This window comes from Hemiscyllium ocellatum, chromosome 27 (assembly GCF_020745735.1).
Source record: "Hemiscyllium ocellatum isolate sHemOce1 chromosome 27, sHemOce1.pat.X.cur, whole genome shotgun sequence".
Lineage (NCBI taxonomy): Eukaryota > Metazoa > Chordata > Chondrichthyes > Orectolobiformes > Hemiscylliidae > Hemiscyllium > Hemiscyllium ocellatum.
This window is the reverse complement of record NC_083427.1, coordinates 1,823,271-1,944,984: the sequence shown is the minus strand read 5'-3', so window position 1 is coordinate 1,944,984 and position 121,714 is coordinate 1,823,271. Positions and strand designations below refer to the sequence as shown.

The window sequence follows — 121,714 nt, the reverse complement described above, 5'->3', positions numbered from 1 at the left end:
GCCCATACACTGCACGTTCCTTCCCCATCCTATGCCTCCTAAATCTTGCCTAATTGCATCGTATTTGCTTTTCCCCCAGCTGAAACTCTTGCCAAGTGGTATGCACCTTCCCCTTTCTATCACTAAAATAAACATAATAGAATTGTGATCGCTATCACCAAAGTGCTCAGCTACGTCCAAGTCTAACACTTGGCCGGGCTCATTACCCATTATCAAATCTAATGCGGCATCGCCCCATGTTGGCCTGTCTACATACTGTGTCAGGAAACCCTGCTGCACACACTGGACAAAAACTGACCCATCTATAGTACTCGTATTGGGTGCTCCAGTCCAGGATGTTACCGATTACTGCAGAGCATTCTGAAAAGGAAGAGTGAACGGACATGGCCTCAGTAATATTGAGGTGCATATAGGCAACAATGATATAAGCTTTTTTTAAAAAAAAAGAGATAAGGTCCTGAAAGCAGAATTCACGCAGCTAGGAGGCAAAATAAAGAGGAGGACCTCAAAGATACTGATCTCAAGATTGCTACCAGTGCCACGTGATAACCAGGGTAGAAATGGTAAAAAAAACAGGCAGGCTGAACCTGTCGACTGTTGAATGGTACAGGAGGAGTTGGTTCAAATTTGTGGGACATTAGGACCGGTTCAGAGGAAGGTGCAAGTATTAAAAATTGGATGGTCTACCACCTGAACGATACTGGAATTAAATTTCTTGGGAGAGTTCTTGCTACTGCCGTTCGGAGGGGTTAAAATACTTGGTTTGGGGCCTAGAACCAGAGGAGAAGGTTAGTGGACAACGACGCTGAAACTAGACACCGTAAAGTTCATGAAGTTGGCATTACCAAGGGGAAGAGTAGGCAGAGCGCATATGAAATCAAAGGAAGTGGTAGTTGAAGTGCATATGCTTTAATGCATGGAATATAGTTGGTATGACAGACGAAATTCGGGCTTGGATTGGTGCCTGGGAGTGTGACGTTATTGTGATCACAGAGACTTGGTTGAATGATTGACAACTAAATGATCCAGGATGTAGATGTTTCAGACAGACAGGGAGTGAAGTAAAAGAGTTGGGAAGAGAAGTTGCATTGCAGGTGAGGGATGCTGGGCTAAAGAGGGAACTATGGAGAGGTGGAGAAGTGAAGCATTATGGCTCGTGCTAAGAAATAAGCAGCGTGCAATTACATTGTTGTTCTGTAATGCAGGCCTGCCCACTCCGAGCATGAGGTAGAAGAACAAATAGGTAAACAGATTATAGAACGGTACAGAGGTAGCAGAGTGGTGGTGATGGAATATTTAAATATTCACAACAATGACTGTGATGCACTTAGTGTCAGAGGCCTGAATGGGGCAGAATTTCTAAGAATCATCCAAGAAAGATTTCGAGAGCACTATGTCAATAGGCCAAATAAGGAAGGGGCCTTTTTGGACTGGGCGCTGGGGAATGCGCCAGGCCCGGTGGTAGAATTTGCAGTCATGGATTTCCTTGGGAATGCTGACTACACTTCTGTAAGTTTTGAATACTCGTAAACAAAAATGAGAGTGGTCCTAAGGGAAGAGTACTAAACTGGGTCAAGGCGAAATATGTCAAAATTCGGCAGGAGCTGGGAAATGTGGATTTGGGACAGCTATTTGAAGAGATGTCCACATCTGATTTGCGGGAGGCTTGCAAAGAGAGGCTTAATATAGTGCAGGATTGCCATGTCCCTTTGAAAACAAGGGATAGGAAAGGCAAGATTCGTTAACCGTGGATGAGAGGAGAAATTGTGCGACTGGCCAAGCGGAAAAGGAAAGAGTTAATAAGGTCCAGGCAATTAAGAACAGAACGGGCCTTGGAGGAATATCGGGAGTGGAGGCCCAATCTTACACAAGGATTCAAGCGGGCTATAAGCGGTCATGAAATACGTTTGCCTGGCAGACTTAAGGAGAATAACAAGGCCTTTCATTCATACATAAGAAGTAAGAGAGTAACTAGAGAAAGCGTTGGTCCACTAAAGGGTAAGGAAGGAAGGGTTCCGTTTCGAAGCTAAGAGAATGGGTGAGATTCCCAATGATTACTTTGCAAAATTGTGAACTAAGGAGAGGGACATGATGAATGTTGAGATTAGACAAAGACGTTTGTTTTTCTCCGGATCACGTTGACATAAGCAGAAAGATTTTATTGAGTCGGCTAAAGGATATTAAGCTGGACAAATCCCCAGGACCGGATGAGATCTATCCCATGTTGCTGAGAAAAGCTGCAGGTAAAGTAACAGGAGCCCTAACAGATATCTTTGTAGGATCCTTAAACACAAGTGAAGTGCGGGAGGACTGGAGAGTTGCTTAATTTGTCTGCCGGTACAAAAAGAGTAATAGGGATATTCCGGGTAACTGCAGACAGTGACCTTTACGTCACTGGTGGAAAAGTCGCTGGAGAAGGTACTGAGGGACATGATCTATTTATATTTGGAAGAGAATAGGCTTATCAGTGATAGGTAACATGATATTTTGCGGAGGCGATCGTGATTCACCAACTCAATCATGTTCTTTGAAGACGTGACCAAGTTGATAGATGGAAGGAAGGTTTGTAGATGTCATAAACATGGACTTTAATAAGGCGTTTGATAAGGTTCCCCATGGTAAACTAATAGAGAAAGTGAAGTCACATGCTGTGCAGGGCGTTCGAGCTAGATGGACAAAGAAGTGGTTGAGCAACTGGAAGCAGAGGGTGTTTCACGAAATTGAGACAGGTGACCAGTTGTGTTCCACAGTTATCTGTGCAGGAGCCACTATTGTTTGTGATATAAGTAAATGGTCTTGAAGAGAGCATTGTTGGTTTCATCGCTAAGTTTGCAAATGGCACAAGAATTGATGGACAACAGAACGCATAGGAGCTGTTAAGGAATACAGAAGAATATAAATAAACTGATGAGTTGGGCGCAGAAATGGCAGATGGAGTTCAAAACCGGGCAAATGCGAGGTAATGCATTTTGGCAGGTTTAATTCTAGAGCGAACTAAACCGTAAATGGAAGAGTCTTGGGAAAAGTTGATGAGCAGAGAGATCTGAGATTTAAGGTCCATTGTACCTGAAGGTGGATGCGCATGTGGATCGAGTAGTCAAGAACGCATAAGCTATGCTTGACTTCAACGGACGTGGTATTGAGTATAAGAGATGGGAGGTCATTGTAATGTTGTACATGAATTTGGCACGGCCGCAGTTGTGTACAGTTCTGGCCATCACATTACGAAAATGATGTCATCGCTTTGGAGAGGGTGCAGAGAAGGTTTCCAAGGATTTGCCTGGTATGGAATGTGCTAGCTACAAAGAGAGGTTGAGTAGGTCAGGGTTGTTTTCATTCAAGAAACGCACATCGAGGGCGGACCTAATTGAGTTCTACAAAATCATAAAGGTATAGACAGGGTGACTACCGATAAAATTTTTGCAGGGTGAGGGATTCAATAAAGAGATGTCAGGTGTTCAAGGTGAGAGGCGTATACACGCAGCAAGAACTTTACGCAGAGGGTGGTAGAAGTCTGGAACGCGGTACCAGCAAAGGTGGTAGAGGCAGGCAAGATAGATTCATTTAAAGTGTGTCGGTAGGAACATAGGGATACAGATCCTTAGGAATTGAGCAATAGGTTTAAATGATGCATTTGGATTGTTCCAGGCTTGCAGAGGCGAAAGGCATTATCCTAGGCTGTAAATCTTCTTTGTTCTTTGGTCTTTGATCTTTGTTCTTTGTTCTCTGCTGAGTCTAATTGTGATGCCACTTTCAGAAAGCCGTGCACATGAACTCCAAGATCCCTTTGTTCGTCTACTCTGTTTCTGTCCCTAAAATTCACTATGAAACTCCTGCATTCATTTGCCTTTTAAAAATGCAAGACCTCAAACTTATCTGCATTCAACTCCATATGCCATTCCACAGAATATTTCCCCAGCTGATGAAAGTCTTAGTGCAATTTCCGATAACCTTTCTCACTGTTCACAATATCTCCTATTTATGTTTGTCTGAAATCTTACTAATCATGCCTTGTACATTCTCATCCATAGCATTAACATAAAGAATCAACAGCAATTGACAAAGCACGAACCCCTGAGACATTCTCCTAATCACAGGCCATGACAATAAAAACACCGAATTAGAATTGGAGCGGGAAAGGAATCCATGGATATCCAGCAGTATTTTGGTCAATGATAATGCAGATCATAAATGTCGAGTTAAGAAATTAGCGATGAAACTTCAGAGAGTCAAGCATTAAACAGCGGTTCCACATCTCCCATTGTGTGCTAAATCAAATGAAGTACTGTCTAGAATCCTGAATACCCAAAACGTTAGCGATGCTTAAAACAAGAAGGGGGCAGCAATTCAAGGCGGTTCTTTCGTCATTTTTTTACATGCCACAGTAAAATGAGTTCATAGCCATACCCAGACGATCCACAACAATCAGGAAAGAAGGAAGAAAGATGCTTTGAGTTCTGTCGAAGATTTCAAAGCTTCTGTCGATAGAATTGTCAAATGCTTCATTTCCATAAGACCAAAAGACCATAAGACATAGGAGTGGAAGTAAAGCCATTCGGCCCATAGAGTCCACTCCACCATTCAATCATGGCTGGTGGGCATTTCAACTCCACTACCCGCATTCTCTCCGTAGCCCGTAGGTTTGAAGGTCGGGGTGTGTCATTCTTGTTGAGGTTGGGGGGAGACGATTGGAAAGTCGTGTGTCATGGATATGACTGCTTTCTTTCAATCGTGTTATATGGGGAAGATACTTTAATGTGTTCATTTTTTTCTTAACGATGTATTTTTTTCTAAATTCCTATCCTTACTTTTAACTCCTGATTTGTAAGTCTTATACTTTCATTCATACTTTGCCCGCCCTCCCTCATTATTCTCTGCTACCAAGAGATTGATAAATTCTTAATCTCGTAATGAATTAAGGGATATGGGGAGCGTGCAGGTAATTGGCGTTGAAATGCACATCAGCCATAATTGAATGACGGAGTGTACTCGATGAGCCGAATGGCCTTACTTCAACCCCTGTTTCTTTTGGTCTTATGGTCTTATCCTCTCCCTTATGATTGATGCTATTTCATCATTCAGTTTCTCTGTCGTCGACATAAGCGTCCAAACATTGCCTGAAATATTTTACTGCATCCAGCATTGAATATTCGATTCAATTTTTGAAATTGTCATTCACTTTTAAAACCCTGAAAATTTATGTATGTTGTTGCATAGTCAAATATACTTCAGTCTTCAGTATATTTGAAACAGTAAATCAGGGTTAGAGAAGTGCTGGAAAAGCACAACAGTTCAGGCAGCATTCGAGGAGCAGGAAAATCGACGTTATGGGCAAAGGCCCTTCATCAGGAAGGAACGTCGGTTTACCTGCTTCTCGGATGCTGTCTGACCCGCTGTGCTTTTCACGCACAACTCTAATCTTTACTCTAATTTCCAGCATCTGCAGTAGCCACTTCTGCCTCGTTCAAATAAAAGGTGTCCATTTGAACTCATTAAATAACCTATGACACTTCTGCACAGTCTTCTGGAGAAAGCACCAAAATTTGAGGTAATCTTGCAGCTGTGCAGGGCATTGCTTCGGCCACGTTTTGAACGGTGCGTGCAGTTCTGGTCTCCTTCCAATCGGAAGAATGTTTTTGAAACTTGAAAGGGTGCTGAAAAGATTTATAAAGAAGTTTTCATGCTTGGAGGGCATGACCTGTAGGACGAGACTGAATAGGCTGGGGTTGTTTTCTCTGGAGATTCGGAAGAGGGTTCAAATTGTTGAGGTTTGTAAAATCGCAAAAAGCGTGGTTATTATAAATGTACAATGTCTTTTCCTTGAGGCGGGTCAAAGCTAAGAACTGGAGGGCATAGTTTTAGTGTTAAACGCGAAAGATTTAAAAGGGACCGAAAGGGCAACGTTTAACACAGAGGGTAAGGCATGTATGGAATCAGCTGCCGCAGAAAGTTATGGAGGCTGGTACATTTACAGCACCTAAAAGGCATCTGGATATATATATATATATACACACACACACACACATATATATATATATATATATATATATAGAGAGAGAGAGAGAGAGAGAGAGAGATTATAATATGATATTCATATATATATGAATAGAGAGTGTTTAGAGGGACATGCGCCAAGCGCTGTCATACGGGACTAGATTAGGTTAAGATAGCTGGTAGGAATGGACCAGAGGACAAAAGGTCTGTTTCCGTGCAGTACGCCTCAATGACCCGATGACTCGATAACAGCACAAAGTCTGAATATTCAGGTATACCTTCATGCAATGTTCAACGCTGACAGGCAACTATTGGGAGTCACAACCATGTTCAGTTCCTGGACTGTAGATGTTGCATAAACTCAGAACATGCAACCACCTATAATCCCAGCTCCTGCCCAAAAGAGAATTGGAATTGCCTCTACGATCCGTAAAATGAGTTGCGTAATCATCTCATCCTTGAAATCATATTTCAATTGTATTGTCATACAGAGGTAATGGATTTCTCTTCTCACACCGAGAAAAATATTTAAGAAGTGAAGGAGAAAGTAAACCTTTCTTTTTTGGGGGGATACAATCCATTTTTGTCCCATTAATGCAGTATGCCATATATTTTATTTATGCTTTTGGACTCTGGATCATTAACACTTCAGTCATGCGGACAAGTTCTGCTCTTTATTATTGATTAATATCTCATTACGGCTTTGGAACGTCTTGAGGCATTTATATGCACCAGCTATCAATGGAATTTGAGAGGTCAATTTTGAGTTACTAAGCCATAACGATATATTAATTGATTCTGATTCCCACTGTAAGCTTTTAATTAGCTGTAGGTAGATGCATGACAGTTGTTGTTCCCAATTACAAGACTCTCCTTCCACATCAACTTCCTCTGCATTCCCTACCTCCATAACACTCTTTAGCACTCCAATCTCTGTTCACATATGTATCTACACACGTATCTATCTACCAAGCTATGCATCTATCTAGCCATCTACCTAAGCCATCCACCGATCCATCTCCGGATTCATCGACCGATCTATGTACTGCATGATCGCCTGTCTGTCTGTCTATCTATCTATCTATCTATCTATCACCGATCGATCTATCTATTATCCATCGACTCATCCCATCGTACAAAAATCAACTATGAATAACAATATCTCTGTAAACTGATTTCTGACTTCTCCGTCGATCTCTGTACACTTACTTTCGTTCAAACGTATCAATGTGCAAATCAGTAAGTTAATATTTCCATAACCCGGCCATCGCTGACTATTTTCCACACTTCTGCATGAACTGCAAAGAAGATGCTTTCAAAGCACTTATTTATTTTGTCCATCAGCATGCTATTTTTCAATCATTTGTTCATCATTTTCTATGTGTTTTGAGCGACAATTCTAACATCCAAAATATCGACACCATCCAGCACTCGAAACTCTTCAAGAGGATGAATGTCCTGTCAGTGAGGCTTTTCAATCCATTTTGTTTTCTGCACTTTGGAATGTTTCCAGCTCAGGTTCCAATGTTTTCGACTAGTCAGTAGTACAAACCAAATAGCTGTTGAACCTTTAGTTTATAACCTGTCACAGGAAAAAAAGGTCACGTCCTCTGTCTGCCTGTCTACCTGCCTGCATGTCTGTCTATCCATTTCGACTTGAACAATTCATCCATGCTTTGTCATGTCAAACAAACACACGTGGTAATTACGATATCCCTGCATGTGAAAACAGAACTCTGATAACAAACATAGAGATTTAGAGCCCATTTATCAACCGCTCGGAAGTCGAACCGAACATGATGCCACCCACCACAACAAACCAAGACACTTCAGAAGCAAGCGACACAGAATAGCAATACTTCACTGGAGCCTCACTGATGATTCTCCCCAGCATGGCACTGAAACGTTTGAAAGCAAAACCATTAGCACAATAAGCAAACCGACAACCTGCTCCATAAGCGGAGCTGCAAATTCTGTCAAAAAATCTCAACGTGTCCGTGTCTTCAGCAAGTTTTGCTCAGGAATGTTGAGCTCAATATCCCCACAAGTATTTGCGCAATCACAGAATATTGGCAGCTATATTTATACAGGCAATCACACCCAGACTTTCATAGTCTGCTGGGGATTTGAATCATTCTCCATGCCCACAAATTAATCTGCAAACTGATGCCAATTTGCACACAATGTTGGTTTTGTTTTTGTCGCTTCCCGGTATTATGTTATTTTAGGCATTTGATTGAATATAATCGAAATAAATGTTTATCATTCGTCATATTTCGAAAAACAAACTGAAATAAAAGAGGGCCTTTTGTTCAACTGACTGTCGTTGAGCATTTGAATTCACTTTGTGCAAAATGATTCAATACTGCAATACCTCAATGTGCACTGGGATGCTTCCTGATACTGTCAATGTGTGTCGCTACAATGGCATGGCAGAGAAGATTCACCATTTCCCATCAACCATGTGAATCCTTGCATCGATTGATCCAGGCTGGTACAATGCGTGGTGCGTGCGTTTGTCACTGGGACTTCAGAATATCAGATGAGGAAATTTCCCCACACTTACCATCGGTTGTGCAGTGTATTGGAAAGATGAGTAGACCGACAAAGAAGCGTTATGAAATCACTGCAGCAGTTTTTGGATTAAACTCAGCATATCTGGCAGTACCTGTGGAGAAAGAAATAAAGTTAATGTTTCAAGTCGAGTGTGACTGTTCTTCACAACTCACCGGTATAGAAAGGTGCTTTTATTTAATGTTTCTGAAAGACGTAGAGAAGGTGTGAAGAGAACAGGTAATGACGAGGCGTGGTAAAAAAAAAACATTTGTTACTGATGTTGAAAGAGAAATAGGGATGTATAATGGGCGTTCATTGAGGTGTGAAGGGACAAAAACGAGTCATGTCTACTGAGAGAAAAGTAAACAAAAGACAGATAAGCCAAATTCTGAGTGGGAGGGCATGGGAAGAATATGAGGAAAATGAATAACACAAATAATAGGGTAGGCTCTGAGGCTATGGAATCCAGTATTGAGTCTTGGAGTCTGCAAAGTGCCAAACAATGAAAACGACATAAACAAAACGGAAGCTCGAGGAAAGGTTTCGAGACTAGGGTGACAGAAGATCATATCGCACAATGAGACAAAAATAGACTTGTTGGAGTTATTGCACAAATGAGACATAATATTGATCCACAGTGAATGAAAATGGGAAATAAAACATTCACATGACGTCAATCACTCTGAAAGAATTAAGAACATCCTGAGGAAAAATAAGCTTCGAAATTAATGACAATGTTCATCGTCTGAAGTTGTGAATCTGAATGTTGAGCAAAGAAGGCTGTAAAAGTAGATGGAATCAAAATACCAATAATATTAAATGTTTGTTTCCAATGTTCAAAAACCCAATTTTCAGGTATTGAGTGTCTTGTTCAAATTCTGTTTGGCATATTACAGGGTATGGTGAAATTCCGATTCATCAGACTGTGGCACGTCTTTACAGTTGAATCTGTGATGCTCACAACTTACATAACGTGATTTTGTATTCCAATGTATATACACCTTGAAGAGGTGACATACTGGAACGCTGCAAATGTCACACCTAAACGTTTATAGGATATTTCAAACGTTCTTTGCTTTTAATAAGTAAACATAAGTGTATCTTGAAAGCTAGCAAAGTGAGCAATTAAATCAGTAAATATATTGTGCTCAAAGGATGTTATCCTTTTCGAATTGTCTCTCCGCTCACCGCTGCTGATAGCAGATGGAGACTTCAAGACAAATTGTGTCGATTTGAGTGATATCAAGTCAAAGCGTATTCAGATCAGTCGATTACATAGGATAACGTGTAGAAAGACCAGTATCAATTTCAATTGCAGTTTCGGCTTCAGATGTAAATCGAACTGCTCTTCAAATGTTTTGTTCCGTGCCACGTCATGTTAAACTGAATCCTTCCACGTGGTCTTGTGCAATGATCAAATTGATTTGAAACTGAGTTTGGAAACGATTAATATATATTTAAACACTGAATGATCTTCCTCTGGGATGTCGGACAGTCGATGAAAGAGAGACAGATGATGAGAAATGATATATCTCCTTGGAGATCTCACTCCAGGCAAGTGTTTCCATGTGTTCAGGTGTGTTCCGTTTTCTCTGATCATAGAAGCATAAACATATTCTCAGCATTAATAGTGTTACGTTCATTTGAAGATTCGAAATTAAATGAACACATGTTAATGTGAAACAACCATTGTTATTTATAAGATAGAAAATAATAAGTCATTTCAATGCACTGACTGGAAACTGATTCGAATTATTTGAGAAGACTCCAATGACACAACGCTCAGTGAATGATTCGTGGCTGTAATATTGTCTGAGGCATGGTACTGACGTTGTAGGATCAGATCTCAAATGCCCTAAAGACGGGTCCAAATATGTCGAGCGGTTTAGTTGATATATTCCGTTCTTTATAAATAATAGTCTACGTGATAATGAGTAGCATATTGTGAAGCAGACATATCAAGGGGCACACGTGGTTTCTGATGCAGCTAACATACATCAATTCTCCCCAGTTTTGACCTCGAACAAGGCTAAGTAAACATGACAGAATCAATTCCTAAAGGAAAAGACAAAATGTAGGACACCACATTTAAACATATCGCAGATGGTCGACTTGATAGGAATGAATATTCCACACGAACGTTGCAACAATCTGTTGTTAAGCTTAGATCGACCCAAATGTGCAGCATTGGTTTTCTCCGTTAAATGTCAAGAATTGAAGACAATGATGAATGACTTCCTTTTTGACACTGGCAGTTTTCAGCAAGCCAGCGAGCCTGTGTGGGAACGCTGTCTGCCACTGATGACTGTGGTGAACCACTTCCATGGTTACGCATGACTAAAAGAAAAATATGGAAGTGACTGAAACAAGATGCATTACGGTCACCATGTACCAAACAAAAGCGTACCAAACTTATCAATAATATGATAGTTTGCTATCAAAATAACCTCTATACATTTTATTTGGACTCTGTCCACCCATTAAACCTCTTACTGTTTGCAACTAATCACTCTTCATTGCTCTCTCTGCGCAGACTTGTATTAACAGAAATCAAATTAACTGTCATTCTCCTTCATCAGATTATAATTCACATTATTTCCAGAATCTCAGTCTTTAACAATGCACCACTTTCTTTTGCAAAAGAAATTCTGCGCATCTGTTCGCCTTGTATTAATCTAAAAATGATGGAAAGCTTCCCTTTTCCTCCAATACTCCTGCATAAATCTCTCATCATTTCACTTTGTAATCATCATCGGACGGGGTATCGCTGACCAGGACATTATATATTGAAGTATTACCATTCCTAACTTACCATGTGGGGGTGGCGGGTGGGTACTTTGTTAACTTTCATCGTTCCCTGTGAAGGTACCAACAGGCATTGTTGGAAGTGATACCAGGATTTGCAAATATCAACTACGAAAAGAATGTTGGTCGAGTTCGGTGTCAGTATTATGTATGGATTAGAAGAGAATTTGCCATTGGCGAAGTGAACATGCATTGGCGTCCCTTGCGATTGTTGCTGTTTCAGTATCGCAGTTCGGAAATTAAAGTCATCAACAATCTTTGGAGATGAATGTTGTTCATATTACACACTTTTGGAATTGTGTGCGACTGTCGTGCTCGTTGAAGGTGGTTGATGAGGTGTCAATCAAATGGACATGCTTTGTTTGGCTGGTGTCAGCTTCTGTCATGCTGATGAAGCTGCACTCATCTGAGCCACTGGAAAAGCTTTCATCACATATGGGAATACTGATGTGTCGTTATAGCGAAAACATTGTGGAGTCAGGAGTTCAATTATGTGATGCTAAATGGAAACTTTTGGGTGTGTTCTGGCAGCAGTGATATTTAAAGATTGATGCAGTCAGTTTTGGCTAAATACGAAACACTAAGATATGGATAGCACAGACGTGAGCACTGTTAATACCATTGAGGAGGCAATGGTGAGCTTTTTTCCTGATGATCATGAGTCAGTGCTGATTTCCTGTGCTGCTTGGCACTTCAATACAAAGCCCCAATGCTGTCAAGGACTTTCTCTGTTTTTCTATGGACTTTTCAGGATCTGATCAGTGCCAGATAGGGCTTAACTTTGTAGAATAATAAGCAAACATTGCTCGTTCTCAACTTGTGATGCAAGGTTGGTGTAAATGAACCAGATGATGATAATTAAGCCAATGGCATTTCTCTGCTCTTCTTCAGTCCTGAACAATAACACCAGAGCTCAACTACCTCTACTTTAGCCTTAATGCCTCTGCAAATAACTGTACTGCCTAATCACCCGTCATATATTGCAACAATCCCGAAGTAGTTTTACAATTCCCTTACTCTCCATAGGCTGTAAAAATGACTGCGAACTACATTGCTCATTCGTCAGTACTTGGTCCAGTATCTTGGTTAAATTAACTCAAATGGTCTGCCTTCTCGAACAACCCTGTTTCAAAACTAATTTAAACTCAATGCCGACCTTCCTTTTTAATGCGCTGTGACAGCTCAATGACGCTGCTTTCTCAGTCAACATTGCACAATGAAAATCTGTTTCTCCGCTCTCATCGTTGCCACATATTTATACAAGAGAAGCCGACATATTAACGCAACCTTGAGAAGCACCGAAGTTCATGGCCCAACCTGTATCTCATTTTTTATGCACAATTCTGCATCGAATGGATGGAAGATTGCCCCTCGTTCAGTTGTAGTCTTATCGTGGTTGACCACTGATTCCAATTTCAAACGTTTGGCTAATTGAGGCATAATTTCATGCATTAATGAACAGATAAATTTCATGCAGCATCTTCATACACTTTGAGCTGACGTTTTTTCACGACTATGATGAAAATCTCCGAGAAATTGTTGGTTCGAATTCTCTACCTATGGAATAGAAGAAAATTATTTCAGGGGAGAATACCTCACGGTGCGATTTGACAGAATCAAAGTCAGCCCATTTACGGTTTCATCATTTAACTGTCCCTTAAATTCAATGGAAATGATAAGGGATGTTTCATTGAGTCCCATTAAGTTAAGTGATTAAACCTATTTTCCTGGTAAATATGGTGGGCTTTCAATGTCATTCGTTTGTGAACCTGGTGCTGACATTGTTTCCAACATGTAAGTGCTCATTTCCTTTGATGAGCGAATAATTATTTTGGTAGAAACGCTTCGCACATTAGAGCAAAAGATGAGGCTTAGGCGTTTGCAACATCTTTAGCTAGGAGTACTGTGTGGATGATCCATCTTTGCCTATTCCAATGTTCCCCAGCATTGCAGATACAATTTTCAGAATATTCGATTCACTCCACGTGATACCAAGAAGCGATTGGTGACACTAGATACTGCAAATGCTACGGGCCCTGACAACATTCAGGAAATCGTAGTGAAGACTAGTGCTCTACAACTTGCTCCATCCGTAGCATAGCTGTTCCAGCACATGTCCAACACTAGTGTCTACTCAATAATAGTCGCACATTGCTCAGGTATGTCCTGTACACACTGAGCTGGACAAATCAGTTCCATCAGTCTCCTCTCGATCATCAGTGTAGCAATTGAAGGTGCCAACACAATGCTAAAGTACCACATGCTCAGCAAGCACCTGTTCAGTTATGCTCAGTTTGGCACCTGTCAGGGCCACCTAGCTCCAGATCTCATTCCAGCTTTGATTGAAACATGGACAAAATATCTGAATTACAGAGGTGAGCAGAAGGTAACAGCCCTTGACTTCGAGGCTGCATGCCACTAAGTTTGTCATCAATAAGTACGAGCAACAATTGAATCAATTGCTATCGGGGAAATCCCAATTGGTTTCAGGCATTCCTGGAATATCAGGGAATGCTCGTGGCTGTGGAAGTTCAGTAATCTCAGGTCGAAGGCATTTCTGCAGGATTTCATTAGGCTACTGTCCTTAGCCCAACCATCTTCAGCTTCTTCATCAATGACCTTCATTCCATCATAAGGTCTGAAGTGGGATTATTCGGGATGGTTGCTAAATGGTTTGCTCCATCCGTGACTCCTCACGTACTGAAGCATTCCACCTTGAAATGCAACAAGATCTGAAAAAATACTGGGCTAACAAGTGGGAAATAACATTCGTGGAATGGTGGTGCTGGAAAAGTACAGCATTTCAGGCAGCATCCGGGAAGCAGGAAAATCGACGATTTGGGCAAAAGCCCTAAACAGGAATACAGGCAGAGTGTGTGAAGGGTGGAGAGATAAATGAGAGGAGGGTGACCTTCAGGCACTCTGCCTGCATTCCTGATGAAGGACCTTTGCCTGAAACGTCGATTTTCCTGCTCCTCGAATACTGCCTGAAGTGCTATACTTTTCCTGCACCACTAACCCAGAATCTCGTTTCCAGCATCTGCAGTCATTGTTTTTATCGAGGAAATAGAACTCGTGTCAAATAAATGCCACGCTATGAGCAGCACCAATAAGAGGCAATCTAATCACCACCCATTGACATTCAATAGTGTTGCTGTCAATGTGTCTGCCATCATCAACATCGTGGGGGTGATCATTGACTAAAAACTCAACTTGATTCAGCAGAGGAACATAAATGCTACAAGGACAGGTCAAAGGCTAAAAATACTGCGGCAAGTAGCTCACTTTCTGACTCCTCAAAGTCTACCCAGAATCTACAAGCTGCAGGTCATAAGTATCTTGGAATACCCTCCAATGCCTTGATGAGTGCAGCCCCCAAAACACTCAAAAAACATTACACCAACGGAAACAAAGCAGCCCAATTGATTTGCACCGCATCTGGAAGCATCCACTCACTTTACTGCCGATAAAGCATGAGCAGGAGTGTATACTATTTTCAGGATGCACTGTGGGAATTCGCCACACACCTTCCAACATCACACTCCATTGCCAAGAAAAATTCGATCTGTAAATTTAAGGATATCGGAACACCACTACATTCAAATTTCCTTCCCAGCCATTCATTGTCCAGACTTGGAAATATATATCAGTTCCTTCACTCTCGTTTGTTCAAAGTGCTGGAATTCCCTCCTTAATGTATTGTGTGTGAACTTCGTACAAACGAACTGCAGTGGTTCAGGACGAGAGCTCATCAACGACATCTGAAGGGCAATAGGGATGTGAAAAATAATAATTAGCCAGCGACTTCTATATTCAATGAATAGATAAAAATAGAAAATATGAGCAAAATGGTTGGTTATTGGGTCTTCCTAATCTTATCCACTATTTAATATCACCTTTGGTCGTCATCCATCTCCTGCCTCACAAACCCAGGGACCTGGTTTCAATTCTGCATTCGGGTTCTGTCGGTGTTGAGATTACACCTTCTCCTCATGTCTGTGTGGATTTCCACCGCGTGCTCCAATTTTCTCCCACAGTAGAAAGAGGTACAGTTTAACTGGATTGCTCTGGCTAAATTGCTCATAAAGTTCAAAGGTGCGTAGGTGATGTGCATTAATCCTGGGACATGGAGTCTCACAAGGAAAGGTATGGGTGGAGTTCTGGTCGGAAAGTCGATATCGATTTGCTGAACTGAATGGCCTGATTCCACACTGTCACAATTTTAAAAGCAATCTGCCTGTTCCAGTTTTTGTCCATATCCTCTTCCCTCTTTGTCCGTCAGAATAATATTGAACTCGTACCTTGAAATATTCAATGATTGGCTTCATTTTTCTAAACCGTGGATATAAACCGAATCATTCCCATCTTCCTTCATACATTAGCCCTGTCTTCCCAGTAATCAAAGTGTTGCACAGATAGTTTATAGAAAGGAAAATAAATGCAAAGTCTTTCAGTGATTCTTCTTTGTAGACCATCTTGGAGGCAGGGATTTTGAATAATTAATTTCAAATGCCAACATGCAACTATTCCAAAGGAAGATCGAATTGAATGTCAGATATTTCTTTTGCCAGATCTTGCATTTTCTGTCTTCAATTTGCTCCCGGATGTCCTTATTGTCTCAGTTTATTTCTGTATTAGTTAATATATCGCACCGTTATGTAAAATGCGCACATGTTCAAAACAGCATCCAGAATTACATGCATTTGTGGAGTATTTCGATTTTTTAATCACATTCTATCTGTAGCGCACAATTTCTGATTAGGGCCAGCACTTACAGACAAAAATCAACCTTCTTATTTCATTTGAGACGTAGAAATTGTTCCTCAACGTCAGAGAGCGAAAAAATCTAATGTATTCAAAAGGAGCTGGGCTGGCTGCCTTGAGGCATGATCTGTTGGTTTTTATACAAAGTTACAGAAACAATGAAGGCAAGCGCACTTTCTGCATATGCATCTCACTCGTTACTTGGCTGTTTAACAAAGAGAACTGGTCAGGAAACGGATGGAAGTACAAAAAAATTCGCTTGCAGTCATTAGTTATTTGACGATTTTGTACTGGCTGGGGGTAGCTTACACGGCGGAGATGTGAGAAATATTTCTATGTTCGAGAAAAAAAAAATCAGATTGCTAAATCCTTTAACGTTTTCTACATGTTTCATCACTGAAAAATTTTTACACTTGTCTGAGGTTATGTGAGCAAGGCAGTACCATGGAATGTCAACTGTTTTGTGCACGTATATATGTAAATTGTGCTCTGTCAGCGAGTCGGAAGGAATTGCATAATCGTCATGTTGAGCTGAATTCACTTGTCTCGAGCCTTTTGATCAAACGTTTTCTGTGGTTATGAATCTGAAGCATGATGAAGAAGACGAATTGCAAAGAAAGGTAGAACTGAGTAGATTGTTGGAGAGCGATCGGGTCACAATTTGGTGAGTTGACCTTAACCTACGAAATGAGGAATAATTCGGACTTACTGACTGAGGCAGATACTTTTGATGACTTTGTGATTGGAAATAGTGAGATTTGCAAGCAGAATGGGTCATTTTCTCTGAAAAGACTGTGATTATCTCACCTGTCTGGTCCTGAGATAATGAACATTGTCCTGACCTATTGTTGCTGTAATTAAGAAACGTGTGAACCAGTTCCGAGGCACAACGTGTTGTGCAGCATTCAGCGAGATAAAGAAAGAGAGACAGATTGAGATCATAGATTTAAAAAAAAACACAGATTTAGTCGAGGTGCAAAGGTACAAAGGCCATTTTGTTTCTCGGTTATAAAGTGTCACTTCAATGGCAGCTCAAAGGATGGCACTCCTGCTGAAGAGCACTGAAGACAAGCATTTGATTTAAACCTTGGGGGATTGTCTGTGTGGAGTTTGTGCATTCTCCCGTCTTCACTTTTAATCTTTGGTAACTCGCATAGTCAAATAAATTACATATGGATTAGCCATGAGAAATGCAGGCTTGCGTGGATATCAGGGTGTGGGTCGGCCGGGTTACTTTCAGACAGTCGGTTGTGGGCTCCATTGGCCGAATGCTCAGCTTCCACACGGTCGGGACTGTATGATGAATGGCAGGAAAGAAGAACAATGAGTAAAATGGACTGAGATGCAGAGCAAGTGATATTTTGCTGTGGAGAATTTCGCCAACGTTGCATTATTTCTGGTCACTGCCCTTCCATTGTCATTGGAAGTGCAATCCAAAAATTTAAAGAAAATAATTCTTGTAATTAGACTTAAATTTTGACAGTCAGCTTCCTGAGACAACGCATGTCTTCTGTAAATTATAGAATGGGGAAGAGCTATTTCACCCAACGTATCCCAATGTCAACAACTTGAGAATAGATTTTTGTGTAACCATGCCATCTTGATGTCATGATTTTGAATTATGCCTCGGGCATTCTCGAGTCGAGGTTTTTTCGCAATGAACACTATTCAAAATCTGGCGATATCTCTCTCAAAATTGAATAGATTACTGAAATGATAACAACTAAGTTGGCGAGATATTTGCAAGGTAGCATTATACCATATCCTGCCAAATTGGCTGATTTATGCAAGATTCAACTTAAACATGATCTGAATTCATGAAGGAACGGATCATAGAATTTGACCAGCTATTGTAATTTCCTTGGCTTCCATATTGCTTGACATACGCTCATTAATCACTAGGTGGCACAAGATGCTGTACCTCAGATCAAATATGAACGCATAAATTAACCACAGAATACGAACTGCACTCTGATGGCGCCTCAACATATCAGACGTGCTGCTACATTACGAGTTATTTTGCTTTAACGAATCCTGACAGAAATATTTTGAACATTCTGAGCTAAAGACTTAAAGCAGAACACCTGATTTATTTTTAATCGAAACCATGCATTAAGCCCTCGAAACTAGAAAAAGTATTATACTTCGGAGGATTTCTTGGTCGTTTTCCAAGTTCATCTGAATAGTAGAAAGCACGTCATTGAAACAATCTGCTTCTCACATCCATAATATGATCATTGCATTTAACCTCTTGTTTATTGGTTTCTTTGAATTAATTTCAGAATACTTTATTGTAACTTTGCATTATTGTTTATTCAAATTAACTCGATTGATTTTGAGCTAGACAAACTGCTCAGTGTTCTTATGATTCCCTTTTTAGGTCACGTGAGCACATGTTAATTTTTAACAGCAATGTGCTTACATACCTATACTACTTAATGACGTTTTCTCTGAAACGGTTCCAGATTTTGGAAGAAGTAAATTTCGTTTTCTATTAGAGGAGCTAACGAAGTAACTGCTGTCACATAGGACTAGTTTCAATCAGATTCCTGTTCTGTAGATTTCAAAAATAAACAGCACTGAAATTAGCGGACATAACACACTGATGTTTCATTTTGTTTGCTGATGTCAGTTCTTACATTAAAAATAACGCTGCATTAACAATACTTCTTGATGAGTAACAAAAAAGTAAAAGTATTATTTATCAAATGACACTATGCTCAAAATTGACATTAGGTTCAAGCATCGAGGAAAAATGTGAAGTAAATAATGCCAAGTAATATTTGCATACGTAATTCTTCTGATCATTTCAAGAACGTACCTCTCAAAGATTTCACATGACATTATTGCACGAGCGTTTTCAATTTTTTTGAGACTTATTTCAAAAGCAATTTTCTTAATTTCATATTGGGACAATAGCAAAACCTGTAGAACCATCACTGTATCGCATTCGTTGACCTTTGGGCAGGAAGGGGAATCAATTACCCATCACAGAAGTTTTCTTCTCTGAGCTCTTTTCTTTAAACTAAAGCTGATTACTGAATATGAACCTCTGTCTTCTCAACAACAAGTTAACTTTTTCTACACAGCGACTCTTCTGAGATTCTCCGACTTCCAGATTTGCAGAATCCGTAGTTTTTGGCTTTCGGTTAAAATGACAACGCCAGATAAATCTGTGGAAAATGATAATCCCAAGTTGTTGATAGAATGATTCATACACTCAAGTGTTCCTTTCGAACCCTTGCAATTCTTTTGCAGAATTCACTCAAATGTTAGATATTCAGTTTGCAATGCATTACTTGGAACTAAAGATTAGATTTTACTGTGCATGAAATTTTGCGACACTCACTCAGTGCTTTTCTGTGGCGTCCCATTTTAAGATGATTTAAATCATTAAGCCCCTTCATTCCAAACCAATGAACTGTGTAGTCTGGAACTAAAAGGAAATAATACGCAAGGGAACACGAACAAAGGGGAGATCGCATACAAGTCACTGTCATGGGGTACTATCCACCAGACCTCAATTGTCAGTGAATAAATAAATTGAAAATTCCTTCCAGAAACAGTTGCATGTGCAGCAACAAGACATACATTTCAAAAGTTCAAATAATGAATTCATTTTCAGATTCTCAAAGGCAACTAACTCTGCTTACTTTTTGACCATAACAATGTCTCATACACACCCCAAGAGCGAAGTCAAATATAAAATCAATTGACAGCTCTTCAAACTTCCCTAGATGACGGGATTCCATTTCATTGATTGCATTTAACACCTATATGTATTTATTTGTGTGTGGCGTCATGGGTATGATAATTCAGTTCGAATTTTACATGATTAATCGTTGACAGAAATACAAAGCTATACAAATGTTCTAAATGTATTCGTTGGATTAGTAAACAACACTTCAGTGATAAAAGAAATAAAACTTCCATCATATTTGGTTTCATAGAGTTAAAATAACATACAGCATCGAAACAGACCTTTCATTTCAACTCGTCCATGCCAACCAGATACTGAACCTAATCTAGTCCTATTTGCCAGCACTTGGCACATGCCCCTCTAAGCATGTTATGTTCATGTATCCACCCAGATACCTTTTAATAGTGTAATTTCTTCAGCCTCCCCCACTTCCACGGGCAGTTACTTCCATACAGGAATTACAAACTGAGTTAAAATGTTACCCATTATGTCCCATTTTAATATTTGCCCCCCACACGCGCTGATTCTCTGTCCTTGCTCTGGATGCACCACAATCGGGAAAAGCCCTTGTGTATTTTGCTGACGGTGTCAAACGTGATTTTATAAACCTCTTTAATGATCTTATACACCTCAGCCTCCAACCCTCCAGGGAAAAACACCCCAGCCTATGCAACATCGCCCTATAGCTCAAAGTCTCCAAATCGGGTAGCATACTTTCTATACCCTTATCCATTATAATCCAGCGTATTATGTTGACGAAATTTAACAATGCGTTGATAGACAAAGAATTTTGCTTTTAAGATACAAGATGAGAAACGTTCTAAGTGAAGAGTAATAAAAACCTAGCATGAGATGCAAATGAATTGCATCGACTTAGCAAGACGACAGACATTTTAATTGTTTGCGACTGTTCATTTAAATAAATCACTCCAAATAGAGCCTTATCTGCAAGCCTCATGAAACTATATTGTAAGGAAGATCGAGAAAAACTTAAACGTACAAAGCAAAACATGCATTTCATTAATGGCTAAGGTGGCACAGGAACTTTTTGTCTGTCCTGGAAGCTGCCCAATTTAAAACAATGTCACTTCTGACTCTCTGGTATAAATCAATTCACGTTGTTACTTTGGTGGATATCAGTTTTCAAAGATTACATTGTATTGACATAAAGGATACAATTCATATTTTAACTATAATACAAGATATTTTGCAAGTGGCAATGTAAGTTGTCTGTTCCCTAGTGTTTCTCGGAAAGTCAATAGCTCATCTAAAAATATTCTTCCAAGGGCCTTAGAATTATTTTTTCAATTATGTTCAAGCTACCGATACCTACCAGGAAAAGAAATACCCCAAATAATGCTTATCCAAGCTTTGAAACATTAATCCAGGTTTGACAGTTTCACTCCCGGGTAGCCATGATAATCTTGAGACCATTTCTAGGTTTAGGAATTCGAAACGCTCTTGCGACTGACAGAATCAAAGTGCATGTTATGTCCATTATAATGTAAAGGGGAAATGCACAAAGTTAGCTTTTTTGTCACTGTATATCTTTTAGAGCAAAGGCTAAATTGAAGATTTCCTGATTTGAATCACTAATGAATTTGGCAGCAACCATTTGCATCGATCATTTCTTCCGTCCACACAATACTATGAAGTGGAAATCTATAGTGATGCGAACTAAAGAGCAAATGAATGTGTATTTCCGGCTTTAATGTTTGTTTTGGACTGTTCTGCGATGTACTTTGTAGCTTACTTCTATATTGTTTTTTGTTCCATAGGGACGCCTGAACACTGTGTCGCAAAGAAATTCAAGATTTCTGGCAAGACTGACGTTCTGAGATTCGGATTGATGAGTTCAAGGATGTGGTAGGAACGTTTTTCGTGTTTCATTTCGTGCAAATGTTGATAACTAATAATGGCCGGGACAAGAAACCATAGCGCCCATGTAGTGTCCAACCTAATCATAAGAGCAGTTAGTCATTTATTCTCAATTTATTTCGATTTATGTTTTGCAATTTCGCCAGTTCATTGGTTTGTTGCATTTATGTGGAATTCTGCTTAACAGTGCAGTGAAAGATGGAGAATTGAACATGCAAGTTAAGAGAAGCAGTTAAGCAAGCAGTTTAAATCGCTTTTTTGATACTGTACCTTGATACAGGTTGTAGTTGCTGTATCAAGTGGTGTCACTGGACGATGGGTGTCACTGCCACACGTTCCTACACTCGTATTGAACACAAATCGGAAGTAAACGTTTCATGATTTTGCAAAACGATATGTCGTTCACCTACAGTAACAAACTCAGAATGAGAGGCCAATGGAAGTAGGAAACGACTGTCTGTGATCACATTTAATAACCAAAGAATAAATCAATATTATTAAACCTCGTCACGAAATGTGAAATGATTTCAGTTTACCTGTTCTTGACTAACGTAAATCTATCATGGCGCAATATTCATTGTCTTCCATGGAATTTTATAGCAGCGTTTTATCACGAAGAACAACATCCTATTTCAATGGTATGCATCAGTCCTGAACATTTATGGAAAGCTTGAATAGTCTGGATCTTTGTGAAACATTGTGTAACAGCATTGAACAAAATAATTTGAATCCAGGTGTCATTTACATTTGTGTTGAGTGGATCCTCCATTTCGGTGAAAAGAAAACGCTTTTTTCCAGCACAAATTGTTTGACTTTAAGAAAACTTTGTTATTTAAATGAATTTCTTTCTGGCCTTTTGACTAATTTAAATAAAAATATCGATAATCTTTGGAATATTTTGCTTTGGAATAATACCAAACTTTAATTATTGTAAGCTGTCTTTCTCTCCCACTTACTTTGGCGATCTGTAAATTTGAAGCAGAAATAAGGAACATTAGGAGGGAAGACAATATTTTTTCCATTATTACACCAAAGAATGTGCTCGCAAAGTCTCAGGACAATCAAATAGGGAACACAAATACTATATTTTAGTATTATAGCGTATATATTGGAAAATACAGCGTTTATGTTCCTCTCTGATTGCCCTGAGAAATGTGATCGACATTTAACTGCATTTTGAAATGGCCGCACAAAATGTTCAGTTGCACCAAATCCTCGAAAGTTCTCAGCTGAAACCAGACAGGCAAGTGTCACCAAATAAGACAGAGGAAACGGCAACAGCAAACCCATCTCCGTCGAACATGCATGGCCGAGTATCTGACGATTAGAGCTAGATTGAAGAAACTTTAACACAGATGAGTGAGAAATGAGCCTAACGTTGACATATGCACAGAACCAATTCCCCAAACACCACAATCACAGCATCGAAGCTATTTATGTCCCGTTTATATGGCATAGACAGCAGAGTGGGTGACGCAGTGGAAAAGTAGTCAGGAGCGACATTGACCCTGCAGTTCATGAATTCTCATGACATCAGGCCAACAATATGTAGGGTAATCCCGTCAGTCCAAACAAACAGTACTCTACCATGTTCAGCACGAATTGAAAGAAAAACTGGAGTGTAGTACCATATAGAACAGGTGGTGAGGTGACCGATAAGTGGAAAAAGATACTTAACCTCATCTTCATTAATATGTCTGCTGCTATTGCACCTTGCGATGACAGTGTTGATAAGAGTGACCATGCGCAGGCATGTTGTTATAGCACAAATCTTTGCCATAGTGATCATAGCTGCATTTGTGTTGTGTACAATTGTCCTCTTGCTAAGTGTGATCGACATAGAATAGGTCTAGCAAATGAAAACGGACCACCAAAGTGCCGAACAATGAAAACGACATTAACAGAGAGGAAGCTCGAGGAAAGGTTTAGAGAATAGGGTGACAGAAGATCATATATCACAATGAGACAAAAAATAGACTTGTTGGAGTTATTGCACAAACGAGACATAACATGGTTCCACAGTGAATTAAAATGGGCAATAAAAGGTTCACATAACGTCAATCAATCTGAAAGAATTAAGAACACTCAGAGGAACAATAAACTTCGAAATTAATGACAATGTTCATCGTCTGAAGTTGTGAATCTGAATGTTGAGCAAAGAAGGCTGTAAAGGTAGATGGAAATGGAATCAAAATACTAATAATGTCAAATGAATGTTTGGAATTTTCAGACAACCAATTTCAGGTACTGGGTGTTTTGTCCAAATCTTGTTTGACGTACTACAGACGGATTCATCAGACTGTGGCACGTCTTCACAGTTGAATCTGTGATGCTCACAACTTGCATAACTTGATTTTGTATTCCAATGTATATACACCCTGAAGAAGTGACATGGGGGAACGCTGAAAATGTCACAAGTAAACGTTTATATGATATTTCATATGTTCTTTTCCTTTCACAAGCAAACATAAGTGTAAATTGAAAGTTAACAAAGTGAGCAATTGAATCAGTAAGCATATTGTGGTCAAAGGATGTTATCCATTTCCAATTGCCTCTCCGCTCAACACTGCTAATAGTAAATGGTGACTTCAAGACAAATTGTGTCGATTTGAGTGATATCAAGTCAAAGCGTATTCAGATCAGTCGATTACATCGGATAACGTGTTGAAAGACCAGTATCAATTTCAATTGCAGTATAGGCTTCAGATGGAAATCGACTTGCTCTTCAAATATTTTGTTCTGTCATGTTAAACTGAATCCTTCTACGTGGTCTTGTGCAATGATCAAATTCATTTGAAACTGAGTTTGGAAACGATCAAAATATATTTAAACACTGAATGATCTTCCTCTGGGATGTTGGACAGTCAATGAAAGAGAGACAGATGATGGGAAATGATATATCTGTTTGGAGTTCTCGCTCCAGGCAGGTGTCTCCATGTGTTCAAGTGTGTTCTGTTTTCGCTAATCATAGAAGCATAAAAGTATTCTAGGCATTACTAATGTTATGCTCATTTGAAGATTCGAAATTAAATAATCGCATGTTAATGAGAACCAGCCATTGTTATTTATAAGAAAGAAAAGATCAAGTCATTTCGATGCACTGGCTGGAAACTGATTCGAATTATTTGAGAAGACTCCAATGACACACCGCTCAGTAAATGCTTCGTCACTGTAATATTGTCTGAGACATGGTACTGACATTGTAGGGTCACGTCTCTTCCCTAATGACGTGTCCAAACATGTCGAGCAGTTTAGTTGATATATTCCATTCTTTATAAATAAAAGTTTAGGTGATAATGAATAACATATTGCAAAGCAGGGATATCAAGGTGCCAAAAGTGGTTTCTGACGCAGCAATGTAACTCAAATTCCCCCAGTTTAGACCTCGAACAAGGCTAAGTAAAGAAGACAGAATGAATTACTGAAGGAAAAGTCAAACTTTAAGACACCACATTTAAACATATCGCAGATGGTCGACTTGATAGGAATGAATATTCCACACAAACGTTACAACAATCTGTTGTTAAGCTTAGATCGACCCAAATGTGTGGCGTTCATTTTCTCCGTTAAATGTCAAGAATTGAAGACAATGATGAATGACTTCCCTTTTAACACTGACAGTTTCCAGCAAGCCAGCGAGCCTGTGTAGGAACGCTGCCTGCCACTGATGATTGTGGTGAACAGAGTCCATGGTTACACATGACTCCTAGAAAAATATGAAAGTGACTGAGACATGATGCATTATGGTCGCCATGTACCAAAAAAAGAGGACCAAACTTATCAATAATGTGATAGTTTGCTATAGAAATAATCTCTATACATTTTATTTGGACTCTGTCCCCCCATTAACAGCTTGCAACTAATCACTCTTCATTGCTCTCTCTGCGCAGATGTATTTAAACATAAATCAAATGAACTGTCATTCTCCTTCATCAGATTATAATTCACATTATTTCCAGAATCTCAGTTTTTAGCCATGCACCATTTTATTTTCAAAAATAAATTCTGCACATTTGTTGGCCTTGTATTAATCTGAAAATGATGGAAAGCTTCCCCTTTCCTCCATAACCCTGCATAAATCTTTCATCATCACACTTTCTAATCATCATCAGACGGGGGTATCGCTGACCAGGACATCATAAATTGAAGTATTATCATTCCTAACTTAACATTTGGGGGTGGCGGGTAGGTACTTTGTTAACTTTCATCGTTACCTGTGAAGATACCAACAGGCATTTGGAAGCGAGAGCAGGATTTGCAAATATCAACTATGAAAGGAATGTTGGTCGAGTTCTGTGTCAGTCTTGTGTATGGCTTAGAAGAGAATTTGCCGTTGGCAAAGTGAATATGCATCGGCGTCCCTTGCGATTGTCGCTGCTTCAGTATCGCAGTTCGGAAATTAATGTCATCAAAGATCTTTGGAGGTGAAAGTTGTGCATATTACACACTTTTGGAATTTTGTGTGACTGTCGTGCTCGTTGAAGGTGGTTAATGAGGTGTCAATCAAATGGGCATGCTTTGTTTGGCTGCTGTCAGCTTCTGTTATGTTGATGAAGCTGCACTCATCTGAGCCAATGGAAAAGCTTTCATCACATATGGGAATACTGGTGTGTCGTTATAGTGAAAACATTGTGGAGTCAGGAGTTCAATTATGCAATGCTAAATTGAAAATTTCGGGTGTGTTCGGGCAGTAATGGTATTAATATGATTGATGCAGTCAGTTTTGGCTAAATACTGAACACTAAGGTATGGATACCACGGATGTGAGAACTGTTAATAACATTGAAGAGGCAATGGTGAGCTTTTTTTCCTGATGATGACGAGTCAGTGCTTATTTCCTGTTCTGTTTGGCACTTCCGTTCCAAGCCCCAATGCTGTCAAGGGCTTTCTCTGTTTGTCTATGGACTTTTCATTATGTGAGCAGTCCCAGGTAGGGCGTAACTTTGTAGAATTACAAGCAAACATTGCTCGTTCTCACCTTCTGGTGCAAGGTTGGTGAAAATGAACGATATGATGATAATTAAGCCTGTGGCATTTCCCTGCTCTTCTTCCGTCCTGAACAATAACACCAGAGCTCAACTTCCTCTACTTTAGCCGTAAAGCCTCTGCAAATAACTGTACTGCCTAATCACACGTCATACATTGCAACAATCCCGAAGTAGTTTTACAATTCCCTCACTCTCCATTGGCTGTAAAAATGACTGTGAACTACATTGCTCATTCGTCAGTACTTGGTCCAGTATCTTGGTTAAATTAACTCAAACGGTCTGCCGTCACAATCCTGTTTCAAAACTAAATTAAACTCAATGCCGACCTTCGTTTTTATGCGCGGTAACAGCACAATGACGCTGCTTTCTCAGTCAACATTGCACAATGATAATCGGATTCCCCGCTCTCATCGTTGCCACATATAAATACAGGAGACCGCCACATATTCACGCAACCTTGAGAAGCACCTAAGGTCATAACCCATGCTGTATCTCATTCTTTATGCACAATTCTGCATCGAGTGGATGGAAGATTGCCCCTCGTTCAGTTGTAGTCTTATCGTGGTTGAACACTGATTCCAATTTCAAACTTTTGGCTAATTGAGGCAGAATTTCATGCATTAATGAACAGATAAATTTCATGCAGCATCTTCATACACGTTGAGCTGACGTTTTTTCACGACTATGATAAAAAATCTCCGAGAAATTGTTGGTTAGAATTCTCTGCCTATGGAATAGAGGAAAATTATTTCAGAGCAGAATACCTCTCGGTGCAATTTGACAAAATCAATGCCAGCCCACGTCACGGTTTCATCATTTAACTGTCCTTTAAGTTCAATGGAAATGATAAGGGATGTTTCATTGAGTCCCATTAAGTTAAGTGATTAAACCTATTTTCCTGTTAAATATGGTGGGCATTCAATGTCATTCATTTGTGAATCTGGTGTTGACATTGTTTACAACATGTAAGTGCTCATTTCCTTTGATGAGCGAATAATTATTTTGGTAGAAACGCTTTGCACATTAGAGCAAAAGATGAGGCTTAGGCGTTTGCAACATCTTTAGCTAGGAGTACTGTGTGGACGATCCATATTTGCCTATTCCAATGTTCCCCAGCATTGCAGATACCATTTTCAGACAATTCGATTCACTCCACGTGATATCAAGAAGCGATTGGTGACACTAGATACTGCAAATGCTACGGGCCCTGACAACATTCAGGAAATCGTAGTGAAGACTAGTGCTCCACAACTTGCTCCATCCGTAGCATAGCTGTTCCAGCACATGTCCAACACTAGTGTCGACCCAACAATAATCGCACATTGCCCAGGTATGTCCTGTACACATTAAGCTGGACAAATCAGTCCCATCAGTCTCCTCTCAATCATTAGTGTAGCAATGGAAGGTGCCAACACAATGCTACAATGGCACATGCTCAGCAAACACCTGTTCAGTTATGCTCAGTTTGTTACCCGCTGGGACCACCCAACTCCGGATCTCATTCATGCTTTGATTGAAACATGGACAAAAGATCTGAATTACAGAGGTGAGGACAAGGTAACATCCATTGACATCGATGCAACACCCCACTAAGTTTGTCATCAATAAGTCCGAGCAAAAATTGAATCAACTGCTATCGGGGAAATTCCGACTGGTTGAAGGCATTCCTGGAATATCAGGGAATGCTCGTGGCTGTGGAAGTTCACTAATCTCAGGTCGAAGGCATTTCTGCAGGATTTAATCAGGCTACTGTCCTTAGCCCAACCATCTTCAGCTACTTCATCAATGACCTTCATTCCATCATAAGGTCTGAAGTGTGAATATTCGGAATGGTTGCAAAATGATTTGCTCCATCCGTGACTCCTCACGTACTTAAGCATTTCACCTTGAAATGCAACAAGACCTGAAAAAAATACTGGGCTAACAATTGGGAAATAACATTCGTGTATTAGTGGCACTGGAAAAGTACAGCATTTCAGGCAGCATCCGGGAAGCAGGAAAATCGACGATTTGGTCAAAAGCCCTTACCAGGAATACAGGCAGAGTGCGTGAAGGGTGGAGAGATAAATGAGAGGAGGGTGGCCTTCAGGCACTCTGCCTGCATTCCTGATGAAGGACCTTTGCCTGAAGCGTTGATTTTCCTGCTCCTCGAATACTGCCTGAAGTACTGTGCTTTTCCAGCACCACTAATCCAGAATCTGGTTTCCAGCTCCTGCAGTCATTGTTTTTACCTAGGAAATAAAACTCTTATCAAATAAATGCCACGCTATGAACAGCACCAATAAGAGGCAATCTAATCACCATCCATTGACATTCAACGCTTTTGCTGCCAATGTTTTTGCCATCATCAACATCGTAGGGGTTATCATTGACTAAAAACTCAACTGGAGTCAGCACAGGAACATAGATGCTACAAGAACAGGTCAAAGGCTAAAAATACTGCGGCAAGTAGCTCACTTCCTGACTCCTCAAAGTCCACCCAGAATCTACAAACTGCAGGTCATAAGTATCTTGAAATACCCTCCACTTGCCTTGATGAGTGCAGCCCCCAAAACACTCAAAAAACATGAAACCAACGGAAACAAAGCAGCCCGATTGATTTGCACTGCATCTGGAAGCATCCACTCACTTTACTGCCGATAAAGCAGGAGCACGAGTGTATACTATTTAGAAGATGCACTGTGGGAATTCGCCACACACCTTCAGACATCACTCTCCATACGCAAAAAAAAAATCAATCTGTAAATTTCAGGATATCGGAACGCCACTACGTTCAAATTTCCTTCCCAGCCATTCATTGTCCAGACTTGGAAATATATATCCGTTCCTTCACTCTCGTTTGTTCAAAGTGCTGGAATTCCCTCCCTAATGTATTGTGTGTGAACTTCGTGCAAACGAACTGCAGTGGTTCAAGACGACAGCTCATCAACGACTTCTGAAGGACAATAGGGATGGGAAAATACTGATTATCCAGGGACACCTATATTCAACAAATGAATTGACAAAAATAGAAAATAGGAGCAAAATGGTTGGTTATTGGGCCTTTCCAATCTTGTCCACTATTTAATATCACCATTGGTCGTCATCCATCTCCTGCCTCACAAAACCAGGGACCTGGCTTCAATTCTGCATTCGGGTTCTGTCGGTGTTGAGATTATACCTTCTCCTCATGTCTGTGTGAATTTCCACCACGTGCTACAATTTCCTCCCACAGTTGAAAGAGGTACAATTTAGCTGGATTATTCTGGCTAAATTGCTCATAAAGTTCAAAGGTACGTAGGTGATGTGCATTAATCCTGGGACATGGAGTCTCACAAGGAAAGGGTTGAGTGCGGGTGTGGGTGGGGTTCTGGTCGGGAAGTCGATCTAGACTTGCTGAGCTGAATGGCCGAATTCCACACTGTCACAATTTTAAAAACAATCTGCCTGTTCCAGTTTTTGTCCATACCCTCTTACCCCTTTCTCCATCAGAATAATATTGAACTCGATCCTTAAAATATTCAATGCTTGGCTTCATTCATTCTTCATTTTTTTCTCAGCCGTGGATATAAACCGAATCCTTCTAATCTTCCGTCACACATTAGCTCTGCCTTCCCAGTAGTCAGAGTGTTGTACAGATATTTTTGAGAAAGGAAAATATATGCAACGTTTTTCAGTAATTCTTCTTTATAGACCGACTTGGAGGCAGGGATTTTGAATAATTAATTTCAAATGCCAACATGCAACTATTCCAAAGGAAGATAGATCTGAATGTCAGATATTTCTTTTGCATTTTCTGTCTTCAATTTGCTCCCGGGTGTCCTTATGAATTAGTTAATATATCGCACCGTTATGTAAAATGTGCACATGTTCAAAACCAACGTCCAGAATTACATGCGGAGTATTTCGATTTTTGTTCATCACATTCTATCTGTAGCGCACACGTTCTGACTCGGGTCAGCACTTACAGACAAAAATCGACCTTCTTATTTCATTTGAGACGTAGAAATTGTTCCTCAACGTCAGAGAGCGAAAAAATCTAATGTATTCAAAAGAAACTGGACTGGTTGCCTTGAGGCATGGTCTATAGCTTTTTATATAAAGTTACAGAAACAATGAAGGCAAGTGCAGTTTCTGCATATGTATCTCCCTCGTTACTTGGCTGTTTAACAAAGGGAACTGGTCAGGAAACGGATACAAGTACAAAAAAATTTGCAATCAAGAGTTATTTGACGATTGTGTACTGGCTGGGGGTAGCTTACACGGCAGAGTTGTGAGAAATATTTCTATGTTCGAGTAAAAAAAAACAGATTGCTAAATCCTTTAACGTTTTCTATATGGTTCATCACTGAAAAAATCATTGACACTTGTCTGAGCTTATGTGAGCAAGGCAGTACCATGGTATGTCAACTGTTTTGTGCACGTATATACGTCAATTCTGCTCTGTCAGCGAGCCAGAAGAAATTGCACAATCGTCATGTTGAGCTGAATTCACTTGTCTCGAGCCTTTTGTTCGAACATTCTCTAGGGTTATGAATCTGAAGAATGACGAAGAAGACGAATTGCAAAGAAAGATAGAAATGAGTAGATTGTTGGAGAGCGATCGGGTCACAGTTTGTGAGTGGGCCTGAAGCTACGAAATGAGGAATAATTCGGACTTACTGACTGAGGCAGATACTTTTGATGACTTTGTGATTGGAAATAGTGAGATTTGCAAGCAGAATGGGTCATTTTTTTCTGTAAAGATCTGTGATGATCTCACCTACCCGGCCCTGAGATAATGCATATTGTCCTATACTAATGTCCTGTAATTAATTAATGTGTGAACTAGTACCGAGGCACAACGTGTTGTGCAGCATTCAGCGAGATAAAGAAAGAGAGACAGATTGAGATCATTGATAAAAAAAACGAACACAGATTTAGTAGAGCTAAAAAGTACAAAGACCATTTTGTTTCTCGGTTATTAAGTGTCACTTCAATGGCGGCTCAGAGAATGGCACTCCTGCCGAAGAGCACTGAAGACAAGCATTCGATTTCAAACTTGGGTGATTGTCTGTGTGGAGTTTTCGCTCTTCACTTTGGTACCTCTCACAGTCAAATAAAGTATATATGGATTAACCATGAGAAATGCAGGCTTGCAGGGATATCAGAGTGTGGGTCGGCGGGGTTACTTTCAGACAGTCGGTTGTGGGCTCCATTGGTCGAATGCTCAGCTTCCACATGGTCGGGACTGTATGATGAATGGCAGGCGAGAAGAACAATGAGTAAAATGGACTGATTTTCAGAGCAAGTAATATTTTGCTGTGGAGAATTTCGCCAATGTTGCATTATTTCTGGTCACTGCCCTTCCAGGGAGAGCTATTTAACCTAACCTGCCCAAATGGCAACAACTTGAGAATAGATTTTTGCATAACCATGTCATCTTGATATCATGATTTTGAATCATGCCTCGGGCAATCTCGAGTCGAGGTGTTTTTTCGCAATGAACACTATTCAAAATCTGGAGATATCGCTCTCAAAATTGAATAGATTACTCGAATGATGACAAACATAGTTGGTGAGATATTTGCAAGATAGCGTTATACTATATCCTGCCAAATTGGCTGAATTTATGCAAGATTCAACTTAAACATGTTCTGAATTCATGGAGGAACGGACCAAAGAATTCGACCAGCTATGACATGTTCCTTGGCTCCCATATTGCTTGACATACGATCATTAATCACTAGGTGTCACAAGATGCTGTACCTCAGATCAAATCTGAATGCATCAATTAACCACAGGATACTAACTGCACTCTGCTGGCGCCACAACATATCAGATTTTCTGCGAGATTCCGAGTTATTTTGCTTTAATGAATCCCGACAGAAATATTCTGAACATTCTGAGCTAAAGACTGAAAGCAAAACACCTGATTTTTTTAAAATCGAAACTATGTATTAAGCCTTCGAAACTAGAAAATGTATTATACTTTGGGAATTTCTTGGTCGTTTTCCAAGTTCATCTGAATGGTAAAAAGCACGTCATTGAAACAATCTGATGCTCACATCCACAATATGATCATTGCATTTAACCTAGTGTTTATTGGCTTCTTTGAATTAATTTCGGAATACTTTATCGTAACTTTGCATTATTGTTCGTTCAAACTAACTCGATTGAATTTGAGCTAGACAAACTGCTCAGCGTTTTTATGATTTCCTTTTTAGGTAACGTGAGCACAAAATAAATTTTAACAGGAAAGTGCTTACATAACTATAGCATTGAATGACGTTTTCTCTGAAAAGGTTCCAGATTTTGGAAGAAGTAAATTTAGCTTTCTATTAGAGGAGCTAACGAAGTAACTGCTGTCACGTAGGACTATTTTCAATCAGTTTCCTGTTCTGTAGATTTTAAAAATAAACTGCACTGAAATTAGTGGGCATAACACACTGATGTTTCATTTTGTTTGCTAATGTCAGTTTTTACATTAAAAATGACGCTGCATTAGCAATACTACTGGAGGATTAATAAAAAAGTAAAAGTATTATTTTTCAAATGACACCATGCTGAAAATTGACATAATGTGAAAGCATCCAGGAAAAATGTGAAGTAAATAACGCCAACTAACATTTGAATACGTAATTCTTCTGATCATTTCAAGAATGTACCTCTCAAAGATTTGAAATGACATTATTGCACGAACGTTATCAATTTTTTGAGACTTGTCTCAAAAGCAATTTTCTTAATTTCATATTGGGACTATAACAAAACCTGTAGAACCATGACTGTGTCGCAATCTTTGACCTTTGGGCAGTAAGGGGAATCACTTACCCATCACATAAGTTTTCTTCTCTGAGCTCTGCTTTGTAGCCTAAAGCTGATTACTGAACTTGAATCTCTGTACTCTCCACAACAAGTAGACTTTTTATACACAGCGACTGTTCTGAGGTTCTCCGACTTCCAGATTTGCAGAATCCGCAGTTTTTGGCTTTCTGTTAAAATGACAAAGCCAGATAAATCTGTGGAAAATGATAATCCCAAATTGTTGATAGAATGATTCATACACTCAAGTGTTCCTTTTGCAGAATTCACTCAAGTGTTAGATATTCAGTTTGTAATGCATTACTTGAAACTATAGATTGGATTTTGCTGTGCAAGACATTCTGTTACACTCACTCAATGCTTTTCTGTGGCTCTCCATTTTAAGATGATTTAACTCATTAAGCGCTTTCATTCCAAACCAATGAACTGTATAGTCTGGAGCTACAAGGAAATAATACGCAAGGGAACATGAACAGAGGGAAGATCGCATACAAGTCACTATTACGGAGTATTATTCAACAGACCCCAATTGTCAGTGAATCAATAACTTGAAAATTCCGTCCTGAAACAATTGCATGTGCAGCAGAACACAAACATTTCAAAAGTTCAAATAATGAATTCATTTTCAGCTTTTCAAAGGCAATTAATTCGGCATACTTTTTGACCATAACAATGTTTCATACACACCCCGAGAGCGAAGTCAAATATAAAATCAATTGACAGCTCTTCAAACTTCCCTAGATGAAGGGATTCCATTTTTTTGATTGCATTTAATACCTATATGTATTTATTTGTGTGTGGCGTCATGGATATGACAATTCAGTTCGAATTTTACCAGATTAATCGTTGACAGAAATACAAAGCTGTAAAAATGTTCTAAATGTATTTGTTGAATTAGGCAACAACCCTTCAATGATAAAAGAAGTAAAACTTCCATCATATTTGGAGTCATAGCGTTAAAATAACATACAGCATGGAAACAGACCTTTCATTTCAATCGTCCATGTCAACCAGATATCCGAACCAAATCTAGTCCTATTTGCCAGCACATGGCACATGTCCCTCTAATCATTTTATATTCATGTATCCATCCAGATACCTTTTAATGCTGTAATTTCTTCAGCCTCTTCCACTTCCACGGGCAGTTAACACAATACAGGCATTACCAACTGAGTGAAAAAGTTACCCATTAGGTCCCATTTTAATATTTGCCTCCAGACGTGCTAATTCTATGCCCTTGTTCTGTACTCACCACAAGAGGGAAAAGCCCTTGTGTATTTTGCTGACGCGAATCAAACATGATTTTATAAACCTCTTTTATGATCTTATACACCTCAGCCTCCAACCACCCAGGGAAAAATACCCCAGCCTATGCAACCTCTCCCTATACCTCAAATTCTCCAAACCTGTCAGCATATTTGTAAAACTTTTTGATACCCTTAGCTATTAGAATCCAATGTATTATGTTGACGAAATTTAACATTGCGTTGATAGACAAAGAATTTTGCTTTTAAGATAAAACATGAGAAACGTTCTAAGAGAAGATAAATAAAAACGTAGCATGAGATTCAAATGAATTGCACAGAATTAGCAAGACGACAGACATTTTAATTGTTTACGACTGTTCGCTTCAATGAATCACTCCAAATAGAGCCTTACCTGCGAATCTCATGAAACTATATTGTAAGGAAGATAGAGAACAAATTTTAAGGTCCAAAGAAAAACATGTATTTCATTAATGGCTAAGATGGCACAAGAACGTTTTTTCTGCCCTGAAAGCTGCCCATTTTAAACCAATGTCACTTCTGACACTCTGGTATGAATCAATTCACGTTGTAACTTTGGTGGATATCAGTTTTCAAAGATTATATTGTATTGGCATAAAGGATACAATTCATATTTTAACTACAACTAAAGATATTTTGCAAGTGACAATGTAAGTTGTTTGTTGCCTGTTGTTTCTCGGAAAATCAATAGCTCATCTAAAAATATTTTTCCAAGGGCCTTAGATTTTTTTTTCAATTATGTTCAAGTTAGCGATACCTACCAGGAAAAGAAACACCCCAAATAAAGCTTGTCCAAGCTTTGAAACATTAATCCAGTTTTGGCAGTTTCACTCCCGGGTAGCCATGATAATCTTGAGACCAGTTCTCTGTTTTGGAATTTGAAACGCTCTTGCGACTGACAGAATCAAAGTGCATGTTCTGTCCATTACATTGTAAAGGGGAAATACACAAAGTTAGCTTTCTTGCCACTGTTAATCTGTCGATGCAAAGGCTTTATTGAAGATTTCCTGATTTTAATCACTAATGTATTTGGTAGCAACCATTAGCATCGATTATTTCTTCCATGCACAGAATACTATGAAGAGGGAATCTATAGCGATGCGAACTAAAGAGCAACTGAATGTTTATTTCCGGCTTTAATGTTTGTTTTGGATTGTTTTGCTATCTATTTTGTAGCTTACTTCTATGTTGTTTTTTTTTGTTCCATAGGGACGCCTGAACGCTGTGTAGCAAAGAAATTCAATATTTCTGGGAAGACTGACATTCTGAAATTCGTATTGATGAGTTCAAGAATGTGGTAGGAACGCTTTTCGTGTTTCATTTCGTGGAAATGTTGATAATTAATAATGGCCAGAATGAGAAACCATATCGCTCTTGTAATATCCAGCCTAAACATAAGAGCTGTCAGTCAATTTTTCTCAATTTATTTCGATTTATGTTTTGCAATTTCGACAGTTCATTGGTTTGTTGCATTTATGTGGAATTCTGCTGAACAGTGCAGTGAAAGATGGAGAATTGAATATGCAAGTTAAGAGAAGCAGTTAAGCAAGCAGTTTAAATCGCTTTTTTGAGATTGTACCTTGATACAGATTGTACTTGCTGATAGTGTCACTGGTCGATGGTCATCACTGCCATATGATCTTACACTCGTATTGAAAGCAAAACGAAAGCAAACATTTCATGATTTTGCAAAACAGTGTGTCGTTCAGCTATAGTAACAAACTTAGAATTAGAGGCCAATTGGAAGTAGGAAACGACTGTCTGTGATCACATTTAATAACCAAAGAATAAATCAATATTATTAAACCTCATCACGAAATGTGAAATGATTTCAGGTTAACTGTTCTTGACTATCATGGTGAATATTCATTGCCTTCCATGGAATTTTATAGGAGCGTTTTATCAAGAAGAATAACATCCTATTTCAATGATATGCATCAGTCCTTAACATTTATGGAAAGCTTGAATTGACTGGATCTTTGTGAAACAGTGTGTAACAGCATTGAACAAAATAATTTGAATCCAGGTGTCATTTACATTTACGTTGAGTGGATCCTACATTTAGGTGAAAAGAAAACGCTTCTTTCCAGCACAAATAGTTTGACTTTAAGAGAACTTTAAGTTATTCAAATGAATTTCTTTCTGCCCTTTTGACTAATTTACATGAATTGTTATCGATAATCTTTGGAATATTTTGCTTTGGAATATTACCAAACTTTAATTATTTTAAGCTGTCTTTCTCTCCCACTTTCTTTGGCGATCTGTAAATTTGAAGCAGAAATAAGGAACATTTGGAGGGAAGACAATATCTTTTCCATTATTACACCAAAGAATGTGAGCGCAAATGTCAAAGGACAATCAAAGAGGAAAAACAAATACTATATTTTAGTATTATAGCATATGTATTGGAAAAAATGGCGTTTACTTTCCACTCTTGTTGCCCTGAGAAATGTGATCGACTTTTAACTACATTTTGAAATGGCCGCACAAAATGTTCAGTTGCACCAAATCCTCGAAAGTACTCAGCTGAAACCAGACAGGCAAGTGTCACCAAATAAGACAGAGGAAACGGCAACAGCAAACCCATCTCCGTCGAACATGCATGGCCGAGTATCTGACGATTAGAGTTAGATTGAAGAAACTGACACACAGATGAGTGAGAAATGAGCCTGACTTTGTCATATGCACAGAACCAATTCCCCAAACACCCCCACCACTACATCAAAGCTACTTATGTCCCGTTTATATGGCATAGACAGCAGAGTGGGTGACGCAGTAGAAAAGCAGTCAGGAGCGATATGGACCCTGCAGTTCATGAATTCTCATGACGTCAGGCCAACAATATGCAGAGGAGTCCCGTCAGTCCAAACAAGCAGTACTCTACCATGTTGAGCACGAATTGAAAGAAAAACTGGAGTGTAGTAACATATAGAACAAGTGGTGGGGTGACCGATAAGAGGAAAAAGATACTTGACCTCATCTTCATTAATATGTCTGCTGCTATTGCACCTTGCTATGACAGTGTTCGTAAGAGTAACGAGTGCACAGGTATGTCGTCATAGCACAAAGCATTTCCATAGTGATCAAAGCAGCGGCATGTAGAATCATCAGCAGAAAATTGTCCTCCAACGAACTTGCATCTTCATAATTTGGCATAGCCAGTCTACAAGAAGCATCATCAAATGGGTTCGTCACTTGTTCAATTACACATGCATAAAGGAATATTCGGAGCAGTGCAGGGTCATTTTATGTTTCCTATTTATTCTTTGTTACCAAACGTTTTAAAAAATTTCTATGACAAATATTTAAGTATCTGGAAATTGATGTTTTGTACCTTAGATGCTGACAGAATATGGCGACTTGTAATATTGTAATTGTACACATACACGCACATGAGAAACTAAAGCTATTTAAGTTCAATTAAATGCACTTCGTTTGAAGGATTACTAACTGGGTCAGATTTTAGCCCTTGGTGATTGTCTGTGGAGAGTTTGCAAATTATCCTTGTGTTACTGTAGATTTCCCAACAGTCCATAGATGTGAAGATTCGTTGATTTGCCATGGCGAAATGTACCACTTAGTGCCTACAGATGTGTATGCTGTGGGATTGGCTGTTGCAAAACCCCACAGCAGGATTACAAGGATGTGGAAAACAGTGGACTGGCCTCTGACTGATTGGTCAGGATTGTGTCATTGTGTGAAGTGCCTCGTGCATGACCAAAGTTGGCCTCCTACAGATTATTCTTGATTTCCCTAGATCAGTCAACTCTGACAGTACTCAAGGAGATTGACACCATCCAAGATAATACAGGTCACTTTATCGGCAACAAATTTGCAACCATTCATGCTTTCTTTCATGATACTCAGTAAGAACAATGTACAACCCGCATGAAAGAAATTCATCAAGGGTCTTTAAACAGTAACCTCCTTTCGATGTCGACCTCAATGGAGGATGCCAATGGCATTAGCTGCACATGCACGTCACGAACTGCAAGTCCCCTTCGCTGGCACTCATCATCGACAACTATAAATAAATCACCATTGCTCTGATGCAGCAGAGGAAAAATCCTGCAGCATGCTCCTTCAAAAAATTGTGGTGTATTTTCACCAAATGGAATGCAACAATTGAAGAAAGCTGACCACCATCACTTTCTTAACCGCAACGAGAGATGAGAAATAAATGCGAGCTCAGCCAGTGACCACCACATCCGATGATTGAAAAAAAGCGACAGGAGACACAGAATATTGAAAAGGGTAGGACCTCTGATAATGTCACGACACTTAGAGAGAAGAATGGAGGTCGATAATTGCTAAGCTCCAAGTCAAAGTGTTCCAGTACAACTGAAATATCGGTATCTACTCGAAAATGCAAACACTTGCTGGGTCATGTCACGTACAGTAAAGGCAGACCACATTCAATCCTCGACTTACTGTTTGATCATTCTACTCCAGATCATCTGAAGTGAAAGAAAATACATCAGCAGTGTTGTCAAATAAGATTTCCCTCGGAATAAGTTGCTCATTGGCAGTCAGTTTCGGTTTAGCGAGACGGAGTCAGCTCTAGCCCTTATCACAACGTTATCCCAGATTTGGGAGTAAAATCTGAGTACCAGAGATGAGGTGGAATTGACTGCCCGGCATGTCAAGGAAGTATTTGAAGGAAGGAGAGTGGCGTCGAGTAGCCCTCGCAAAATGTAACCCAGTGGGCGTCATGCTGACAGTGAACAGGGTAACGAAAATGATGCTGATTCATGCAGTGGCTATATCATCATGCATAAAAGTTAAAAGGGCAAACTCAAAAATTAAAACAGGAAACTGGAAAACATGTCCTCAAACTAGACTCATCCCAAGAGGTAAATAGTCATGCAAAACAGAAAATACACTTTACCCAATTGCGTTGGCATTTAGCTATCTCCAGTAATCCCACTTCCTAGTACTTGGCCCTTTCTTTTCAGATGTCAATTGTTCACAAGTGGAGTCCTGGAGGTATCAGTACTTAGGTGACAACGATTCATTTTTTATCTTAAAGAAACGAACGAATGAATTGATGCCAATTTTGTTGAGTTTGCATGCGACACGAAGATTGCTGGAGGGAGATGTAGAATTGAGAAACTGGGGAGGCTTCAGAACAACTTGAACAGGCTAGGAGAGTGCACAAACAAGCAGGAGATGGAGTAGAATGTGGAAAAATGAATTTAAGCATTTTGGTATTTTGAATAGTGTAGTCGTCCATTTTCCAAATGGGGAACGTTTTCCGAAATTCAAAGTACAAGAAATCGTAGCTATCGATTGTTTAATGGTTTGATTCAGGTCTGGTTGGCAGTTAGGAAGTCAAACTTAATGTTATCATTCATTTTTGTTGGTTTGAAATACAGGAGTGCTGATGTACTTCTGAACATGTATGAGACTGTGATCGGGCATGCATTCGAATGTTTTCAGCTCTGCTACCGTTCCAGTTTCACAAGTGTCTGTTTGGCACACACTGCTGCCCAGAAAGGTCCATTGCAAGGATAAAATGATTAATGCAATGTTATGCTTTGTTAGCTGCGTGAGAATCAGGCAATGAAGGAATGGCAGAGACTGTACAAAAGGTCATCAGCAGCAAATGATTAGGAAATTGACTTCGACTGGGGAGATTGCATTCTGCAGTATATCTAAGGAACTGGATTGCGGATTACTTAGCTGAAGAAATACTGCCATGCTGATTTCCATGTGCAACAGTTTATTGAACCAGAATATTACGAGGCTGAGTGGAGACAGCAATGTAAAATAAACGAACTGTAGATTAAGAATTATTAATCCAAGATAACAGATATTCACAGAAGTTAGCGAATGAAATAAAAGGGGAAGTATTAATTTATAAAGCAAATAAAGTGTTCGTGAATTGGAACGAAAACTTACTTCAGGATTCAGAAGCAGATTCTACATTGTTAAAATGAAGGAATGTTCGTGGAGACACGACGTTGTTCCCTGTGTCCAAAATCCAAGACATTACAATTACATTTTAAAGCACACTGTCTCTTTTGCACGATAGCGCTGGTTTCCCTTTCAGCCTCCATGATATGTTTTCCCTGTTTCCCTCTGCCTCTCTCCACCTCTTTGTCATTGCTTAGCTTTCTCTAACCCAGCTCTCTCGTTTCCATCTGATTTTCAGACCTCCGCTTACTCATCATACCTTTGTCTTCCTCTCTCCTTCTCTCTCTCTCTCGCTCTCCCTCTCTTACCCTCTCTATCTCATTCTGTCGCTTTCTCTATCATAGCCTTTCTGTATTTAACAAGCTTTCTTAGACCAGACAGTACATGCCGCCCAAATGTCCACGTGTGGGAATATTGCAATGTGGCAGCCAGAAGTATTCGAGAATAGAATGATTTTTTTCAGCTGGAATAGGGTTTGACCACAAGCACCAGCGAACCGTTTCTTTTAAAATGGAACAACCAAGTTCGAGGCAACTGAACTCACTGGGTCTTACATATTAACTGGGTCTTCAGGACCCTTCCATGCACTGCCAAATGAAATGTGAAGAGTGAGGACTCTTGGGATGAAATGCCAGGTAACGAACGTTCGAATCAGGAAGCTTTGATATCAAGTCCAATTTTTTCAAGGGTGTGCCATAATATCACTGAACGGTTCAATGAGAAAATTTCTTTCACAATGTAAAGAGGCATTTCTAAACCAGCAGGTCGTACTTGAAGTCCCATCAGCTCCAGCGGTGTATAATAGCATCCGTGAATAGGTTGATTGAAAAATTAAGATGAAAATGTAAAATGCTCCGCACTGGTGGTACAAAAGGTGCGTGTTCAAATCGATTCAAATCCTCTGTTCCCACATCCCACCTGCTGGGTGTGTAATGACGTCTCTATAAATTTTAATTCATAAATTTGAACAGGTATCTCTGAACGAGCAGGCTCGAGTGTAACACACACCTGCTCGTGGTGTGTGCAATGGCATAACGAAATAGGCTGTTGAGAAAACATAGAAAAAAGATGTAGAAAAGTACAGTGACAGTGTGCCTTCATCTGGGCTGTCGAGGCCTGCATTCACACCCATCTGCTCCACTGGTTTGTACTGTCACCTCTGAAATTAATTTGACAAAACAATGCAAAGCGAGATTTGCTTGTGGGAAAAGATAACCTTTCACTTTTCTCTAAAAGCAATTTCGGGTGGGAATGGTGCTATTTCGGATTACTCTGCAGCTGCCGATGGCCTTTTTTGATGTTCAATAATCTGTATGAGGATTCTGGATCAAAACCGGGACCTTTGCAGTTTGATATGTACATTAACGACTTGAACATGAATGCAGAAGCACTCCTGAGCATGTTTTTGGATGACTCGACAATTGGTGATATTGTTGGTAGTGAGCAGTTCTTTCTCTGAACAGAGTGTGATATTGATCATCTGGTCAATTGGGCAGATAGAATGTCGTTCTATATAATATGAAGTGATGCACCTAGGGAGATTCAGTAATGGAAAGACCCATATAACGAATCCTTCAACCTTAGATAAAACTGATGAACAACATGAACTTGTTATGTACGCCTACAGAAACTTGAAGTTGCCTGCCGAGGTGGAGTGGTAAACGAGGCATATGGGATATTCGTCTTCAAAAACCAAGGCGTAGAATGTGGAAAAAATTAAGTCTTGTTGCTACTTTAGAAACCAAGCAGATTAGATCACAGAGAGAATATTGTGTACAGCGCTGGTTGCCACACCACATGGATGATGTGACGAGAGTTGAGAGGAGGTCGACGAGATTCGCCAGCATGTTAACTAATATGAAAAGTAATAAGGAAAGACTGGACAGCTAGGTTAATTTTCACTGCAGCAGAGGAGGAAGGTGGGATGGGAGTAAATGGCATTGAGGTGCACAAAATTATAAGATGCAGAAGAAGAGAAGATTGAGAGATTTTATTGCCCCCCCTACGGTTCACGTCCATAGCAGCATATGGCATAAGTGCACAGTATGGAGTAAGTGGCTTAAAGTTGATCTGAGGAAAATTACTTTGATACAGGTGGTGTGCAAATATCGAAAATGCTGCCTGAGAAATTCGTGGGGCGATCTCATAACATTTAAGATGCATCTGGTTTAATAATTAACGTGCCAGGGCACAGGAGGCTATGCAACAAGTGCAGTTCAAAAGGATAAGTAAAGTTTAAAGTTTGGCTAGTTTATTTCGTTCTTTTTATTTTCAAGATAAATGTAGCCTGCTGCATTCCAGAGAAAATTTGACTGGTAGAACTACCCAAATTAAAATCCAACATACACTTTATTCATCCACTGTCGTTAAATTACAGCAAAAAATAACGGTGGAATTGCAATATAATTGCTCCATAAAAAAATATAACAGTATGATAGATACAGTAAATATTACTGATTGACTTTTCCATTAACACACTCCAGGCAAAATATAAATTCTGAACACAAATTGTCTCACATGCAACTTCAGTAGCCCAAGAGGAAAGTGTCATAAACAAAAAATTCTCAACCTCTCCAGCGACTGGGAGAGATTTGCTGCAGCTTCCAATCCTGCTGAGACACCAGCAGCAGCTGTTGAAACTCAAAACTGGAAGTTAAAAATCCTGGTCTGCTCGAGCTTGACCAAGCCATTCTCGTTTGTTTCTATTGTGCCAACGTCAATAAAAAAACCTCAAAGCTTCACAAGTTGTTTATCTCGCATAGACTGCTCGTCACGTGTCCGGAGATCAGTATCTAAAAGAAAGCACGACCAAGCACACTTCTTAACATCGTGGTACCATCGTACCTACCTTCATTACAAAATGAAATATGAATGCAAAATGATGCTTCATTTTCTGAAACACTTAAGTCTTACATTATTAGGTCACACATTTCACATACATTGCATTCAATCTCAGCCAATAATCATTAAACATTCAGTGCTAATGTTTATTTAAGTAGTTTTTATTCTTGTATACACCCGTAGTCATCAAAGTCGCAACAATATGTCAGCAATTATGTTCTCTCGTCCTGCCACGTGTGTAGTTTTCGAACTGCAAGGCTGCAATAATAAGTTCTTCCGAAACAGTCTGTAATTTTTGTGCTTAAGTGTCTCCATAAACTTTAAGCGGTTACATTCAGCACCATACATTTGTCTCAGAAATATCATTGCCAATATATATTTCGAAAAAATTACAAAGCTGAAGTTCTCCCTTCTCAGTCCTGGCATATTTCTGTTCATGACTTTTCAATTCTCTGGAAAAATTCTCAATGATTTTTTTTTTCTGCACTGTGGCCTTGCAAGGATACAGCACCGACGGCCACATCATTTGTATTGATACCAAATTTTAATTGCCTCACTTATACTGGAGCGGACTTTAACAAAGCTTTCAAGCTGTCAATGTCTTTGAAAGTCCTCCGTCCATTCACATTTTCTGCACTTACTCAATGAGTAAGTCAGTGAATCAACCACACTCATAAAATGTGGTACGAACATCCGATAAAATACGCACTCCAACCCAGAAACCTTAGTACGCCTACTTCAACGAGGGCAGAGAAAACTCCCAACAACCTTGACTTCATTGGTTTTCCTATACTTCTCTACGTTCGCCATTTTAAGTCATTTTGAGATTAGACTTAGGAAAACAGAATGTAAAAATATTCTTTCTCTCTTTCTGCTCTTTTACTCTTCATTCCCCCTCTCTCTCTGTTTCTGCCTCTGCCTCTGTCTCTGTCTGTCTGTCTCTATCTCTCTCTCTCTCTCTGTCTCTCTCTCTCTGTCTGTCTGTCTCTCTCTCTTTCTTTCTACCTTTCTTGTGTTAGGGCCTCCATTTCGCATTAATTTTCATTTGCTTTAAATTGCAATTGAAATGATTCATTTCATTTCCTTTTTTTTTCTTTTGCCAGAGTTATTCGTTCATTTTCTTTTATTCCTGCTTCAGGTTGCGACAGTTACAATTGAATAGTAGCCATTTCTTATCTCCCCTTTCCCCACAGATTCTGCCAAACCAAATTCCAAGTCGTTTGCCAATTGTGAAAGCTTTGCCTCGCTCATTTTATGTAAAACATCGTAAGTGAACCTACTCGACCCTGGGAAACACTTATCGACTGAAAGAGCAAGAATTACACAAGGCCTATTTATATCAACCGAAAGCAGGGCCTCAAATGAAAGATACCAACACGCAAAACTCATTATCTTTCAGTAATCCTAAACGGAATCTGGCATTTGAGATTTTAGTCCTGACAGAAGCCCCGAATTTGTTATGGACCAGAACAAACCCTTTCAAATATATATGGAGTAGACAGTCAAGACGTGGTTTTTTTTCTCATTTTAAACGGATGTTTCAAACGTTGCATTCTAGTAATATTTAATTGTTCCAGCTATAAGATGTTGAGTTTCACAGTCCCGTTAAATTGCAAACAAAATAAATATAAAATAAATAATTGGCTTAACTGTGACCCTATTGAAGGCTTTAACACAACAACAAATATATTAGCTAATACTAGTTTACTGGACCAATATCTTAGCATCCAAAAACCAAAACCATGGCGCTGCCGAGTACACAGCAATCGAATTTCTCGCAGGCAATTCTCCACTTCAGGAAGGTAAACATCAAGAAAAGGTCTGAAAGAAAGAGTAGCAGGGTGAGATGTACTGAAGGTTCCAAACCCAGATTCAAGACCCCCGCAAGAATTTCTCCTGAAAATCTCAAACAAGAAAATCCTATTTCTGTGGAAGCTTGTCGAAAAATATTCAGGCTGTTTTTATTGTTCAAAGCTTTATAAAATATAACCTTAAGGTCTCACAAGCTGATAACCTTATAGACTTTGAAGCAGAGAGATGGCAACTCTGATCTCAACCTTGCTTCACAAAAAAAGGGTAAAAATGCACCTGTTAAATCTGTAGTATTGTTGCACTTAGGAGGAAAAGAAGATGGGATTTTATACTGCATCTCAAGTGACCTATTTCAAGATGACCTTGTTGCATCAAAACAAATCTGTAAGGACAGTAGGTCAACATGAATGATTTTTTTTAAAGGCAATCATCCAAAATGACAGTCAGCTCCTAATGGTATAAGACCATTTATTAAATGATGTAAGATCTGATATGTAGATGACATATGTTTTCAGATGCACTGTCATGTCTTTAATCCTTATATTGTTAGATATCTGCAAAGGAAATGGATGCTCTGAGAACGCAACTGTAGAAATGTAAGTAGTAGCGAAAATGTGTTGGTGTAAAATTGAAATAACTGTGGAACGGAGAATTACAGAATTAGTTAGAAGACAAGAAACTGGCAGGTTGACAATTGAAAGGGAAACACGTCGTTCGTCACAACTTCAGGCTCATTGTTGAATATCAGTGGTGCAAAGATACTTAAAACCAATAATTGGAGTAAATAAAACAAACATATCGTAGATTAGCTTTAAGTGCAAAATGCAATTCAGGTTTGCAAAAGACAGACAATGCTTGAGACACTATTCTTGATTTCATTTTGATGAAGTAATACATGAAGTTCCTGATGGGAACGGAGAGTGGCGTTCTCTGAATTGGTTTTACGAAATGGCTTTCTTATAGAAAGGTGGGTTTTTCATGGAAAAAAGTCAATACAAATAACCATTCCTAGTGGGAAAATAATACATTGATCATAAAAAAGGAGGACATGCTAATTTTTCAGATTGGTCGAAGTGTTGCGTTTTTAGATGAACACAAAAGTTAGATTAGCAAATTTTAAGCCAAAGTTTGAGTCTTGCTGAAAAGAAAAAAATAAATCAATTGTCCTGCCGCATTTTATTACGCACTGGACATGTCAGATACAGAAATATGATATTTCACGCGATTGCATAAAAGTGGAACAGTGAGAAATGATTTTGACCTTTCATGTTTTTTAAGTTGATTGAGATACAGTCCAAGCTCAGCAACTCGTGTTTGCAAATTTTGAGAACTTCCTGAAGTATCATGATTTCGCTCACTTTTCTTCACAATCGATTGAGCTATGAACGTAAACCATTTTTGACTTGCATGAGATATGATGTATTAATGTACAAGGATAGATTTCCTGCAAAGAAGGGAGGATATCATACCCCCATGTCTTTGGTGATTACTCAGGAATATGACAAGAGTGTAGCTACCCGTTATTTTTGAATGACAATGCATCGGTGGATGAAGTTGAATTTTCGAGAAAGCAGCACATTTTTCACACTCGTAAGTAGGCTGTGTTTAGTTGATGGGTTCAGGTTCTATATACAGGATATTTTTTGTGTAGGCGTAATTATCTAACTTATGGTCTTCTTGGCTGTTACAACAAGTTTACAAAAGGAAACGAGTGCTTTCAAACAACGTGCAGAGAAAGAAAGCTGCAGTTTTTAAAACTTGGCAGATGTAGTTCCAAACCAGAATGCATGAAAGAACGCCCTGCAAATCAGAAAAAGTACTTTCAGAACTTGTTTGTTCAAACAAAGGACGAGAAAATATGAAGGAGAAAACGAGACAAAAGATGAACTTGGATACAAGACAAAAACAACTAGTCGGCAAACCTACCAAATAATCAATAAGCTGTTTTCGGGTCAGTTCGGCTGACATACAAAGAATAGAATGAGAAGTCTAAGTTTAGAAAATTTTGCTCAGATTGTAATATTGCGTTTGTAGCTTCCCGGTACATTTGTATTAGTAGAGTCAGACTCGTAGAGTCAGAGAGTCAGACAGCATGGAAACAGACCCTTCATTCCAATCAGTCCACAAAAACATGATCCCAGTCTGAACGAGCCGACTTACCAGTGCGTGACCCATATCCCTCCAAACATTTCTTGTTCATACACGTATCTGAAGCCTCAGAAACATCATTCATCACTTCCTCTTGATTTTTATCACACGTAAACAAGTCTTCGTGTCAATGATTTTTTTTTCATATCTTTTTAGGACCTTTAACTTCTCAACTTAAAAATATGCCCTCTAGTCTGGAAATCCACCACACAAGAGAAAATACATCCGCTGTTAACCTTATCCATATCCCTCATGTTTTATACACCTCTTTAATTGAACCTTTCAAGCTTTTGGGGTAGAAAAAGGCTCCAGCCTATCCTGTCTCTTCTTCCAACGCAAACATTGAATTCCAGGCAACGTCTGGTTAATCTCTTTTGAATCATCTCCAGCATAATTATATCATTTCTTCTGTAGGGAGATCAGAACTGTACACATTTATCCAGGTGAAACCTCACCAACGTCCTAGTATTCTTAACGAAATGACCCAACTCATGTACACAGAGATCTGAGCGATGAAGACAAACATGACAAACGGCTTCTTGGCAACCCTATCTATATGTAATGCAAACTTAAAGAATTATGCACCTGAAACCTAACTGTCAGACCTGGATGTGTATGGTTCACAGGTTTCGCCTGAAACCCCTTATTTTAAAAAGGCAAGACATTATTTACTCTACAGTCATTCGGTAACTGAACTGTATTTATAGCTAAAACAAATATTTCTGCAAGGTTCCCTGCCGTTTCCTGTCTAACTTCCCGCAAAGTCCATGGATACAATAGATTAAGTCCTGGAGATTTATCCAATTTGAAATTATCGAAGACGTTCAAGATTTTCTCTTCTGTTTTGTTAAATAATTTAAAAACATCATTAATTATTTTGTTGTGTTTTCGAGGCTCCGTTGTTTACGTCCACGGGAAAAACTGATGAATAACACTCATTTCATATCTGTCCCATCTCCTGAGGTTCCACACAAGGAAGACATCGTCAATGTTTAATGACCTTTACTTTCAATCGAGCTGTTCTTTTCTTCGTTATGTACTTGCGGAATACCTTTGGATTACCCTTAATCTTACTATCTCAGGATATCTCATATCTTCTATTTGCCTTCCTGATCTCCCACCTGAGAATGTCCCGTCACTCTTTACACTGTTCAAAATGTTCATTTGAACACGGTTGTTTGTATTAGATAAGTGGTTTTGTTATCATTGACTCAGGATGTTTTACATCCATTGTGTTCTCACCCTACGATGTTATATTTCACTCTAATTGGAGCATAATGACTCTGGACTCGCGCCATCACAGTTTTGAATGCTTCCAATTTATCAGACGTCCCATCGCCAATGAATACTCTACTCCAAACAATTTCTGAAATTTGACAACCAAAACATGGAACTACCAGACCTATCCATACATCGCCCAGACGTTTTTCATATGACGTCCCAAGCCAATGTTGCAAATCACCATCCTTACCTGAAATAAATGCAAACTGATTATTCAGAGTTTTTTTAGCAAGGTTTCTGAAGGCTTGTAGTTTAGGTTGATATTTAGGGTGTAGGTTTGCTCGCTGAGCTGTAGATTTGATACCCAGACGTTTCATTACCTGGCTAGGTAACATCATCAGTGGCGACCTCCAAGTGAAAGGAAGCTGTTGTCTCCTGCTTTCCATTTATATCTTTCTCCTGGATGGGGTACCAGAGGTTTGTGGTGATGTCATTTCCTGTTCGTTTTCTGAGGGGCTGATAGATAGCATCTAGATCTATGTGTTTATTCATGGCCTTGTGGTTGGAGTGCATGCCTTTGCATTGCCTGTCCCAGGATAGATGTGTTGTCCCAGTCGAAATGGTGGCTTTTTCCATCCGTATGTAGGGCTACGAGGGAAAGAGGATTGTGTCTTTTTGTGGCTGGCTGGTGTTCTTGTATCCTGGTGGCTAACTTTCTGTTTGCCCCATGCAGGGTTTGTGGCAGTCCTTGCATGAAGATGACGTTGGTTTTGTCCATGGGATGTACTGGGTCTTTTAAGTTTGTTAGTTTTAGTTTGAGAGTGTTGGTGGGTTTGTTTGTTCTTAGGCTTCCGAGGGGTCTTAGTAGTCTAGCTGTCATTTCTGAAATTTCTTTGATGCATGGTTAAGTGTTTAGGGTTTCTGGCTGTGTTTGGTCTGCTTGTCGTGGTTTATTCTTGAGGAATCTGCGCACTGTATTTTTTGAGTATCCGTTCTTCTTGAATACATTGTATAGGTGGTTCTCCTCTGTTTTGCGTAGTTAGTCTGTGCTGCAGTGTGTGGTGGCTCGTTGGAATAGTGTTCTGATACAGCTTCGTTTGTGTGTGTTGGGATGGTTGCTGGTGTAGTTAAGAACTTGGTCAGTGTTTGTCAGTTTTCTGTATACGCAGGTTTGTTGTTCTCCGTTATCCTTTCTTTCTATTGTGACGTCCAGGAATGCAAGTTTGTAGTCGGTTTCTTCCTCCTTGGTGAACTTTATGCCTGTGAGGGTGTTGGTGATGATGTTAAATGTCTTTTCTATCTTGTTTCGTTTTGTGACGACCAATGTGTCATCTACGTAGCGGACCCAGAATTTTTGGTTTGATGGTTGGTAGGGCTGTTTGTTCTAGTCTTTGCATTACTGCGTCTGTTTGAATACTGATAGACGAGATCCCATGGTTGTGCCGTTGGTTTGTTTTGTAGAAAATGTTGTTGAAAGTGAACATAGAACATAGAAACATACAGCGCAGTACAGGCCCTTTGGCCCTCGATGTTGCGCCGATTCAAGCCCACCTAACCTACACTAGCCCACTATCCTCCATATGCCTATCCAATGCCCGTTTCAATACCCATAGAGAGGGAGAGTCCACCAATGTTACTGGCAGGGCATTCCATGAACTCACGACTAGTTGAGTAATGAATCTACCCCGAACATCTGTTCTATACCTACCACCCCTTAATTTAAAGCTATGTCCCCTCGTAATAGCTGACTCCATACGTGATTATACATCCAAACAAGATTATACATTTACAGATTCTACTTCAGCAGCAGCATCATTCTTCAATTCACAGGTAATGTCATACATGGATAGATAGGTTGACCTGAGGAATCTGCTTTCGTTACTGGCACCTCCAAGAGTATGGACTAGCAGGATGCTATATGGCACTGTGTTTCTTCTATATAACGAAACAGCCACTGCACAAACAGATGCCACATACCGCATTAGAGATAGTTTCTCATTCAGAAGACGTCTATGGACACACGGAACAAACAATTGAAGTTCAGCTCTCCAAATACTAATCAAACAAGGACAGTTGTCACCTCACATTGAACAGACCTAAAAACGCACAGATACGTCCGACAGCATGGAAAGATGGCACATTGAAGAGCAAAGCAGAGTGTCACACCGGATATGTAATCTACTGAGAATAAGTATCTCATGTCTTGAAATAGCAACAACTGCTGAATGTAAGAACTGTCATCACATTCAGAACAACGGATCAGACACGTATGTACACCAATGCAGGTTACCTGAGCGTGGCCCTTCACATTGGTGTACACCTTCGTGACCGTGTAGAAATTTCAGAATCACACTCCTTAGCACTCCTTCCCCATAAACTATTCAGAACACATATGTTATCAAATGCTTAGATCAGAATGCTCAACGTGAAATTTGTGCTTTGTCGATTCGAAATGTCATGAAAGGTTTGTTAAAGAGTTTTACCTGTCATCTTAAAATGTAGTCATTTCGGAGAAGAGGCGTCGTAAATGCAGAAGAACCTAAACACCTGGCAACCAACTACTCTATTGGTTTCAGCTTATACTGTGCAAAACGCTAGCATAAAATTTTAGATAAAAATAAAAAGAAACACTGCATCCTGTAAATCAGAAACAAAAGCAGACATTGCTCAGAAGGCTCTGTAATCTGTCAGCATCTGTTGATAGAAATAAGAGTTAACGTTTCAAGTCGACTGACACTTCTCATTGATTCTAAAGAAGATCACTAGCACAAAACGTTTACTCTTACTTTTTTCTCTCCACAGTCGCTGCCAGAATAACTAGTAATTGAAACATGGACTGTTTGGTGCACAGGTTGTAAACGCCATTATGCTATTCCAACAACGATGTAATGAGCAAATGGATGTGTTCATTGTCTAGCTGGAATTTAAATTTGCATGTTATTAGTCAGGGCCAGCGTGCCGATTCCACATGGATGACGTTCTAAACATGGTGTCTTGTGGCGATACAGTAATAATGCTGTGCGAGTGCGATTAGACATGCCTTATCAGAATATTTGGGAAGACGAGTGAAGTGAAGGTCAGTGTCGCCAATCACGAAATTGAATGATTGAATGTCATTCAATGAACACAGTGATGGCAATAAAAATCTGGAAGTAAAAGAGCCAGCACCGCATGGGTGCAGAATCTTTAGTGAAAATAAGTCGGAATGGGTCACTGAGACGATGATGGAAGAGAATGTGGAGGAATTTAGACACATCAGGAATAATTTTGTAAGGAAAGCATGTGTGGACCTTATTGAATAGTTCAGTGATGATGGATGATTTGGAACTCCTGCGAATTCATATGCCATGTAATTGATTTTTATGTCAATTTAAGACTATAGAGAGTGGAAAATATATAGCAGACAACGACTGTTGTCAACGGTCAATGTGAAAGACATGATGTTGTTGAAAGCAGATTAAACCAGAAGAAATGCGGTCATCTTCTGGGTTCAGTGATCGGTTTAGAAGTTCAGTTTAAATGGAATGTAAAGTCAGAAAAATAAACAACTATCACCACAGGAAATGACCAAAGACATCACTGATTCAGAGTAGTGACGAGCCTGAGTAGTCACCACAATATAGGACTATGATTTTGGACTCTGCACTTTTTGATTATGTGTTCACGTCTTTGGATGCATTGGACATAAATAGAGTCAAAAAACAGACGATTGTGAAAGAGAGTTATGTGGTATCAGTGCCAAATTGGAATCTAAAATTGCGTGATATGCGTAAGGGATTGGATGCAGCCTGTTCTGAATGAGGGCTCAAGCATAGATCATCGTGGGAATGCAACACAAAAACTGGAGACTAGAATTGGACATTACTGCAGTAGAAAACTTGGTAGGACTGGGATAAATGAAGGTGAGGGCAACGTGGATGCCTGATTGTTGAACGAAACAAGTTGGAATCACATCAACTTCAGTCATTTCATTTCACATCTCGATATCCCATTAGCAATGGAGAACGAAAGAGTGCTGCCAAACACGACTATGTTAGTTGTGGCTTAGTCAGAGGGAAGCCGAGTGAGTCTAAAGTTCTGCACTTTGAAACAAGCTGCAGTGCTGGTGTTTCAAAATCTGGATATCACAAACACTTCAATCAAGGTCTAAATCATCTTTCTGAAAGTACGAGGCATGTAAATAAAGAATCAGCAAATCAAAAACTTTTCATTCTGCATTTATTGCAATCGTTGGAGCTACATACAGTCTTCAATACGGTTTCCTGTTCTTTCAGTAGCGGTGTGAAAAGTTCAAACGATTTTCTGATCGATTGTAATCACAGGACAAGCTTTTCCTGGAACTTCCGATTCTAACCTCAATTACCCTTTATCAACAGATTCAATTTAGAAAAGTGGGCATTCTCCTTTTTACGAAAATGTTCACTGATCAGAAATGTGGCCGTTGCACACAACGAATTGAAAATGCATTAGTTTGGTTGCTAAATTAGTTATCGCCATAACAACGTTAACCTATCTGCGGAAAACAGTTCATCAATCCCTGCAAGTTATGTGCAAGACTTAACAATGTCGCTAAGTACGACTGAAACATTGACTGATGTCGGTTTACCACGAGACTTATTTATACTTCTGATTAATTCTCGGCTGAGCGATGGGTGTCCCACCAAGCAGGAGTAAGTGATGTCACTGTTCCATTCCACCACTGTGACTCTCAACCTGCTGATCACGAAGTTGGAACCATTCCCCTTCTCACTATCCATGTGCGTTCGGTACCCGGCATCCAAAAGCATGTCATTGGCCATCCAGCCAATGTAAATGTCAGCTGGGTAAAAGCTGGTGGCGAGACACATCAGGGTCGCTGAATTCTCGGTGTCAATCTCGTCAGTCGATGGATGCAGGAGATAAACCTGAGGAGTACACATTTGACCATCTGCAAAGAGAGGATGATTGTTTAACTGAGACCGTCTTAGGTCTGTGTCACAATTTCTTTGTCAGTAACGCATGTTGTAGATAAAATGAATGCTACAGCATTTCACGTCCCTTATTTTTCCCGTGACTCATCCACCCACACAGCCCAACTGTGAATATGACCCCTCCACCCAACCTGCACATCTTTGTACTCTGGACAAAAACCCGAGCACCCAAAGTAAACCCACGCAGACACGGGGAGGATGCGAAAATTCAACACAAACGGTGCCTAATTTGGAATTGAATGGGGGTCTTGGCGTTGGGAGGCATCCGTGCAAACCAGTGATCCACCTCGCCAATGCTAACTTCTTATCATTTAATGTAAAGCATTAATAATTTGACACATCTTTTATTTAATTTGACAATTTTATGTGTCAGGCTTAGATCATAGTAACATTAACTATTATTTTTGGAAAGACACACAGTGGACTGGAAAGGTTCCCCCTATTTTTCTCTCCATAGATTCTGCCAGCCCTGCTCAGTTTCTACAGAACATTTCTTTTTCATTTCAGATTTCTGAAATCTATTCAATTTTAATGTTGTTGCAGTACTATTCCCACTTCCCAGTTGCCTTCTTGATAGAGTCTTTCACTGGTGTTGGTACTTGACTGTCTTCGACCAAGCAAACATATTCGACACCGCTATCCCACTCTGACGCCATGATTTTAAGTTTGCTCACAATGGTGAATTTACTTCCGTTCCAATCAGGATTTTCTGCCACGACTCCTTCAGTTCTCCCAGACCCGTTCTCCTGCCAGACAATATTCATGTTTCCTAACTTGCTGTAAACGATTTTGCAAACAATGGTCGCTGTCTTTTGTGTCCAAATCTCTTCAAACACAGGTTTCAGTACGTTGACAGAAATGTCTGGCTGATGGCATTCATCTGGAATGAGAAAGGAATGCAGGTTTTCAGACTGAAATATCGATATTAATTCCAAAATACTTCAGGAGATGGTGAATAATTTTACTTACTGTGATCTGTTATCTCTTCTGTTTGATATTTCGACTTGGGGAATTAGATGTTGTGCTCTCCTGTTCCTGTTGGTTGCATTCACTCTGACTGCTATGGATATGACTTCAGTAATATTTGCGATGTATTCTTGCACAATTTGGAAATTGCTCTGCCTTGTGTATACTGATACCTATTGTCTCCGTTCGAGTACTTCACACTTTCAACAATTGTAGTTACGGATGCCAGAAGATAGTTGCTTCTAAATGTTCTTAATTCGACAGAATCCAATACCAGACGAGCAAAAAATGCATCATCAGCGTCTGCTTTTCAAAAGCTAAACTTACTTGCACTGTGGCGACCAACCATTGGAGAAATTTACCTGGCATCAACTTGCATTTCATTGATTGCATTTTTTAAGCTGAGTTTGCTGTCCCAATTCGTCAGCAGAGCCTTTTAGTTGTAAAAAGGATAATTACTGCATAATTCAATTCCAATCAAGGGCACACTCACGCCTTTTTTATTCTTTTAATGAACTATTTTTGAAGAGTGTTAAGTGAGGAAGTATAAAATTTTGTGACTACATGTCTTTCACAGCTCGACTCTAATACTGGGAGTTGCTAAAACTAACAGAATCAGTTATCAGAATGGTGATAACATTAAAGGGACGCATTAGACGGGAAAGCATGCTTTTAGATGTGTTCAAACTAAATCGTCGGGTCTAAGTACAATAGTAGTTACTTTATTTATGGATAGCGGAAAATGCCAATGAAAAGATGGTTCTTGAATGTTCTGATTGTGTTGTTACCATAAATATCAGTACCTTTACTATGTTCGCTAAACCAGTTATTTCTGAAAGTCCCAATGCCTCTTGTGATGACTCCTGTTCCGTGTCTATTGTACAGCTCTAATGGTCTAATTTTATTCTGTATGCATACTGCAAAGCTTATGCAGTTCTTCAATTGTGCCAGTGCCTCTGCGAGATTGTTTTGGTGAAGAGGGTATTGCTGAAATTACTCCCAAGTTGATTAATATTACCGTCTCACAATCCAAGCTCTTAAGTCTAAATACTTGCTTGTCTTCAGCCATCCAGAGTTAATCTCTTCCACTAAATCTCCTTTCAACCACGCAGACTGTTAACATGAATTTGTCGATTGCCAACCTGAGCTCAGTCGTGGTATATTTCAATTCGTGATTGAATAATTGTGCCCCATTTAACATACAAGATCATTTCCATCTGATGAGTCTTGGTGATAATTACTTCTTCAAATATTTTTAGTGACAATAGACGATGAACAGAATAATGAGAAATTGATCCGAATGAAATTAACCATCTCCTCGCATTAAAAACAGAAATCAGAGTTTTAAGAATGACTCATTAAAGCAAACAATTTCAGAATTTTTCGTGTACGGCTGAGATGATTTTAACAATGACATCTTTGCATCGAAGTTCTGAACTGAAAACGATCACATTTTCATGTGACTGTCTTCCATTACTTTGAAGAGTAAAATGGATTTGCATATTGATATACAAACGGTATTGGTATGCAAGCTTTCTTTAGGAATCTCACATTGACTGATCAGTGTTTGTAAATCAGCGGGAGAAACGGAATATCGGCAGCCCATTACACAGGAAATATGTAAGACTCGCATTTGTTATTGCCCTTTGCAGGAGTGCAAATACGTTTATTTTCAGCAAGACTCCTCAAATGAAAGATAGAACAAAGGGATTGTATGGAAATCATGCAAGTCTATTCCAGTCTAAGCTTCAAAGAATCATCAGCAGGCCGAAATCATCGCATGGGCTTCTCGATGCCTGCTACTTTAGTGCATGGTTGCTCACCAAACGGAATTTATCATGCTCAGTGTTTGTTACCACATCTAAGAGCAGTGTTTGCTCAGTGCAACTTTGCTCTTTCCATGTGTTGTATGTGACTTTCTATCATCCATTTGTCAAATCAGTTGTTGTTCCACTGAAATATACGCGCTAATTATCGGCAAGTGCATGACCAGAATTTGTCACAGCCCGTTCATCCATTCCCTTGATCACAGACCCGTGTACCAGAGATCAGTGTTGCACAGTTTAAGCATTGTGACTCGTTTTTTAAGAACATGAACGGGTTTTTGCCCGGCCCACATCACAGTCGGGTACAAACCAGTACCTCAGCAGACAATCGGAATTAAAGCCAAGTCACTAGTCCACCTGACTTATTCTCATCAAATGCAAAATTATTTCTCAGTTCCTGCGACGTCCAGGGGAAGAGGACAGAAAAATATAATCTTTGAAGTATGCAAATTAATTCATGAGCTTTCGTCCTGCTCTTCAAAAATGTTTGCATTTTTGTGTACCTTTGAGTTGATTGTCAGCAACCACTCAAGCTGAACGCAAAGGTGAAGCAGTGACTGAAGCAAACAAGACACTGAATCATGGCGACCCAATCTCCTTCTCACCACCATTCAATATTGTCAAAATAAAACACGCCTTCAAGACTTATTCGTGCAATGAAGCTGTTTTTCTTAGTATAAATATTTAGTGAACCTCTTTTTCTCATCAATCTGTTCAGACAGGCTCAAGACACCACTCTGGAGCAGGTGGGAAGTAAACATCGACATTGCCGATGTGCCACAAGAGAATTCACACTGGTTGAGCCAACTCGCTTGTGGGATATTATTGTTTCTCCTGACAACCAGTTTGCAATGCTTTAAAGTTGTTTCATTTCAAGAGGTTTTGTGCATTTTAAAGTTGGCAGAACCTTGGAATGTATGGTTTCATCTTGCGTTGATATTTACCACAAAGTGATAACTGTGGGAATGGTTGCTTACCTTTCATATGGCTGATTTCCCTTTTCACAGTGGACTGTGAAGATGGATGCGAGGCAGTACTGGTGTATTTTGCTCCGCTCTTCCATTCCACTGCAGGTAAAACGTGGAGGCTCCGTGTGCTGTAGGTCAAGCTCTGTCCAGAGCAGTGGGGAAAATGGTGATGTTCGCGCTGACAGAAGCCCCGCCTTTCTCCCAGTTAACTCGTATTTTGTCATGATAGAATCCTTTTATCAACATGTGAGAGTAGCAGAGGTGCCGTTTTGAACCTCGTTTGGTGTTGGAGGCAGGAGGCGGAGATGTGGCTTCTCTGGTTTGACTGTAATAGAATTACAATTTTAGTATTTCGTCGTTGATAAAATGACATTTATAAATGTATATCTCTGGTTACCAATCTCTTGCTATTCTTGTTCGTTTTGATACTGCGTTTGATGATTGATCGTGTTTTGCAGAGCATGTGTATTCCACCCCACTCTGCCACTCATCCACGCTGGTCGTCAAGTGGCTGATGGTCAGACGTTGGTTTTCAATATCTGCTTCAATTTTAACGCCTTCATTCCGTACCTTTCCATCCACCGTCCAAGAGATGGCTACTCCAGCTGAAACTGTAGAAAGCACTTCACAAACCAGAGTGGCATTTTTATTGATCCACATTTCTTCAACCAAAGGATCCCTTAGTAATACAGCGATCTCAGTTGGTGAGAAATCAGAGTTTCAAATTCTTTTCCATGTTCCAATAATAATGTAAAAAGGATTGCAACAAGAATGCCAAAATAAGTGCCAAGATATGGTACAATGAATTGCGAATGTCTTTCTCACAGGTACAGCAAGAAAGAATTTGAAGTGTCATTGCTTTATTCACTTTTGTTGATTTGATTTATAATTTGTATAAGCCAATACAATTAAGAAAGAAATTAACAAAAAGGAAAGCGAGAGAAGCATTTTGAGGAATGAAGGATTTGATGTGGATCCATTTCGTAAGAAGGGACAGAAAGAAACAGAGAAACAATCAGCAGAGAATAAAATGCAAACTAGTTCAAAATGATGCACACACAAATGCAGATTAAGAGATGCAATAGGACAGATGTAGGAATAGGTAAACTGAGATTGTCAGATGGATATATATATATAAAGACATAAAGCTCAGAGAATGGGAGCTGGAGATAACAGGTTGGAAATGACAGCCAGAAAGAGCGGAAGATGGTCAGACAGTACCAAGGGAAAGAAGACAAAATGGAGGCATAAATACCGATATGCGCAAAGAAGAAGAGAAGCATAAGCAGCTACAGTCAATGATGCACAAAGAATTATTAAAATCTGCAGAAACAGGAGCATGAAAGAATAAATATTTTCGAGAAGGGGAGAAACATAGAAACCGAGACATATGCACACATGTTCAGTGAAGAGAAATATCAAGTTACAGAACCAGAGTAATCAGAATTAGCAGAGAGACACAAGCTAATAGACAGAGACGAAGTGAATCTGGCAGTAATAAAAGATTGTGAGATAGCAAGATAAAGATGGAGAGACAAAGGAAAATCACCACATCATGAAGGTTGCTGAATTTTAAGAACATAAGATTCTTGAGATCATTATCCCTGATACGTCATTCGATGTTAGAAGTCTTTGAGGAAGCAGCCAGGAAGTAAGACAAAGGAGACCCACTGGATATGATCCATTTGGATTTCAAGTATGATTTTAACAAGTACAAGGGGCTGCTAAATAAGATAAGAGCTAAGGTGTTTGGGACAACTCAATGACATAAATGGAGAATTGGCTGACTGGCAGAAGGCAATATGTGGGGATAAAGACGTCATTTTCAGGATGGTCGCCAGTGACTACTGGAATTCTGCAGGGTCAGTGTTGGGAGAAATACGATTCACTTTGTTCATAAACGATCTGAACGAAGAAACTGACGGCATTGTTGCCAAGTTGGCAGATGACACAATGATGAAATGAGGACAAGTATTGCTGAGGAAGCGGATTATGCTGAAACATTTGGACAGACTGGGGGATTAGCAAAGAAGTGGTGGATGGAATATCATGTGGGTAAATGTAAGGTTATGAATTTTGATTGGAAGGATAAATGGGGAAGGACTTCTGAAAGTTGAAGCATGACTGGAATTAGGAATCCAATTTTAGGATTCTCCTAAGGTTTAACATGCAGGTGCGGGTGGCCTTTAGAAAACCAAATGCAGGTTTATCATTCATATCAAGAGTGCTACACTGCAAGCACGGTGATTTACTATTGAGACTATATAAGGTTCCATCAGGAGCACATTTGGATTATTGTGAGCAGTTGTGGTCTCCTGTCTAACAAAGGACGTATGACATTGGAGGGGATACACAGTGACTGTACACTGGATACCGGGCTTATCTAATGAAGAGCAGTTGAAGAATCTACCTTTGTGCTCAATGCAGTTTAGCAAGATAAGGGTGGAGTGTCATTGAATCTTACAGAATCCTGCGAGACCTGTATATAGTGGGTGCGCAGAAGAAAAAAAAATCACTGGCAGAACAGACTTCAACCAGAGGGCACAGCCTCAGAATGAAGGGACGGTCCTTTAAAATTTAGATGGAGAGGAATTTCTTCAGTAAAAGTGTGAAACTCCTTGTCACAGAAACCTGTGAAGTCTAAATCATTGAGTGTATTTAAGACAGATTTAGGTTCTTGATTAGGAAGGGCAAGAAGGCTTATGGAGCAAAGGCAAAAGAATGGGGTTGAGGGGCCTGTCAACCATGTTCGAATGACGGAGCAGTTTGAGTATGCTAAATGAACTTATTGATCCCCCACTTCTTTAGGTAGTATGGTTTAATATTTACACATTTTGCAGAGTTTTTACAATATTGTGAATACAGTCAGATGGGGTTCTTAATCCTGCTCTAATTTTCCTATATCTTCTTTCAGAACTTATTCATATACTTACTAGGCACACACATAACCCTACTGTTACATTATTCCACAAAAACCTTGAAACAGAAATGCCACATTTTCGCCAGAATGCCCGTAAATCGGTCTCTATTCAGAATCCATGGCAGCTCGCTGTTGGTGAACCAATCCTGACCAGATAGTTTTGATTGTCTGATAGTAACGTTTAGAATTCCTCGTAATGCCAGAATGGAGCAATTTTAAAAGCATTAACAATTCTGGGTGGTGCTGGAACAATATTAAACATTGAATACATGAACAAATGTATCAGGAAATAATATTTAGAATTAGTTGTCAAGAATAAAACAACGTCTTTATTATATATCTTTCACTGCATTGTCTACTAGAATACTCGTTGTTTGTGAAGCTGTGTAGTCAGCACGAGACAGGGAAACACTTGTATAAATGTAAGTTCTGTTGTAGATTTAATGACCGTCATTACTTCATGCACACGACTTGATATATTTTATGTGAGAACGCAACTAAACAAGCGAGGAGAAAGTGAGGTCTGCAGATGCTGGAGTATCAGAGCTGAAAATGTTTTGCGGGAAAAGCGAAGCAGGTCAGGCAGCATCCAAGGAACAGGAAATTCGACGTTTCGGGCATGATTCCTGATGAAGGGCTTTTGCCTGAAACGTTGAATTTCCTGTTCCTTGGATGCTGCCTGACCTGCTGCGCTTTTCCAGCAACACATTTTCAGCGCAATTAAACTAACCAAACAACTGCAGTTCACCATATGCATGAACACAGTTTCAAATGTTTAACTTTTCGAAACATAAATACTGACTGCAGTTGAGCCAATCAATAAATGCAGTGTTCACTGCAACATAAAGTCGGGTTCGCCCCGATGCCATAAATGGCTCAATATTTCTGTATCATAAGGGAACTAAAAGAAGGAACGAGCTCGTTTCTTGCCGCTTATTGCCTTTAACCTCCCGCTCCCGTAAAATCAATAACTAATGTTCATTACATCAGTTACCGTGAAGTAAAATCTTTTCGATTTATAATAACTGAGAATTTGCCACAGAACAATACCTAATGGGGGGGAATGCACCTCAGTTATCATGAGCTGCCCATGGGCTACGTAACGTGTTTTAGACCGAGTAATACACGTTTTTTTAAATTAATATTTGAACTCAACGTTTGTAAAAGAGCCGAGAATGTTTTGAACTGTTTTGGTTACAGATCTAAATTACTCTTGAGAATATAACGTACAGACATCTTCTTGAATAACTTCATAAAATCAGAATAAACCCCCAGATTTCTGTCAGAAAGATCCATTGCGGCCTCTCAAAATGCGTGAGAGAACATGGTATTATATCAAGTTTGGAAGGAAAATTGTAATTTATTCTCATCCCTAGCACACCCTGTCTCTTTCTGTCAAAGTAAATATGTGCATTGAAAATTGGAATACTGCTAACTTTTAAATTGTTTAATTTGTGGGATATTTATATCACAGTTGAGCTAGCACTTCCTGCCCATTCCTTGTTGCAATTGACAGGTGGTCAACTTTTTTCTTAAATTTCTGAACCTGCAGAGGCCCCATAATTCAAAGGTATCAGTCTACAGTTTCGATTCATTCTTGCTCATATCACCAAGTGTTTGGAGGCTCCGAATAATTCAGTGATGACTTACAACATTCCTCCAAATGTACTCAATACTTGTTTTGCAAAACCTGTTCTCCCATGAGCCAAGTTCTTCTGGTAAATCTGTAATAATTCCATCTAAACAGCAATGATGAAAATGGCCTCGCTCTTTCCTATTCCACTCCGAACAATTATTAGCCAATCATTATAATCTCGATCACTGGCAAAGTGATGATACGGCTTGTCAACAGTGTTAAAAATAACCAATTGCTTTGCAGTAAGTATGACTTGTGCCAAGGCTGCTTAGATCTTGATATCTTGACGTCAATGCAGCCTTAGTTCAAATATGGACAAATGAGCTGAGTTCCAGAGGTAAAGCAGAAGAGTCAATCCTTCCGGTCGAATCTCAGATGGCGATGAAACAGACTGCAGACAGGAGGTGGAAGACCTGGAAAAATGGTAGACTGGGAACAACCGAACTCTCAATGACCGCAAAACCAAAGAACTCATTATTAACTTTTGGTGGATGTTACTCATGGCCCCTACACATTAACAGTACAGAGGTGGAACGAGCGGAGAATGAAAAGTTCCCGGGAGTAAGATTTCTTGTGGCTGCAATGGTTACAAAAGGCCCAACAAAGCTTCTTCTTCAATAGGCAGCTGAGCAAATTTGACATGACGGTGAATACCATTGCCAAAGTTTAAAGCTGCAAAGTGAAGAGCATTCTGTCTGGATGTATCAGTACCTGGTAAGGCAACCGAAAAATTCAAGAATGGAGATGACTACAAAGAGTGGTGAACTTGGCATGGATAATTACAAAGGCTAACCTCCCAAGTATAGAATCCATTACCAGGCCCGCTGTCAAGGGGAGGCCACCAGCATTCGTAATGATCCATCCCACCCTGGCAATGTTTTTATACAACGTCTACTATCGAGGAGAAGGTACAGAAGCCTAAACGCAAGCACCAGCCGGTTTCATAACAGTTTCTACCCTACTGTTGTTAGGATAACGAATGGACCCACAAACTCTTAACATTTGCAGTAAAGTTTTACGTATTATTTACTGTCTATGCTACTTAACTCTGTGATATTCCTGCATTGCATCCAAGGCAAAGCATTTTACTGTGCCTCGGTATACGTGACAATAAATTTAATTCAATTCAATTCATATCAAGGCCGCATTTGATCGCGTGTAGAATGAAGAAGCCGTCACAAAACTGAAATCAGATGGAATCAAAACTCGTTACTGGCTCGAGTCATACTGATTACAAAGTAGGATGGCTGTGGCAATTGGAAATCAGATATTTTAGTTCCAGAACATCTCTGCCAGAATTACTCAAAGTACTGTCATATGTTGCATCACCTTCAGCTTCTTCATTAATCTTCTTCAGATCAGAAGTGTGATGTTCGCTGAAGAAGACACTATATTCAGCATCATTCACAACTCCTCAGACACTGAAGGAAAATGTGACCAAATGCAGCAGAACCTGGATAATGCCCAGGGTTAGGCTCAAAAATGACAAATATTAGCACCTCACATGGTCAGCCAATAACTATCTGCAACAAGAAAGGATCTTGCAATCACCACCTGATAGCATTACAATCCGAATTTTGCCATCACCAACAATTTTGGGAGTTGTCCAAAACTAGAAACTGAAATCGATGTTTCATATTTGAGGTACAATTGGAATGAAATTGCAAGCTGAGAGCATACTATTGTTAATTGCAGTATCGCTGAGATTGCCCTCTTTTTTCAACTGTGGTCCTATGTTTTTGTTTTGGCTTTTGCCCTGTATTCCTAGACAGCTTGCATCTAGGAAGGGTTTTGTGATGCTGGAAATTGACAGCATTTCAGTTGGACTGGAAGCGCTTGCACTAGAAAGGTATGGAGCATTTTAATTTGTATCTACTGTATGAACATTGGCAGTAACAGTAGCCTTTGCTGTATCCAGTACTTTGAAATATTTCTTGATGCCACGAAGTTGTTTTATATTCTGTCCCTCGCACTGAGTTCATATTAGGTCAATTGCAATGCGATTAACAGTTATTTGCTGCAGATAGACTTGAGAAGCCAAGTTGCAACGTATTCCACTATTTCACATAGAATCGTAGTGACTCAAACAGATATTGCTCTCAAAGCAATTGATCGTTGACATCAAGTAAATTAAGAGACATGTTAGAAACATGCTTGATAGACATCTCGATTCTGCTATGTTTTCCCGTAAAACAGACTTCCAAAACAAAAAAAAATTCGCAATCGGTTTCGGAGTTCAACCAAAATCGACGTCATTTAGTAATTTGTAAGTGTCCACTCATCAACATTGGGAGAATTATGGCAATGCATATTAATCTTGACAAATTCCTAAAAGTATTAGAAATAAATGACATGTCACAACATTAAAGTTAAATATAAAATATTAATCAGCACAATAACTTGCATTGTGCAGAGATATTACAATTTACACAAACTTTGCAGATGGCTGACACCAGTTCATAGTGCAGAAACTGATGTGCGCTAGTGCAGAAATGTTTTGCAACCTTTACATGATAAAATGCAGATTCTCAATAGTTGCCTGTCTTTAAAAATGCAAACATTATCGATAGATTAACAGCTGTTCCGCGCTATTGATCAAGGAATGATAATTCAACTGCACTGATGGAAGTACGCATCTGCATCAGGCAGTCGTATTTTTGAGGCATCTATACTTACTGAATATTGTTTCTTAAAAATTCAAAAGGAAAAAAATTGAAAATTAGGAGCGAACCTGTCAGTGCAAAACAGGTTCCACACTCTTTATTAAAATAGCTGTCTCTGGTCAAGATTGTGCTCAACCGTGTAAAATTGGAATGGGTAGACTGATAAAAAAACAGCGCACAGGAAATAATGAAAGGTGCAAATTATCGATATCACGTTTGATATCTTCAGGAAGATGCAGATGGCCTGAAATGGCTGATCAGAACAACACCCCTATGAAACATGAAGGAAGTTTTCTTTTCCTGGAATGTTACATATCAAATTGACAATATCAGGGGATTTTTTTCCCCTGAAGGCTTAGAGAACATGAAACCGAGAATTTCACAGAGATAAAAATTAAAATATCCAGAAAAGGTCAAAAGAATATTAATACACACACAATGCATTCGATTTGTTTCCTGGAGGCATGAAGTGAAATCGCCCACGAATTTATGGTAATTCAGGTTAAAGCAATGATCAGGTCATGGCAGATTGAAAATATCCTGGCAAAATGAAACATTATCCGCTACTGTGGAAAGAAACGGTGTGCATAATAGTTGCCAAATTATGAAATGTTGGAAAATAAAGAGGAACAAAAGGCTTTGGGTGCCCTTCCCACTTATGCACTGAAGGCTAACATCAGCATGCAACAAGCAATTAGAAAGGTTGATAGAATTTTAGCTTTCAACACAGGAGTAGTGAAGTGTTGTTTCTTTTGTGAAGCATCTTTTTTAGACCTTTAATTGAGCACTGTGTGAATTTTTGAAACCTTACCGCTTGAAAACATGTTACAGTCGTTGAGGAAGAGCAATGATGGATAAACCACAATTAGCCTCAAGATGGATGGACTGGACTTTAACTGTGTTGTAGGCCTCAATCACTCTATTTCAGAAGAAAAAAAGTCAATGAATTTAAGGTACCGATCAAACAGGGTCTGAAGTAGACAGAAGTGAGGAGATATATTTCAATATATACATAAATGCAGATAGAAATGTATATACATATATATCACAAACTTGTGTCTGTGTAATATAAATTGCGTTGTATAAATATATTCGTGTCTAACTTGCACCTCAGACTCATTCGGCACGGAATCAATTATCACATGATATTTTCACTGAATTTTCTGGTACTTTGGGGGGATTTCAAATACTCTGGCATCCATCCGATGATCATCGACAACAAGAAATCTGGCTATCACCACTTCAAACCCAATGGTGTTTCAGGCACGCAATTATCCATCTGCCAGCACTCTGTGAGTTATGATTGAACAGAAACTGCAATAGTCAGAATGTATGGTGCTGCAAAAGTGCAGCCGGTCAGGCAGAATTCGAGGAACAGGAGAGTTTACGTTTCGAGGATGAGCTCTTCATCTGATTAAGTGCTCATTTTCGAAAAATAGACTCTCCTGCTTCTCTTATGCTGCCAGACTGGCTGTGCTTTTCCAGCACCACACTTCTCGATCCTGATCTCCAGCATCAGAGAAGACTGACCAGTGAAGATGTAGCACGTTCAGATACCACCGACCCAACCTGCTGCAGAATTAATTCTAATTCCTCAGACATCCAATGCACCTTTTCCTACACCCGCTCTTCAAAGACGTTTTCAATCCATCCATCCTTCTGTTCTTATACCCACTGATACATGGCAGAGAGATATCCTAAGATTATTGCCTTTGAGAATCTGTTTTTCAATTTCATTCTTAACTCGTTGAAATCTTTTCGAGGACCTCATTCTTCTAATTGCCTCTATTGTTGGTATCAATGCGGACAGTAACATCTGTCAGTGCCATCTTCCCGAGAAGGAATTCTGCAGCCAATCATAACATCATTCCATTCAAGGAGGCAACGCCCAATCCTATGGTTAGTGAATCAGATTTCTGGCCTCTGAACACTTGTTTTTGAGACTGTACTTATATGACTACAATAGTTCAGGTACTGACCAATGATGACAAGCAGGTTGTCGACACTTGTTGATACTGTAAAACTAACATCATTGAATATCTCTGGGCAATGTTTTTGGAGATCATCAATGCCTGGTATTAGAGTGGCAGGGATTTTCGCTGACAATTGTCAACTCAAAACGTGCTATGAATCCAGATCGTGGTCCATTTAGACATAGATTGCTTCAGCATTTTAAGAGTCATGAATGATACTCAACGTTGTACAATCATCAGTGAACATCCCTGCTTCTGACATTATGGTATAGGGGAGGTCATTAATGGAATACACGAAGATAGTGCAGCTACGATTATTCCCCTGAAGAAATTCAGCAGAGATGCCTGGCGCTGAGATTACTGATCTCCAACAACTCCAAATATTTTCCATTTGGCAGGAATGGCGTGAAACGATATAGATTTTTCACCTGATTCTCAGTCACTCCAGTTTTGGTCGAGATCACTGACCCACAATTTGGTCAATTGCGAACTTGATATAAAGAAAAATTGCTCTCACATTATCTGGAATCCAGCTGAAATAATGACGGCATGCATTATAATTAGTTAGTCGTTATTTTTAAGTAAGACGTGGTGAATGACTAACTTCACAATTCTTCTTTCCATAAGTAGGTCACTATGTAACTTGGGGGCAAAACCTGTCTCACTTTAAATGTATCAACACCTGCGAATGATTTCACATATTTGGTCATCTTCCTTATGAGCTGTGGAAGGAGGCCATCTAAAACTATAGAAGGCAACAATCAAATTACGGCTGGAAAACCGTGAACAGCTTTTGGTCTTCTTATCTGTCGAAAGCGTTTTGACATTGGTTAGAGTCCAGAGAAATTTCATTGGGCTAATTTCTGTTATGAAAGGTTTTCTTTTAATAACTATAATGAAAAGATTGAGTCTTTCCATCTTGCGGTTGAGAAGAATGAGAGGCGATCTTATCAAACCAATTGTAATCCGCAGGAGATTTGGAGAGATTGTTTCCCCTTGTGGGAGTGTCGAGAACCACGGGACACAATCAGCGTACGCATTTACCTATTTAACGGAGATGTGGAGAAGTATTTGTTCTACAAGGAGATCGTGAATCTGTCGAATTCCTTATCATAGAGGGCAGTCGGTGCTGGGTTATTTAACATATTCAAAGCAGTGATGGATAGAATTTTACTCGGTAAAGGAAGCAATAGGTAAAAGGAGAAGTCAGGTCAGTGAAGTTCAGGTTTATCAGATCAGCCATACTCATTGAATAGCGGAACAGATTCAATAGACGGAATGGCCTGCTTCTGCTTTAGGTTTCACATTCTGAACGTGAGGTCTGTTGAAGTAGGTGAACAGTGAAGAGGAGATGTCAAAATATGCAACGTAAAGACATCACGGTTGACATATTAGAAAAAAAGTGTGTGCTTAACGAGAGCAAACTTAAGAAAACATACAAGCATAGCTCTATGAAATGAAGGAAAGTATTTTTTGTTCCTTTTGTGAATATTTTGCAAATTAATTTCAAACAATATGAACCTTGAGGTTTCAGAAACAAATCTGTGAAGGGACAGGAGACTGTTAAATGCTCTAAGTAAAACATTCACGACCTTTGTTGTCGTTAAAAGGGAAAGTGAGAAAAATACAGACATGTTCATTCCTCAAAAGTCACTGAATCAACTTGAGATCTGTTTTATGTCAGTGCACAGCCTTCAGTATAAAAAGCATGCCATTGATATGGTCACTTTTATTGAAATTGCCAGTTATGAAAAATTGTAAGTATTGAAAAAGGTCGAAAATATATTTCTGCATGGTACAATACTCCTGCAAGAGTTATGGAGTCACAGAGGTATACAACACAGGAACAGACATTTCAGTCAACATGTCTATGCTGACCAGATATCCTCGATGAATCTAGTGATATATGCCAACATTAAGCCCATATCCCTCTGAACGCTTCTTATTCATATACCCATCCTGATGACCTCAACATGTTGCAATTGTGCCAGCCTCCACCACTTCCTCTGATAATTCATTCCATATATGCACCGCCCTCTCATTGAAAATGTTGCCCCAAATGCTCCTTTCAAATCTTTTCCTTCTGACCTTCGAAGTATGCCCTCGATTTTTGGACTTCCCCAACTCGGGAAAATACCTTGTCCATTTACCCTATCCATGCCCCTTATGACTTTTTAAGCCGCTATAATTTCAGCCCTCAGCCTCTAATGTTCCAAGGAAAAAATACCCAGCTTCTGTGGACTTGCCCTATAGCTCAAACTCTCCAATCATAGCAAAACCCTTAAAACCTTTGGTGAACATTTTCAGTTTTCACGACATCCTTACTACAACAGAGGGCCCAGAATTGTGGATCGTCCTCCAGCACTGTCTGTGTGGAATTTGCACATTCTCCCCGTGGGTTTCCTCTGGGTGCCCCGGTTTCCTCACACAGTGCAAAGATATGCAGACCATGTGAATTGATTATGCTAAATTGCCCATAGTGATAGGAGTATTAGTAGGGAGTAGGGGAATGGGTCCGGGCGGGTTTCTCTTCGGACGGTCGGTGTGGACTTGTTGAGCTGAAGGGTCTGCTTGTGCACTGGAGAAAATCGAATTGAATCGAAAACAAAACTGGATTAGCCATTGTACTGTACAGCCACAACATGACCTCTCAACTCAGCATGCAATGGAATTACAAAGACAGGCAAGCATCGTAAAAACCTGCTTCACTCTCCTATCTACCTGCAATTCCACTTATTTCTGCAGTTGTAGAGAAAAGTTAATTAACGGATTCAACATTATAAGTTGGTTATGGGAATAAAGCATTTTCTCTGTCAATGTTATCAATACCTAAGCATGAATTAAAGATAATTGCTTTAAAGCAAGAGACAACAACAAAAACGGTTAGCTGTGGTTTGAGACAGCAAGTTGTTTGTGAATGGTCGATATTTGCCTAACAGTATTGACAACAGAGGCACCGATGACCTTCAAAAAGCAAGAGATTGAGCAGATTGCAAATAAAATAATTACAGTGAAGTGATTTAAAGTGTAAAAAATTCATTCACTCTTTCAACATAGCCAGCACGCATGTTCAATTGGCAGATTAGCCTATCGATGTACTACGATTCAATAACCACTTATGTGTCAATGGGGTAATTCATACGCATTATTATTCATCCTCTCATGTCACTGATATGTGTGCAGCAGCATTTCCTTTCCAAGAGAGAATGTTTTCTCATTCAGTGAGTAGATGGATGGACAGAGAAGACGAAAATGTCGACCACTTCTTGGGAAATAAGTCAGGCAATTGACTGTCATGCTCCTGGAAGAGCACTTATGGACTATAATTCTGTTCGCCTTAAAATAGTAATAGAAACGAAGAGAGCTAATACACAAGTTTAGTTCTAAATCAGGGCAAGACCAATTTTGATGGTATTAAACAGAAACTTTCAAAAGTTGATGGGATGGGGCTCTACGCAAGCAAAAGGACGTCTGGCAAATTGGAAGCGTTCAAAAGTGACAAAACGAGAGTTTGGAGGCAACATGTTGCTGTTCTGTGAGTCAAGGGCACAGCTGACAGGAGCAGGGAACACTGACTGAAGAGAGACGTTGATGCTCTGGTCAAGAAAAAGCAAGAGGCACATTTCATGTATGGATAGCTGAGATCAGTGAATGCTGTGAGTAAAGTGTGTGTAGGGCATACTTAAGAGGAAAATCAGCCCGGCATAAAGGGGACAAGAGAAAGCTTTGGCAACTTAGAATAAGGAGAATCCAAAGAAGTTTTGCATGTATGTTAAGGGCAAAAGTAAGGGTAACTTATATGTGTGAACGACAGGAGACTTGTTAGATCCTAATCGAATATTTTGTGTCAGAATGCAGAAAGATATGGAACAGAGCAACTCAGAAAAATCATTAGAGAGCTCTTGAGAAGAGTCCACATCACTGACGAGGAGGCACTGAAGGCCGTAAAATGCATAAACGGAGACACATCCCTGTGACATGCTTAGGTGTATACAGTATATTGTGTGAATCTAGGAATGAAATTGCGGTCTCTCTCACACCCATCTGCGACATCGACAACAACGGATTAATTGCTAAAAGACTGAAAGGTTCAAGTGTTGTGCTATTATTTAAGAAAGACTATAAGAAAAAGCCAAGGAACAATATAGCAGTAAGCTTGACGTCAGTGGTGGACATGTTATTCGATGAGATGCTGAGAAAATAATCCACATGCATTTTGAAAGGCAAGGATTGCTAAGAGACACTCAGCATGACTCTGCACGTGGAAAATCGTCTATTACTAACGCGATTGAGATCTTTGGAGGGGTGACCAAGACGGTAGATGAAGACAGCATGACAGACATTGAGCGCATGGCCATTGGAAAGGCCTTCAGCAAAGTTCTGTATGGCAGACTGAATAATACCATGAGAACAAACGGGGTGAAGGGAGAACTAGCAAATTGAGAAAATTGGGTTTGTACGAGAAGACAGAGGGTGGTGATCGAGGTTGTGGTTCAGATTGGAGGCTGTGACCAGTGGTCTGCCTCATGTATGAGTGTTTGTTTCACTGTTATTCCTCATTGAAGTAAACGCTTTGTTTGAGAATATAGGAGGCATCATTCGTGAGCTTGCGATTAAGTTCAAAATTGGCAATATAATGAATATTCAACAAGATTCCCTATAAGGAAAACTGGTCCATTGGTATGAGGAATGGCAGATGGAGTTTAAATTACCTAAATGAGTATTGTTGCACATTCTGAAGAAAAGCCAGAGCAGGAATTAATGGAAGGACCCAGAGGCCTGTTGACAAACAGAGATACCTAAGTGTCCAGGTACATAGTTCCTTGGCGGTGGTGTCACATGTAGACTTGTTGGTGAAGAAGAGTGTTTGTCACACTTGCCTTCATCTGTCAGACCATTCATTACATGAGTTTGAGAGGTCATGTTATGGATATATACATAACTGGTGAGATCACATTGGGCGTACTGCAGACAATTCAGGTCGACCGACAGGAAAGGTGACATTAAAATGGTAGGAGTGCAAAAAATATTTATTAGGATATTCCCGAGGCAGAAGGGCTTGATTTATGAGAAGATGCACGATAAGCTCGGACTGTTCTTCCCTGGAGTGTACGATGCTGAAGGGTGACCTTAAAAAGGTATGAAGTCATGGTCAAAAGTCACATGATGCCCCGTTATAGTTTGACATGTCTGTTTGTAATCACAATCTTCCAGACCACTGTCTCTTCATGACTACATATGATGAAAGGGCAGCGCTTTGAAAGCTTGTGATTTTAAATAACTTGGTGATGCGTGACTTCTGAAGTTGTCCACCCCAGTCCAACACTAGTACATCCACATCATAAAATCATGACTGCCATTTAAAGCCCAACAGCAAAGGTCTATTCCCCTGTACGGAAGTCCAAAACAAGAGGACAAAAGTTTAGTATGGGAGGAAAAAGATATAAAATTGATCTGAGGCGTACCTTTTCCACACAGAGGCTGTTGCATTAATAGAATGAGCTGCCAGCGGAATGCATATATGCAGATACCGTTGCAATATGTAAACGAAATTGGACCAATACATAGATAGCAAAGGTTTCAAGGGATGTGGACCAAACGCAGGAAAATGGACCAGTTCAGTTCAGGAACCCTTGTTGGCATGTGACAGTTGGACTGAAGGGTCTATTTACACTCTATGACTGCATGCCTTTAAATGATTGGTGTCCTCGGTGCTTTTAATATGACAAAATAAATCTTGTATCAATAAATCAATAGGGTTAGGGTTATAGTTATGATACCACAATGCACTTTACTGTTAATGGTCTATGCCAACGGATTTTGTGAGATTTCAGCCGTTGCAATAGGTCAATTGCCGTTGGAAATTCAGATCGGGTCATTACCAAGTCAACAACAAATGTTGTTTTTTTAACTATACTCTGCACAAGTGTTCTTGACTTGGCCTGTGACCACGCTTCCAGTTGATGTTACTGACATTTGAGTGTTCACTGCACGCCCCTCCAAGATCCTAAATAAGAGGCACACATTTGTGGTCCGCCATCCCTTCTGTCAGCTCGTTCAAAACATTAGACTCGGAACACTGTGTTCAGAATTTCCATAAATCTCACCTCACATCCCTTGTTCTCAAATATCATACAACCTTTCTTGGTTATGCAACTTCTCTGTGTCAAATATATTTCCTTTCAGTCCACCTTTTTGCTTCGTTCAGCTCACCAGATTCCCGATTGCATCCTCCCTGACAATAAACACAAAGTCACCAATGATATTGAACCCACACTGCATCAGAAACCAAGCATTCAGCCGACTGGGGTACGAAACCTTTGCTTTGCTGTAATGTTCTTGTATTCATCCTTCCCATTAAAACATTTTAAAACTATACAGTTTACAAATGACCACTACAATTGCTAATGATGGGGGCAGTAGATGCATGGGAACACATCAATATTCAAGTTACTTCCAAGCCCCTTACTGTCTGGACTTGGAGTTATATCGCAGCTCGTGTAGTGTTGTCAATCCTGAAGGGTACAGTCTTTGACCGACCTTCGCAACAGCACTGTGGCAGTCCCTGCAAGATCAGAGACTGCAATGGATCATAGACACCATCTCAGCTGCGGATGTGCAATACAATATTTGCTTACTTCGTGACTCTCACTGTCTGTTGAATGAATGAAAAGAATACCAGCTCGTTTTCGTCCTTCCAGATGACAGTCAAAAATGAGACAACTGGGCCTGTCTATAAACTGCGCCCTCTACTGATACATCCAAATCAACACATTTATATCAAATTGAGCAAGAACCCTGAGAGCTGAGTTAAAGAAAAAATAATTTCTACACCTTTTTTTTAATGAACCAATTCGTCAACACATCCTTCTCCTTCGTATGTTATTGGGGAGTTTGCAAACATTTTGTGCTGCATACTTAATTTTGTGAATATCGATTGTCTGTAGACGCCTAGTCAGCTCTTTTTCCTTGTACACATTATCAACACTAATACCTTCATCCGCCTTGCCCGTAAACCTTATCAGCAAACTGACAGAATTTGTGTAATCCCAAATAAGGCGATAAGAAATAGGAGCAGCAGTAGGCTATTTGGTCCTTTGAAACTGCCATGTGATAAATCAACGGCTCATTTGATTCCAGCCTAAATCCAATTGCAGATTGCTATCCCAAACCATGATTTCCTCAATGCAAAACAAAAGTAAAACGGTACAGCCTTCATTGCTCACTGGGGAAGACAAAGAGTGAACACATTCGGTGGTTGAGCAAATCCTATCTGAGATTATTAATTGTCTTTACTATCTTTTGGTTAGTCGGAAAAACCTGCCCCTCATTCCTTGCACTCATGAACCTATCTTCAAATTGCACAGTTCATGGAAAATGGAACTTTTGTCTTCATAATAAGTTTTCCCTGGAAGCAAGTTCCTGGCCTTTTTTTAAAAATGGTTCACAGGATAGGGGCATCGGCAACAAGGCATGCACTAATTTCCAACCTAAATTGCAGTTATCGTGACTCCTTCATTTTTTTCAGAAAGGATGAAGTTGGAGAGTGCCGGAAAAACATAGCAGTTCAGGCAGCATCCGAGGAAAATGACAATCGACGTTTCGGGCAAAGGCCCTTCATCAGGAATACAGGCAGAGTGCCTGAAGGGTGGAGAGATAAATGAGAGGAGGGTGGGTGTGGAGAGAAAGTATCATAGAGTACAATAAGTGAATGGGGGTGGGGTTGAAGGTGATAGGTCAGGGAGGAGGGTAGGGGAAGGTAGCAAAGAGTACAATGGATGGATGGGGATGGGATGAAGGTGAAGAGCTTCAGGGCAGAGGAAATGACCTGGGAGTTGCAGTGGGAAAGGGACTCCCTGAGATTCTTGTAGAGAGTGGAGGAAAATTTCTTCAAGACAGGCATACTTGCAAGAGAATTCACATTAGGGTTAAATCAACTGGGTAAAAACAATGATTGCAGAAGCTGGAAACCAGATTCTGGATTAGAGTGCTGTTGGAAAAGCACAGCAGTTCAGGCAGCATCCGAGAAGCAAGAAATCGACGGTTAGGGCAGAAGCATTCATCAGGAATACAGGCAAATGAGAGGATGGAGGGGGTGGGGAGAAAGTAGCATAGAGTACAATAGGTGAATGGGTACATTCACTACATGTGATATGGGCATCACTGTCTAGATCCAGTGCTTAGTGCCCATCCTTGCTTCTCCTTGAGACGGTGGAGGTGTGAAAATATTGTCTCTTTAAAAAGGTTATTTTGTCCTTGTTTTATTTTCAATGAATCGTAAAGACAGATGTACCAAAATGTCTTGGGAAAGCCTAGTGTAAGAATGACAACGAAGTTATCAATTCTCCCAGTTCAAGCTTATTCCGACTTTGGTTTCACAGTAACAGAGAGAAACTGTTGCTGTGCAGCAGCCTTCCAAACACCAGAAGATGATTCCTAGTTGACTTACCACTCCGAACTCTCTGAAAGTTGTTCCCTCAGACTGGTAAGAACCCGTGTTTGAATTTCCCTTTTGCAACGGCTGTGTTCATGGAATGTTGTTTGATTGCAGCAGTTACTAAATTTGATCAGTCCTCCCACAGTCCAAAGATATGCAGACCATGTGAATTGATTATGCTAAATTGCCCATAGTGATAGGTGTATTACTAGGAAGTAGGGGAATGGGTCCGGGCGGGTTGCTCTTCAGACGGTCGGTGTGGACTTGTTGAGCTGAAGGGTCTGCTTGTGCACTGGAGGAAATCGAATCGCATAGAAAACAAAACCGGATTAGCCATTGTACTGTACAACCACAACATGACCTCTCAACTCAGCATGCAATGGAATGACAAAGACAGGCAAGCATAGTAAACACCTGCTTCACTGTCCAATCTACCTGCAATTCCACTTTCTATTGTCTTTTTTTCTGCAGTTGCAGAGAAAATTTAATTAATGGATTCAACATTATAGGTTGGTTATGGGAATAAAGAACTTTCTCTGTCAATGTTATCAACACCTAAGCATGAATTAGAAATAATTGCTTTAAAGCAAGAGACAACAACAAAAACTGTTAGCTCTGGCAAGTTGTTTGTGAATGGTCGATATTTGCATAACAGTATTGACAACAGAGGCACCGATGACCTTCAAAAAGCAAGAGTTTGGGCAGTTTGCAAATAAAATAATTACAGTGAAGTGATTTAAAGTGTTAAAAATTCAATCTCTCTTTCAACATAGCCAGCACGCATGTTCAATTGGCAGATTAGCCTATCGATGTACTACGATTCAATAACCACTTATGTGTCAATGGGGTGATTCATACGCATTATTATTCATCCTCTCATGTCACTGATATGTGTGCAGCAGCATTTCCTTTCCAAGAGAGAATGTTTTCTCATTCAGTGAGTAGATGGATGGACAGAGAAGACGAAAATGTCGACCACTTCTTGGGAAATAAGTCAGGCAATTGACTGTCATGCTCCTGGAAGAGCACTTTTGGACTATAATTCTGTTCGCCTTAAAATAGTAATAGAAACGAAGAGAGCTAATACACAAGTTTAGTTCTAAATCAGGGCAAGACCAATTTTGATGGTATTAAACAGAAACTTTCAAAAGTTGATGGGATGGGGCTCTTCGCAAGCAAAAGGACGTCTGGCAAATTGGAAGCGTTCAAAAATGACAAAACGAGAGTTTGGAGGCAACATGTTGCTGTTCTGAGAGTCAAGGGCACAGCTGCCAGGAGTAGGGAACACTGACTGAAGAGAGACGTTGATGCTCTGGTCAAGAAAAAGCAAGAGGCACATTTCATGTATGGATAGCTGAGATCAGTGAATGCTGTGAGTAAAGTGTGTGTAGGGGCATACTTAAGAGGAAAATCAGTCCGGCATAAAGGGGACAAGAGAAAGTTTTGGCAACTTGGAATAAGGAGAATCCAAAGAGATTTTGCATGTATGTTAAGGGCGAAAGTAAGGGTAACTTATATGTGTGAACGACAGGAGACTTGTTAGATCCTAATCGAATATTTTGTGTCAGAATGCAGAAAGATATGGAACGGACCAACTCAGAAAAAATCATTAGAGGGCTCTTGAGAAGAGTCCACATCACTGACGGGGAGACACTGAAGGCCTTAAAATGCATAAAGGTAGACGCATCCCAGCGACATGCTTAGGTGTATAGCAGTGTATTGTGTGAATCTAGGAATGAAATTGCGGCCTCTCTCAGACCCATCTGCGACGTCGACAACAACGGATTAATTGCTAAAAGACTGAAAGGTTCAAGTGTTGTGCTATTATTTAAGAAAGACTATAAGAAAAAGCCAAGGAACAATATAGCAGTAAGCCTGACGTCAGTGGTGGACATGTCATTCGATGAGATGCTGAGAAAATAATCCACATGCATTTGGAAAGGCAGGGATTGATGAGAGACACTCAGCATAACTCTGCACGTGGGAAATCGTGTATAACTAACGTGATTGAGATCTTTGGAGGGGTGACCAAGACGGTAGATGAAGACAGCATGACAGTCATTGTGCGCATGGCCATTCGCAAGGCCTTCAGCAAGGTTCTGCATGGCAGACTGAATAATACTATGAGAACAAACGGGGTGAAAGGAGAACTAGCAAATTGGGAAAATCGGGTTTGTGCGAGAAGACAGAGGGTGGTGATCGAGGTTGTGGTTCAGATTGGAGGCTGTGACCAGTGGTCTGTCTCATGTATGAGTGTTTGTTTCACTGTTATTCCTCATTGAAGTAAACGCTTTGTTTGAGAAAATAGGAGGCATCATTCGTGAGCTTGTGATTGAGTCCAAAATTGGCAATATAATGAATATTCAACAAGATTCCCAATAAGGAAAACTGGTCTAATGGGACGAGGAATGGCAGATGGAGTTTAAATTACCTAAATGAGTATTGTTGCACCTTCTGAAGAAAAACCAGAGCAGGAAATAATGGAAGGACCCAGAGGCCTGTTGACAAACAGAGACACCTAAGTGTGCAGGTACATAGTTCCTTGGAGGTGGTGTCACAGGTAGACTTGTTGGTGAAGAAGAGTGTTTGTCACACTTGCCTTCATCTGTCAGAGCATTGCTTACATTAATTTGGGAGGTCATGTTATGGATATATACATAATTGGTGAGACCACATTGGGCGTACTGCAGACAATTCAGGTCGACCGACAGGAAAGGTGTCTTTAAAATAGTAGGAGTGCAAAAAATATTTATTAGGATATTCCCGCGGCAGAAGGGCTTGAGTTATGAGAAGATGCACGATAAGCTCGGACTGTTCTTCCCTGGAGTGTACGATGCTGAATGGTGACCTTAAAAAGGTTATAAAGTCATTGTCAAAGGTCACATGATGCCCCGTTATAGTTTGACATGTCTGTTTGTAATCACAATCTTCCAGACCACTGTCTCTTCATCACTACATATGATGAAAGGGCAGAGTTTTGAAAGCTCGTGATTTTAAATAACTTGGTGATGCGTGACTTCTGAAATTGTCCACCTCAGTCCAACACTAGTACATCCACATCATAAAATCATGACTGCCATTTAAAGCCCAACCGCAAAGGTCTTTTCCCCTGTACGGAAGTCCAAAACAAGAGGACAAAAGTTTAGTTTACAAGGAAAAAGATATAAAATTGATCTGAGCGGTAGCTTTTCCACACGGAGGTGTTGCATTAATAGAATGAGTTGCCAGCGGAAGTGATATATGCAGATACCGTTGCAACATGTAAACGGAATTTGGACCGGTACATAGATAGCAAAGGTTTCAAGGGATATGGACCAAACGCAGGAAAATTGACCAGTTCAGTTCAGGAACCCTTGTTGGCATATGACAGTTGGACTGAATGGTCTGTTTACTCTCTATGACTGCATGTCTTTAAATGATTGGTGTCCTCGGTGCTTTTAACATAACAAAATAAATCTTGTATCAATAAAGCAGTAGGGTGAGGGTTATAGTTATGATACCACAATACACTTTACTGTTAATGGTCTATTCCAACGGATTTTGTGAGATTCCAGCCGTTGCAATAGGTCAAATGCCGTTGGAAATTCAGATCCGGTCATTACCAAGTCAACAACAAATGTTGTTTTTTAACAATACTCTGCACAAGTGTTCTTTACTTGGCCTGTGACGACGCTTCCAGTTGATGTTACTGACATTTGGGTGTTCGCTGCCCGCCCCCTCCACGATTCTAAATTAGAGGCTCACATTTGTGGTCCGCCATCCCTTCTGTCAGCTCGTTCAAAACATTACACTCGGAACACTGTGTTCAGAATTTCCATAAATCTCACCACACATCCCTTGTTCCCAAATAGCATACAACCTTTCTTGGTTATGCAACTTCTCTATGTCAAATATATTTCCTTTCAGTCCATTTTCTTTCTTCGTTCAGCCCACCAGATTCCCGATTGCATCCTCCCTGACAGTAAACACAAAGTTACCAATGGTATTGAACCCACACTGCATCAGAAACCAAGCATTCAGCCAACTGGGGTACGAAACCTTTGCTTTGCTGTAATGTTCTTGTGTCCATCCTTCCATTTAAAACATTTTAAAACTGTACATTTTACAAATGACCTCTACAATTGCTAATGATGGGGACAGCAGATGCATGGGAACACAGCTATATTCAAGTTACATCCAAGGCCCTTACCATCTGGACTTGGAGTTATATCGCAGCTCGTGTAATGTTGCTCAATCCTGAAGGGTACAGTCTTTGACCGACCTTCGCAACAGCACTGTGGCAGTCCCTGCAAGATCAGAGACTGCAGTGGATCATAGACACCATCTCAGCTGCGGATGTGCAATACAATATTTGCTCACTTCGTGACTCTCGTTATCTGTTGAATGAATGAAAAGAATACCAGCTCGTTTTCGTCCTTCCAGATGACAGTCAAAAATGAGACAACTGGGCCTGTCTATAAACTGCGCCCTCTACTGATACATTCAAATCAACACATTTATATCAAATTGAGCAAGAACCCTGAGAGCTGAGTAAAAAAAAAATAATTTCTACCCCATTTTTTTAATGAGCCAATTCGTCAACACAACCTTCTCCTTCTTATGTTATTGGGGAGTTTGCAAACATTTTGTGCTGCATGCTTAATTTTGTGAATATCGATTGTCTGTAGACGCCTAGTCAGCAATTCTTGCTCTTTTCCCTTGTACACATTATCAACACTAATACCTTCATCCGCCTTGCCCGTAAACCTTATCAGCAAACTGACTGAATTTGTGTAATCCCAAATAAAGGAATAAGAAATAGAAGCAGCAGTAGGCTATTTGGTTCTTTGAAACTGCCATGTGATAAATCAACGGCTCATTTGATTCCAGCCTAAATCCAATTGCAGACTGCTCAGCCAAACCATGATTTCCTCCTTAATGCAAAAAAAGTACAATGGCCCAGCCTTGACTGCTCACTGGGGAAGACAAAGAGTAAACAAATTCAGTGGTTGAGCAAATCCTAGCTGAGATTATTAATTGTCTTTATTATCTTTTGGTTAGTCGGAAAAACCTGCCCCTCATTCCTTGCACTCATGAACCTATCTTCAAATTGCACAGTTCATGGAAAATTGAACTTTTGTCCTCATAATAAGTTTGCCCTGGAAGCAAGTTCCTGTCCTTTTTTTTAAATCGTTCACAGGATAAGGGCATCGGCAACAAGGCATGCACTAATTTCCAACCTAAATTGCAGTTACCGTGACTACTTTATTTTTTTTCAGAAAGAATGAACTTGGAGAGTGCAGGAAAAGCATAGCACTTCAGGCAGCATCCGAGGAATATGAAAACCGATGTTTGGGCAAAAGCAAGCAGAGTGCCTGAAGGGTGGAGAGAAAAATTAGAGGAGGGTGGAGGTGGAGTGAAAGTAACATAGAGTACAATAAGTGATTTGGGGTGGGGGTGAAGGTAATCGGTCAGGGAGGAGGGTGGGGTAGGGTAGCAAAGAGTACAATGGATGGATGTGGGTGGGAAGAAGGTGAAGAGCTTCAGGGCAGAGGAAATGACCTGGGAGTTGCAGTGGGAGATTGACTCCCTGAGATTCTTGTAGAGAGAGGAGGAAAATTTCCTCAAGACAGGCATACTTGCAAGAGAATTCACAGTAGGGTTAAAATCATATGGGTAAAAACAATGACTGCAGATGCTGGAAACCAGATTCTGGATTAGAGTGGTGCTGGAAAAGCACAGCTGTTCAGGCAGCATCCGAGAAGCAGCAAATCTACGTTTAGGGCAGAAGCCCTTCATCAGGAATACAGGCAAATGAGAGGATGGAGGGGATGGGGAGAAAGTAGCATAGAGTACAATAGGTCAATGGGTACATTCACTACATGTGATATGGGTATCACTGTCTAGATCCAGTGCTTAGTGCCCATCCTTGTTTCTCCTTGAGAAGATGGAGTTGTGACAATGTTGTCTCTTTAAAAAGGTTATTTTTCCTTGTTTTCTTTTCAATGAATCGTAAAGACAGAGGTACCAAACCGTCTTGGGAAAGCCTAGTGTAACAATGACAACGAAGTTATCAAATCTCCCAGTTCAAGCTTATTCCGACTTTGGTTTCGCAGTAACAGAGAGAAACTGTTGCTGTGTAGTAGCGTTCCAAACAACAGAAGATGATTCTTTGTTGACTTACCACTCTGAACTCTCTGAAAGTTGTTCCCTCGGACTGGTAAGAACCCGTGTTTGAATTTCCCTTTTGCAACGGCTGTGTTTATGGAACGTTGTTTGATTGCAGCAGTTTCTTAATTAGGTTGCTGTGTTGGATTTGATCAGTTTTCCGGCATTTAAGTTATTCTAAATTCTCTTTTCTTTTGTTTGTGTTTCAATTTTGTTTAAAAGTTAATTTTGGTTTTGTAAAGCGAATGATGTTAACAGCTGCATTTCCCCTGGAACAGTCACTTCACATCTGCCTATAAAATAAGAAGCTCAGACGTAGGCTATTTTCATGAACGCTTTTTAGGTGGTCATATCCGTCCATAACCTGGCGGGGTAGTGTGAGCTACCATCTTGAACCATACAGTCAATGAATTGAGGGTAGACATATAATGCAATTAGGGAGACAACTCCAGGGTATTGGCTCTTCAATATTGAAGAAACAGTAACACATGTCCAAGTCGGAATGGTGAGAGGTTTCAAGGAGAACTTCCAATTGGTAATGTTACCAGTTGCAGATACTCAGTCGCAGTCTCATTCATGCAGTGTCACCTTGCAGCATTAAAACGACCAAATTTATCTTTGATAAAAGATTACTTGATGGGAATATTAACTGACAACATCTGAAGAGACAGAAACAGAGACAACAGTTAAAACCATTCTGCAAAACTCGAACATGAGTCAGACCTGTTGACTTCCTCCAGTGTTTGTCCCTTTACAACTGGGCAATGAGAAATTCTGTAAAAGGGTTTCCACTCCGACATTCGTGTCAAATTGTGATCTGTTCCGAACTGAATGTGAAATTTCAGGGTTCCGGATTCTGCGCAAAACTTGCAGTAGTAGAGCCAACCTTGTGAGTTAATATCAATAAATAACATTTGAAAAATGCTTGAACATGATTGCATGAGAGACACCTACTACCATTTTGTACCATGTTAACTGTGACAAACCATGAAAGCCTTAAACCTGAGCTCCTTTACTAGCAACAGAAGCTGCCAAGCATTCCCAACATTGTTTGTTCGTTTCAGGGGAAAATAACTTGATAAACAGGCACTATCCATACACCATAACCTGGGAATTTGTATTTGAACAAATAATGCAATGAGGGCTTTTAATTCTAAGGGCGTGGCCTTGACATTCCTAATGAAGGGCTTATGCCCAAGACTTCGACTCTCCTGCTCTTTGGATGCTCCCTGAACTACTTTCCCAATGCCACACTTTCTGATCTGACTCTCCAACATCTATATTCCTCATTGTCTCTCGTGCAGCTTTGAGAGAAAGGCTATAATTCATGTCCGGACAGTCGTTGATGGAACAATTAAGGGAGACCATCTTTTTCTTGATCCGGCATCTGGTGAAGGCACTTTCACAATTTCATTCAGCAACATCCTATGTTCAAGACTCAGCAAAAGAAGCGACAGAGATTATTTATTGCAAAGCACGATGGTCGTTAACTTGAAAGCAAAATTGGAAATGTTTGCACTCGAGTGTTTGCTGCCTTTTGTTTCTGTGCGAACCAGTTTGAGAGGTTTTGCAGAAGCTCTAATTTATGAAAATTTATGAAACCATCTTCTTCGCCCTCATCTCATTTCATTGCTTCTCTCTCTCTCTCTTTCTCACTCTGTTTCACGCTTCCAGACTCTAATTTCTCTTTATGTGTCTCGCTCTGTGTGGCTCAACACAACCCTTTCTCCCCTTCTCTCTATTCGAGCTCTCTCCTTCTTTCATTTCTCTCTTTTTCTCTCACAAACCGCCTCTCCACTTCTCATTTATTCCTTTCTCACTCTCGTTCCCGTTCTGCCGCCTTTTCTGTCTGTCTCATCTCTCTCATTCTCCCCCTGTATCTTACATTCTTTCTCTCTCTCTTATTCTCTACATCCCTCGCTCTCTCTTTCTTCTATAGATGGAACATTCAATTTGAAGATCCAACCAATCATCTTCCCTGACGGATATTATTGAACAAATGTGGTTTAATCGAATAGCATTAGCTTCATGGTTGCTTTTTCGACTTAACATATTCATTCCGATCAATTTCACAATCTGCCTTCGTAATTTCTAGGCCCGCTTTCATTTTTCTGCTTCAAATTAATTTCCCAGCATATTGCAAACGACTGTTGTGCAGATCAAATGTCACACGATGAACATATAGAGTAAGGTAATACATCAGAAACTAATTGACACAGGATTTTCACGAGGAAAAGATGAAGTACATTCTGCATTCATGGGGATTCGTAGGAGTGTTCATTACATTAACTATACTTCAGGCATTCAGCTGACCTGCAAGACCCAAGCACAACAACTCTGAGAAGGCCAAAGAAAGAGGGATAACATGTATTACTGCAAAAAACAGTAAAGCTGATAAATGACATGTTAGTCTTCACAGCGAGAGAATTCCCATACGGGGCAGACCGATTCCAGGAATGCATGGCGAATGAATGAAGAGATACTGGATTTCTGAGGACGGTATTCATTGGAACTGAGAAGAATCAGAGAGGTTCACATTGAAACCAATACATTTCCAGCAGGACAAGATGGGATATTGCAGAAAGTATCTTCCCGGTGACTAGGGATCTAGAACAAGAATTCACAGGTGAAGTACACAGGCAAGGCCTCTTGAGACTGGGATGAGTAGAAATGTATTTAACTAGGGACTGGTGAGCCGGTGGAATTCTCTGTCACAGTAAACAATTGAAGCCAAAACATCGAATGTTTTCGATGAGGATTTAGGTTTAGTTATCACTTTGAAAGGGTTAAATGACGATGGGGGAAAGCAAGAAAAAAGTGCTGTGCTGAATGATGACCCACAACCAGAGTGAATGGTGGAGTTGTCGAGAGGGCTGTAGTGATCACTCTTGTTACTATTTGCTATGTTTCTATCAATTGCAGAATAATGGAGGTCATGCATCATGTGTTCGGCTCTAAAATTGTAGATATGAACTTTAGAATTTGTAAAGTACCTGAGGGGAAAGTATGTGTTTTTCCTTGAGTTGCGTTGTGCTTTTTGGAATAAGTGTAACAAGCCCAGGACAGAGATATTGACATGACAATGAGTTGTGTTAATGAAACAGCAAGCAAGTAATAAATGATCGATTTCAGGTAAGAAAACAAAAGATAACTTCGAAGGAAACTCTACCGATGTCACAAACACGATTGGTTTCGATTCGGTAAATTGACTATTTTCACAACAGTTAGGATACAAAGATACTTGTCTGTAAGTAGGGCAGTTGCGTGAGTTGATCTGCAATTTGAAAGGGAGAGGGTACAATCGGTAGTGACAATATTTTAATTGAGTAAAGGGAACTATGGAGCTATGATGGAGGAGCTGGCCAAAGTTCAATGCTGCAATACCTTAGCAGGGATGACAGTGGAGGAACAATAGCAGATATTTCTGTGTATAATGCAGAATATGTAGGATCAATTCATTTCAAAAAGGAAGAAAGATCCTATGAGGAGGCAGGGGTGGCCGTGGCTGACGAGGGAAGTTAAGAAACATATGAAGTCAAAAGAGAAAAAAATATGATATAGCAAGGATCAGTGGGAAAACGGAGGACTGGGATGCTTTTAAAGAACAACAGGGTATTACTAAGAAAGAAATACGCAGAGAAAAAATGATGTACGAAAGTAAACTGGCCAAAAATATAAAAGTGGATAGTAAAAGCTTTTTTAGGTATGTGAAAGGGGAAAAAATGGTTAAGACTAAAATTGGGCCCTTGAAGACAGAAACAGGGGAGTATATTATGGGCAACAAAGAAATGGCAGAAGAGTTGTGTTAGTACTCCAGATCTGTGTTCACTGGGGAAGACACACGCAACCTCCCATTGGTAACAGTGGCTGAAGGACCTGAACTGAAGGGAATTATATTTGCCAGGAATTGGTGTTGGAGAGACTGTTAGGTCTGAAGGCTGATAAGTCCCCGGGGCCTGATGGTCTACATCCCAGGATACTGAAGGACGTGGCTCGACAAATCGTGGATGCGTTGGTGATTATTTTCCAGAGTTCGATAGATTCAGGATCAGTTCCTGCGGATTGAAGGGTGACTAATGTTGTACCACTTTTCAAGAAAGGAGCGATAGAGAAAGCAGGAAATTATAGGCCAGATAGTCTGACTTCAGTGGTGGGAAAGATGCTGGAGTCAATTATAAAGGATGAAATTACGACACATCTGGATAGTAGTAACAGGATAAGTCAGAGTCAATTCTGAAAAATGTGTTGCTGGAAAAGTGCAGCAGGTCAGGCAGCATCCAAGGAGCAGGAGAATCGACGTTTCTGACATAAGTCCTTCTTCAGGAATGACTTTCTCCTAGGTCAGAGTCAGCATGAATTTATGAAGAGGAAATCATGTTTGACTGATCTTCTGGAATTTTTTGAGGGTGTAACTCTGAAGTTAGACAAGGGAGATCCAGTGGATGTAGTGTACCTGGACTTTCAGAAAGCCTTTGATAAAGTCCCACATAGGAGGTTCGTGAGCAAACGTAGGGCGCATGGTATTGGGGGCAAAGTACTAACTTGGATTAAAAGTTGGTTGGCTGACAGGAAATAAAGAGGAGTGATAAACGGCTCCCTTTCAGAATGGCAGGTGGTGACAAGTGGGGTACCGCAGGGATCAGTGCTGGGACTGCAGCTTTTTACAATATATATTAATGATATAGAAGATAGTATTAATAGTAACATTAGCAAATTTGCTGATGATACAAAGCTGGGTGGCAGGGTGAAATGTGAGGAGGATGTTAGGCGATTACAGGGTGACATGGACAGGTTAGGTGAGTGGACAAATGCATGGCAGATGCAGTTTAATATGGGTAAATGTAAGGTTATCTAATTTGGTAACAAGAACAGGAAGACAGATTTCTACCTAAATGTAGTCAAATTAGGTAAAGGAGCAGTACAAAGAGATCTGGGTGTTCTTGTACACTAGTCAATGAAGGCAAGCATACAGGTACAACAGGTAGTGAAGAAAGATAATAACATGCTGGTCTTCATAACAAGAGGGATTGAGTATAGAAGCAAAGAGGTTCTTCTGCAGCTATTGAGGGAGTGCAGTGTAGGTTCACAAGGTCAATTCCTGGAATGGCGGGACGATCTTATGTTGAAAGATTGGAGCGACTGGGCTTGTATAGCCTTGAGTTTAGAATACTGAGAGGGGGATCTGATTGAGACGTATAAGATTATTAAAGGATTGGACACTCTGGAGGCAGAAAACGTTTTTCCGCTGATGGGTGAGTCCTGAACCAGTGGACACAGCTTAAAAATAAGAAGTAGGCAATTTAGGACAAAGATGAGGAGAAACTTCTTCACCCAGAGAGTGGTGGCTGTGTGGAATGCTCTATCCCAGAAGGCAGCGGAGGCCCAGTCTCTGGATTCGTTTAAGAAAGAGTTGGATAGAGCTCTAAATGATAGTGGAATCAAGGGTTATGGAGATAAGGCAGGAACAGGATACTGATTGAGGATTATCATCCATGATCATAATGAATGGTGGTGCAGGCTCGAAGGGCAGAATGGCCTACTCCTGCACATTTGTCTATTGTCTTTTAAAGAAGAACGATTTCGCAGTTCACAGCATGAGAATTGGAAAGAAATGTTTAATGCAGTTTGCAGAATTGATGGGGAACGAAACGTTCTCTGTATTTGGATTAATTATATAGTGTTTCGAGGTAGATAGCGCATTGTTATGCTATGTTTGCATAGCCGAGTTTGTTTTGCTTTCACGTTCGTATGTAATAAATTCCTGTTTTACAATTGAGCCCAAGTCTGATGCCTTCCGTGTTTATATTTCAAGAAAGACTTTAAATATTTTCCCAAATCTGGGATCTGACTTGGCTTGTGGGAAAATTAACTGGGATCATTGTATTGCATAATACTAGAAGGAAATTGTAAAATTCAGATGTACGGTGGAATCTGAGAGATCTGATACAGAAACCACAAAATGTTAGCACACCAGTACAGCAAGTGTTTAGGAAGGTAAGTGGCAACATGTTCCCTATTGTGAGGGCAATAGAACACAAAATTACAGAGATTGTATTGTAGTTATAGGCAGCCCTTGAAAGACCACACCTGGAGTCCTGTGTATGATGTCAGTGTCCTTGGGTGAAAAATGTTTGTACTTGTGTTTGATTCTGTTCAGGGAAGGTTCACTCACACTATTTTTGTAATGAAGAAAAAAATCTTAAGAAGAAAAATGAAAAATGAAGAAAGTATTCAAAATTCGAACGATTGAGGAAAACTCTTCACAACCACACAGCAGTTAAAAATACCCTCATTCATGTGAATTCAAAGATTTCATCCATTCGCGAATATGTCCATGAATGAACCAGGGCTGTGATGTCATCAGGAGATAGTTGAGCCCGGCTATATCTAAACTGAGCACGAGTGAGCAGCTTATTGATCCCGCAAGTGCGGCATCACTGCATTATTGATCGTCTTCTCCATCAATTTACTGATGATCAACCTGTAGACTGATCAGTTGGCATTTGGATGATTTGGTACTGTCTTGTTTTGTTTGGAAAAGACGTACATGGACATTCTTCCATATTGTTGAGTGGATGTTAGCGCTGCAATTAACCTTGTCTAGATTGACTGGGGTAGTGAAAACTGGGGTGATTCATGCACTGATACGCCGGCATCTCAAAGCTCTGCAAACTCTCAGCACTTGGATGATATAATTCCATATTTTAATTCTTGCCAGATGAAAAATCTCACATTTTTTCCAGGAATCCTGTTGAAAACGTGTTCAACGCTATTTGCCAAAATGCTTTTGAGGGTCCACTGCAAATCGAGCAGGGTATTCAACAATTGCTAAGTGGGGCATCAATGGTTTATGTGGGAGAGAAAAAATGACAAATGAAGCACAATGTTGGAAAAATGTGAGATTTTTCATTTGGCAAGAATTAAAATATGGAATCATATAATCCAAGTGCTGAGAGTTTGCAGAGCTTTGAGATGCAGGGTACCAGTGCATGAATCAGAAAAGGTTAGCATGCAGATACAGCAACCAAAAAGCATTTAATAGAATTCGTAGTGAATGGAATTGAATTCAAGGTTAGCACAGTTGTTTACTTGTACAGTACATTCGTGAGAGAAATTCCTAAACATTGCCAAAATGCTGGAAGTATTCGTTTAGTGTTGCGTGTCAATTCAAAACAAAGGAACTGCAAAAGTTAAAGAAGACTAACCACCAGGATATTCTCAAGGGGAAATCATGGATGGACAATAAATGCTGGCACAGAAAGCGTCACAGATATACCACAAATGAATAAAATCACTTCATATCAATAAAATCATAAAATGAAAAAAAAATTGTGTTTTCCACCTTACTTATGGACGGAAGTAGATGTGCTGGAAGCAGTTCAGAGAACGTTCACCAGTTTAGCACCTGGAAGGAGAGTGATATGTACAAGTAAACTGTGCATGCTAGGCTTTTATCTTTTCGAATTTAAAAGAGGGAAAGTTGAGCTGTGTGAAATATAAAAGACCCTGAATTACTTGCGAAAGAATCCTTTCTATTCTGGACGAATCTTGAACGATGAGTTTCAATTTAAAAATCAGTGCTTAACCATTTAATGGAGATTCTCTTGGTCTCGTTCTCTCTCCATCTCCCTCTTTCTCTCACTCTCTCTCTCTCTCTGTATCTATCTATCTATCCATCTATCTATCCATCTATCTATCCATCAATCTATATATCTGTTTATCCATCTATCTATCCATCTATCTCTCCATCTATCTATCTATCCATCTATCTATCCATCTATCTATCCATCTATCTATCTATCCATCTATCTATCCATCCATCTATCTATCCATCCACCTATCCATCCACCTATCCATCCATCTATCCATCCATCTATCCGTCCATCTATCTGTCCATCTATCTATCTATCTATCCATCCATCTATCTATCCATCCACCTATCCATCCACCTATCCATCAACCTATCCATCCACCTATCCATTCATCTATCCATCCACCTATCCATCCATCTATCCATCCATCTATCTATATATCTGTTTATCCATCTATCTATCCATCTATCTCTCCATCTATCTATCTATCCATCTATCTATCCATCTATCTATCCATCCATCTATCCATCCATCTATCCATCCATCTATCTATCCATCCATCTATCTATCCATCCACCTATCCATCCACCTATCCATCCATCTATCCATCCATCTATCCATCCATCTATCCATCCATCTATCCATCCATCTATCTATCCATCTATCTATCTATCTATCTATCTATCTATCTATCTATCTATCTATCTATCTATCTATCTATCTATCTATCTACCTGTCTATCTATTTATGTGTCTATCTATCCATCTATCTATCCATCTATCTATCCATCCATCTATCTATCCATCTATCTATCCATCTATCTATCCATCCATCTATCTATCCATCCACCTATCCATCCACCTATCCATCCACCTATCCATCCATCTATCCATCCACCTATCTATCTATCTATCTATCTATCTATCTATCTATCTATCTATCTATCTATCTATCTATCTATTTATCTATCTATCTATCTATCTATCTATCTATCTATCTACCTCTCTATCTCTCTATCTCTCCATCGATTCATCCAACTGTATAATAATCAACTATGAATCAGAGTATTTCTGTATACTGACTCCTGATTTCCCCATTGATCTCTGTAAACACCCAGCATTCAATCGTATTGACATTCGAATTGGCATGCTAATATTTCCATACCTAACAATCATTGACTACTTTCCACATGTCTGCATATACTGCAAAGATGACATTTTAAAAGCAGCTTTTCTCCACGTATACTATTTATTTTGTCCATCAGCACGTTATTTTTTTCAATTAGTTATTCATCATTTTGCATACATCTTTAGCGGGAATTCAAACATTTCAATAGTGGACACCGTGCAGCAGCTTAAACCCTTTCACAGGATGAACATCTTGCTCTGTGAGGCTTTTCAATCAATATTATTTCCTGGATTTTGGAATGTTCCCAGGTGAGGTTCACCTGTTTACAAATGATCCGGAGCACAAAACAAATAGATGTGGAACCCTTACTTCAACACCTGTCACAGAAGACTAATCAAATCCTCTGCCTGTCGATCTGTCCATCTGTCAATCTGTCTGTCTGCCGATATAACCATTTCAACTGGGGAAATGCATGCATCCTGTGTCAGACCAAAGAAAACTTACTTGTGGGAATTCTGAGAGAGCTGGCATTCAAAACAGAACGTCAATTTTAAAAAAAACTTATAAATTTCGACTCCAGTTACCAACCCCTCAGACGTTGAACCGAAAATGATAACATCCACCAAAACATACCAAGACACATCATATCAAGCGGCACAGAATAACAAAGCTTCGCTGGATGTTCACAGATGATGTTGCCTAGCATGGCAGCAAAACGTCTGAAAGCAAAACTCCCAGCCCAGCGAGCAAACCAGCAACCTGCCCCACAACCTGAGCAATAACTCTTGTCGAAAATCTCAATTTATCCATTTGTTTAGCAATTCTTGGTCAGGAATCTTGTGCTGAATACACCCATGAATATTTGCCGCTTCACATAATAAGGGCAGTTGTGTTTATGCAGACAATCACACCGTGATTTTTATAGTCTGCTGTGGATTTGTGTTATTCGACATGTCCACAGAATAATCTGCAAATAGGCACAAATTTCTACACAGTTTTTTCTCGTTTTCTAGTACTATGTGATTTCAGGAATTTGTTGGTAAATAATCGAAATAAAGGTTTACCGTGCATCTGATTTAGAAAAAACAAACTGGAATAAAAGAGAACCGTTGTTAAACTAACTGCCGTTGAACATTTGAATGCTCTCCGTGCAAGAAGATTCAATGCTACCATACCTCAATGTACACTGGGATGCTTCCTGACAATGTCCACTTTGGTCCACGAAGGATTCTATTCTCTCTCGGTGTCATTTTTCCTCAATATACTTAAAGGACTTCGTCAAGATTTCGAGAAGGAATTGGTAGCTGTTGTTATAATTTTTTCACGTTGAAAGCAGAACACAGCACAGGAGTGAGGACATGAACCTGGTGATCACAGGTTTGGTGATGCAATAAAATTTCAACTTACCATTCTTGAAAACACAGCTGTTAATTTTGTCATCCTGATACTGATTGACACGATGTTCATCATAATGTAAAAAACATATGCTTATTGTGTTAGAACAGTAGAGTTCGGATCATGTAACGTAGATCAGGAATTTAGTGAGTCTTAGTCTACTAGTATTGGAACTAGAACATTTTCTCTATTGCGGTCCACTGGGCTGTAGACCCTGGATGGGAAAGTGCATAATTAGCCGACCAGCCTCCGTTGATTTCTGCAGGATAAGAGCAGGACAGCCGTCTTCTCTGCGTTCATCTCGGCCGTGCATGAGATCAGGATGTAAAATTCATGAGGACGCATTTTGTCAACTGTCAAAAGAACAATACTTTGCTGAGTCCGTTGTTTGTACAGATTTAACAATTTCCGTTGTTTCCCATAGTATACGTATGGAGGTGTAGAATTATTTTCTACCTCAAAGACTTACACAGAACTCCAATTGTTCATCAATGAAACTCATGCTTAATTTTGGTAGCTTTACCTCCTTCTCATGTTCAATTACCAGAAGGTCGAGTCGATCAACTTTTAAAAAAATGATAGGAACTGATGGGATGCAATCATTTATAGCATATTCAGATTAGTATTTACAGAATGAACAAGGTCAAAATTATAATATTGCATATTCCTATTTATATGGGCAATTTATGTGGACAGTGAATGATTTGTTATAACAGTAGCTCATTTTACTTGCCACTGAACCCCAACTAACCTGCACATTCTTTGACGCTCTGGGCAAATGACACGGTTAATTCACCCAATCTGCAAATCTCTGGGCTGTGCGAGGAAATCTGTCGACATGTGGAGAACACGCAAATTGCACGCAGATACTCGCCCGAGGAATAGGAACTAATTTCCTGATACTGTGAGGCAACGGTGCTCACCACTGAACTACTGAGTCCCCGTGCCATGAGTGTCGGGTGAAATATTTGATGCCACACTGCACCGGGCACCCGAGTTGGATTCCTGGCTTAGATGAGCGTCTGTTTAGAGTTTGTAAGACTCCCGGTGTCTATGAGCATTTCCATGCTATCTAAAAATCTGCACATTAGGTAGATTGGCCATGCGGAAAATTTTCATGTCGTGTGCAGGTTAGATTGGTTAGCAATGTTTAAAACAAAAGTACTGTTTGGTGACAGAGCGTGGGTGGATTTGGTTGGAATGTTCTTCAGGTTCGAGCAGACTCAATGGGGTCAATGGCTAGCATTGTTAACTGAGAGCACCGGGGAACTGGTTTTGATTCCAGACTTGGGTGACAAACTGTGCGGAGTGCCTGCATTGTAGTATGTCTGCGTGACTTTCCTCCAGTGCTCTGGCCCAAGAGAATTTTTTGGCTGATATTGGTATTTCATAGTTTTTCCCAATCCGCTACCATTACTTGATGCTTGCTCATAGTGATGAATTTACTTCCATTCCACTGAGGATTTCTAGTTGCCACTTACTCTTACTCTTCTGTTCTCTTACTCCTATCTACTTTGAAGAACGTAGTAATGTCTTCGAAGTCGCTGCAAATGATTTCACACAAAATGTTCACTGTCTGTTTAATCCAAATCTTTTTCATGAAATTGTTCATTGTGTTGACAGAAATGTCCGTCTCGTGGCAAACACCTAAAAATAATCAGGAATACTTATGTGTTACAACAATTCCAAGATGTGTAAAAAGTTATGGATATTATTGCGAATTTTCTGTCGTTATATCTGGTGATGTAATTGGCCCTATCTTGACTGAAGTGGTGTAACATTTTCAGCAATATATTTGGTGATCTTTTCGCCAATTTGGAGTTTCTGGAATGCAATGTGAAGTGACAGTTTCCATGCTGATGTTGCAAATGTCCATTGATTAAACTAACTGTAATTGTTCAGTTCTTGGCTTTATGGCCTATGTGAGCTAAATCAAATGTGAATTCTTAAAATTGACTGAAAGCCTCACCCATTCAAGTACCGAAATGAAATTGTCTTAACCAGCCAATCCAAAAAAGTGGATACAAAGCATCACATCTGTAGATTTCGTGCATCCCTCGACACATGTTTCTTGTTTCTTTGCAACAGTGAGACATGTTTGGAAATGTACCGTAGGAACTCTTCTGTTCTCAGGAGAAAAACGGCTGTCGAAGCAATTAAAATGCATCCAATATGTTTTGAAGTGAGAATCACGGGGAAATATTTAATATTAGGTACACAAACGTTATCCAAATACGGTGGATGTTCAGAGTGCTAATATTAACGCCATGAAGATCAGATGCAGCAACAGAGGTAGATTATTAGCCTCCAGTCTGCTCCGTTTATCCAATGTAGCCAATGTTGATTCTCAACTGCATTTCCTTGCCATTTTCCATTCCATTACTGATCGAAACGTATATCAATTCCAAATACCTGTCATCACAAGATTCATTACAAATTGAATTTCAAGCTCTGTTTTCTCTTCTCCCTGTCCTGTGCTCCTGTAGTGTGAACGCTTCATACCATGTTTAAAAATATTTCACCAGATTCTTCCAATAGTCTCCGATTTGTAAACCACATTTGAATGACCGTAAACTTCCTGTTTTATCCCACGTCACTTGTTGCGTATTTCCTTCATTGACTATGCGATTCTTGTCGAGATAACTTCAACGTTGAAATGTTATTGATGGTGCTAAATCAACTTCAACTGCTGCCCCACTATTGTTTTTCTATGGAAATTTCTCCAACCTCTTCTCGAAAATCTCAAATCTGCATTCCTTGGATTTCAGTCTATTGCATCTTTGATATCTTAGAACTGGTGACAGATGTGTCTGAAAATATATTTTGGCTTCACCCTCGAATTAATATTATCTGCGAGACTGTGATCTTATTTCCAAATATACCTGAAGGATTTAAAGGCATTCCTTGCAATTATAAGTGGGTGAGCGAAACGTAATGAATGGAACAAAATGGAAATTCTTAATCTATAAATAAAATAAACTGTTCTTGAACTGGGCAAAGAAAAGTTACTTGAGAGTTCAGAAGCAGATTCTGTGTTGTTAAAATAGATAATCTAGGAGACACTACTTTGTTGGTTGTATCCAAAACCAAGCAATTGCCATGGAGGAAAGAGTGGAGCAAATTTGCTTTAACTTACAAAAGTAAGGCTCAGAAGTATATGGTTCCTACTCTTTCCATGCTTTCTTTCTCACTAACTTTCTCTCTCTCCTTCTCAGTCACACTGGCTTTTTTGCAAACCAGCGCCGTTTTTCCTTTCGACCTCCAGTTTTCACTGCTTCCCTCTGTCACTCTTCACCTTTTTCTCATTGCTTGCTATCCTTTAAACCATACCTCGAGTTTTCACCCACCCTTTCAGTAACCATCCACGATCAATCTCCTCTCGCTCTATTTCTCAGTCTCTCGCTTTCTCCCTCATGCTCTTTCTGTATTAAACAAGCACACTGTCTTAGAGCTGACAGTACATTCCGTCCAAATGTCTATGTGTGGTATATATTGCAACGTGGCAGCGGGAAGTGCTCGTGAATACAATGTTTTTTCAGCTAGTACAGGATTGCACACGCACACCAGCTCACCACTTCTTTTACACATTCAATGTAAAAGAGTTTACAGGCCTCCTCCGGAATATTCAGGAATCCCTCCCACCCCGCCCCACAATTGCCAAAAGAATTGGAAAGAATGAGGGCTCTTGTTGTGAAGTGCCAGTGTTCATGCCTTTGAATCAGGAGGCTCAGAGGCCAAGTCCAATTTTCTCAAGGGGCATGTCATAATATCTGTGAACAGTTTAATGAGGAAATTCCTACAACAATGTGAAGACGTATCTCGAAACCAACAGTTCCTAGCTGAAGTCCCACCTGCTCCAGAGGAGCAGATTAGCATTTTTGAATAGCTTGACTGAATAAGTTGAAATGAATGTGTGAAGTATCCTGCGGCACAAAAGCTGTGGGTTCAAATCGATTCAATTCCTCGTTTCAAATTCCACCTGCTGGAGTTTAATCATGTCTCTGTAGATTTAACGTATTCAAATAGGTACCTCTGAACCAGAAGGCTCGGGTGCAAAAAATAATTCTTTTGTATGTGGGCAACAGAATAACTGAACAGGTTGATTCGAAAACATAGGAAAAACGATGTTTAGAGCCCTTGCAATACAGTGATAGTGGGAGAAAAGGAGGACTGCAGATGCTGGAGATCAGAGCCGAAAAATGTGTTGCTGGAAAAGCGCAGCAGGTCAAGCATCATCCAAGGAGCAGGAGAATCGACATTTCGGGCATAAGCCCGAAAACGTTTTGGAAATAACCCCAGGATTTCTGAAGAAGGACTTATGCCCGAAACGTCGATTCTCCTGCTCCTTGGATGCTGCCTGACCTGCTGCACTTTTCGAGCAACACAGTTTTCGGAACAGTGATGCTGTCCTTATCTCTGGGCTGTTGCGGCCTCAGTTCAGCCCTGTCTGCTCCAGAGGTGTGCAATATCAACGCTGAAACTAAGCAGATAAAACAATGCAAAGCAGGATTGCTTGCGAGGGAAAAAAAACTGTTCAGTTGTCTCAAAGAGCACTTTCAGTTGGGAATGGTACTGTTTGTGATGACTCTGCGGGCTGTGGTGCTCATTGACCGGCCTTGAGCGTTGTCAATGGCCTTTTTATTTACGACAGTCTGTTTGAGGATCCTATATTCATGCTGGGATTTTTACTGTTCGATATGCGTTAATGATTGAATGTGAACATAGAAGCACTAATTAGCATGTTTTTGGATAACTCGACAATTATTGCTGCCGTTCATAGTGAACAGAACTGTCTCGGAGCAGAGTCTAATATTAATAATCTGGGAAATCGGGTAGAACAGTGACAGATGAAATTTAATTCTGTGTAATGGGACGTGATGTATTTTGGGAAATTGCAAAATGGAAAGACATATATCACGAATCATGCAACCCGAGGTAACACTGAGGAACACAGGGAGCTTGGTATATACGTCTGTAGATCACTGAAGTTGCACGGACATTTACAGTGGTAAACAAGGCATATGGGACGCTTGCCATCCAAGACCAAGGCGTAGAATAATAGGAGAAATTAAGTCTTGTTACAGCTTTAGAAAAGAAATTACTTAGATCAGAAATAGAATATTGTGTTCAGTTCTGGTTGTCACACTGCAAAAAGGATCTCAAAACAGTTGACAGGAGGTAGACGAGACTCGCCAGGATGTCAATTGGCATGAAAATCATGAGGAGAGACTGGACAGGCAGGAGGGCTTCTCTGCGGGAGAGCAATTTGATGGCACTGTGAGGCAGAAATGCTAACCACTGAGTCACCGTGCCGCCCCAACATGTGAGATTTTATTTTCTCTATGGTTCGCGTACTTAACACCATATGGCATTCATGCAAAACGACGAGTAAGCGGCTTGAAGTTGTTCTGAGATAAATTTCTTCTACCCAGAGGGTGTAGGAGTATGTAATATTTGCCTGAGAGGGTGGTGGAGGCAGTCTCATAACATTTAAGAAGTATCTTGATGAGTAATTATCATTCCACGGCACAGAAGGCTGTGCAACAAGTGCAGTTCAAAGGGATTAGTGCAGTTTGGTGTTTGTCTAGTCTCAGCACTAACGATTTTATTATTTTAAAGGTAAATATAACACGTTGCATTTTAGAGGCAATTCGGTAGGTAGACCTTCCGAAATGGAAATACAACACAAATTTAATTCATTCACTGTCGTTGAAATGCAACAAAATAAAGACGGAATTGCTTTATAACAGAACACTAGCAAATTTAACAGAATAATAAATATTGTCAGAATTTCCAATTGATTTTTCCATTATACTCACGTCTTTGGTGATTACGCAGGAACACGACAAGAGTGTAGCTGTGCATTGTTTTCTGAATGGCCAATCACGGTTGAATTGCCAATCAATCAGCACACTTTTCACACCTTTTCATGCGAAGTGTATGGCTGTTGGGATCAGACACTACATAAAAGCTATTTATTGTTCGACATAATTAACTAACCTATCTTCTTGTTGGATCGTACAAGAATAAGGCGAGCAGTAGTTTAAACTATACATAAGCCATTCTGGAGTGAAATTGGAAACAATTATGACACACACTGTGTTATTAACTCTCGAAAGCTAACGGTTACTGGCAAGGTAAGTTTTCTCAATGAGATAGATGGCTATGCGTTAACAAAGGTGTCAAAGTTTTTAAACTTTTCTGCTAGGCATTATTTGCGACCTAAATGAACAGAATTACTGTCTATGCAATCTGGTATGTCTCCTCCAGTTCCTCTGACGTGCAATAGCGAGCGTTATTTTGGATTAGTGGTGCTGGAAGAGCACAGCAGTTCAGGCAGCATCCAAGGAGGTTTTGCTCCTCCTCGGATGCTGCCTGAACTGTTGTGCTCTTCCAGCACCACGAATCCAAAATCTGGTTTCCAGCATTAGCAGCCATTGCTTTTACCTAATAGCTAGCGTTAGTCTCTAGGTGGAGTGAAATGCAGTGACATAAACCCATTCTCTGTTACAGAAGTGCAACACGACAACAAAGTATGAACTGGTTTCTGATCATGGTGGTAAAAACAATTTGGTTTCTGATCATGTTACACAGTGTCATTTTCTGTCTAAATTCCATTAAATACAGCTTACGTTCGAAGTAAGGAAAGTTCGTGGCTTTGAGTTATCTCCTGGGATAAAAAAAAAACTGAACGATTTCAATTGAGTAGCGCTTTTGTATTGCTCAATTGAAATCGCCAGTTTGACTGTGATAAGTTGGGGAAGAAATCGTCCATGGCAAATTTGCTGACAGGTTTTTGTTTGTCATCTATAATTAGTAAAAAGTAGTTTGGTGAAACTGGGCAAAGATTCTCATAATCTGACCATCACACCAATCAGGGACATAGTATGGAAGATTCAACGTCATTGTTTCTGGAATCAATTTGCATTGTTTTCAGGCTATTGAAATTAATGTCACACATTCGGTTCCTTTGCAAGTGTGTTATTGGCTACGTAAGGTGTTAACATCACTTCTCTGAAGCCCAATGTTATGTCACTTATGCCCATTTTCCGCTAGAATATGGTTGGCAGTGAAGCCAATTCATGTGTAACGTTGACGATTTTGTTTGCGTAAAATATAATGGACGATCACTTTGACCTATTCCAATAAAGTTGATGATGCTTGAATGAAAGCATCACCAATAACTATCGAAAATCACTGACTCAAATTTGAATTAGTAGGCTGATATCACTTGAATATCTTGATGTATCGATACAAGAGCTGTTGAACCATTTACAATGCTCAGGAAATGCTTGAAATGAAGATATTGTTGCAAACGTTATTATGTTGGAAACAGCTAACATGAGGCCTGCCTTGAAACTAGACTTAAGACAGTAAGGAATTTCATTAAGAGTGAACTATTTAATGATGTCAAGAAATCTTTGGACTCTCAGCTTTCTTATCATGGCAAGATATGCCACCGAAAATTCACGATTTGTCTAAGGCTACTGAAGACTGACAATGTGGCTAATTGCAGTATGACTGTGGGGTGAAATCTCAAACGATAGTTCACAAGACATTGTAAAAACACTTTTAAATATCGTCTCTGGAGCATTGCCATCTCAGTCAGGCCAAATCTATTGATCAGAATCTTCAGCTTTGGGAAGGCAGGAATTAGCCACTGCGGAATGTAAAATCTCTGTGTTCTCCCATTGACAAACACAATTGCGCTCATACTCTGTAAAATAATTAATTAAAGACGATATGTAATATTCAGTTCAACGTTTAGTGTTGGAAAATTAGTGTAGGTCAGGCAGCAGCTGAGATGCAGGAGGATCAAGGTTTCGGGCAGATGCTGTTCAACAGTATTTGGGCTGTGAGCAGATGGGGTGGAGGGATAGATGGGAGGGAGGTGGGCTGGGCGAACTGTAGCTGAGAGTGTGATAGATAGACGAACATGGGGGCAATGGTGATAGGTCAGAGAGGAGGGCAGACAGATCAGACCAGTGATGAGCGGACTGCTGATATGGAAGTTTGCAACAGGGATAAGATGGGGGGAGGGGAAATGGGGAAACTGGTAAAATCCACATTGATGCCGTGTGGTTGTAGGGTACCAAGACAGAAGATGAGACGTTCTTTCTCCATTCATCGGGTGTTTAAGGAGTGGCGATGGACGAGGCGCAGGACCTGAATGTCCTTGGTGGAGTGGGAGTGGGAGTTGATGTGTTCGGCCGTGGGGCAGTGGTGTTGGTTGCTTTCGGTGTCCAGGAGATGTTATCTGAAGTGCTGTGCAAGTAGGCCTCCTATCTTTCCAGTGTCGAGGCGACAAAATCGGGAGCAACAGACAGAGTAAACGACATGTGTAGAAATGCAGGTAAAACTCTGATGAATGTGGAAGGCTCCTTTGGAGCATTGGACGGAGGTGAAGGGCTAGGTGTAGGTGCGAGTATTGCAATTCCTGTGTTGGCACGGGAAGGTGCTGGGAGAGGAAGGTGTGTTGGAGGGGGCGTGGAATTTACAAGGGAGTTGCAGAGGGAACGGTCTTTCTGGGAAGTGGATGGGGTGGGGGACATTTATCTCTGTTGGTGGGGTTCATTTGTTCGTGATGGAAATGCAGGAGAATGATGAGATGTAGACAGAGGTTGGTGGGGTTGAACGTCAAGACCGTGCTATATCTGTCTTTGTTGCAGTTGGAGGGGTGGGGTGGTCGAGAGGTCCTAGAAATGGATGAGATGGGTTGGAGGGCATCTTCAGTCACATGGAAGGGAAAGTTGTTGTCTTCAAAAACGGAGGCCATCTGGTTGTTCTCTGGTGGAACTGGTTCTCCTGGGAGCAGATGCAGCAGAGGCGGAGCAAGTGGGAATAAGTGCTCGGGATTTTACAGCAAGCAAAGTGGGAGGTGGTTTAGACCAGGGAGCAGTGGGAGTCGATAGGTTTGTAGGTGATGTCAATGTTGAGTCAGTCACCGTTAATGGAGATGCAGATGTCCTGCAATGGGGGGGGGGGGGGGGGCGGGGGGCGCGTCTGAGATGGTCCAGGTGAAATTCAGGCCAGGGCGAAATGTGTCTGTGGAGTTGACAAACTGTTCAACCTCGTCGTGGGAGTTCGAGGTGGTGCTGATACACTCATCAATGTAGCGGAGGAAAAGGTGGCAAATGGAAGCAGTGAAACTGGACAAAATAACCGACAAAGAGACATGCATTGCTGTGGCCCATGCGGGTGCCCATGGCTACCCATTTGTCTGGAGGAAGTGGGAGAATTCAAAGAAGAAATTATTCTCGGTGAGGGTCAGTTCAGCCAAAGGAATGAGAATGTTCGTGGAAGGCCACTCGTGGAGATACCTGTCGAGGAAGAAACTGATGGCTTGGAGGCCTTCGTCATGGAAGATGGAGTCCTATTGTCCCTATGGACGAGCATGGTGTAAATGAGGCTTCGGGGACCAGGGAAGCGAACATATTGGAGGGGTTGGAAGGCGTGGATGGTCTCTGAATATATGTGGGGAGTTCCTGGACCGGAGGAACAGGACAGTAAGCAGGTATGTGGAAATGAGGTCAGTTGGACAGGAGGAAACTGAGATGATCGGGCAGCCAGGGTAGTCAGGTTAATGGATCTTGGGTAGTAATTTACAGTGCCAAGGTATCAAGATCTGCTGATTAGTCTTCAATAACTGATTCATTCATTACTGAATAGCGTTTCTGATTCATGACAGATAGATGTAATTCTCACTGTCTTTCAGGAAGAATTTAGATCTGAAGACTAGATTCCGTTGATGACTAATATCTGTGACATTAATTCAATGACGTTTTATCCCTCATTTTTGTTGCATGATAATTATCAAACCTTGTCGCTCTACTCTGCATAAATACAAGGATATACATTGCATGGGATCAAACAGTGCCTGCCAATACCCCTTCAATTCAGTTAACATCCTGACATGCTTTTGCAGCCCCCATCTAACAGAGATTGTAGCAGATAAAAAAGTATGATCTCGCAAGGAGAGTTTGTGGATGGGCAATAAGGTTTGATAGTGTCAATGCTGCCCACTTTACAGGACAGAGTTTCAATTCAATCTGACGATTGTTACGGCCAGCAAACTTTGAAAGTAAAGGAATAAAGCTCTGCACTTCGGTTGCTTAATTAAAAATTGATTTTATTTGCAAAAGGAAAATCATTTATGAGGCGAAAATATGTGAATACTGACGTAATCAGTGGAACGAACAGAATAACATTACATTTTGAAAACATTTTAGATTGAAGGTCAGGATTTCAACAACATATAAATGATTGGCAATATGGAGTAGATGATAGCAAGTACATTTCACACCACAGTCTTGACAGAATAGGAAGTCAATAACTAAATTACATTCCAACAATGACACCTATTCTTGGCAGCATTACATTTCTACAGTTTGCACAAATGAGTGCCAGTTTCATCTGTTTCTGACACTTCATTTATTTTGAAAATCTTAAGAATTGTAGTCTTGTCAATAAAATTAACTCAAAGGCTTGAAAACACATGTGGGAATAGAGTGAAGGTACTGAGCAAGCAAAAGAGCTTAAAGGGTGTGAATGGCTCATTAATTTCAAGAATGAATCTCTGATCCACTCAAAACAAAATGTATTCTCTTACATTTAATCACTTCCATTGCAACTTGGAAAGTTTGCAGCAAAATAAACAGCACAGAAATCAGTCATTTAATTATTAACTGTGATGTTACACAGTATCTGGTGCCAATTAGACTTCTTTTGTTTTTGTTAGTAGAGAGAGACAATGAGTCATTTCAACCCTGCTTGAAAATAACCCTTCATGAAATTGCTTTAGTGCACCTAATATCTCATAACAACAATGTTTCTGGGAATTCGTAAACATTGTTTGAAATAAGCAATTATATTTGAACACATTTCCACATATGTGGTATTACGGATAGTAATGGCAGGGTACAACGTCCATTGAATTTCTACGAGAATGTGAAATCCTGCGACTTTTTCAAGGTGAAATCAAATTGTATGCTACACTCAGGAATTTTTATTAAGTTGTCGCTGGACTCTGTATCTCGAAATATCCTGAAGATATTTTCAATCGTTCCCTCTGCTGGTTCTAGCAAACGAAGCAATTGCTCAAACTCAGCATTGATAGCCTTATCACTTATCACAAATAAAAATTCTGAACAGAGGAAATGTCGTTTCTCACTGTCAGATAATTAATAACAACTGTGAGGAGAAAAATATTCATGCTTGTAGATTTGTTTTCAAGTCTTGGAAAATGCATTTTCTATGTCTTCTATAGTAATGACTTGACATTCTGTCAAATTAATAGGCTTTTATCTATCTAATGCTCTTGGATAAGAATTCTATACTTGATTGCGTGCCAGTTTGGAAGGTTTCTCTGGTTACCTTTCTCAAAGATGTATTGAACACATGTCTAGCAGGGGAATAACATAGGATACACATCAATTTTTTTCAAAATGTTGCCGACAATTGGCAACTTTGAAAGATTCGTCTTCAGCTTATTTAAATGGGGAAGAGTGATTTCCTTAGCTTGTAGCAGTTTCATGAAATTTCTTTAACTCCAAGACTTAAAAAAGAAAGCGTGAAGGCAAACGTTAATGACCAAGCATATGCAAGTCGTTCTCATTCCTGAGTTGAGATCACATAAGAATACACGTTGAAGTGATACCGTGGAAGGGCCGATATGATTGAGAGCAAAAATCAATTCAATGCCATTTATAATCTGCATCCGATGGAGCTTCACACACAAGCTTTCAATGAAATCAGAAGTAATTGTTTTCAGCAGTGATGGTCAGTTCACCTGCAGAGAGCAAAAGTCCAATAATTACGCGAAGAAAATCTATAAAAACGTTTCATATTCTGAAGCATGCACAAAAGGCAAATATCAGTATGAAATCGAGTGGTATGCTTTGTGATCTGGAAAGGATTGACAAAACTCCATGACCAAGTAACCTCAACTCTGGATAGACGTTTCTTCAAGTATGCAACGTACAAAGCGAAATTTGGACTTGAAAGAAAAATAAATGAAGCATAGATTCATGTTTTGTAGTGGAGATTAAGCTCAGTAGCATAGCAAATACTGCGCAGAGAAATTCTCTGGCAATTTACCAAATCAAACGAGTAAAAGTAAATAAAGTTAGATCGCGGCTCGCGTGGGAAAATGTAAGCAAAAAAGCAAGTTACTGCGGATGCTGGAATCTGAAACCACAAAAGAGAAAATGCTGGAAAATCCCAGCAAGTCTGGCAGCATCTGTAAGGAGAGAACAGAGCTGACGTTTCGAGCCGAACTGACACTTTCTCGAAGCTAAAAAAAAAAGGGAGAAATAGAGAGGCATTTACACAGTCATTATCACCTCTTTATTGCTACCTTTGCTTCTGGAGCCAGATCTGTACGCAATCAGATCCCGGACCTTCCCGTGTCTTGCCACTTCAACACATAATCTTGCTCCCATGCTCATATGTCTTTCCTTGGCCTGCTGCAATTTTCCAGTGAAACTCAATGCAAACTGAAGGAACAACAGCGCATCTTCCGACGAGGCAAATTACAGCCTGCCGGTCTCAACATTGAATTCAACAACATCAGATGATTCCACCATCTCGACCCCTCTGTTTTCATTTTGCTCCATAATTTCATTTCATTTATTTTATTTATCTTGTTTTTCTATTTTTTCACTGTTCTGTGCCTCTTATTTCTTGATTGTCTCTCTTTCTCTCGCTCCCCACTCTCTCATCACCTTCTTCCTCTCCTCTTCTCCCTTTGCAACCCTTTCCCTCGTTTCCCATTTTGCCTCTGTTTCACCCATTCCCGCCCTCCATCTCGCCCCCCGCCCCCAACCAATCCCCCACATATTTTGTCACATAGCACTGGCCTCAGTTTCTAATAAACCTATAATCTCTCTCTGTACTGTCATTATCACCTCTTTACTGCTACCTTTGCTTCTGGAGTCATGTGTAAATGGCACCTTCTCTCAACCTAATATAAATACCTCCTTATTTCTCCCTTTTTTTTTGAGCTTTGACAAAGGATGTTTTAGACCCGAAACGTCAGCTCTTTTCTCTCCTTCCAGATGCTGCCAAATTTGCTGAGATTTTCCAGCATTTTCTCACTTTTGGGCAAATGTAAGGTTGTTTACAGTTGGCGAAGACAGTTCAAATTTGATTACAAAACATCAACAAATTCTGAGTTCCAGTTAATAAATTAATTGAATTAATTTTCTCTCGATGCCATCATCCTGCTTGCAACTTGGAATAGCCTCACTGAAAGCTGAGTTTGTAGTTGACAAAGTGATCACTGGTGCAGTAATGCTGGGACAATTACGTGTTTCAGAGGCCATTTAAGGACAAAATGGAAAATTGCACTCTGCAGCATATATCGGCAACCTGCTGAGAATCAAGTTTCTAACGTTAGAGTGGGAACTTTCAGGAGTAACAGTATTCAATGCTCTAGCAAAGCAGGAAGAGTGATCTGACGGCACTCTATGTCTGTGTGTGTTATTTAAGCACAAGAGATTAAAACATAAAATTATAATAAGGCCGTTGACTACACCTTGAATATCTCAAAACAAAATCTATGAATCTTCTTCTCTATTTCAATAGGGTGCCCAGTGTAATGAAGCTTTCACCTGTTTGCAAAGCAACCAATTGTCATGCAGGATGTTTTTTCTCTCAGACAGAGCATTTTGATTAATCAAAACTCTAAAGATCTGTGGATACTGGAAATCAAAAGTAAATTTTGAAATTGATGGAAAACCTCCGGCAGCATCTGTACAGTGAAACCAGATTTAATGCTGCAGGTGCAGTGAACTTTCTTCAGAGCTTCTGTATTTGTTTGTTTTTCATTAATAGATTACAGATTCCTAATTCAAAGCTATGTGTGGGAAACAATGAGCGGGGCATCCTGTTGTAGTTACACCGAATTCTTAACTTTGTATTTGGCTGCAGAGGACATACGGCAAGAAGAATATATTGGTGGTGGATTCTGCATAATGCAGAGTCACTCAAACGATGTCATGTCTTCAAACATCAAATGGGTTTTGGATAGTTGCAGTGATCATGGTGAATTTCTAGTAAGGTGGATTACACAAGGTGGCTGGAATTAGTTCTGAGCGAAATGCAGTGAAACAAGATAACTCTTGAGATGCATCAAACCTATGTATTGAACTGGTAACTCAATCATCATTATCTAATGGTGATATTGATGATGATGGTGTCAGAGTATGCTTGGTAACAGTATTAATTAGTGCTCTTACAATAAGGAGTGATGTGATGAACTATTTCCTCTGATAAAAGATGCTGGAGGTGTTGAGGTGTGTGGATGTCGAGTGCCTTTTTTTAAGAATACATTTTGGACCCTTGCCTTTATCAGTACGTATTTTAGAGATGCGAGTTCAGGGCAGTTATGTTGGAGCTTTACAACAGTTTGGTTCGTCCATAGCTGGATTACTGTGTGTAGTTCTGCTAACAACACGACACCAAGGAATTTTTTTAAGTGGAGGGAATTTGTAGAAGATTAAGCAGCGCTGGAGTGCTCTAAATATTAACAGATACTTTGTTCATCCAGGTTTTTTTCTTTACAACAGAGGAAATAGATAAGGGAACGTGATTGAGATGTATATGACTACAATCCGCATGGACAGGGTAGATGGGAGACTATTGATTCATTCAGTTAGGAAGCACCATAATTGAAAATGATGGTTGGTGTATTAGAATGAACTTTATGAAGTATTTGTTCAGCCAGACATTAGTGGGCATCTGCAGGGCAATGCCTCGCAAGGTAGTAGATGTGAGAAAATACGTTATAATATTTAAATGTTGACGTGGATGAACACTTCACATACAACTCAAATGCTGGAACGTGGGATTAGAATAGTTAGATCAGCACAACTCTGCAGAGATTCCGTTTGTGTGTTCTGTGACTGTATTAATCCACCACCAAGTCAAACAATCTTTCTGCATGATGTCGAGGATTTGGTATTGGACTGGGGTGGATAAAGTTAAAAATCACACTTCACAGGAGCAGCGCTCTGAAAATCCGTGTTTCCAAATGCAACTGGTGGACTAGAATCTGGTTTTATATTTTTAAAAAATATTTCTGTATCTATCCTGTAAAGATCTGGAAGAATCCTGCATGTTGCAAATAAAGTTGCCTCGCATACTTATGCTTTTCCTATAAATTCACTTTGATTTGTCACTAGTTAATCTGATTCATTAACTAATCTGAACTAAACTAATCTAAACTAAACTGATTAGTTCATCTGATTCATTAACTAATATTTTCCTCATTCCTTTATGGAGACGCACAACAATTTGAATTAATTTGTGCTGTACCTCGTTCCATTTTTTTTACCTTTATACTCTCGGGTCTCAATATATTTCACCGTGTCTAGCTTATTGCCACCAAGTATGAAATACTCATTTTAAAAAAAGAACAGTTTTCTACCCTTTTATGAGCTGACACTACGAGTGAAGCATTATTTCAATGACTGACATATTTTGGTTCCTAAATCCCGCATTTATTTTTAAATGGGTGCTTGAATTCCTCTGTGCAATCATCCCATGAGGACGTTTATTCAAGACGGCAGTTAATCACTAAAAATCAATTTGAAGAGGATTAATGGTTTTTTGAGGAATAGTTCTGCATTATGATGAGCAGATTAACATGATTTCATCTATGAAAGCCGAATGTAACACAGCTATTAAAATATGTTATTACCTTAAGCACAGTTACAAATGTGCTGTACAGCGAACTGAGAATAAACAGGACGACAAACGTCATAATGGATAATGAACTGTTGGCATCTCCATCGAAATTTTCTCGTTCGTTTTCTTCGATGTCATAGTCTACCGGGTCCTCTTTTATTTCAGGGATACCTACAATTAGTGGAGAATTTTATTTGAAAAATTACTCACATTGACAAAAAAAATCCCGATACATTATCTGTAATATCAAGACAATTGTGTGATATTTCAAAAAGTTCGTTGTCAGACAGAGTAAACTTCAGTAAAGTAATTAATGTTCTATCATGGGACTTCCATGACAGAGTAGACTAAATAGTTGTGAGAGGGCAGAGAATAGTAAACATGGCTTTCTCAGAGGGATGTCATGCCTCACAAATTTTTTGGAATTTTTTGAAAATACAATAAAATGTGTGGACAACAGGAGATCAGTTGATGTAGTTTCTATATGGATTGCATCAAAGCTTTTGAAAGACCTCTTACTGTACATTATTTGAGACAATTAAAGGACGTGGACCTGAGCGAAAGCTTTCACGCAAATCAGAAACTGGCTCTGTAATATAACCCAAAGACCATGATAGAAGGCTGTTTGGATCACTGGAAACTTGTGTGAAACGTTACACCACTCGGAGCAGTTTAAGGACTCATATTGTTCGTTAGATACACACAAAATTCAGATAAAAATGTTGGGGGGAGGAGGAATATGAAGCAAACTTGCAGAAGATACCACATTTGGAAGAGTGGTAAATAGTGAAAATCCTATTGTGATATGGAGACTTAAGACCGATGATAATTATCCCTGAAAAGTGAGATAATATGCTTTGGAAGGAGAAACAAGATGAAGTAGTGTTAGGGCATACTTGCTTTCATCTTTCGTGCCATACAGCATAAAGAAGTAATTTTGGACTTGTACAAAGCGTCAGTCAGGCCAGGTTTGGACTATGATGTCCAGTTCTGGTCTTGTCATGGCAGGAAGGATGTGACATGATCAGAGGGGAGAGAGGGAAGGTTCACCAGGATGTTGCCTGGGACGGAGAAATTGAGCTATGTTATGACCCTAGAGAGGTTTGGATCATTTTCTTCAAAACAAGTAAGACAGAGGGGGTAATGATTTACGTGTATATGATTATGAGAGATACAGAAAGTTTTAATAGAGAACACCTGCCCGCCTTAGTTGAGGAGTCAATCAGGACAGGAGCATGAGGTTCAGAGTGTCATTCAACTCGTCCAGAGAATTTGGAATGCACAGATTGGAGAGGTAACATAGAACATCGAGCATAGAACGTTACAGCGCACTGCAGACCCTTCGGGCCTCAATGCTTTACTGACCTGTGAAAATAAATGATGCCCTTCTAACCTACACTATTACAGTATTATCTGTACATATTCCCAATGTCCATTTAAATGCTCTTAACTTCGGCGAGTCGACTACTGCAGGCAGGCTATTTCACATCCCTTGTCATCTCTGAGTGAAGAAACTACCCCGAATATCTGTTCTAAATCTAACAGCCCTCAGTTTAAGCTCAGTCCCCACATGTTAGCTATCACCATCCGAGGAAAAAGGGTCTCACTGCCCACCCTATCAAACCATGTCATGATCTGATACATTTTGATTAAGTCACCTCTCAACTTTCTTCTCTCCCACGGAAACAGCCTCAGTTCCCTCAGCCTTTCTTCAAAAGACCTTCTTTCCATACCAGGCAACATCCTAGAAAATGTCCTCTGAACCCTTTGCAAAGCTTCAACATCCTTCTGATAGTGGGGTGACCAGAACTTCATGCAATATTCCAGGTGCGGCCTTACCAGTATCTTGGAAAGCTGAAACATGGTCTTGTGGCGATGAAACTCAATCCCCCAACCAATAAACGCGAATACGCCATATGCCTTCTTAACAACCCTATCAAACTCGGTGGCATTTTCAGGGATTTATGCATCTGGACACCGAGATCGGTCTGTTCATCTACACTGCCAAACATTTTACCACAAGCCCAGTACTCTGCTTACCCATTACTTCTTTGAAGTGAACCACCTCACACTTTTTCCACATTAATCTCCACTTCCCACTTCTCAGCCTAGCTCTGCATCTGAACGGTGTCCCTCTACAGCCCACAGCATTCTTTGGCAGTAACCACAACTCTGCCTACCGTAGTGTCATGCGCAATTTTGCGAACTCATCCTTTAAAGCCCACATCCAGATCATGTATAAAAATGACAAACATCAGTGCCCCCAGACCAAACCTTTGCTGCATGCCACTGATAACCAAGAACCAGGATGGACACTTCCCATCGAACACCATCCTCTATCTTCTTTAAGCTTGCCGATTTCTGATCCAAACCGTTAAATCACCTTCAATCTCGAAACTCCATAATTTGTACAATAGACTACTACGTGGAATCCTATCAAACGCCTTACTAAAGTCCAAATACGTCACATCAACCTCTTGACCTTCATCCACTTGCTTTGTCACCTTCTCGAAGAACTCAATTAGGTTAGTGACACACGACCAACACTTCGCAAAACCGTGTTGACTATCCCAAATCAAATCATTCCTTTCCAGATGATCATAAATCGTATCTCTTATAACCCACTGTAAGACTCACTGGCCTATAACTATCAGGGTTGTCCCGACTCTCCTTCTTAAACAAGGGAACAGCATTTGTTATCATCCAGTTTTCAGGCACTACTCTTATCAGGAATGGTGACATAATGATCGAAGCACAGGACTTTGCAACCTGTTCACTTGCTTCCCCGAGAATTCGCGGATAAACCCCACCTGGCCAAGGCCTCTTAACTATTTTCAGATCTTCCAAAATTGCTAAAACCTCCACTTTGTCAAGCGTAATCTCATCAGTTCTTGTAGTCCGTATCTTTGCATTCTCACAAACATTTCCCTTTTCCAAAGTGAAAACTGACGAAAAGTATTCATTTAGCGCTTCAGTTATGTCCTCAGATTCCACACACAACTTTCCAAAGCCATATTTGATTGACCCAATCTTACTCCAGTCATTCTTGCATTCCTGATATACCTGTAGAAGGTCTGCACGTTTCCCTTGTTGCTAACTGCCAGCAACTTTTCACCTTGACTGGAAACCTTGCAAACTTTGAAGAAATGGAAAAGTACATCAACTATCACAATATTCAAGGATGCGGGACAAGTGCAGGAACTTGCAATTAGTGCACGTTTAGTGCATGTTGGAGGAGACACGATGGAGCAAAGGGTCTTTTCTGTGCTGTTATGAATCTGTGCATCTATGGATCTTAAAATGCATTAATATCCCATACAATTGTGCTTTTCACGTTCGGAGAAAATAGTGAGGATGACAACAGCATCTGGTGACCACCAACTAATATCTTGCCTCTTGATACCAACAACAATTAAACAAAATCCATCTAAAATAATTACACTTGACAGCACTCGGTGCAGAACATTCATAGGCATAAAGTGGAATCAAATGCTAATTAGGTATTAAAGATTACGTGAAATAGGCAACAACTGGGGACGTGGAAGAGAACGCCAGTTCTCATAGAAAGATTTAACCAGTGGCCTATTCAGTACAGATCACTATATATGTTTTCTCAATTCGGAAGCACATAGATACTCCACCTCATTTGGCAATTATATTACTTCCAGTCATCTTTTACAATTGTCTTTGTATTCTGTGACTTTACAATTGTAGAAAAGTATTGATTCTCTTCCTCTGCAATTTCATGTCAGCATTCCAACAATATGACACTTCGTTACCTCGTCAAAATACCAATCAATTATTTGAACTCCTTTTTTTCCTGCTTTGAATCATGGCTTCATTTCTGTAATTAATGCACATTTCTCCAACTGACTGATGACTTGATCCAAAATGAATCATTCTAAGTTCAAAATAGCTTCCACTAATAAAGTTCCATTGACAGGTTTGAAGAGATCAGGTTAGCGATCACGTTATGAATGAAACTTTGCAGAACTATAGAACCATACATTACTGAAGGACACAACGCCCCAGCTTCACACCCAAACTGCTTCCAAATAACTTGAGGATTTCTGTCTCAACCATCAAACCAGGAAGCAAATATCAGACAGTCCCCAGTATCGTGTGGAAATGCTGTTCTCTCCCTTACTTCCCATGTCATCCTTAGAGGTACCCTCTGGTGAAACGACGATCAATTATTTTGTTCTAATTACAGAATGTGACTGTAAAAAAAGGCTTTACTTGTGTATAATACACTAATGTATTTCCCTATGGCTTCCCCGCAATAATAACATGACTTCGCTGACATACTACATAAACCCCTCATTATTTTGTACTGTTCAATTTAGTTAGAACTCTGCCGCCTGTCTTGGGAGGAAAACAACAATGGTATATCCATTTAAAATTTCTCACAACATTCTTGTACAACTTGTTGTCCCCTATCCTGAACAATTTTGCCTTCCCACGAACGTGGTGACCTGGACATTGAATACATTTAGTGTTCAACATTTCATCAAAAGCAGGAAAACATCTCATTGGTTCACACATGACTTTTTTTAACACATTTCGTCACCTGTTCTTCAGCAATCATGGACCGGTGGACGTATGCTGCAAAGTTTCTGACATCCTCTTCACTTCATATATTCCCACTTACAGACTGAATTCAAATTATCATATTTCACTGGCAGAACTGAACCACTGATATAAAGCTGCATTTGACGGCCATTATCATTAATATAATCGATGCCACTGCCTCTGTATCATCAACGAAATCCAAATCACATTAAACTATAAATCATGAATGTACACCTCAAATGCCGAACGATAAAACACTAAGTCGTGTCATACAACACTGGAGATGGTCAAAAACAAAGGAACACATTCTGCAGTGTTAAACATTGCTTCCTGTCGGTGACGCAATTTTGTAATCAGACTTGGCACTCTCTTGTATTTCATGGACTTTATTTTTCTGACAAGTCTTCTACGTTGGACTTCGGTAAATGCCTCACTATATCCATTTGGACATTACCGAAATACTATCCCTAAGAGTCCCTTTGATGCCATTGCACCAAAAAAAATCGCTTAACTTGATAACATACGATGTTCACTTCACAAATTCATTCTGACTTTCCAAGATTAGTCCATCTCTTTCTTAGTACCATTCCACCTGAACTTTTATAATTGGTTATCGTAAAGAGTCCTCCATGGAGTACAGACTGACTGGCCTTTAACTTTTTGGTCGACTATCAAGACATTTTCGAGGCTGGAATAGTTGTAGACTTACAATTATAATTGTCTGCTACCTCACATACATTTTGTGAGAATTGGCAAATGATCCTTTGAGCATCTATTATTTCCTCACTGGGTTCCTTTTACCACGAAATATATATGCACTTTCCAGGAGGTTTCTCTCTACAATACTTCCATTCTCATTAATATTTAATCTAAAATTTGAATGGAATCATTTTTTAAATTACACACTTTGCATTAATCCCCTCCTTAGTGAAGACAAAGAATTCTGTCACAAACAGTTAGTGGCCAGTCCGGTTCGCCCCAATGCTTTCATTATTCACCTTCTTCCCTGAAACAGCTCAATGAAAACATACTTAGGAATGCTTTAACTTTTCCATCATTTTATTCATTCTCTCGTTGATTTGCTACTCTCCTTTTTTTTAATTATCTTCGATTCTGGAGTTTTCTGCTGTTGAGATGACAGGAAAATGGAAGCATTCTCGACAGAATTGGATCGCCTACCTCGAGTAATTTTTCCATACGTCCACATTGCCACTAAAGTCATGAACATCAAACACCAACCGTACACTGTCATGCACATGCTCGGTCAATCTCTCATTATTCGATTAGCTCAAACTATTAGTGCACTCTCTTCAAAGTCGTTTCATGGGATGGTCCGACAATCTCACATCTGGATGTCCATCACAATTCATTTGCAAGGAAATTGCATCCTAACTTAAGTGAAGGTAATAGATTTTGCACTATGTCTCGGTGCAATCTTTGAAATTCTACAAATTTGAAGCAATACATGCATTCACATTCAAATTTACTTGCGATTGAACTTCTTAAAACATCGTTGCTGTTTTTTGCTTTCCAAGAAATTTGATTTGATTGGAATTATTATTGATACATACCTAGGTACAGTGAAATGTTTTGTTTTTCGTGCAGTGTTGGCAGATCATAACAAACAAAGCATGCAGGGTCCTCGGACAGAGCGGACATAAAACGTTACAGCTGCAGATAAGAGGCACAGAGCAAGATCAACATGAAATATAATATCTGAGAGTTCCATTCAGGAATCTAATAGCAGCAGCGAAGAAGCCATTCTTGAATCTATTTGCACATGTGCACAAGCTTTTATGTCTTCTGTCGGATAGAAGAGGCTGGAAGAAAACACAGCAGGAGTGAAAGCGGTCTTTGATTCAATTGTTGGCTTCCCAAGACAATGGAAAATCAACACGTCTTCAATGCTGGAAGGCTGGGTTATGTTATAGACGAGGCTGTATTCATGACTCTTGCAGTTTCTTGTGGTAGTGGGAGAAGCTGTTGTCAAATCGCATTATGATGCATGCACAGAGAAGGCTGTCAATGGTGCATCTGTGAAAATTGATAAGAGTGCTTGTGTACATATCAAATTTCCTTCAGCCACCTGAGGAAGTAGAGATGCTCTTTTGTTTTCTTGAACATTGAGACGAACATGGATAGACCAGACTAGTTGTTGGTCGTAATCACTTCCAGAACCTTGACACTGTGGACGAACCTCATTTCCGCACTGTTGATGCAGACAAGGGCATGCCATCAGCTTCACTTCCACAAGGCACTGCTCGACTCCTTCGTTTTATTGATTGTTGTCTTTACACCAACCCTCTTAGCATTCCATCTCTTCCTTGCATTTGTTAGATTTCAATAACTAATATAGTCAGACTCACAATTCCCTTTTAGCATGAACATTTCCCATTCTCCTGGCTTTTCAGAGATACTCCTCGTTGAAGGCCGTTATGCCAAAGAGGATAAACTTGTACTTAATCTACAAAATAATCCATCTGATCCCTTATTGGCCAGGTATCAGTCTATCCATATCAGTTTGGAGCCTCCTTGCTTTCTTATCATAACCCACGTAGTTAATTGCCACTGAAAATGTTGGAAATCTTGCATCGTGTCAAATTAATGAAACCCTAATTAATACCAATATAATGTCTGTCATCAATAAATCTTGAATTCACACCAGTATAGTTAACGCGAAGAAATTAGTGCTCATAATGTATCCAAGCATTTGGACAATTCATTCAAAACAATCATGATCGCAGAAGTGTCGTATCTGTCACAGAATAAACTGCTTCACAGAATGTATTCAAAGCTCACGTCCAGGGTTTTAGTCTATCAATGCCATTTCGGATTGAACTGACCTGTTGTGTGCTCTCAGCAACAGCTGCAACTGGCATCTATCGCATCCCAAAAGCAAATCTGTTTAGTTTACGCATATGCAATTGATAACAAGACTTCAGTGGAGTTGGGTGAGTTGCTATCGAATTACTGAGGAGAGAACAATGAAAATGACGGGTTATGATGGCAAGCAGATATTTTGACACAGTGAATCTCGACTGCGAAATTGAGAAGTAGATAGAAGGCAATTCCCAAACTTTATTTCAGTTCTGTCTATCCAAACCGTATACTTCAAATAGCTGACATAGAATGGTGGCTTAAACATTTCAACAACTAACCAACACATAATGTCATGGAACCCTCAGTAAATGAGTTTTTTTTAGCATGAACAGACACCACATAAAAAGCCTCGCTGTTTGTATTTTCATCATGTCACGCAAGATTGTACATGTACAGATTATATGTTTGTAGCAGCATCATTCGTCAATTCAAAGGTAGTTTCCGACATGGATAGATACCCCATTACATGACCTGAGGAATCTGCTCTGCTTACTGACACTCCCACCAGTACGGAATAGCTGGACAGTATACAGCACGGTCTTTCTAATATACAACAAAACAGCCACTGCAGAACCAGATACCACAAAGAACACAGAACATAGAAGATTATAGTGCAGTATAGGCCCATCGATGTAGCACCGACCTGTGAAATCAATCTGAAGTATATCTAACCTACTTTATTCAATTCTCGTCCATATGCCTAGCCAATGACCATTTAAGTGTCATTAAGTTGGAGAGTCTGCTATTCTTGCAGGCAGTGCGTTCAATCCCCTATTACTTTCTGAGTAAAGCAACTACCTCAAACATCTGTCCTATAACTATCGTCCCACAATTTAAAGCTATGTCCTCTCGAGTGAACCATTGCTATCCGAGAAAAAAATGCTCTCACTGTCCACCTTATCTTACTCTCTGATTATCTTGTATGTCTCAATTAAGTCACCTCCAACCTTCTTCTCTCTCATGAAAACAGCCTCAAGTCGGTCAGACTTTGCTCATGAGGTCTCATTTCCATACCGGGCAAAATCATAGCAAATATCGTCTGAACCCTTACCAAAGCTACCACATCCTTCCTATAATGCAGTGACTAGAACTGTACAAAATACTCCAAGTGCGGCCACACCCGAGTTTTGCACAGCTACAGCATGACCATGTAACTCCGAAACTCAATCCCTCTAACAAGTAAAGCTAACACACTGTATCACTTATAACAATCCTATCAACATGGGTGGCAACTTTCAAGCATCTGTATACATGGACACTAAGATCTCTCTGTTCCTCTCCACAACCAAGAATCTTACTATTAGCCCGGTGCTCTTTATTCCTGCTATTCTTTCCAAAGTCAATCACGTCACACCTTTCCGCATTAAACTCCATTTGTCGCATCTGAGCACAGCTCTATAGTTTATCTATGTCTCTCTGTAATCCACAAGATCCTTCGGCACCATCCATCTACCGAACTTAGAGTCAGACACAAATTTACTAAGCCATACTAGGTTATTTATAAGAATGACAACAGCAGTGGACCCCAAACATATCCTTGCAGTCCACCACCAGTAACTGAACTCCACGAAGAATATTTCCCATCAAGCACCACCTTCTTCTTTCAGCTCGCCAACTTTTGATCCAAACTGTGAAAGCACACTCAATCCCATGCCTCAACATTTTGTGCAATTGCCTACCACGGGGAAACTCATCAAAAGCAAAACTTGTTTCGAAATTTTCCCACTCAGAGACAGCCTCGTGTACAGATACACAGAACAGACAATTGAAAATGAACTCTCCAATCACCAATCCAGCACAAATTGCAGTCACATCACGTTAAACAGATCTATCCACGCACAGATATGCCTTTCAACATGGAGTTATGTCACATTGAAGAGCAAAGCAGAGTGTTACATGCGGAGGTACAATCTACTGAGAATAAGCATCTCATGTCCTGAAACTGCGAAAACTGCTGAATGTCAAAACATTTCATCATATTCATGAACAGCAGTTCAGATATGTATGTTTACCAAAGCAGGTCACCTGAGCGAGCTATCTTACACCTGATCAATGGTGTAGGCTTTCGTGGTCATGATTACATTTCAGAACCACAATCCTTTGCATTCCTCCCTCATAAACTAATCAGAACACATAACTTCACGAAAAACTTCGAATCAGAATAGCCAATGTGAACTTTGTGCCTTGCAGATTCGGAATGTTGCAAATGTTTTGCTAAAGATTTTTTCCTCCCATGTTAAAATGTAGTTTTTTTTGGAGAAGAGGCATCGTAGATGCAGGTGAAACTAGACACAAGCCTGCCAACCAACTCCCCAGATTGCTGCATTTGTTTCGGCTTATTGTGTGCAATATTTCAGCCATGACACTTTACATAAAAAAGGAAAAAGAACCTGTCGATCTTGCAAATCAGAAACAAAAGCAAAAATTGCTCGAAGGTCTTATGACTTACAGTCATAGAGTCATAGAGATGTGCAGCACGGAAACAGACCCTTCAGTCCAAGCCGTCCATGCCAACCAGATATCCCAACACAATCCAGTCCCGCCTGCCAGCACTTGACCCATATCCTTATAAATCCTACCTATTTATATACCAATCCAACTGTCAGCATCGGTGGAGAAAACGCAGAGATAACGTTTCGTTTCGAGTGACCCTTCCTCATTGGTTTTAATGAAGGTCACGTGAACAAAATAATAATGCTTTCTCTCCACAGATGCTGGGAGACCTACTGATACATGGAAAATGGTCTGTTTGGTGCACAGGTAGGAAATGACATAACGCTATTACACCAACGATAGAATCAGCTGATTGATAATGGATTTGCATCCACATATAATACTTCAAATGGATGCTTTCATTGTCCAGGTGGACTCTGACTTCGCCTGCTAATATTAAGGGTTAGTGTGGAGTTTCTACATGGGTGACGTTGAATGCAACGATTCTTACACTGACGCAGGAATGATGCTGTACGAGTGAAATTCTTCATACTGTATCAGAATGATAACTGTATTATAACTACAAATTAATGGGTGATAGATTTAAGATTGATGTCAGAGGAAAGTTCTGTACACAGAGAGTGGTAAGGGCGCGGAATTCCCTACTTGCTAAGGTAGTCAACTCATCCACAATAGGGAGATTTAAACAATCCTTAGATAAACTCATGGATGATTTTGGGATAGTGTAGGGGGACGAGCTGAGAAAAGTCCATAGGTCGGTGCAACATTTAGGGCCGAAAGGTTTGTTCTGCACTGTATTGTTCTATATTCTATATTCTATGTACTATGGAATATATGGAAAGACTGGTTAAATGAAGGTAAGGGTATCCAAACACGAATTTGACTCACTGAATGTTATTTTGATAAGTGAGGAAGCGTTTTGCACGGGAAGCATTAATAGACATGGTTGAAAAGTTCAATAGTGTTGGGTAAATGGGAAATGCTGCGAATTCACATACCTGGTATTTCAGTTTGGTGTAAATGTAAGACTATAGAGAGTGAATGATACATAGCAGACAACGAATGGGTAAAACAGTCAGTTTGAATCATATGATTTTGGTGAATGCAGACAAACCAGAAAAATGGCAGTCTTCTGTTGGGATGATTCATGGACTTAGATGTTCCATTTATGTCGGATTTCAAGTCAGAAAAGAAAACAACTGTCACCACAGAGTGACGAACCTGAGTTGCCGACAAAACAGAGGACAATGAGTTTGGCTTCTGCATTGTTTGATTTTATGTCACGTCTGAGGATGTATTAGTCAAACACAGAGGAGAAATATACGGTTGTTAGAGAGAATTATGTGATATCAGTGTCGAAGTGGAGGCTGAGCTTGCTCGGATGATATCTGTGATGGAATGCTTGTAGACTGCTCGAGATGAGGACTCAAGCATGGATCCTTGTGAAAATGCAACACAAATACGACAGACAATGACTGGACGTCACGACTGGACGTAGAGTACTTGGCAACACTGGCTACATGAAGGTAAGGGCAATGTGGAGAACTGATTCACACACTGAACAAGTTGACACCACGATATCTACAATCATTTTATTTAACCACGCGATAGCCCATTGGCTCTGCATGATGGAGGAGTGCAGCCAAAAATGGTGAGGATAAGTGTGGCTTACTCAGAGTGAAGCCAAACGGCTCTAAAGGTCTGCACGTGTAAACAAGCTGTAGTGCTGACTTCTCACAAGTGCGTATCACACACATTTCAATCAATGTCAAAATCATCTTTCTGGAAGTACTATACATGCAAAACAAGAATAAGTAAGTCAAAGTATTACCATTCTGCATTTATTACAACCATCGGAGCCACATACAGATTTAAACACGGTGTATTTTTCCTGCAGTAGCGGGGTGGAACGTTTCAAGCGATCTTCAGAACGATCAGAATTAAAAGACAATGCTTTCTTTACATTTCAGTGTCTAAGCTTAATTATCTTTTACCAACAGATGCAATTTGGAATAGTAGCTACTTTCTTTTTACAAAAGTGATCACTGATCTTAAATGTGACTGATGCGTGCAAAGAATTGAAAATGCTTAAACAGTTACTCTAACAGTTATTACCATAGTAACATGAACCTATCTATGGAAAACAGTTAGTCAATCACTGCAAGTTATGTGCAGGTTTTAACAATATCGCTTAGTACGACTGAAACATTGACAGCTGTCGGTTTACCATGAGATTTATTTGTACTCCTGATTAACTCCCGGCTGAGGGATGGGTGCCCCACTAAGCAGGAGTAAGTGATGTCATTGTTCCATTCCGCCGCTGTGACTCTCAACCTGCTGGTCACGAAGTTGGAACCATTCCCCGCCTGGCTATCCAATTGGGTTCGGTACCCGGTATCCAAAAGGGTGTCATTAGCCATCCAGCCAATGTAGATCTCAGCTGGGTAAAAGCTGGTGACGAGACACATCAGGGTCGCTGAATTCTCAGCGTCAATCTCGTCTGTCGATGGCTGCAGGAGATAAACCTGAGGCGGACGCATTTGGTCGTCTGCAAAGAGAGTGATGTTTGTTTAGCTGAGACCATCTTACGTCTGTATTAGAATTTCATTGCTAGTAATGCATATAGTTTTAAAAATATTTAGTATCTGTCAGACTGCAAATATTTCTGAATGCTACAGCATTTCATGTCCCCTACTTTGCTGGTTTAAATCTTGGAGCCAATCATACATTTTGTAAAGATTGCTATTCGTGGGGTGCAAATGATTCATCCACTTACAGTTCTTCACGCTCATTTTCATTAAAGAAGAAGCCACGGCTATTGACTTTCCATGATTTCCTCATAGCGTTTTAACAAGCCATTTGGCCCAACAAGTCCATACCCACACGCCAAAGAGCATCCCTCCAAGACCCACTCCCGACAATAGTACGTATCCCATTGCCAATCGATGTAACTTGCACATAGTCGACGAGAACTGGAGCTCGCAATGGAAGCCCACGTCAACTTGGGAACCCTCTCCACAGAGTTGGAATTGAACCTGTGCCCTGAGGCAGCAGTGAAAACCAGTGAGCCACTTGCTGCTGCTGATTTGGGGCCATTTACTGTAACGCATTAATGGTTTGACAGGATTTCTTTTTCCATTGAACTAGTTTATGAGTCAGGCTTATATCAAAATATCGTAAATTACTATTTTTAGGAAGATACATACTGGACTGGAAACGTTAACCCTATTTTTCTCTACATAGATTCTGCCATTCCTGCTCTGTTTCTTCGAAATATTTTTTTTCATTTCAGACTTCCGAAATCAATTCTATTTTGTTGTTATTGCAGTACTATCCCGACTTACCAATTTTCTTCTTGAGAGAAGCTTTCTCTGGTGTTGGTAATTCACTGTCTTCTACCAAGCAAACATATTCGGCACCGCTGTCCCACTCTGACGCAATGACTTTAAGTTTGCTCAAAATGGTGAATTTACTTCCGTTCCAAACAGGATTTTCTGTCTTGACTCCTTTTGTTCTTTCAGCCCCATTCACCTGCCAGAAAACGTTGATGTTTTCTAAGTTGCTGTAAATGATTTCACACACAATGGTCGCTGTCTTTTGTGTCCAAATCTCTTCGAACGGAGGTTTCAGTAGATGGACAGCAATATCTGTCTGACGGCAATCACCTGGAAACAGAAAAGAATGCATGTTTTCAGGCTGCAATATCGAAATCAATTCCAAAACACTACTAGAGTTGGAAATAGTTTTACTTACTGCGATCTGTTATCTGTTTTCTGAGATCGTTTAGGCTTAGTTAATCAGATGCTGTGTCTTCCTTTTCGTACTGGTTGCATTCACTCGGAATATTATGGATAAGCCTTCAGTAATATTTCTGATATAATCTTGAACAAATTGTAAACTGCTCTGCCTTGGGTATACTGAGGTCTAATGTCTCCATTCGAGTGCTGCACATTTTCATCTATTGCAGTTACCAATGTCAGAAGACAGTTGCTGCCACATGAACTGCATTTATCGGAATCCAATCCCAGACGAGCAAACACATATCATATGTATCCCCTGTACATGAGCTTACATTATTTGCTCTGTGTCAGAAAAACTCATGGAGAAATTGAACTGGTATCAAACTGCATTTTATTGATTGCATCCTTTCAACTGACTTTGCTCCCTATTTCCTAGGCAGGCTTTTATTTGAAAATAAAAGATACTTACTGTATGATTCAGTTCCAGTCAAGGACCCATTCAAGAGATGTTTTTCATATTACTCATCTTTGAAGAGTGTTAAGTGAGGAAATCTAAAATATTGCGAGCACATGTGTTTCAGTTCTCAACTCTGGTGTTGGGAATAGCCAAAACTAACAGTTGTTCAGAATCGTGATAATTTTAAAGGAATGCATAACGTAGGGGAAAGCATGCTTCTAGATTGCTAAAGGAAAAATGGTTGCTCTTAGTACAATAACAGTTACTTTCTTTGTGCATGACGTAAAGTACAAATGAAAAGAAGGTTCTTGAATGTTCTGCTTGTATTGTTACCTTAAATTTTCGTACAATTACAAAATTCACAGAACGGGTTATCTCTGAAAGTTTCAATAATACTTGTGAGGAATGATGCTTCATGTCTATTCTGTACTTCAAACGGCATAATTTTATTTTGTGCGCATATTGCAAAGCTTATGCAGTTCCTCTGTTATGTCACTGCCTCTGTCAGGTTGTCTGGGAGGGAGAATATTGAAAAAACTACTCTCTTGTTGATTAATATTCCTGTCTGGCATTCCAAACTCTTAAGTATGAATACTTGCTTTTCCTCTGGCTGT

The 121,714-nt window shown here is 39.9% G+C and overlaps 1 pseudogene and 1 gene segment (V, D, J or C); both read right to left on the bottom strand.

Moving 5' to 3' along the window:
• Nucleotides 1-53,233: 53,233 nt before the first annotated feature.
• On the bottom strand, nt 53,234-115,823 carry LOC132828617 (Ig heavy chain C region-like; annotated as a pseudogene).
• A 3,245-nt stretch (nt 115,824-119,068) lies between these two features.
• LOC132828606 (Ig heavy chain C region-like) overlaps nt 119,069-121,714 on the bottom strand; it is a 23,227-nt gene continuing 20,581 nt past the window's right edge. Inside the window, 2 exon segments of the C gene segment in view lie at nt 119,069-119,451; nt 120,248-120,568. Of these exon segments, the coding sequence occupies nt 119,069-119,451; nt 120,248-120,568 (704 nt within the window).